This window comes from Natator depressus, chromosome 24, assembly GCF_965152275.1.
Source record: "Natator depressus isolate rNatDep1 chromosome 24, rNatDep2.hap1, whole genome shotgun sequence".
Classification (NCBI taxonomy): domain Eukaryota; kingdom Metazoa; phylum Chordata; order Testudines; family Cheloniidae; genus Natator; species Natator depressus.
In genome coordinates this window covers 4,518,598-4,659,467 of record NC_134257.1, presented here as the reverse complement: position 1 = coordinate 4,659,467, position 140,870 = coordinate 4,518,598, and the positions used below count along the sequence as shown (strand labels likewise).

Genomic DNA, 140,870 nt, shown 5'->3' with positions numbered 1-140,870 from the left:
GTCCATCGGGGGATCGAAGGAGAATAGAGGTGTCACAGAAAAGAGGCCAACATTTTGGGGTTCCCTGAGAGCCCCTCTACCACCCACTGCAATGGGAACAAAACACTGTTGATAGCAAAATCTCAGCATGAGTCTTTCTTGTGGGAGTGAGTGGAGCAGAACGGGGAACGGGATGCTGAGCGGCTGGAGGAATAATAAGGAAGGAGTGGCAGGTGCCAGGAGAACCAAGGCATTGGGGGCTTTCTTCTGACGGACACAGCAGCCCAAAGCCACAAAGGGGATTTAGGTGTCTACCTCCCATAGGAGGTTTTGGACCAGCACGCTCAGCAAACCTGATAAGGATCTCCCAAAGCTTAGCCCTTTATATGCGTCTGTGAACAGGTTGTCCAGTGCGGAGGGCACAGGAGTGGGAGGTCTGAATTCTGGTTCTGCCACTCTCCTGCTGTGCCACCACGCTGCTGGTTCTCCTCCCGCCATTTGTCTTGTCTAGTTAGATCGTGAGCTCTGGATAATGCCTAGAGACCACACCTGAGATCAGCGCCCTATTCTGCTAGCCTCTGTACAAACGCATAGTAAGAGACCGTGCCTGCCTATCTATCTAATCTATCTATCCATCCCCATATGCATCCCTCTATCCATCTATCTCCGTACATTCCCGCTCTGTACCCGGACATACCCCTCTATCTGTCTATCCCCATTTACACCCATCATCATCTCTCTCTGTTCTATCTAAACAGATTAAATTCCACAGCCTCTCACTTGCCTTTTGTTTGTTTTATTTTGGGGGCAGGAAACTCTCTCTTACTATGTGTCTGTACAATGGGGCCCCAATCTCAGCTGGGGTCCCTAGATGCTACTGAAAGACAAATAATATCCAATAGCAGACAAATAGTGAGACACAGTCCTTGCCCCAGTAATTACCAGTAGCTAGGTAGCTCTTCAGGAACTGTCTCTTATGATGTGTTTGTATGGGGTTGGGTTGTTTTTTTTTTAATTGTCTTCAGTTCAGAGCCATCCCTGTTCTCAGTTTCACCCCCAGCAGACCTCTGGATGGCAAGTCTCTGGCCAAGACAGCTGAATCTTGGCCCCCGCGGCCTGTTACAATTCCTTTCCACATTCCAACCTGCCCTGTGTTTTCGATCAGACTTATTTTTTTCCCTCTGCCCCTTGGAGAACAGAATGTTTTTGTTGACATCGGTGGGTTGGTTTATTTTTACGCTAAATGCCATGGCGGCTTTCCAGGAGGATCCTCGCTGGTTTCCCAGGCTCTGTCTCGGCCTAGCCCCTGCCCACAGCACCATCTCCTGTCTGAATTTGTCTTGAGCGTGAGGGTGGTGCATCTTGGGACTCCTTTTCTCGGCACCAGGATACCTTGTCCTGGGGCCCACTCACGCAAATGATATCCCACGTCGTCATATTTAAAAAACAACAGCAACCGGCAGTCCTGAGCGAGGAGGAGAGGAGAGCAGAGCATTTTTTGATGGTGTTTCATTAGCTTCCAGATCAGACAGGCGAAACAATGGCGCTCTGTGCTGGAGATGGCTTTTTTGTTGATTGCATCTCCTCGCTCTCATCCGTATGCAAAACAGATGCCGGCAGCCTTGGGCATGCCATGGAAACCGAGGTGTGGGCTGGGAATGGGGGGTTCTCAGAAGCCGGAGTGAGAAATCTCTCATGCTGGTTTTCCCATTTGCATAATGCAACTTTTCTTCCTGCAGACACAGAGGTGCTTTGTTTATAGCAAAGCAGCGAGAAAAGAGGGAAGGTTGAGGACAGATCACCATAGGGAACAAGAGAGAGCTGGGGGAAGGAGGGGCATCACCAGCAAAAGAAGGAGGTACAGAGAAAACAAGGGGCAACCGAAAGTGACTAGATATCAGACTGGAGAATGGGGAAAGAAACCGGGCCTGATTTGCACAAACGCCCCCTTGCACCTGCTTTAAAGCCCCTTTGCGCTGCTTGAGTGGTGTAAAGGGAGCTCAGAATCAGGCCGAGAGCGGGGAGCGTTTTAAAAAAAAAACAGTAATGCCTCCCCAAGGATGCAGAATTTGTTTCAACGCGCCTGCGGAATGTAGGCAATAATTTTAGGCGCACGCCAATCTCTGAGAGCCTGGGCTGATAGCCAATGGAGCCAGGTCAATTTACCCTCAGGATGCTGATAAGAAAACGAATGAGCCATGATGCGTGGGGGGTCAGGGGGGGTGAGAGGGAGATCGCTTTATGGGGCAAGTAACAAACAATAAGGGCCTGATTCCCTTATACACCAAGGTTGCTCTATATTGCTCTGACATTGACAAGTCAGTGGAGGAGATAAAAGGGGGCGTGACTGCCCCCCCCCCCCCCGCCCCGGGCTTCCAGCCACCTTTAGGAGTATGTGTGGTGCCATTTCAAGCCAATAACTAGAATGGAAGGTGGCAACAGCAGTGATCCATCACCTGCCCTGGTTCTGCCTCTGCTCAAAATCTGGCTCTGCTACTAAAAGGGACTTAAAATGGGTAGAAAATGCAATTCTAGGGGCTGCCAGAGCAGAGTAAGGGAGCGTCAGGCCTGGTCTATACTAGAAAATAGTCCTGCTTTAACCATACTGGAATTGAACCAGTATAAGCTTTCTAGTGTGAATGCCTTTATATCATTGCTTATACAGGTACAGCTATTCCTAGCTGGGAAGGGGAATAAGCACCTTTATACAGGTATAGCTGTGTCCATACTAGGGATTGCACTAGTATAATTATACTGGTAGATATTATATACAACACAGTTAAACCAGGACAAAACCTGTGTATAGACCGGGCCACTGGAAGGGAGACAAAATCTTGTGCTTCAAGGTTTAAGCCAATCTCTCACAGTTAGGGATTGGGATGAAGGCCAGTTATTCCACATCTGCTATTGTGCGGTTTTCTGCACCTTCCGCTGTAGCATCTAGTGCTGGCCACGGCCAGAGGCAAGATACTAAGGCTTGATGGATGACACGTCTAATCCAGATTGCCATGGGAGAGTCTTGTCCTGCGTGTATGTACAGCACCTGGCGTGATGGGCTCCCAGTCTTGGCTGAGGCCAGAAGGCACTGAAACTTGAGCCTTCCTGTGTCAGAGGTCACTTACAAGTGACCAACAAGCCTCCACCATCCCTGTCGACCGGACTGGCTGGCTTGTGTTTCTATAGTTTAACTTTATTTGTTATTATAAAGAAGCACAATCAGAAGGAATTTCTTAGTTTGAAACATGGCAGATTTAGGTTGGCTATGAGGAAAAACTTTCTAACTCTAAAGGTAGTTAAAGCCTGGAACAGTTCCCTAATGCGGTTTTGGAATTCCCTGTCGTTGGAGGTGTGATGGGTTGGATCACAGAAACCCCCTGGGAGCTGCCACCTGATGTGCCAAGACTACTCCTGCTCCTGCTTTCCTGCCTTGTCAGCTTAGGACTTCAGTGCCCTGCCTGGTTTGAGCCAGACCTGCTAGCCTGCTGCAAATCCAGACCCAGGTCTGAACCATGTCCTCTAACAGCTGTAGGCTTAACTGAAAGCAGTTTACAGAAGTGTTCCTGTCCTTGATGCTCAGATGCCCAACTCCCAATGGGGCCCAAACCCTGAATAAATCCGTTTTACCCTGTATAAGCTTTATACAGGGTAAACTCATAAATTGTTCGCCCTCTATAACACTGATAGAGAGATATGTACAGCTGTTTGCCCCCCTCCCAAGTATTAATACATACTCTGGATTAATTAATAAGTAAAAAGTGATTTTATTAAATACAGAAAGTAAGATTTAAGTGGTTCCAAGTAGTAACAGACAGAACAAAGTGAATTACTAAGCAAAATAAAATAAAACCCGCAAGTCTATGTCTAATAAAACTGAATACAGACAAAACCTCACCAGTTCTAGTAAGCTTCTTTTTACAGACTAATCTCCTTCTAGTCCAGGTCCAGCAGTCACTCACACCTCCTGTAGTTACTGTCTTTTGTTCCAGTTTCTTTCAGGTATCCTTGGGGGTGGAGAGGCTCTCTCCTTAGCCAGCTGAAGACAAAATGGAGGGGTCTGCCACGGGCTTAAATAGACTTTCTCTTGTGGGTGGAGACCCCCTCCTCTTGCCTATGCAAAGTCCAGCTCCAAGATGGAGTTCTGGAGTCACCTGGGCCAGTCACATGTCCATGCAGGACTCACAGTTTCTTACCAGGTAGCAGCCATGGGTCACATGCTACCTTGAATGTCCTCGAGTAGACTTCTGATGTGGATTGAAGCCTTCCAAGATCCATTGTCCTTTAAGTGCTTTTTGATTTGCACATTCCTTTCCCAAGAAGCTGACCAAATGCTTTCCAAAGGTTACTTAAAAAACAAGCCAGTACACAGCCAATGTTCATAACTTCAAATACAAAAATGACACATGCATACAAATAGGATTAATAGAGTCAGTAGATCATAACCGCTACAGAGAGATTTTACATGGCATGCGTAGCATAAAACATATTCTAGTTATGTCATATATGCATTCATAAGCATATCTCCATAAAGCCTTATGGGGGGCACCGTCACAGAAGGTTTTTAAGAACAGATTAGACAAACACCTGTCAGTGGTGATCTAGATATACATGGTCCTGCCTCAGCACAGGGTGGTGGACTGAGGTCTCTTCCAGCTCTACATTTCTTTGATTATGACCCTACCTCCTGAAAATTAACTTGGATTCCTACTGCATCCAATCTAGCTAGTGATTTATTTAGTTTGTGAATCAGACAAGTTTGTGTTTTGCCATAATAATAATAATAGAACCAAAATGTATTAATCAGTGACAGATGACTAAGATGGAATCTGCCATTTAAAAGTATGCGGCCAGCATGGGAAATTATGTCTGGAACGCTGAGCGGTTGCCATCGGTGATAAATCGGGGCTGCTCTAGTTGTAAGGTAATTTAGCGCAAATCAAGGCCGGGGATGTATGCTCATCAGCGGCGGTGTGACGTGCTTCTGATGGAAAGAGTTAAATCACCCCTGCATGTTGCTTTTGTGATGCGGCTCCCAAGCTAGCATCACCAAAGAGGTGGGGGATGGATAAATTGAGGCAGGAACTTAGAGGAAGTTTTCTAAGCATCAGAGGAGTGAGGTTCTGGAATAGCTGCCCAATAGGAGGAGTGGCTGGTCCATGTACAAGGTTTAGATTTACACTGGCATGTGTGACCACAGAACCAGGCCCAAGAGGCCTTTGAGACTATTCCCACGCTCCAAGTTAGGCATACATTCAATGGGCCTATGCTCGGGTGTGCGGCGGGGCACTTTAAACACCTTCCCAAATCAGGGTCAACAGCTGGTTGACAAAATAAAACCAAAATTTTTGAATTCACCTTCACGTAATTTGTTTTTTAAATGTACTGATTTTTCAAATTGTTGACCATTTTTTAACTTTATTTTTAAACTGAATAGGTTTCATTTCTGAAAATCGGTAATTTTTCCAAAAGTGAAAAATTTTAAATGCCAGAAAAATCAAAATTTCATTTTGACTCGGCGGGAGAAGAATGGGGGGGAAAGGAAAAAGAAAAAAAACTAGAATAAAGGAAAGGAAAATGGGAACTAATGAAAATTCAAAAACTTGAACATTTGAAACCCCCCAATTTGAAAATCAATACAGGTGCTGATTTATTTTTCTCTGCCTATTCCATTGGAAAAATTCAAAAGAAAGAAAAATTTCAAGAGATTCTAACCTCAAAATTTTAAAAATGTCACTATTTTAAACAAATGGGATTTTTGGATGACAAATTTTTCCTGCAGAAAATATCAGCCAGTTTTATTCTTTTCTTTTTTGTTTAATGCAGTTTTAAATAACTCAAGGGTTACGTTTCCCACCATCACCTACTAGATCATACTGCCAGGAAAATTTCTGAGTCTCAATCTAAATTTTCTTCTCATTTTCACACACTCTGCCTGTTCAAAGAACAGGCACACTGAGTTGGGCTCTTCTCTCTCTCTCTCTCTCTCTCTTTTTTTTTTTGGACAGAAAATCACGTTTTCAACAAAATGACAGTATTCATAGAAAGTGCCGTCTTGCCTTGCAGATTTGTGAGTTTCAAATATATATATATTATGGCCACATTTGTTTTAATGTTGGCAGTTTTTGGCCTAAAATTCTTGGGCTTCAGTGTTTTAATAACACGTCAACATTTTCCTGAAAGCAAAACATTTTCTGAGCATCCTTAGGCACGAGTAGAAAAAGTGAATAGTAAAATGTTGGGGGTTTTTTGTTTTTTTTTAGAAATAAACAAATTCCACTGAGTGAAATTCATACTCCTCCATTAACCGCATTCTAGCAATGCTCTCAAGCAGTGATCTGCCCATTGGCTGTATGTGATGATAATCATTCAGACATCATGAGTGAAGGTCAAAGTTGACAGTTTATGGTAAACCTAGGGGAAATTACCTTTCCAGGGATTCCCTTGTGACCTCCCGTGGATAATCTGGGAGGAGACGAAGGGCGGTTTTGTCATTTAGGCACTAGACTCAGACTGTGTCTACACTGGCAATTGAATGACAAAACACCCCTCACGAAAGACACAAGTTTTCCACAGCAAGTGCCAGTGTGAACAGCACGTTGTGTAGTGTAGATGTAGCCTCAGAAGAGAGAGGTGCAATCTTTTGCTGTGCGGCTGGCATCCTCTGTGACGCTGGATAAATCACTTAATCTTTCTGTGCTTCATTTTCCCCAGCTGTAAAATGGGGCTAGGAATAACCCCCTTGTCTGTTTACGGTCAAGGGCTGTTTCTTACCACACGTAGAACACCTAGTACAATGGGGCCCTGAGCTCACTGAGGGGGCCTGCCTTTTACTGTGATAAAGGGAAGGCTCAGAGTTGGACTCTTCACGTGCTCCAATCTCCCAAAGGAATCATAGAAACTTTGGGCTGGAAGGGACCTCAAGAGGTCATGTAGTCCACCCCCCAGCCCAGGCCAAGGCAGGATTAAACGCACCTAGGCTATCCCTGTCAGATGTTTGTCTATTCTGTTCTTAAAAACCTCCAGTGACAGGGCTTGTGCTCCAGAGACTTCGCTGCTGCTTCACATGGGGTTAAGGTGCATTCCTATTGGAAATGGGCCGAAATAAAAACCCGGGGTTTGAGCCCTGCTGGGCGGCATTAGAAATCCAGACCCGAATTTCGCATTTTGGCCTAGCTCCTCTCCCACGCAGGCTGGGAAAGCAATCCGAATACGCTTTTCCCACTAATCCCCGCATCTGGCAACACCCCTGCGCCGGGCACATTTAACTTTAATGCTGTTTTCAGAGCCTCCACCTACACGGGTTTTTAGCCCGACCTTTTGTCCCTTCAGCCATAATCCTCCCAGACAAAGCATCAGCCACTGCGTAGCCTAGTGCGGAATTGACGAGGTCTCTAGCCGGAGCACTGAGTGGACTTCACACCAAAGCGGGGCTCTCCCATTCACATCCCCGCCCCTCGGCCCCCGGATCATGTCAATTTGTCACCAAACTAGGACTTCAATTAAGCCACAATGGGAGAGGTCAGGGTTAGATACACACCAGGACAAAGTCCACTAGATTGAAGGGTTTCACTCAAGCCATTAAACCAGGCCCCTCGCTGCCCTATTGTCTTGTCTCCCAGAGTGCTCCATTCAAGAGGGCAGTTTGTCAATAAAACTGACCTCTCGGCTCCTGAGGGCCATTCCCCTCCCCCTCATTCAGGCAGAATGGAACAGAACAATTCACACAAGGTTGTTAGGACTCAAGAATTGGTTGTTAGGACAGGGCTCCGGTACCTAGGGGGAGGAGCATCCTGATGAAAGAAAGTGGGAGCAGCTAAGGAGAAGAGGAAAGGGGGAACGGACTGATGGGGTTGGGGAGTGGCTATTTCCACTGAAGAAGGATGCGTGGGAGAGAGGGGGGAATAGCAAGAGATTTGGGAGTCAGTTGCTTCGAGTCTCCAAACATCTGGAACTTCACTCATTTCATCATTGCATTGCAGTAGAAACCTCGGTCCTGGGTCCCTTTGTGCTCGGTGCAGTACAGACCTAGAGCGAAAAGGACAGCCCCTGCTCCAAGGAGTTTACAATGTAAGACAAGCAACAAGAGATGGATCCAAACCAACAGACAGGGGAGCGCAAGGGGAAACCGAGGCAAGTCTGGGAGGCCTGGGAAACTGTGGACTCAGCTCAGCAGCTGCTGAGCTGTAGGGTTTTCTTAATGCCTCAAGGTCCCTGCTGAGACTGGGGCTCTGTTGTGCAGAGCACTGAACACAGTCAGAGACAGTCCCTGGGGCGGGGAAGGGGGGCAAGAAATTAATTGACGCTGCCAAGGTTGGACAGGAAATCTGTGGCAGAGCCAGAAATTGAACTCCAGCCCAGTGCTTTAACCACAAGACTTGCCTTCTGCTCAGAGACGGTCATGAGCCAAAAACCATGGAAACCGAAGCCCCAGGGCCCAGTTCAGATTTGGCTGCAAATCTGGCAAATGAAACCCTACGGGGGGTTGACCCAAAATCCAGGAGATGGACACACCCCTATGCTTTAGGTGAAGTGGAATAACCCAGTGGTTAGGGAATGCCCTTGTGAGTTGGGCAACCTGGTTTCAATTCCTATCTCCACCCCAGACTCCCTGTGTGACCTTGGGCAGGACACTTAGCCACTCTCTGCCTCAGTTTCCCCATCTGGACAATGGGGATCAAAGCCCTGCCTTCCTCGTAGGGGTGGTGTGAAGGTGAGTGCATTGAAGATTGTAAAGTGCACAGATTCTGTGGTAATGGGGGGCCAGCTAAACACCAGAGAGTGGGGTTTCGTAATCAGAGCCTATAGATAGATCCAAGTTCTGCAAAAAATCCCAGTGCAGAGACTCATAAAATATAGGACTGGAAGGGACCTCAAGAGGTGGGGTTCAGTGTACCTTAGTGTACATATACTCAGCTGGTGTAAACCCGAGTAGTTCCATTGTCTATGCTCTGGCTTGGATTTTTTAATCGGTAAATGTCGATTTCACCAGTGACACTGAAGCCGATGGAAAAAACGATTTCTATAGACAATCATCAACATTGACAGCTAGGCAAAGGAAGACAAATGCTGCTTGGGAACTGATTAGGGATTGACTTAAGTATATTTCCTTGGTATCTTTTGACGTGCGATGGTGATCATTCGTGTTTTAACAGTTATAACGCTTCAACTTTTTGAATTGCAGTGTCTGTGTCATTAAATAATTGTCTGACTGACACACCCCCCATTTTTGACACACACACCCCGCTATTATTTCCCGCATTGGAAAAAATGCTTTAAATAAATCAAACATAGGCATCTCTCGAAGTTACAAAACAAATTCAGCCGAACCATCTATGCTGTATTTACATCAATGTCAATAAGAGGTGACTCAGGCCCACAGATTTTAAAGCAAACAGGGACCTCTATTGTCATTTAGTTTGATATCCTAGGTCAAAGAATCGCACCCCATGATTACTGCATTGGAGGGAGTTCTTTTTCCTATCTATGTAAGGCCCACCATTGAGCTTGTGTTGGGCACAAGAGGGTTAACCATTCATTTAGAATGTCTTTGCGGGATTTGAACAGACAATGGAAAACCTCGTAAGTAGAAAGGCAGCTCATAGTGTCGAGATGGGGTTACATTGTGCTTGCCATTTATTTTGGTCTGGCATTTATATCCCAAGAACTTAAGAACATTATCTGAAGCACTGAATTCATTAAACGTTATCCAAATATTGTTCTCATTTTACAACCCTTATCTATCATTTTCTCAGCGCAAGTCAAATAAACACTGTGTTTGCCAGTCGCTAATTAAAGTCACCCAAATATGAGTTACCCAATGACTCTGAGGCATGTTCCCTGTAGAAGTGGGTCCTGAATGCCAACTCTTTTGTTTGGAATCACAGCCTGGTTTTAGGGCCTGATCCTGAGATGCGCCGAGGCTGAATGGGACTTTCATGCTCACTTAATCTGACCTCCTTTATAAATACATTTAGCACAGCTAGCTTGGTAGTTTATGGGGCTGAGCTAGTTCTTGTCATGCTGGAGGAGCTGTGTTCAAGTCCCGAATAACCTTTGGAAAGGAAGGGAAAGCTCTCCGTAAGAAGATGCTAGGTAACAAGGGATTCTTTAACCTACTGGACAAAGGCATAACAAGAGATAGCAGCTAGAATTTAAAACCAGACTGATTCAAATTAGAAATAAAGTATAAACTTTTAGCAGTGAGGGCGCTCTAACCACTGGAACCATCTCCCAATGGAAGGTGGTGGATTCTCCATCACTTGATATCTTCAGATCAAGACTGGCTGCCTGTCTGGGAGAGACGATTTAGTCAAACCCAAGTAATTGGGCTCGATACAGGGGTAGCTGTGATACACAGGATGTCAGATTAGAGGAGCTAATGGTCCTTTCTGACCTTAACAACTAAAAATCTCTAAGGCAGCCCCAAAGAATCTCCCCCAAGCGATTCCAGCATCGAGCCCAGTTTCCAGGAGCTCAGCCCTTCTGAGGATCTAGCCCTTTGAGTGGGTGTGAGCCAGGATTACAGCGCTGGCCTCTAAAAGGCTCTGGAGATGGATTCCTAGCCAAAATCCAACCACCGCAGAGTTTGTGAGACGTCCAGATCTGATGTAAGAAATGGCCCAAACTCAAACCCCAGATCTAAACAGCCCCGGACACTGGCGGTGTTGGGCCTGTATCAGAACATTGTACCATGGCACCATCTCTGACAGCCACCCGCATGAAGGGAACGTAACCCACGTACAGGGGTGGGGAGTAGTTGCTGTCTCTCATTTTTAGCTCATAAAGGTGCAGCTCATGTTTGTTGATCTAGATGGCCTGTGTTTGGTCCCTGCAGAAGGCCAGGTGCTATTCCAAGTGGTGGCTCATGGACCCCATCACCCAGGCTGAGCTGCCCTGGCCAGGAAGGTGTCTTTCCACCTTTCTAGTTGCTGAATCAGTGAGAGGTTTATGAGTCTGCTCCAGCCACAGGGCCAGCTGACCTGATCCTTTACAGCAGAGGCTCGTGCTTTCACCTTGTGAACCCCTCACGTGATCCAGCCAGTAGAGGGAGACAAAACCACATTGGGATAATTACAGGAAGAATTTGCTTCGTGGGAACTGGATGCTTCAGCCAGAGCGTCAGCTGGCATAAATCCATCTGCTGGGTAGAGCAGGAGACTGGAAGCAAAGATGCCCACAGGAAGTGCGTAGCCTGCCACTCTTGGACCTTGGCCATAGTTTCCCTCTCAACCCCATTGGTGCCTCAGTTTCCCTGTGCAAAAGTGCAAGCATGATACCTTCGGGGAGCGCCAGAAGGTCTACAGATGGACAAGCAGAACATGCTAAGCGTTATTCCCCTGACACGCACTCCAGCTATCAGCTTTGCAAGGGAACGCTTCTTCACAGGAAGAAACAAGAGTAACCAGTTGACTTATTTCTCAGCAAGTAGGTAGGGGGAATACAAAATCTATCTATCTGTATATCTATACATATGTGGTAGGTTAATTGTCCCAGGGCAGCTCTGCAAACAAATAATGCTCCAGCGTCAAAGCTGAAGAGGCCATTCCAACCACGAGATAAATGGCATCCGTGTAGCTAGGGGCAATTAGTGTTAGCACAGAGGCCATTGTTGGCTGTCCCCTTACATAACCCCCTTTGTTCAGAGTCCTTCACTTCATATTCGGTTTGTAAATAAACCTGACTCCCTGCTGCATTGGGGCCTTTTCTTTCCTAACCCAGCAAAGAACGAGCCGATTGTTCATGTCAAAGGGAGACGCTTTCCTTGGAGAGCCCCGACCTTGAGGTGCCTCTTCTCCCCAAACAGGCACTAACAACAACAAACCACAAAACCTCCCGCACGGCCACAATGCCAAATATTTAATTACATCGCTCGAACTCCTGAGCGCTCGTTACGGTGCAGAAGGGCTCTAAGGAGCTGAAAACAGAAGGTGGTAATTGCAGCGGGCCAAGGTCAGAGCCCAAGTGCTGTGTGCGTCGTTTTCATAGGGCCAGGATGAGGGCTGGGTTTGCACGGAGCAGCTAAAGAAACATTGATTTAGTGTGGCGGAGCTAGTGAGAGGTTATGAGTCTGCTCCAGCCACAGGGCCAGCTGACCTGATCCTTTACAGCAGAGGCTCATGCTTTCAGCTTATGAACCCCTCACGTGATCGAACCAGTAGAGGGAGACAAAGCCAAATTGGGGTAATTACAGGAAGAATTTGCCTCCTGGGAACTGGTCGCTTAAGCCAAAGCACCAGCTGGCATAAATCCATCTGTTGGGTAGAGCAGGAACCTGGAAGCAAAGACGCCCACGGGAAGTGGGTAGCCTGCCACTCTCAGATCTTGGCCATAGTTTCCTCCCAATCCCATTCGTGCCTCAGTTTCCCTGTGCAAAAGTGCGAGCATGATACTCACCTTCGGGGCGCACTGGAAGAGCTACAGATGGACAATCAGAACGTGTTAAGCATTCTTCCCCTGACACACAGCCAGCTGTCAGCTTTGCAAGCAAATGCCTCTTCTCAGGAAGAAACAAGAGTAACCAGTTGACTTATTTCTCAGCAAGTGGGTAGGGGGAATACATATATGTGTATGGTAGGCTAACTGGGCCAGCACAGCTCTGGAAACAGATAATGCTCCAGCATCAAAGCCAAAGAAGCCATTCAGGCCGCGAGATAAATGGCATCCGTGTAGCGTTAGCACAGACGCCATCGTTGGCTGTCCCCTTACATAACCCCCTTTGTTCGGAGTCCTTCGCTTCGTATTCGGTTTGTAAATAAACCTGACTCCCTGCTGCATTGGGGCCTTTTCTTTCCTAACCCAGCAAAGAACGAGCCGATTGTTCGTGTCAAAGGGAGACGCTTTCCTTGGAGAGCCCCGACCTTGAGGTGCCTCTTCTCCCCAAACAGGCACTAACAACAGCAAGCCACAAAACCTCCCGCGCGGCCACAGTGCCAAATATTTTAATTCCGCTGTGTAAGGTCAATAGGGAGCAGAAAAAATGATGTGGAAATTGCACTGGGCCAAAGTCAAAGCCCAAGCGCTGTGTGCATCTCTTTCACGGGTATCTGGGCCTGGGATGAGGGCACTGATTTAGTGTGGCAAATGGGCCAATGACTAGGGCACCAGGACACCTGGGTTCTGTGCTCAGTGCGGAGCGGCCGGGTTGGTTTGAGCGTGGGACTCCTGGCCTGTATCATGAGTCTAGGATTGGCACGCCTGGTGAGATTTGAGGGTTTTCTTTAAAGCCGCAGCTCCTGCAGTCCCGTGATTACTTGAGCCTGGGATAGAAGGCGTCTTTTAATGATTAAATAATTTCAGCCGAGGCATTGTCCTCAAATCTCCGAAAGGCACCGGAAAGCTTGGTTTCAGGCAGCGCATCCCTGATATCAATGTGGCGCCCACAGCCTGGTAAATCTTGGGGCAATCCATTGCACTGTATCCGAGAGGGGCATGTCTCGCCTACTGGGAACAGGAATGGGCGGAGGGCATGTCGTTACTTTGTGAAAAAGGCTGGCTCTTGGAGGCCGGGGGTGGGCTGGGAGAAGGTGGGAAATTATTTTCCAAAGGGCAGAGCTAAGGACAAAGCAGGTCCAATTTTTACCTGAATCATTTGGTGGAAGGAGATGAAGGCACAGACTGGTGGGCAAGGCTCAGATCCCCATAGGGTCTTAGAGGCCTAAGTCCAACATTGAGGCACTACCGAGGTGCCTCATTGCTCGGGTGACTGCCCTAACTACTAGGCTAAAGGTCACAAGAGAACTCTTTCTTGCAGTCTCAGCTTCTAGCTAGCTTAGGCAGATCCCATCTAGCCAGCTGGGTTTTTGTGGCCCAGGCATTGTACAGGGTGCCTAGCTCAGGGCTGTGGATTCCACTGGGTGGCGAGACATCGGAAAGTGCAGTGCTGCAATGCTGAGCGTTGCAACGTCAATGTCCCTGTGCAGATTTAGCCCCCGAGACTGTCCCTCACTCTGTATGTGGATGCCACAGCAAGAGCACCAGTGCCCTGATTTCAGCCGGCCCGACTATAATACACATAACAGTAATGTCATAAGCTACAGTCCCAGCAGGGGTGAAAACAGAAGCCCCTTGGCTCCCTGGAAAGGTGAAGTGACAGCACGGGGGGTGCATTCCTACCTGCTGCCTGGCTAATTTGCATATGGCAAAATGCAAGGCTCCTTACCTGCTGGTAGGTATAAATTTGCATATACATCAGCAGTTCCAGACAGCATCTAAAGCTGTTCAATCTGGAATTTCCCCATGTGCCACACTTACAAACTGATAAATATTCTGTGTAATTGCACCTACATGATGTGGGGAGGGAGGGTATAGTGACAACATATGGGGGTTGACAAGGAGGAAAATTGGCCACCCTAATCTGGAAAGTATTCGACTCAGACTGGGTAGCCCAACCCCAGGGGAGCAAAGTCTTTTAATGTTCTACTTGGGATGTGTGTCTGCTCTGTCCAAAATGGAATTAGACTGGATGCTGGCTACTGCTGAGAGTGGGTGAGGACTGAACTGATTCATAATAACAACAGATTGTAGCAAGTATCTAGAGACTTATGGTTTCTGCTCCTCTCTAGCTGAAACAAGAGATTGACGGGACCTGGGGATCAGCTTTGATTAGTCCTGTGGTCGTCTCTCTCTTTTTGAACGAGAGTCACCTTGTGCTAGAGGTGGTGTAAACACAACAGAAAAAAGGGTTCTCTATCCCCCAAATCTACTGAGTTCCTTGCTGTGGTTTCATCAAGGAGCTAGAAGTTAAGAGAGAGGAGGGGTTAGCCCCCACCAATTAGTTTATAGTTTGTTGGGGTTTGTATATTCTAAAGAAAACCTTGGTCATGTTCCCACATAATCCAAACCCTAGATATCTGTGAATAGGCAGGTTAAATACCAGTGAAAGTGGGTGTGGTGGGAAGACACTTACTTAGATGGTGAGCTTTTGGGGACAGGGACTGTCTTTTTGTTCTGGGTTTCTATGGGGTCCTGGCTGCTGACAGGGTTTGGCGGTCCTGGTGCTGCAATACAGAGTGTTTCCGAGAGCCAGATGTGGGAGAATGGCTCTACATGGGAGCTTGACCCAATCGTTTTTATTTATTTTAAGCAGAAGCCCTAGACAGCCTTTGCACTTGGTCTTTACTTCTGTGATAGAAAGGTCACAATAGTCCTGCATTGACTGGTGGATGTAGGACATGTCCCCAAAGGGAGTTTTCCTGTCCCAACTTACCTGTGCCATATGGCCTCCAATCTCTGATGAAAACCTGTATATTTCTCACTTGGTTGTATGGCCTCAGTTTCTCCCTGCTGTCTGTTAAAGATGGGCCTGAACTCAAATGCAGTTTCCAAATGCTCTTGAGCTCTGGTATGTTCCAAATCCTCAGCCAGACTTTCTGATTTTGGGCTCATCTCGTTATTTATCATTGGAAACGCATTAGGATCGGGAACTGAACTGGTGTGTCTGAGTCACTGTTCTCTGCCCTGTGGATTCACTAAGCTACATTTACACTCATTTTGGGGCCCTTTTATACTGCCAGAGCAGTGTATAGCAGCCTAGTTTAAAGTGATCCAAACCTGCCTCCCCAGTGTGGACGCAATTATACCAATATAAAAGTGTTTATGTATAGCTATTCCTGTGTGGGAAGGGGAATAAGCTATATCGGTAAAAGGCACCTTTACAGTGGTTTAATTATATCTACTAGTATAACTGATAGCATATATCGGTAAAAAATTATACCTCTAACCCAGCGGCTCTCAACCAGAGGTACGCATATCCCTGAGGGTACGCAAAGGTCTTCCCGGGGGTACATCAACTCATCTAGATATTTGCCTAGTTTTACAACAGGCTAGATAAAAAGCCCTAGCGAAGTCAGTACCAACTAAAATTTCATACAGACAATGACTTGTTTAGACTGCTCTACATACTATATCCTGAAATATAAGTATAATATTTATATTCCAATTGATTTATCTTATAATTACATGGTAAAAGGGAGAAAGTCAGCAATTTTTCAATATCAGTAAGCTGTGACACTGTTGTGTTTTTATGTCTGATTTTGTAAGCAAGTCGCTTTTAAGTGAGGTGAAACTTGGGGGTACGCAGGACAAATCAGACTCCTGAAAGGGGTTTAGACGTCTGGAAAGGTTGAGAGCCACTGTAGCCTAACCAACATAGCTATATCAAATCTAACACAGATATATACGAAATCTGTGCGTCAAGCAGGCCTTAGTGTAAATGAGAATCAGGATCCAAATATTTAATGGAATATTCGGTATATCCTGCCCTTCCAGCTGTATTGATTTTGTACAGTGCAGTGGCATTGGTATTTAAAATGGCCACAGTCCCTGGGTTGAGTTGTAAGGGACTTTGTTAGCTCGTGACAGATTTTTCTGCCTGGAGAACGATTAGCCATACTCCCCTTTGTTCAAACCGGGGGGCGGGCGGGTAGGGGACTCTCTCTGCTCCCTGTTGTTGATTATCTCTCTCTGCTTTCCCATATGGTTCCCATTATTATAATATCGCACAAGCCTCAGCTAACGAGAAGCATTACAGGTGTCATTAGAATAACGAGTCACACTCTAATGAAGGTGGGAAAGAAGATTAGCTGGATTTCCATCCAAGGAAGCCTATGACATCAGCTGTGTTACCAAAGGGAGGGGGTGTGTAGCTTCTGTTCTGTAACCTACAAGGGCCAGCATGATGGAATAACTGTTCAGCTATCCAAGAGCAAATCTCCTCCCATATTCACATCCCCTAAGGCTGAAGCTTCCAGGGTCTCATCTTCTGAACCAGTTTGCTTGGGCTTGGGGCCATCAGTCACAGTGCGTCACCTTTTAAAATATAAATGCACTTTAAGAACAGACAGGCTGGCTCATCAGCACAACTCCTCTATGCCCCTAAAAGCTCATAGAAGATTAGGTGTGGAAGAGACCTCAGGAGGTATCTAGTCCAAACCCCTGCTCAAAGCAGGACCAACATCAACTGAATCCTCCCAGCCAGGGCTTTGTCAAGCCAGCCCTTAAAAACCTCTAAGGATGGAGATTCCACCACCTCCCTAGGCAACCCATTGCAGTGCTTCACCACCCTCCTAGTGAAATAGTGTTTCCTAATATCCAACCTAGACCTTCGCCACTGCAACTTGAGACCATTACTCCTTGTTCTGTCATCTGCCACCACTGAGAACAGCTGAGCTCCATCCTCTTTGGAACCACCCTTCAGGTAGTTGAAGGCTGCTATCAAATCCCTCCTCGCTCGTCTCTTCTGCAGACTAAATAATCCCAGTTCCCTCAGCCCCTCCTCATAAGTCATGTGCCCCAGCCCCCTAATCATTTTCATTGCCCTCCGCTGGATTCTCACCAATTTGTCCACATCCTTTCTGTAGTGGGGGGCCCAAACTGGACACAGTACTCCAGATGTGGCCTCACCAGTGCCAAATAGAGGGGAATAATCACTTCCCTCTATCTGCTGGCAATGCTCCTACTAATGCAGTCCAATATGCCCTTAGCCTTCTTGGCAACAAGGGCCCACTGCTGACTCATATCCAGCTTCTCATCCACTGTAACCCCTAGGTCTTTTCTGCAAAACTGCCGCTTAGCCAGTCGGTCCCCAGCCTGTAGCGGTGCATGGGATTCTTCTGTCCTAAGTGCAGGACTCCACACTTGTCCTTGTTGAACCTCATCAGATTTCTTTTGGCGCAATCCTCCAATTTGTCTAGGTCACTCTGGACCGTATCCCTACCCTCCAGTGTATCTACCTCTCCCCCAGCTTAGTGTCATCTGCAGACTTGCTGAGGGTGCAATCCACACCATCATCCAGATCATTAATGAAGATGTTGAACAAAACTGGCCCCAGGACCGACCCCTGGGACACTCCACTTGATACCGACTGCCAACTAGACATCGAGCCGTTGATCACTACCTGTTGAGCCTGATGATCTAGCCAGCTTTCTATCCACCTTATAGTCCATTCATCCAATCCGTACTTTTTTAACTTGCTGGCAAGAATACTGTGGGAGACCGTATCAAAGGCTTTGCTAAAGTCAAGGACATCACGTCAGCCGTCTTCTCCATATCCATAGAGCCCGTTATCTCGTCATAGAAGGCGATCAGGCTGGTCTTAACCAGAAAATGTGTAGGGGGTGGGGGTTTTCAGGTGAAACTTAAAGGTCTTGAAATTTGAGTAAATTTCAAGTAAGGGGAGGGGGAGTTGACAGGGTCAAAATCGAAACCCATTTTAAAATTATCGAAATGAAACACTTTGTTTGACCTGAACAGAATTTTTTTTTCTGGTTTGTGAAAATTTTCAGGCTTCAACTTCTTGTTCTGATTCAGGATGAGGAAATCTCTGCATAGCTCAAATTGTCCTGGAATGGGAAAACTGGTTTAAATCCTGCTGTGGGCCATATGATCTCCAGCCCTAGCTCATGCTAGTCATAACTGTAGGTGGATTTAAAAAAAAAAAAAAGCAATCTGCATGGGGGAATTTATAAACTGATTGGCTGTGAAAGTGTCTGTGCCCGTTTTAGGCTAATTTCCATGGAAGTTCTCATGCAGGTTTTCCAGGGAGCTTGCTACAGGTCATTTTAGCGCCTTGGAGATGCCTTTGCAGCCCTGTTGACTTCCAGTGGTTTGCAAAGGTGCAGATGATTGGGATTTAGCAAACAGTTCTGAGCATAATGCACAAGGTGCAATAGACTCTGCCTCCAGCTCCCAGAGTTGGGCTGGCTTTGCTGGGCTAACGGGAATCAGAAGTCAGCAGATCTGACTGATAGAAACAAGCAGCCTGTTAAGTGACAGTGAGGTCTAGTGGCTAGAGCACTCAACTAGGACCCAGGCAACCTGGGCTCTATTCCTCTCTGCACCACTGCTTTGCTGGGTGACTGTGGGCCATTGCTCGGTGCCTCAGTTTCCCCATCTGGGCAATGGGGTTAATGATACTGCGTTCTTTTGCAAAGCACTTTGAGGCTGAAAAATGCCACGTAAGAGTGAAGGATTATTTTTATTCACTACGATGGTGCCTTTTCTGCAGAGCTGGAGGAGAAGTTGCGCTTTATAATCCTACTCCATCCGTAATGCTGTGGCAGTGGGTTAAATCAACAGGTCACGGCTTTGGGGAAAATGAAAGCTTCAGGGGAGCTGTTGCTGGAGCGAAGAGGGGGAGGATGAAGAGGAGCAAAGAGGGAGCCCAATAAGGGTGGGGCGGGGGGATGAAGAAAGGCAAACACTTGAATTAAATAACCCCCCTATAAAGCTGAACTGAAATTGAAAGTATAAAGCGTGTCCTCGGGGCATTACCAGCTTGCCATTTCATGGAGGGGGTGAGGGGATCCTTTGATGGTATAAGTTTAGAGATAAAACTACAGAAAAAGGGGCACACTCGTCTCTTTCCTAAAGTAGAAGGTGTCCCAGCCGCTGTGCTCTCTAGGCTGCGGAAGCCTCCGAAGGGACCAGCACTCAGGCCAGTGTCAGGCTTCTGTGCCCCTGCCCACCGAAGCAATGCTGCTCGAAACACCAAGCATGACACAAGAGCTGCCCACGCCCAGTGCAAGGCCTAACGTGAAATCCGCTTGCATTTGGGTGTCGTCAAAACCCGGTGTTTCCAAAGCTCATGACGGTGGGGGTGTTTTGGGTGCACTATTTGAGATTTTTCCTTAAAGCCCCAGCTCCTGGAGTCAGCCAATAACATGAGAATCTCAGCTGTCATTTTAAAAAAATATATACTTTTAGCTCTCTCTGTTGCAGAGAGAAGCTTGCACACATGACCTCCAAAAGCTTAGAAACTAGAAGGCAAATAAAAAGAACTCCAAAGGTATTCTAGATATTTAAGTTTCATGATTTTTAAGCCAGTCGTGACTCTTTGGATTTTTGAACACTTAGCTTTGACAATACTGAAACCCCCAAAATCTTGAGATAGGCCTGAACCACAATCCCAGATCCTCACACGAATCCTGAAATTTAGGGAAGCTCTGACCTGCATCCAAGCGTGTAGCACGTTGTGTCTCCCTTTCCATACTTCAGGCACATTCAGGAAGTGAAGAGTTGATTGGTTCATGCTTTTAGACTGTCCAATCTTTCATGTAGATGAAAAAGGAGGAGTTTAGGAAAGTGGAGTGAAGTTTTAGGAAAGGGCTGTTTTTTTATTTTAGACAGATCTCCCAATCGCTGCGTATTATTTATTTGCATGGCAGTCGTTTCTAAATGCCCCAAAAAAACATCGGGACCCCATTGTGCTAGGTGCTGCACGGGCTAGAGCTGGTCAGGACAATGTTTTTCTGCTGGAAAATGCAGATTTGTGGGAACCAAAACTTTTCTCGGCCGTGGATCGGTTTCAACAAAAATCATGTCGGGATGGGTGCTCAGGTGTGGGATGGAATTTCTGCTCAGAATGGGAGAGGTGGAGCTCCCCTTCCCGTCCCCGCTGTAGTGGTTAGGATCTGGGTTGGATATCTCTCTTGCTTCCCCCTCCCCAGAAAAAAATCTCCATGTTTCAGTTTCATCCTGATGCGGAAGAAAAACAAAGTCTGAAAACTCAAAACTTTTCATGAAACCGTATTCATCTTTTCCAGCCAGTTCTGGTACAGACAATTCCTGCCTGGAAGAATTAACGATCTAAACGGAATGATTAGCCCCGTTCTTTTTGTATTCGGCTGGAACCGCCGAAGCACAGTGGAAACTGTAGGTGATTTGCTCGGAATCGGACAGAAAGACGAAATGAACCAGGCTCTTCTGAGTCTTGGGTCAGTGCCTTCACCAGACCGATCTTCCCAGCCTTCTGAGCGCTCCCACCCTAAACCGCCTAACCATCTGCGTTTTCTGAAGTTACGCTTTACTCATGCACTGAGGCCTGCAAAGGACTGCACAGAAATTAATGAAGCCTGTGAGGTGGATCTGGTGACATTCCCTCCATGTGGGGAAACTGAGGCACAGAGCGGCAACACAACCCTCCCCCTACCCCACCCCAAACCCAATGGAATAGGGCTGACTTAGAATCCTGGCTCCTGACACTCCACAGACACAGACTTGTCTGGAAACCAGATCCAGAGGCGAACTTTACCTCCCTGCTTGGCTGAAGTAGAACCTCCCAAAGATGGGGCTGTTTGAGATCTGATGTGAATTCTTCAGCTTGGGCCTGTCTCTAATCATCATAATCCTGATGCCCATAATGTCTGGGTGACCGCTCCGCCCCAGGACAGGCCTGTGGGTAGCAACCAAAGTGGGCTGCCCGGATTAACTGCTTAGCTGCACCATCTGTTCACCAAACTGCCATCATTACGTTCAACCTGGGAAGAAAAACGGCCCCTACAGAGAAGCAATTTGTTCGCTGACTAAACCTTTCAGGCTCTGGCTGTCCAAATCCGCCATTGAGGGAAGGCTAGGACTCGCCTAGCTACTGACTCACTTAAACAATCTATCTACAGAGTAGCCGGGCTCAAACTGTAGGGTTAGAAAAAGGGCCAGGGCCGGGGGGAAGCAGAGAGGGGAGAGTTCTCTTAATCCGATTACAAAACATAACAGCTTCTATGGAGATGGGGGAAGGGAGGTCAGTTTCACACCGGCCCTGGACGTCTAGGGCTTAGTAATGATCCCGCTGGAAGAGCCTTTCTTTCAGTCCCAGTAGGTTGCTTTTGAAACCTGCCGAGCGGAGATCAAAAATGGGGGGAGGGTGGTTTACATGGGAAAGCAAAGGAGGTGGAAAGGGTGATGATATTGGGTTGTATTAGGCTGATTCTGGGACATGGGAGACCTGGGTTCTGTTCGCAGCTCTGCCACTTGCCTGCTGAGCGACCTTGGGCAAGTCCTGTTACCTCCGTGCCTTGGTTTCCCCATCTGTAAAATGAAGATAATGATCCTGCCCTCTTTGGCAAAGCGCTCGGTGCTGTATGGATGAAAAGCACTGGGTAAGAGCTGGGTAGCGTTGTTCTCGCAGCTCAGGGGTGAGGCACATTGGCAGCGTGCTGGCTAAGGGAAATCCGCTCTGTGATGCGGGGGAAATCGAAGGCCACTCCTTCTGGAAGTTTTCACTAGCACTAAATCCATGAAATGCCATGGGATTTGGGCACTGTACCTAACTCCCTTAGGTCCTGAGAGCAAAGCATCTGGATCCAAAGTTTCCTTATCCCTTTCTGGAAAGGGTGATGGGCCATCCCCATTTTTGTAGATACTGTAAAAAGCATCACTAAACCTGTCCCCACTCCGTTCTTACTCCCGATGCTTTATCCCATCTCCTCTGGGGGTCACTCCGATCCATGGCAATGCTGACAACCCCAAACCGTCCAACATCATGAGTCAGGCTTCAAGAAAAATAACGAGATTGTCTTAAAAATCATGACATTTTCTTCAGTACTTCCACTCGGGTTCTCTTTATTTGCCTTCTGGCTTTTGAGCCTTTGGGCTTGTCAAGTTTTTCTTCATAAGCCCGAGATCTACAAATGTCTTTTTTTTTAAACACAAGCTGAGAGTCTCATGCCCTCACAGGACCCCAGAAGCTGGCACTTTAAGTAAAACATCCAATTCTCGAGAAAATTGTGAGTGCTGGCAACGCGGCCGCTGCCTTTGGGCAAAACTAGATCCCCAACGTGGTGTCTGGCAAGGTCAGCCCCAGGCCCGTTTAGAGCCATTCGGCTCCTCTGGCAACCAGGCTGCTTATTTAGGAGACTAAAACCAACATTCGTTGCCTTCAGTGGGGCTGCTGCGTGTGGAAACCACCTAAAGAGACAAGTAGCAGAAGGGGAAAGGAAGGCTAAGGGCAAACAGGGCAGGGACAGGGCTAGAACTAAAGATTCCCAATGCCCTAGGCACTAGATCATATTGCTTCTTTACTCCTCTCTGTTATCATCCAAACTGACTCGATCCATCGCTAGCATCCCGGAGCCTTTCTCCTAGCTGTTCCTTAATGGCCAATTTGGAAAGCCTTGCGCAGACAGACTCGCACTCACCTCCTTTCTCCAGCTCCAGCGGGACCTAGCCAATCAGCTGGGTGGCACCTGTGCCAGAGGGAGACGCGCACACCCCATGCGAGAGTCTGGCACTAGAGGCATGAAGCATCTGGGGCCCGTCTCCCTGGGTTCGCATGCTCCCAGGAGGTAAGCTCACACCACTCCTTCTGCCAGCAGCCCAGTGCAATCCAGGCCTGGACGTCTCTGTTTAGCATCTTGCCCTTGTCTCGCATATGCCAGATTCAACTCTGTGAGGCCATCAGTAGATCCACAGGAGCCAGTGACCCTGAGCCTTCCCTGTTTGCCTTTCGAGGCAGAGCGTGAGGGAGGAGCCTAGAATGAAATCCAAGCGGCAAACACCTATACCTGATCTTCAGAGCCCATCGAGTGCAGAAGGCTGGTCTTGTAGACAAGGCTAATACTTGGCAGGGATGTCTGGGCTCAGTTCATGACTCTGGTACACAAACTCCCAGGCTGGGTAACCTTAAGTAAATTGTTTCCCCTCTCTGTGCCTCAGTTTCCCCATCCGCCATTTGGTGACCTTCCTTCCTTTGTCTTTACATTGCAGGCGGAGATTGACTCTTGCATGTGCAGCACCTAGCGCAATGGAGCCCTGAGCTTAGTCAGCCCTCTCATACTACTGGCATAGTAACTTGGGGCTGGACCCTCAAAGGTATTTAGGCACCAAACTCCAGTGGAAATCAATGGGAGTTCGGGCCTTGTGGCTAACTCTGACCCAGACCTTCCTGTTGCAGGCAGCCTTTTCCCTTTGCTGGACTCTGACCAAGCCAGATCCCAGCTGCTGTGGTCCATCTCGGACTAGTCCTAGTTACCCATTTAAAGCTGTACTCCCCTCCCGCCCCCCCAACCCTTGACAGAATCATTGGCCTGATCCTGAGCAGCACGGAGCACCCTCTGTTTTGGTTTCAACAGGGGTTTGCAGGTGCTCACTGGACACATCTTTTGGCCCTAGAGAAGATTTTTATATCCACGGGCCCCCTCCAGGAGCAACTGGGTAAAGCGCTATGGCTCTCCCTATACGCAGGAGATCAGATCGTGTGATCCCGTCTGGCTTTAAACTCTAGGAACGCACATGTTCAGACTCTGGGCCCAGAAGAGGCTGTGTGCTTGCTTGTCTTCTCTGAAATCAGGAGATCAGCCCTAAAGGTGGGAGGCCCACTTGCCTACTTTATGCCTGTACTTGGCATGCCCTAAAGCCATTGGACCAGAGTGTGTTTGGGTTCCATCTATTCGGGGACGGGGCGATATATTTGTACGGAGCTAAGGTATCCTGGCTAATCCCTTGGGGCAGGAGCATGGGGTGGGTGAGGAGCCCAGCTGGCCTGCTTTCCCCCTGCATTAGGTGTAACATGCCAAGCCGTGTGGAAGAGCCTGTGCCGTGAGGCCCCATTTAATCAAGCAGTTGTTGATGAGCCTCCGGCTGCAGGTGTTAGCCAGGGCTGGTTAGCGAGATCCTCCTGTAATTTACAAGCAGCAGCTGCGGAATTCACAGCCCTGGCCCCTTAGCTGGGGGAGTCGATCCTGCGCTAATTAGCAATTAGTCCTTGGTTATAGGCAAGGGCTTCTGCCTTCATGTACAAGTGAATTTAAAGCTCACGGAAGCAAGAGACTAACAGCAGAGGCAGGTGCTTTTGCTTTCTCCTAGACCTGTCCCGAGCAGCAGCCTTGCAAATCGGGATCCCAGGCTCCCTTCCAAGGAGCTGCAGCCGTGTAAAGTCTGCGGGCACGACGCTTTTCTCCCTTGTGCTTCAGTGAGTCGGGGGCACGGCTGCGCAAGCCAAGGGAGCGGATGGTTTACGCGCTGAGTGGAGACTGGCCTCAGGGAACGGAGAGTCGGGCCTGGTTTGTGAGCCATGGGAGAATCAGGCCCACGGGACCATGGCTTCAAAGACAAACATGGCTAGCACTGGGGGAATGTTTGGATGGGGGGGATTTGAGCCTCTCTCCAAACTCCTGTGAATTCTTTTTCTCCTCCAGCCAGCCCTTATTCCTCTCACTTCCTAAACTGTTATTATTAAGCTGCAAAATTCAACTGTGCCTTAACTCTGGAGCCATAACTGGCACCTCTATCATTTGTATCCATTACCATTAATTATGTCTGTCACCACAGCCCGCAAGGGCCTAATTGCAGGGCCAGGACCCCGGGGTGCTAAGCACTGCACAGACTAAACAAAAAGAGAGTCCCTGCCCCAGGGAGTTTACAAGCTAGGTACAAGTGAAGACACAACAGGTGGATACAAGCAGACAGGCGGGGGAGTACAAGGAAACAGCAATGGTCAGCACGAGCAGCAGCCGTCTGGCAGGTGTTGAGGTTTTTGAAGGTGTCCAAGCCGAGGAGAGTCTCTTAAGCAGGGGTGTGAAGGAAATAGCTTTGTGGATGGTTATGGAGCGCTCCTCCCAAGCATCAGAGGCAGCACGGGAGAAAGGACAAAGTCGTTCCGGTCCTGGAGCCCCTCCACAGAGAATAGGGCCCCACCGGACTGGGTGCTATATGGAACTGACAATCTCTGACTCCTAGACTTTAAGGCCAAGAAGGGACCATCGTATTCATCCGGTCTGACCTCCTGCGTGGCAGGCCACAGAGCCCCATCCGTTCGCTCCCCTCCCAGGCCCGTAGCCTCTGGCTGAATTACTGACGTCCTCAGATCTTGATTTAAAGACTTCAAGTGACAGAGAATCTACCATTTACTTGCAAGCGATCTGTGCCCCACGCTGCAGAGGAAAGCAAAAAAACCCCAAGGTCTCTGCCAATCTGACCTGCGGGAATATTCCTTTTGAAAATGGGGCAAGTTAGGTCCAGATTACAGGAGGTGCCTTTGGGGTGTATTTAGGTGCCCAACTCACATTGGAACCCATGAGAGTTAGGTGCCTAAATACCTTTGAGGATCTAGGCCCAAGTCTTTCTGGCCTCAGTTCCCCATCTGTAATAAGGGGATCATGATGTTTTCTTTGCCTGTCTTGTCTATTTCGTCAGCTGTGCAGGACAGGGGCTATCTCCTACTAGGTGAATGTACAGCTCCAAGCGTAACGAGGCCCTGACCGCTTCATTGGCAGCCTGCGTACGTAGAGGCCAGTGGTACATGCTGAGAGGCCTGCTGCGTCCAGTTAGAGCCCTCCTGGAACCTGTCCGTCTTCCGCCGGTTCCACTTCCGTTCCACCAGACCCAACCGTACAGAAAGATTTAAATCTGTCTGGAGAAGGGCTCAGATATGCAGTGTGACAATAGCAGGGAACTACCCCTTCCCCACCCCTCAACCTTTCCCACTACGCTATTGTTTGTCTTCTAGGCTCCCATAACAGGCTCCTGCAAGGTCTGAGGTGTGTCAGTGCCAAACATCCCCACCAAACCCTCTCCACTGGCTTTCCAATCCCAGCCAGCACTCTGGGCTCCATCTCGAGCCCATCCTCATTAACCCACAGGCCTTAATTACCACTCGCATTGTTGCCTGCGAGACAGAAGCACAGCTGGCCTTCCGGAGGAGGAAGGGGAGTGAAAAAAGGTCTGCCCTGGCTGTCATCAATATATTGATCTTTCCCCTTTCTGCCCCTTCTACCTCTTGGTGTTTAATTGGCAGTAAATGAGACCAGTTGGAGGTGTGGTAATTAATGCCTGCCCACAACTCTGTCACTGCCGGGACATGGGATTGCTCTCTCTGGCTTTTCACGGCATACAGCCGCTCAGGAATCTTCTGGTGGAATGATTGTGACTGAAAAGATTCTGTCTTTGCAAAATCAGAGTTTCCCCCAGGAAAAATTTCCATTTTTGCCAAAACAAAAAAAAATCAATTTTTCCCCCCTTCCAGGCAAGCTGAGCTCTTCGGATCTCTGCCTCCACAACCCCAGCCTGGCTGCCTCTCCAGTAGGTTGCATACGGATCCGTTGACAGGATTTGGGGCCTTAAGGAGAGGAAAGATATTCTGGTTCTAACGTGGAGGTACCCTTGAAATACAAGGAAAAGCTGTGCTGGCTATTATTGTCTAGCTACATTTTCATCTGACACACACATTCGCCTGTGGAACTCATTGCCACAAGGAAGCATTAAGTTTAGTGGAATTCGCAAAATGGACTGGCTTCATGTATACACCGAACGAGAACATCCGGACTTATCTTCACAAAGAACAAACAATCAAATACAAATAATTGGAGGAAGTGCTCAAAACCTCATGCTTCAGGGTCTGAATCAAGCTCTGTTGGATGGAGGTCAGGAGGAAGCATCCCCGGAGGCAGGTTATGCCATCGCTGCAGGGGTTCTTGCACCTTCCTCCGAAACAGCTGGGGCTGGTCAGTGTGGGAGACACATTCCTGGGCTAATCTGCTCTAGTGTCCTATGTTTGTATTCCTAGTCTGCTGAGTTCTTGCCCGGCGGCATTGCTGGGGCCGGAGTTTGGACCTGATGCACGTTTTCAGGAGGACAGTAGTGGACGAGAGATGTGCAGAGGGAACAGAGGTCAAGTCGGAGGATGCACGGTCAGCAGGACCAGAGGAAGTCTCTGGCATGGTGGCCAGCAGGGACAAGGAATGGAGTCACTTAACAAGAGACGGGGGCCAGCTGGTGGCCGTTGTAGGGGGACGTGACTGGGCGTCAGAGGAGAGACTCGGAAACGGGCCGTGGCCACCAGGATGGCAGGTTCGACAGCGATGCGGAGCTGGAGCAGGGCTCCTGAAGGGACATGGCCAGGATAGGTGGGTGGGGAGAACACGTGCGGTGGGGTGCAGGGAGGCCAGAGAGAGGAGGGAAGCGACATTAGTCCAGACAGGCAGTTAGGGCACAGACAGGGGTCGGGGTGGAGGTGGTGGAAGAGCCTAGATGGGAGCTTGATGCCCTTCTGGCTGGAGATAACCGCTTCCTCCGGCTGAGTGAACAGCCAGCGATTAGCTGCAGGGATGTCCCTAGCCAGACATCAGTTCTGCATGCTGGAGGGGGGAGATGAGGCTGCTAAGAAACAAAGTCCCCATTGATGAGAGAGGGGAATGCAGTACAGCCCTGCTCCATCCACAGCACCGATTCCCTGCAGCCTTGATGGGCAAGGAGCACCCTCTGCTGGAAGAAGCCTCTGGATTCTGCAGAAAAGGACCTGGGGATTACAGTGGACGAGACGCTGGGTATGAGAAGAAGGCCAATGGCATATTGGGCTGTATTACTAGGAGCATTGCCAGCAGATTGAGGGACGTGATTATTCCCTTCTATTCGGCACTGGTGAGGACACACCTGGAGCATTGGATCCAGTTTTGGTTCCCCCCACTACAGAAGGGATGTGGACAAATTGGAGAGAGTCCAGCGGAGGGCAACGGAAATGATTAGGGGGCTGGGGCACATGACTTATGAGGAGAGGCTGAGGGAACTGGGCTTATTTAGTCTGGAGAAGAGAAGAGTGAGGGAAGATTTGATAGCAGCCTTCAACTACCTGAAGGGGGTTTTTAAAGAGGATGGAGCTCGGCTGTTCTCAGTGGTGGCAGATGACAGAACAAGAAGCGATGGTCTCACGTTGCAGTGGGGGACGTCTAGGTTGGATATTAGGAAAACTTATTTCACGAGGAGGGTGGTGAAGCACTGGAATGGGTTACCTAGGGAGGTTGTGGAATCTCCATCCTTAGAGGTTTTTTAAGGGCCGACTTGACAAAGCCTTGGCTGGGAGGATTTAGTTGGTGTTGGTCCTGCTTTGAGCAGAGATTGGACTAGATGACCTCCTGAGGTCTCTTCCAGCCCTAATCTTCTGTGATTCCAGTTGAGTGAGCAGGAGGAGCCAGGCAAAGTGGTGCCAAAGGGCATGTCTACACTGAACAGAAAAAGGTGTACTGCCGAGTTTCAGAGCCTGGGTATGTCTGCACCACTGTTTTTAGCCCTGTGAGCCCAAGACAAGTGGGCAGGGCTCCGAGGCTTGATGCCATGGGTTTTCCTTCGCAGGGTAGATGTACTGTGTAAGAAGGCAGACCTGCCCCCAAGGGGGCTGGGGGAAAAACATTTCCATCCAATTGTTTTTTTTTATGGGAAATTGGGTTTGAGGCACAATGAAAATTTTCCTGGAACCTGTCTGCTTTCTGTGGGGAATGTGGCGGCAGGTGTGTTGGAAAATCAAAAACCTGAAAAAAAAAATTAATTTGGGGCCGAAAATGTTCCAGGTTTTGGGTGGTTTTTTTTCCCATGATAAACTTTGATTTTCAGCTGTGGGGAGAGGCAGGAGGAAGAGGAAATGTGATCAGCTCCTGGCTACAATAGGGACAAGTTCGACCTCCCCAGGATGGGGTTTGATCCTTTGCGTTGCACCTGAGGTTGCTACGTCTCACAGGGCTCTCATTCGCTGGCAGGGCTGGGCAGAGTTGTTCCAGGTCACTTTTCCATTTTCTCTTACAATTCCTGGTGATCTGCAGAAATTTCTTTCTCACGTACTCAGGACACTTGCAGTAGAGAAATCTGTCTCACTGGCTGTCCCGGGACTCCTCTCTAGGTTCACATGCTGCTTTGTGCCCCCCCCCCCCCAATTTCCACCTCTAGCTTGTACCACTGAGGCCTGGACCCTCAAAGATATTTAGGTGCCCAACTCCCATGGGAGTCCAGCACTTGTAACCCCAGGTTACAAGCCTGAGCAGCAATTCCTACACTGCTATTCTGAGCCCCACGGCACAAACTGGAGGTTGACCCGGCCTCTGGGACTCTCTGCCACAAGCCTTTTGTTGCAGTGTAGACGTGCGCCATGTGTCCGAGGCTACAGCGCTCTCTGCTGCTCAGTGGCTCAGAAATAAAACATACATTCACAGTGTGTCCTAGAAGCTGTGGAATATCCCCCTTCCCCTAAGAAACCTTCCCTTCTAAACTTTAATTCTTTGACAAAGGGGAGCAAAGTTGAAAACAGAATGTAGTTTCATTTCATTGGAATCTTGTGTGTGTGGCGTCCCTACATTTTGCTGGGGTGTGTGGATTTTCTTCCCCCCCTTTTCCTCCCCCCCACTGGAAAAGGCTGAAAGAGGGGGAAAGTCAGAAAACACACAATAGTTTTGGTTCAGATTTGTTTCATTGAAAATTCTAAGGACTTTTTTTGTTCAAAACCTTTTGTGCAGATATGTGACCAAGCCGAGTACCCCAGTACACTGTATAATAACACTTAGCTCTTTTCATCCATCGATCTCAAAGCACTTTGTAAGGGTGGCATGGGATCATAATCCCCATAGTGGCTATGGGGAAACTGAGGCACCGAGCAGGGAAGTGACTTGCCCAAGGTCACCCCGTAGCACAGCAAGGAATAGAACCACGCCCCATCCGTTGGGCCATGTTTCCCCCCGAACAAAGAACGGAATCGTTCTCAATAAAAGACTAATTTATTTCCTTGTGGTTTGGTATATCTCAGTCCCCTGCATTGTTTTTAAAAATAAAGTGATTTATTAATAACCTCGTCAGACGTGGCTCTTAATGGGGTGACAGTACGTTCCGCGAGCCCAATCGTGTGCAGTTTAAGTCAGCGGTGCGTCCAGCAGGCCTAAACTGGTCTAGTTCTGCCATTAGGCCCACGTGTGGACGCAGTTACGCCAGTATGGAGGTGCTCTACAGGGCAGGGGATCGCCGCCATTTTTTCTTTCTGGGGCCCCCACAACAGGCTATAAAAACGCCACGGCCCACTTGTGCCCCAACAACTGTTTTTCTGCTTATAAAAGCCAGGGCCGGCGTTAGGGGGTAGCAAGCAGGGCAATGGCCTGGGGCCTCCACGCCACAGGGGGGGCCACGATGCGAAGTTGCTCAGGCTTCACCCCCAGGTGGCGGGGCTTGGGACCCCAGGCTTCCGCCCCATGCGGTGGGGCTTTGACTTTCTGCCCTGGACCCCAGCAAGTCTAATGCTGGCCCTGCTTGGCGGACCCCCTGAAACCTGCTCGTGGCCCCCCAGGGGAATATAAACTGTACTGGCAGGAGGTGCCTTGGTACTGGTATAGCTGTATCCATTGTAGGGGTTGTCCAGGCAGGGACAATTGTATAGTGCAGGCGTTGCGAGCCATTGAACCAAAGGGTAAATCCTGCCTACGATGGAAGCCAGACGTTCGGTTGCTATTATTCCTTCAAGCCAGCAAGAGCTGCTGCACCCCTGTTCCACTGCTCCTGGGCTCCGGGATAGCTCCGTTTAAAAACGAACCCCACCCCTAGCCACCAGTTTCTGCAGAGCTGGTAGAAAATCTGTATGTAGAGCCAGCCTAAATCCCATGGTCAAGGCAAGAAAATGGGGACAACAGTTTGTTTTAACCGCAGCCTTTTTACAGACTCCTGTTGTATCCATGGCACTTCAGATGGACACATCTTAGGCACCTCTCTCTTGGGCTGATAGAGAAGGCTTTTGACCTGTCTTTCAAGACTTCTTGAATGATTAGTTACTTTCACGGTAGCACCTCCAGGGCCTCATTGGACTGAGTACTGCACAGACGCATAGTGAGAGAGAGTCCCTGCCCGAAGATCTAAACAGCTCAGGAAGGATTCGTTTTTAATACAGAGAGGGGAAACTGAGGCCCAGAGGGAGGAAGGGCTTGCCTGCAGGCAGAGCTGCACTGGTTAAGCCAAAGGTGTGTGTTTTATACCAGTGCCCAAGGCTGGATGGAGGTGACCCTTTCAGTGGGAGCGCTTTATTTTGATTTAACTGAAATCAACGAGGAGCAGGTTTAAGATCGGCCACTGTTAAACCAAAATAAGAGAATCCACTCAGTTTGCATCAGCTCAGTGACGCCGGTGAGTACGCCAGGCCTAAAAGACTGGCCTGATCTCACACCGGGCTTCTGACCAAGCCTGGAACTGAACCCAGATCTCTCAGTCTAGCCTCCCACGCCTTCCTTTTCTCTGGAAAGGAGCCTGGACAGCGAGTGAGGCTGAATGGGGGTGAAGAGGGCTTTAGCCCCATGGGAACGTTGATCCTGGTTTCCATTCGCTTCGTATTCCAGGCATGGGGTAGATGGGCAGGGACAGTCCTGACGCGGGGATCCTTGCAAGAGGAGGTGGGATGGGGTGGAGACCATGGCCTGGCTTCCTTCCTCCCATCACAAGCTGCTACTCCTCTGTCCACAACTCAGGCTAAGTCCACACTAACACCCCTTGCAGTTGGCAGATGCTCAGGAAATCTCCCCCTATACTGGATGGCTTGAATCAGGTGGGCCCACGTGGTTAGCAGGCTGAGGTGTGCCGACGCAGAGCCTAGCCAGAGAGGGAAATCCCATTAGACGCTTGCACTCCTTTCGGGGTCCTCGGAGTTCACAGCCATCATGTACCCATCCTGATGATCCTCAGGGACCTGGATGAAACCAGAGACACAGGGTGACACTGGGTTTTTTCCTGCTCAGACCAGCTGGGGACAATCAGAAACCTTGCGCGGAAGAGATGCTGACTGTGAACCATGACTCTGGGCATTGATGGTGACCATAATACAGCAAGTGGCACCAGCTGAGGGCATGTGTTAGCATTAGACACAGTGATTGGGAAACTCTTTTCCTATTATGGAGAAGGTGAGTGTTAGGATGTCGGTGGCAGTTTCAGGGCAAATGCACCTATTTCCCAGCGCCCTACGGTCCTGGGAGGGGACCCACTTAAAGGTTTCTGGCTCCCAGCCACTGTCTCTGTCATGGCTGATTTTTTGTTTAAGTCTCTGGCCTGGGACTCAAAAGACCAGGGTTCAATTCCCAGTTCTGCTCCAGATTTGCCCCGTGACTCTGGACAAATCACCTGGGGCTACGTTTTCAAGCGCTCCCATTGGCGACTTTACAAAGCAAAGGCAGCTGCTGAGCGCTTTGGAAAAACCGGGCCTTTTCCCCTCAGCGTCTCAGTCCACATCTGTCAAATGGAGTGGATCATTTTTTTGCCTAGTTAGGTGGCAAAGCTCATCTGGGCAGGGCCTGGGTCTCACTATGTGTACGTGCAGCCCCTTGGCTCATGGGGCCCTGATCCTGGTCTTAGCTGCTAAGTGCTATGGTGAAATAAGTCATATGTGGCGCTCAGTCTGCTACGGCTCTTCAAACGAACCCCAGGGATCAGCCTCTGCTGCTTGTGGGACCTTGCGGAAAGAAGACGAAATCAAGGATTTACCTCCCAGTAGATCTGATCCTCGAAGCACTGTGTGTCTGGAGGGGACCCAAGCGCCCTGATTTTCAAAATCGTTCCTGGGGAACGTAAAAGGAGGGGTGAGGGGAAAAGTTCGTCCCATTCTGCAGTCTCTTTTCAGAAGTACTGGTCACCTGCAGCTCCTCTTGTAGCCAGTGGGAGCAGCCAGGGCCCAGTACCACTGAAAATCAGGCCCACTTATTTTGTTGCCTGTATTTTGGATGTCAAACTTCAACTACTCAACTATGAAAAACTTAGAGTTTTTAACAGCTGCTGATTTCCCAACGCCTTGGTTTATGCTGACCTCTAGTGGCCAGACAGGGGTTTGGCACTCAGTGGTTATAGTATTTAATAGGGATTTATGGAGAACTAATTTCGATGTGTAGACGCTACTTAAGAGAGAATTATAAGCTCCTTTATGTTCTGTGTCTGTACAGTGCCTAGTGCCCTGGGGGCCTGTCTGTGACTAGAACTCCAAAACGCTACCACAACACAAATAATTAATAATAGTAAAGTACTCGACTTGAGAATCGGGAGACTTGGGTTCAATTCTCTCCTCTGCCACAGACTCCTTGTGTGACCTTAGTCAAGTCACTTTAGGCCCAAATCTTGAAAGGGATTTAGGAACCTAAATATCTTTGAGGATCTGGGTCTCATTTCATTCTCTTATTGGCAAAATGGGGATAATGATTCTGTCTTGTCTATTTAGACTGCAAAGTCTTCAGGTCCAAGGCCATCGGTTGTTATACCCACGTGTGGTGCCTAGCCCAATGGGGCCCTGATCTCTGCCGAGATCTGTGCTACTGCACCATCAATAACTGCTATTGAATCAAACCAAAAATGCTGCATTTTGTGGTCCTGAAGCCCTGTAGCAACGTTACCATGGGATGTTCCTGGAGTTCTAGGTGCCGACTCCGTGGGTGCTCTGGGGCTGGAGCACCCACAATAAAAAGTGGGGCACCACCGATCAGCTGTTTGGCAGCTGGGAGCGGGGCTTGAGGGCGGGCGGAGAGCAGCGGGTGGGAGCCTCGGGGCAGGGGCAGAGCCGGGTTGGGAAGAGATGGATCAAGGGCAGGGCCTCAGGAGAGGGAGCAGAGTGGGGGCAGGGCCTCGAGCAGAGCAGGGGTGGAGGATAAAAGTCTATGTTTCTGCCCGCAGTACTGTGACCACAGTGAAATGATGCCCCATCAACAGGCACAAAGCTCACCCACGAGGCTCCCTCCGACCACCGCGAACCCCAGCGTGATGAGTAACGCGAAGAACTGGTAGGCTCCCTGGTACTTTGCCGTCCGGCTTCCGTTGGCAATTAAAGGGAACACGTCGGCCATCCTGCAAGACCGGCAAGAGCCAGGAATGTGTTGGGAACTCCTGTAACTCATGCTGACCAAGGTAAGGCCTTGTCCCCATCACACGCCTGATTCATTTAAAGGGATAAGAATCTACTGCTGCTGGAAGTCAATGGAGTTACTCCATTAGCTTGAGCTGTAGCCCGTCTGCTCCTAGTGCTGAACGTCACCTGTTCAAACCCTGCCCGTGGGCCAGCATCAAAGCCAGGTTGTGGGTGCTCAGTGCGGCTTCAGGGACTGATGTTTTGCTACTGTGGAGCTAATGAAGCCATAGAGATGTAACCGTGGAGGATTGCCTAGATACAGAAGGGTTCAGAGGCAGCAGAAAGGGTGCAGTGCTAGGGGTGTGGAGGATTTGGACAGTCCTCGACCTCTGGAGCTCACTCACTGCTTGTCCCCTGACAGGGGCTTTTTGGGGGTGGATCAGACGCATCTATTGCTGGAGGGGGAGCTTACTGTCCACAGCAGTGGGTAGTCCTGCCACTGAGCAGCAATTCCCTTCACCTCTCCATGCTCCGGTTTCCCCGTCAATATGACTGCAATAATAATGTCCTTCTCCCAGGGGTTGCGTTACGAGGCAGAACTAGTGTGAGTAAAGCACCCAGGGTTGGAAGGTGCTATAGATAGGCTTGGCTGTCAATGTTAGTAAATATCTGATGACTGAAATTTACAGCTGGGCAAAGTAAGAAAAACAAAAACGCTGCTTAAGAATTTGATTTCAGGCTGTTGATCTGTACATTTTGCCACGTGCCGCTGACTCTTTGCGCCTTCGAGTTCTAAAGCTTCAACTTCCTGCATCTCCGCGTCTACTCTCGTTAACTAATGACTGTCTGACGGCCTCTGTGGTCTGTCCACCCCCCATAACTTCCCCACAACTGTGAACAAGTAAATAGATAACTTGAAAAAAAATGCTTTAAAATAACCCTCTGTGTTATCCAGCGACCATATTAAAACATAGTCGTACGTTGCTAAGTCTCGCTGTAAAGCCTGGGTCTTCGATATGTGGGCTATTCCCCACCATGCCCTGAGCAGGGTTGCGAACAGGTGTCGGGGGAGGGGATAGGAACTGCCCTGCCCTTTCCATAATACACACTGACCTTCTGGTGCTGGTACACAGGAAGGGGGTTCTTGGTACTGAAAAGATGGCGAACGGCTGCTATAGAAATACCGTCTCTCAGGGAATAGCCGTGCAGTGATTCTCGGCCTCTCGGTGGCCGTATGGAGTTAGTGAGCAGAGGACAGGGTGGTGTGTTAGTGAACCGTGCACGCTCAATGCCTGGGGTGCATGGAGCTGCCTAGATGTCACCTCCCACCCACTCCGTCACCGGCATCGGGTGGGAAGCGATTTACAATCGAAATCAAGGAATCCACTGGGGGGGAAGGGTTGGGATGAAGGATGGTCTCTTCCCCTCCTTCCCCCTCTCCCCCCAAAATGAGTGAGACTGGCATGCCGAGCGGTGCTCACCCGTCCCCGTAGACGTCTTGTGTTGCCTGAGCTGCCACCAGAGCTCCCAGGAGAGCACCCAGGACGCCCGGCATCCCGTGGAGGTTGTGGACCCCGCATGTGTCCTGTATTTTTAGTCTGGCGTCCAGGATGGGCTGTGGAGAGCACAGAGGGGTTGTGAGGACATGAAGGGCTAGAGGCACGTTCAGGGCACGAGTTCTGCAGTGGGTATCTAAGAGGCGCAGTGCAGGGGGTGGGAGGGCTTTAAGCAACCTTTCTGGACTGCCCCGGCGGCTGGAAAGCCCCTTGCTGTCACTGAGACATCCCTGGGGGCCTGTCTAAAGGCACGTCTATGCGGGACGCTTCTCACAGCAGTGTGGAGAGTACATAGATGGCTTCCTCCCTCCCCCTTGCGCAGGTTCAAATAGCAGTGTCGATGGCAAGGCAGGGCTTAGGCAGGCAAAGGAAAGACGCGCCTGACCCCTGTGGGTATGTTTCCAGTACAAACCCTACACGGTTCTCTGCACGCACAAGGTAGCATTCCCGCTGCTGGAGGAGCCTGTCCCCGCTGTCTTCCCCCCGGCCAGAGCCGTTCACTGCCACCTGCACGCTGCAGTGTGGACGCAGCTTGCTTTTCGCTGCGGCACGTAGCCACGTGTACCCTATGCGCCACCGCCAGACATGGTTTAAGCCCCAGCAGTCCCCACCCCCGGGCTTCAGGGCTGTTCTTGAGGCCTGGCCCCCACGGCACACCCGATGCTGGGGGTAGCGAGGCAGAGGCAGCAGGGTGGCTGTCTTCCACGGTCCCGGCGCTGGAGGAAACCTCCCCTGGCCCCAGCTGGGGTTTCAGGGCCTCTTTATGCTGCTCCAGTTCCTTTTCCCTGTGCAGAGGAGGGCGAGGGCCTTGCTGGAAGGCCTGAGTCTCACTGACCCCACGGTCCAGCACAGCGGGCAGAAATGAAACTTTCACCCACTTTGAGGGCCCTGGCTGGCGTGCTGGAGAAAAGGGGCCTTACTGCCAATGAGGATCAGGCCCCACATTAAAGGTACGTACACACCACACGCTCCTGTCCGTCGTGGGTAGAGTACCTGCACAACATGCCCCCCGCATGGGTATAACGACCAGTGTAGGTTGCAAGGCACCGTTCAGGCAAGTAAAGACACACCTGGCCTCTGTGGGTGTGGACCCTACACGGCTTTCTACGTGCCCAAGCAGGGCCTTCCCTGTCTACACAGCCCGTCGCTTCCTCCTGTTCCCTGGCAGGAGAAGCTACACACCGCTGTGTGACCACCGCCTGCTTTTCAGGTAGCTCCGCGGACCCTCCTCGCCGTGGCAAGAGGCGTGCTGCGTAGACGTCGCCGACGGGACTTACCGTGAGGAATTTGAAGCCCAGAGTAGAAACGAGCCCAGCCAGAAACCCAGCAATCATGGCACCGAATGGAGTCAGCATCATCTCGCCTGACGTCCCGACCACGACCCCGCCGGCTAAGGCTGCATTCTGAATATGGACCTAGAGAGAGAGCATGGGGGGAGGAGCTCAGTGCAGACTCCCGCACCTGCCGCTGGTCAGGTGCGATGAAGACTGGAAGGAGAGGTGGTGAGAAAGTTGGGAAGAATTTCAAAGTTGCGTCTGGAAGGCACAGTTCAAAACAGCAGCCCCTCGAAAGGGGAATCTTAGATCTTAGAAGGCCCAGAGGGAGAGGAACTGTCCCCATAGTATCTACCAATGGTATTTATGTGGCCTTCATCACTACAGCACCAGAGCACCTCTCAATCTGTAGTGTATTTATCCTCACAATCTCCCTGTGAGGTAGGGCAGCGCTATTGCCCCATTGTGCAGATAGGGAAACTGAGGCACAGAGACTGAGTGACTTGCCAAAGGTCACAGAGTGAGTCTGTAGCAGAGGAGGGAATAGAACTCAGGTCTCCCAAGCTATAGGGCTAATGTCCTAAACACTAGGCCATCCTTCCTTGCTGCCTCTGGCAATATCCTTGGGAGTTTTACTGAATTAAGTTTGTCTCTTTGGGCTCCCTTGTATTAAATGAATGGTTTGTGGTGTTGTGGGCTGAGATTTATTTGTAACCTCTCAAGGGGCGGGGGGCAAATGTGACAGATGTGAGACCTGGGGCTTGAAATGACTATAATGACCAATGTGCCAGACAGGAATGGACTTTTAGAACAGAAAGTGCTAAGTGGTTTTCCTGGAGAATAGCTAGGGGGCAAGGAATGCAAATTCCCCACCGCCAGTTACACCAAAACCCAGCCTTTTGAAGCTACACCCTGAAGATCGCGTCACTGCCTGCTGACGGCCTGGTACGTGAGGACAAGATGAAAGGCCCAAGCTGTATAAAGGAGAGGCTGAACTGTTCATGGCGGCGGTGAACTGACACAGGTGTGAACTTATAACCACGGGGAAAACCTGATTGGGGGTTTTGAAGGACTGACACCTCCCAGAGCCCGAGGCTGGAGTGGGCTCTAGTGAGCCTTTCAGAGTGTGGGTAAGTTCTTGTATTGTTTTAAATAAGTTTTCTCTGTAATGCTGCTACCTTAAGAATAAATACACTTGCTTAGAAAGCGTTGGGTGGTAACATAACTGCGAGCAATTACGCTGCTCGTTGCTTTGTCTCCAGAGGCTGCTTGTGCAGCCTGACTGGCTTGCTGGGAATATCACAATGCAGCCTGGAAAACCCTCAGTCAGGAAGGAGAGAGACGGGGGTCTCTCCCCAAGCGATGTGAGGGCTGGGGAACTGGGAGCGCCTGGTGGACCACGATGGGGGAAATACAGGCATCCTCAACTGTGACACCCATAATCCCACCTGCTCACCTGTCCACCATCTTGGGAAGGATGGTCCCGGCAAGGCAGGTCTGCACAAAGGGAACCCCACTCTTGTGCATCTCTGCAGGTTGCCAGGCTCAGGGCTCCTCTCCTGCAGAGCATCGGGGGTGCGTAGCAGAGTCCACACGGCCAAAAGACTGAGGTTCTCATTGGAAGGGGGAAATGTGTCTGGCAGGAGACTTGGGGGTATGGGTGGTGGGTATCGAAGGCCAAAGGAGGCTAAGCCTCCCCTAACCCAGGCCATGGCCCCCCTGAGGCCTCCCCCTTGGTCCTCTTCTCTCCTGAAGCCAGCAAGGGCTCAGCTCCAGACGATGGCCAGCGGTGGCTCGGGGATCAGGCCGGTCATGAGGGTGGTGGACTCGGGGCTCAGGCGTGCCCTTGGGAGGAAGGGGCGGGCCTGGGGGCTAGCCTCCCCGAAGGTAGGGTTCATCCACTGCCCGTGCTTGGGGAGTCAGCAGCAAAAAGACAGAGCTGCCAGTGAGTTGACTCACCATGTCCAGTTTGCCTTCCCCATTGATGAGGGCTGACGTGGCAAAGGTGGCCAGCGTGCTAGCGGCCAGGGAGAAATAGGTGTTCATGACTGTCCGCTGCTGGTCGTCGCCATGAGCTGTAATGGCAGAGTTGAAGCTTGGCCAGAAGAGCCATAGATAGATTGTTCCTGCATGGGAAGGAATTAGGAGTTGAAAGCAGATCTGGAAGGTAGGGAATCTCCCACAGAGCTGATGGGGAATGTTCTGTGAATGCTTTTGCTTTGATCAAAAGCCGCTTGTCGTCAAAACAACTTTTTATGATGGAAAATGGGTCTTTGACCAAAATGTAAATGGGCATACACGCTTTTCTTCTGGGTTGAAATGTCCTATTTTTTCCATTGAAAAAAACAGAAAATGAAAGACTAAGTGTTGGATTTCGGTTAAATCAAAACCCAAAACACTTTTACCAAAAATTTTCAGTTTCTGATTTTTCAACAAAAAGCGCCACACACACACAAAGTTTATGGAAAATTCGGAGGGGAAAATGTTGGGTTCGAATCCACGCTCTAGAAAAGACTCAAAATTTGACTTTTCTGATGGAATTTTCAGGTTTGGTTTGACATAAACTCTCCCCCCCTCCCCCCCAAGAACTGCTGCTGAGCAGACAAATCAGCTATTCACCCAGCTGTTTACTCAGAGAGTTGTTTACTGTTTAACAAAGGACTTTTCTAAGTGCCCTAAAATACACATGCTTGCTTGGATTGTTTTGAAACTTGCTGTACTGTGTCTGTGCCAGTCTATACTGTTATGGTCACCACTTTTACAAGACTCTAATATATTTTGTACAAAGCATGCCTTGTGAGAGATCATTGGAAAACTCATATCCCGCTGAACATTATTGTTCTGGTAAAATATGTGTATCAATATTGTATGGTAAGTTATAAGTTTCTACTATATAACATTGCTGTAACAGAGGGGTTCTCAAACTGGGGGTTGGGACCCCTCAGGGGGTCACAAGGTTATTACATGGGGGGTCACGTGCCATCAGCCTCCACCCCAAACCCTGCTTTGCCTCCAGCATTTATAATGGTGTTAACTATATAAAAAAGTGTTTTTAATTTATAAGGGAGGTCACACTCAGAGGCTTGCTATGTGAAAGGGGTCACCAGGAAAAAAAGTTTGAGAGCCACTGCTGTAACGTGTTCCAGAGCTAAAAAGGCAGGTCCAAACCAGTTCTTCAAAGACGCATTAGCACCCCAGCCAGGTGTTAAAGAGCTGTCACTGGCTTAAGCAGCCATTCTTCAGCAACATGAAGGTGTAAACAAGAAATTCACATGTCATCACAGAGAGAGTTCAACCCGTATGTCCCCAAGAAGCTACTTGTCGCCTGCACCCCAGTCAGGAGTAATCCTCAGAGAGGGGAGGTTGGTATAAGAGAGAGACAGAGGCCTCCTCTGCTCATGACATCAACAACTCTCGAAGAATTGAACTAAGAGGGGAGTGGTTCCAGCAGCTGTTCAGTGGTCCAGACGGTACCCTGGGTAATGTCACACTGGGACAGGGCTAAGGGTCCAAATTTGGAGTCATCTGAGCAAGGGGGTCTCAAGATAAAGCCCCCTAAAAATACCACAGACATAGTTTTCTGATTCGTCAGATGTTATTTTGGCCCCATCCGGGGCTCGAGCTACGTGTGTTCCGAGTCCTTACCGATCATAGCAAAGAGATCTGAATGGTACACGGAGCCTTCCCTCTGTCTGCTCTTGTCCAGCTGGGGCCGATACAAGATCCGCGAAACCATCAATCCGAAATAAGCCCCGAAGGTGTGGATGGTCATGGAGCCCCCAGCATCCTTTGCCTGGTTGGTACAGGAAGCAAAGGATGGTGCTGAAAAGGGGGCAGGAGGTAATACAATCTGTACCACCATTGGGAAGCATGTTTTCAGCCCAACCGCGCTCAGCAAAGAAATGCGGATTCGACAATATTGAAATGTTTTGCGAATTCATGTCGGTTTTGTCGAAGGCTTTGGTGAGCAGGGGAAGGGAGGGAGCCCTAAAAAATCTTTAGAAATCTAAACATTTGACTTGAAAACTATTTTTCATTTGGAAGCTTCCTGGAATTTTATTTTAAAAACAGTTTTAAATGCTTGCAAGAAAACATAGCTAGATTTATTTAAAAATAAAGGTGGGGATAAAAACCACCCAAAAACTAAATGAAAATAATTACGTTTTGGGTCAAATTAAATGTTTAGTTTGACCCAAAACAATTTTTTAAATTTTATTTAGCCACTGAACCAACAAGTCAGGTATTTGCTCAGCTTGACGACCATGCTGTGACCCAGCTTAGAACAGTCCTTCCTCTGGGGAACGGAAGAGCCATGAAAAGTGTGACTTACCCCAATGACGCTGAGCAGGACGAATTCATTAATACCAAAGAGTGTGACTTCAAACAAGGCCATCAACAGCAGCTGGATGGGGCTTGTCTTGCCCAGAACTGCTCCGAAGGAGATCAGGACAGCTCCGGAGCAGAAATCGGCATTGATCATGCTAGCAGGAATAGTGAAGAAAGTAGAACAGGTTGCAGGAGACTGTTACCCCGGGCAGATTGCCAACACAAGACCAGTTTCCTCTAGATTTAAAAGGTGCAGGGACCCTTGCACCTGGGTGAATTTCAGCCTCCAGGTAGTTTAATGGATAACGGAGAAGATTGTGCATTTGACAGTCTGGGAAATTCACAAGGGTCCCCAAGAGAAAAGCTTTCCAGAGAAGGAACGGCAGAATCGGTTAGCAGGTGTGATTGGAGACTTTGGAACAGAAATGCTAGGCTCATCTAACGAGTGGGTGGAAGGGCTAAGAACTGAGCTGGAGGGTTTCGCATCTGTGAAATTACCCAGCCGGTGTTGTGGTCTGCAGGAGGCCAGATGATCTATTGGTCCTTTCTAGTCTCGATCTAATGAGTGAAAAAAGCCCTTCTGTTGTTCCGTGTATTACAGTAGCCTCAACTGAGATCAGAGTGCATTGTGCTAGGTTCTGTCCATACACAGAGGGAGAGATGCGCTCCGCCCCGGAGGCGAGAGAAATGAGCTCTTGTTATCCCTATGGTACAGATAGGGAGCCGAGGCCCAGGGAGACAAGGTCACACGGGGAGTCTGCAGCAGACATGGGATTTCAGCCTAGGCCCTCTCATGCCTACTGCCAAATCCACTTTTGACTGCTGCATAAATGAGCAAATCAGGCTGAGGCAACACAGTGGCGTTCTGATCACAAGCATGTCTGACATGAACATCTGTGCGGCTCCCTGGCTTAGAGCTGGACCCGGAAGGAAAGCTGTATGTGTGACTTCACGCCACGTTACCATCTATCCGAGCGCCTCTGAACCTTTATCCTTGCAACCCCTGGGAGCCAGAGCAGGGCTGTTCTTCCAGTTTTACCAACAGGGAGCTGAAGTACAGAGACTTACCCACTGTCACGCAAAGAGTCTGTGGCCAAGCTGGGAATGACCCACCTGGCCTCCAGCCACTCACCTCTCTATTCCGATGTGAATCTTGCCATTGTGAAAAGAGTGGAAAAAGCCTTGGATCAGTGTAGACCACTGGATAGCGAATGCCGCGATCAGGAAGTTGAAGGCTACGCTGCCAAATCCGTAACGTTTCAGGAAGGTCATCAAGAAGCCAAAGCCAATGAAGATCATGGTGTGGACATCCTGGAAACCTGGGGAAAGCATCACAAGTGGATTTGATCCCGGGGGAGAGGGAACTTGTCAACACATTTTCTGAAATATTTATTTCCCCCCACCCCGCCCCAAAAAACCCTCAAGTATCGACAGATTTTTGACATGCTCTAGGATTGGTGCAAAATAACCCAGGAGGGGAGAAATCCACAAAAATGTTGACTTTTTTTTGTTTCCGTTTTTTTTTTTTTTTTAAATCTGAATTTGAAACTGCCTTTGAACTTCAAAACATTTTTGAACTTTCTGTCAGGAAGAAGAGCTGGAGAATCCACCCCAGAGGATATAGGTAGACTGCAGTGCTAAGATCATCCTCTCAGCACAAATGCAGTGAGCGTTTCCCAGGACCGTTTCTTTCCCCTCTGCTTTCATCAGAACAGAGAGCAGCCCCCAGCCGGCTCTAGGAAGCCATCATCCAGGGCAAGAGAGCAGCCAAGCGACCTTGAGAATTCGCCGAGCACGGACGTGCCATGTGGCCCCGTTCTCTGGGGCTGGCCCATGGAACGATGACCTCGCTGAGTGGCAGCTGCGCAAACACTGTACCTCACCGCTTTGTTCTTCCGCCGTTCAGGCGGGAAGTAAAAAGCGAGGTCCTGACATTAAAGAGCCTGTGACACCTTTCGCAAGAGCTCTGGGGTGTCTCCTGGACAAATTCCAACTGGAGCCACTCCCCCCACCTCCCCGCTTTTCAGAAGTGAAGAATCAGAAGTGCAGTGCTCCACTCCAGACGTGGCTGCATTTCAGTGGGGGACAGGTGACCCCTGTTCTGTAAAGCACTTTGGAATTCCTCGGGCTGACTAGTGCTACGAAAACCTAAGTCCTGGTTAGAAGCATCATGAACAGCGTTGCACTTGTAAGGGCGACATTTCCACCCAGAACCTTACACGGCGTTACTGTGGGAACATGGACAATAATTCTTAGCCATCGCATAGCACCTTTCCTGCCTAGATCTCTCCTTACAAAAGTGGGGAGCGGTTACTGACCATTGCTAGTTCTCGCGATTTTATCACAAGCCTCGTGATATTTGCTGTTCTTGATAAAACCCTGCTCTGGGAGTCAAGTGGTGGGGGGAGAATTCAAAACCACTTCTAGCCCTCATGTCTGCAGAGAAAAGCTTGCAAGTGCAAGTGAATCAAGTGCACCCTAAAGGCTCAGAAACCAGACAGAAGATAGATAGAACCCAGAGTTTTGTTTTTGTTTTTTAATCTCACAATTTTAAGCCAATATCATGATTTCTTTGGGTGCCTGAGCCATGATTTTTTTTAACCGTTATGGGGTTCGCAACACTGTTGCTATAATCCTCATTTAGAATACAGGGAAACTGAGGCAGAGAGCGGGGGAAGAGGTTTGCCAAAGGTCACACAGCAAGTTAGTGGCAGAGCTGCAAAAGGAACCAAGTTCTCATCACTCTTAGTCCCTTACTATAACCAATAGACCAAGTGGGCAGTTCGTCCAGTTAAACAAGCTGTAAATCCAAAGTGACTCCCTGGACTCCAGTGGATTTTAGATCAGTGAAAACAATCGCAGAGATGTGGCATGCCAAGCCACTTGTGGAATCGCTCTGAAACCAGTGCACCAAATGCAGCTGGGAATAAGAAGGTCTTATTCTCCCTGGTCCAGCACCTCCTGTTTTCATTTGCACCAATGCAAAGCATGTGCACCGCACTATGAGCCTGATTCTCACTTCCGCTATTAAGGTCCCTTTGCACTGCTCTGGCAGTGTGAAAGCACCTTTTACTAGGCTAGAGCGGCATAAAGGGGCCTTTGTGTAAATGAGAATCAAGCCATCAGCACTGGGTGGGTATAAAAATGATTGTAACTTTCATGCCCGGGGGAAGGGGGGCGGCGGAAATCGGGTTTATAGCAGGAACAGCAGCAAACCAGAGAGCTATGCGAGTACAGGGTCTGCTGTGTTCTCTTAAACTCTCCCCCTTCACCACCCCCAGCACAGAGATCTGCCAGCTTCTTCACCACCCCCTCGTTCCACAGGAGTTAACACAGCCCACAGAGTGCCAAGATCCTGCGCGGGTGCAAACCGGTGTCACTCCACGGCAGCCAATGGGACTTCACCGATTAACACCAGGGTAGCACCTGCCCCTCCGTCTCGTCACCTCGCTGCTGCCAACGTACAGAGCTAACACTCGACACTGGCGACAGTCACAGGTACAGGCTTTCGCTCATGGCCTCCGGCCACGCCACCGTGTGCTCTGCACGGAAAGTGACTAAAGTAAATATAAACTCTGCAGGTGAACAAGCATTAGGCTCATGATGCAGGAACAAAGCAAGGGCCTGGTCTTGTGGTGCCCTGCACCCTGGGGGAGTCCTTTGCTCTGGTGTGAAGTGGGTGTGAAACGGCGCCTGCCCGATGCTTATTTACACCAAGACCCTTTACGCTGGTCTGGCAGGTCTTAAAGAGGAAGTAGACTCATTACACCCCTGCTAAGATCCTGCTTCCCTTGCCAGAGTGGTGTAAAAGGCCCATGGTATAAAGGACACTCTGCGTCTACCACTGTGAGGATCAATACATTAAAGATGACGAAACATTTGGGAGATCTACCAATGACAAATGCTATCTCAGAGCCTGGTATGCTTAGTTATGATTTTGTAGCATTTTACACTTATTTTATACTAGTGCCAATAACAACCCAAGGGGCCCAATGCTGATTTACACCAGGGCCCCTTTACCCCACTCTGGCAGTGTACTTACATGTGCTTGACACCCCTGTGCGCTGCCCAAGTAGAATAAAGAGGCCTTAGTGTAAATAGGACGCCCGCGGGCGCAAGGTACAGGGCAGTGGAGAATGAGGGGGCATCTACCCTGCAAAAAAAGACCCACGCAGCAAGTCTCAGATCCTGGGTCAACTGACTTGGACTCACACTCCAGGGCCAAAAATAGCAGGACATTTGGCCCTCAAGGCTCTGAAACCCAGTGAGCAGGGAGGGTCTCAGAGCCCAGGCTCCAGTCTGAGTTCGAACATCTACATGGCTATTTTTACCCGTCACGTGAGCCTGTCAGTTGACGGGGGCTCTGAACCTCACTGCTGTAGGGGTTTGGGGCGGGGGGTTGGTGTTTGGGGGTGTTTTTGCTTGTAGCGTAGACATACCCGGAGATGCCAGGTCTCCTAGCTCAGTGGCGTGGTGGAAAGTGTCCTCCCGTGTGTGCAAATGGTCCTGGGTTCTAATCCTACTTCAGATGGCACAGAAGAACCGGTGAGGAAGGCTGAGTGATCACAGAGCTAGGCTGAGAGTTGGGAGACTGATTTCAATCCCCTGCTCTGTCACAGGCTTCCTGGGTGCTCCGGGGGCAAGTCTCTCCCTGCCTCAGTTCCTCATCTGTATAATGGGCCCTGCCCTGCTTCCCAGGGATGGTGTGAGGACAAATACACTAACGATGATGAGGTGCTCAGACACTTTGCTAACAAGGCCCAGACGTGGGTGTAGACAACTGTGGGGGACTTTACCCTCCTCCAGAAAACATCGTAGATTGCATTAATAAAGAAACCTCGAGCTTGGGCCAGAAGCTCGTCTATCTCCCTTTATTAAAAGTGGACAAATTCAGGCCTGGTACAAAGCTGCTTCTGGAAGCAATATGCAACAACTCTGCCACCGCCCAATAAAAAAAAAAGTTGTCTACCCCCGGCTATCTAAGGCCTGGCCTACACCTGAGACGTAGGTCGCCCTAGCTGCGTCGCTCAGGGCTGTGAAAGATTCTGCGCCCTGCAGGTCTCCTTAACCCCTACTGTAGGAGCAATTAAGTTGATGGAAGCATTTTTCCATCGATCTCGCCATGGCCTCTCGGAGGGCTGGATTATCTGCACTGACGGAAAAATCTCTTCCCTGGACGCCGGAAGCATCCACGCAACAGCCACACAGCTTCAGCTCTGCGGTCGTGTAGACGTACCCTAGGCCACCTCTTTCCTGATAGAAAGTGCATGTCTGTATGTGTTGAATGTGTGTGTGTGTGTGGGGGGGGGGGGGGGGCGGGGGTGAGTAATTCTCTTTCAGCTCTGGGTGGAGTTAAGAGTTGGCAGATGAAACTGGGAGAACCTGTAGGACGTCCGCCCCTGCTTAAGCCTGACTGCAGCTATGCGGTTGCCCTGCCTTCACCAAGGCCGAGCAGCGCAGGTCTCAGCCCTGCATCCACGTACCCCACCTCCTGGGCAGGGGTTCCATGAGAGCAGGAAGCGGCATGGATCGCAGGCTGTGACATGCTGATCCACATGGTAAGGGGAGTCCTGGGAAGCCTAGAGGCAGGGTTCCCGGTGAGCTTTTGGTTTTGTGCCTGGAGCACTGTTGGTCGCAACTTCCTTTCCTCTGGGGAGGGGGTGGGAGAAAATAAAAATGACCCATCTGGCTGCAGGAGTCTTGATCCAACTGAAGAGGCAGAGGCGTGTCAGACTGGGGAGGAGAGTCAGGTGTGGCTCAGGGGGGAGCAGTTCACGTCTGTCCGTTGGCAGAGCTAGGAGTTGAAACCATGTATCCTGAGTCCCAGGCCAGTGATCTGTGCGCTAGGCAATACTGCCACCCTACACACTATTGCAGAACCATGAGGCCAACATTTTCAAAAGTAACCACTGACTCTCAACTCTATGTTGAAGTCACTGGAGCTGTGTTGATTTACACCAGCTAAAGATCTGGTCCAAAATTGCCCCGAATTTCTCTTAAAAATCAGGTACTTGTCTACACTTAAAATGCTACAACAGAATGAGCCACTGTGGATAATCCACCTCCCCAAGAGGCGATCGCTAGATCGACAGAAGAATTCTTCCGTTGCCCTAGCACTGTCTACACTGGGTGTTAGGTTGGCTTAACTACACCACTCAGCGGTGTGGATTTTTTTCATGCTCCTGAGCAGAGTCGTTATGCTGAGCTAATTTTCTAGTGCAGACCCGGCCGAAATAAAGACAACGGCCTGGCCTACACGAGAAAATTATGTGTTCATAAATCCACACCCTAACCGACGTAGGTAAGCAGACCTAAGTCCCCATGTCGACAGAGCTAGAAGAAATTCTTCTGTCAACCTAGCTGCCGCTTCTCAGGGAGGTGGATTACCTACGCCAATGGGAGAACCCCTCCCTTTGGCATAGGTAGGGTCTACACTGAAGATAGTGTTTACAGCCATGCTGCTGTAGCATTTCAAGTGTAGACTAGCTCTAAGCACCTTTTCCAGACCTGCAGAAGAGCTCTGTGTAGCCCGAAAGCTTGTCTCCCTCCCCAACAGACGTTGGTCCAATAAAAGGTATGATCTCACCCACCTTGTCTCACTAATATCCTGGGCCTGACACAGCTATAACACTGCAAACCTAATTTCTCTTTCACTTGCTTTGCAGTGTTAGTTTCAGTCTATTTCATACTGCCCCCTTAGCTAAGGCAAAGGGGGCGTGTTTTCATTATTCCTGTAAGTGTCTGAACTGTATCTGTTTCAGGCCTGGCGGTTTTGCTGGCTGCCCTTAGCAATTTGACCAGGACATCAGGATTAATGACCCTGGTTCAGGACAACAGTCACGGGACTTTCCATCCCCATGAGTGGTCCGAGCCTGTGTTTTGCAATCGCGCTCATTCCAAAGAGCGTTCCTCAGCAGCGCACTGACCTCTAACTTTGTCAGTACCGGAGCAGGGAAGCGTCTGCAGTGAGAAACGATGCACTAGATGGTACTTCGATTGGAAGCTCTATGTTCTGGATCCATACAGCACCTTGCACTGTGGGGTTCTGGTCCATGATTGGGGCTCCTGGGTGCCACCATAATACAGATAAGGAATAGTAATAATAGTAGGATAGTGCTAAATAGTAATTATAATTAATAGATCACATTGGAGATTTAAACCCATGTGCCTTTCTCAACCAGAACCTGATCTAAAGCCTGTTGGAGTCAACAGAAAGTCTCGCGGTGACTTTCACAAGCCAGGTCCTAAGCTGTAAAGTGGTTGTGTCTATGGTTACGTTTATGACTGATCCACACTGGGTAGAAATTCGAGCTGGTTGGAAAAATTCCAACCAAACAATGTTTCATCAGAATTGCCAATTCGGTGAACTCAAAAGGTTCCATGGACACAGTTTGGCTTCACCAATGTTCCAATGGGCTCACTGGGGCAGCGGGCCAGGCATCCAGCCCTGGGGGTCCGGCTCCTCTCCTTTTCATGGAGAATTTTGAAATTTTTTGTTTTCATTCCAAATAGGAGTGAAACCCAGTTTTGAAATATCAAAATCCCCCATGAAATGGAACTACTTTCCCCCACTGTGTATATCCCACAGTGGCCCATGATGACAGCCAGCGTGTGGGAACATTGAGCAAAGTTCTGCAGAGAGCAATGAAAATGGTTAGGGGACTGGAAAGCATACAAATACGTACAAATACGTTGTTTGTATAGCTATGCCAAGCAGTGATTACTACCAGCTAGAGCCCTCAACCAAGATCAGAGGCCAATTGTGCTAGAGACTGTGTGTGCAAATAGCAAGAGACATTTCCTTATGAGCATGTCTTTGCTGCAGGGGGAAAAAGGTGTGTTCTTAACAAGCATTAAAATCCTAGCACAGACAAGGTGGGCGAGGTCATATCTTTTATTGGGCCCACGTCCGCTGGTGAAAGAGACAAGCTTGCGAGCTACCCAGAGCTCTTCTTCAGGTATCTTCTCTCTGATATCCTGGGACCGATACGGCAACAACACTGCAAACAACAAAGGAAAGTAGCGAAGGCAAGGCAGGTGTAGTTTTGACACAAGTTTGCTGGCAGACTAAACTTCAGGCTCCCCTACAGTAGAGATGTAGGGCTAGAAAAGCATACCATCTACTTAGCAGCACGTATAAATCCAGTGTATGCATAGCTCAGCACAAAGATCTCCTTTATTAGCTTAGGCGTTAGTTATGTTGATAAAGGAGCAGTGTGCAGTGTGAGGTTATTACAAGAGATGCACTGTCAAGCAACAGGTGTTCTCCGGATATTAACACCCCTCCGGAAGGCTTCTAAATGAATGGCCCAGGATTTCTGCAGTATTTGTGCAGTCACTTTGAGTATTTCCAAAGTTCAGCATGGGCCTTGCTATTTCTAGTCGTGACCCAGTATTTCTGAGGGTTCCTGTCTAACGTTTCAACCGTAACGGGCCAATATTTCCACAGCACGGTCCGTGGGAATGGACCAGTCATCCTACAGTGCTTCGAACCGTTGCTTGTCAAGCTTTTGGTCAAGCAAAGCCCACTCCTTTCTAACTAGGCAAAGGGAGATCATCTCCATCTTAAGAAGGGAAACCAAGGGTATGTCACTGCAATAAAAAACCCACGGCACCCCGTCTCAGAGCCCAGGTCAACTGGCAAGGGCGGAGGGGCTAACAATTGCAGGGTAGATGTTTGGGCTTCGGCTGGAGCTCTGGTTCTGTAGACCCACGTCCGGGCGGGGTCTCAGAGTCTGGGATCCAGCCTCAGCCCAGACGTCTACAGTGCAATATTATATGGCCGCACCAGCCCATCTCAGCTGGTCCAGGCCAGCCGTGCTCCACGGGTCTTTTATCGCAATGTGGACATAGCCCAAGGCAGAGAGAGCCTGAGGCTATGTTCGACACTGCCGGCGGAGGGCACCGATAGCTTCAGGGAGCATTCATCTACCTGGCGTGGGTACCGACAGCCGTGCAGCCACGGCGCAATCCCCCCGAAGCTAAAGCAGGCAGCGAGCTCACGCTGCCACAGCTTCGCTGCCATTGGTACCCAAGCTGGCGGCGGTCGGAACCTGCTTACACGCCCCCCGAGGGATTTGCCCAAGGGATCTTGTGGCAGAGCAGGGGGTTTGAACCCTGTTCTCTAGCGAGCTAGGCCAACCGCCTTGACCCACAAGACTATTCTTTGACGAGGCCAAGTGGAGCAAACGTGCCCTGTGGTGCTGCAAGTTGCCCGTGTGTGATTCCCAGCATTTAAGCTGGCTCTGATTGCCACAATAAGAACAGATCTCAACCGAGGAATGAATGAATCCCTGAGCAGCCTCATGCCTCCCTTCCAGGCCCTTGACTCTTCATCCACCAGCCCTGACTACCATTTGCTGTTGAAGTGCAGGCCCCCACGGAGCAGCTGCTTAGCAATGTCACTGCACTGTCTGCTCCCCCCGAAGTCAATCGCCTCTTTCAGGCTTTAGGTTCCAAACGAGCATCCAAACGCCTCTGCTCTGCGAGGGATGTCCTGGCACACAGAGGCGCCTTTCCCAGAGGCCAGCTCTGAATTGCAAGACCCCGGGAAGGGATTACCGTTTGCCTTGCAGCTGCGCTGCCCACCAACTCCCGTGCGCGGGAGGATAATAAGCTGAGTGCTTTTCAACCCACGCGTCCAGCACCGGCCTCGCTAGCTTCTCCCATGCTCTGCACAATCTTTCTGCACCAAGGAGAAAAACCAAGAGGGTGCCAACAGCGGGCACCAGCTTGGGGCACTTCTAAGTTCTTAAATTCCCCCTGAAAGTTATCACCCACCAGTCAGCATAGCCCAGATCCTCTGGGCCTCTAATGTATACACACTTTCCTCGGTGCCTGAGCCACAAAGATTGCTGCTGTTGCTCTTGATTTTACGTGGAAGTGCTCAGATGCTATGGGGATGGGCTGCAGTTTTATACCCCTAAGATAGATAGGCTGTGAGTCTGATACAGCTGTAGAGGGTCATATTTTACGACTGGAGGTCCCTGGTTTAATCCCAGAGATCAGCCAAGAAGGTGGCTGTTATATAAATGGGGGCTCATCTGGGGTTTAAGAGACTGTGGGTGTCATGCACTTGAGATGAGCGTCCTCTGTCACAGAGAGGGGCCATGGAACATCTGGGGCACGGAAACGCGTGGGTTCCCCTCCTACAGATGGCATCTGACCATGGTGATGGGCAATGTAGGTGGGACCTCCTGAATTTGGGGGGGAAGGATAGCTCAGTGGTTTAAGCATTGGCCTGCTAAACCTAGGGTTGTGAGTTCAATCCTTGAGGGGGCCATTTAGGGATCTGGGGCAAAAATTGGGGGTTGGTCCTGCTTTGAGCAGCGGGTTGCACTAGATGACCTCCTGAGGTCCCTTCCAACCTTGATATTCTATGATTCTATGACCTAGGCTGATGAAGCAGGAGCTGAGTGCATGGATGGGTTGTACTCACTCGGGTAGCGAAAGTAAAAATCGTTGTCCCGGTTGCTTTTGTTGTGGTGGCTCAGCTCCTCGTGCCAGAGTCTGGCGCTGGTCTCTTGATCGTAGCGGACGAAAAGAGCGAAGAGGATGATGGTGAAGAGCTGGAGGAGGAAGCATATTGCTGGGAGCTTGAGCCTGAGGTTGGTTGTGTGGCCAGACATGCTGCTGAGGAGGAGAAAGAAGTGTGAGAGAGATGAAAATGAAACTAATCTTCCAACCTGGCCGCAGGTGGAAGTTAACAAGCTGAGGCCCTTGTGCCAAGACTTTTGTTAATTACTTGTAGAAAGCCTCGCCCACCAGTCAATGAGTTGCCAGCTGGGTCCCTCCCACTGAAACACAGCGCAGCTCCAGAGGATGAGAAAATATTTGCTCATGTCTTCATTGCTGCATGCCTGCAAGCAACTGTCTGTTTAGGCAGGAACAGAGGAATGTGGAGAGCCAGCTTTGCCAATGGCTCAGTGACTGAGACAACAGGTATGGATTCCTAGAGCCAAATCCCTGGTTGAGGTAAATCAATTGTAACTCCATGGCGGTCAATGGACCTAAACTGCTTTACACCAGCTGAGGATCTGGCTCACTGCGTCATATCATGACAGCAGATGAGTCAGCCTGTTATGATTCAGAGACAAAGTAAATGAGTTCAGCACAACTGTTGCATGAGGATGACAATTTAAATGCAAGTCCTAGCACTGGAATGGGGCTAGGGAGAAATGGGTTCCGTTAACCTATAGATTCAATAGATTAGGTTACAGAACAGACAGACTGGATTAGATTAATAATACCTACCTCTTGCTTCCCAACCTCACATTAAAGATTGTGAAGCAATTTAAGACCTATTGGTGAAAAGCATTATACAAGAAATGGGTGGTGTTATTGTTATCTTCTGCTTTTCCTCAGTAGATCTCAAAGCACTTTACAAAGGAGGTCTGTAGCATTATCATTTTATAGATAGGGAAACTGAGGCACGGAAGCGTGGAGTGACTTGCCCAAGGTTACTCAGCAGGCCAATGGCAGACCTAAAACTAGACTACATGTCTTCCAAATTGGGCTCCTTTGTGCTATCCATTGGTTTAGAGAGTAGATTAAATGAATTAGATTAGAAAATAGATGGATTAGATTGTATTTGGTTATATATTGAATGGATTATTTTAGATTGATTCAATTTTGGTATTGGATGTGTTCATTTGTGTTAGTATCCACAGTATGCTAATTTCTAGAGATTCAAGATTGAAGAGATTAGATGCATAAATTTATGGACCAGATGGATTAGATGAATTAGGTTAGACAGAGGTAATAAATTGGTTTCTATTATTATGGAGGTATCGATCATGACTCCACAATCAAAGCTGAGTTGTTTGTTGCCCTTAAAGAGGAGTTTCAACCTTTGTATTTTGTATGAAAAATAACCCTTACCCTCCCCAAATTTACAGTGCTTACTCTTTGAGCACAGAATTAATTTTCTGAGAATTTACAAATAAATACATTTGTTAGTTTATTAGTGTAAATTAACGCAAATCTAGATCCTGGAAGAAATTTAGTATCCATCAGTCTTTTTTTTGGCCCAAATGTTGTTAACAACAGAATAACACAGGCACTTGAGCATATTAACCAGGTGTACTGGGTAAATTAGTTTGTAATTTATCTGAATTGTTGTATCTAATTTTTATGACTAGACAGACTAAAGGCAGGCTCAGCTCAGGTAACTCTTAAGGAAGGCCATTGTCAGATAAGGTAGTTCAACCAATCACCACACTTCCTCAAAAGCTAATTTGCATGCAACAACATTGGTCTATTGGTTGTAATGACCCACCAGTAAGGGACTGGTCAGTTGTGTCAAGAGTTCTCATGGGTAGGTTGTTTGACATGCACAGTTAAGGCACTCTTGCCATGGTTTCATAATGTTATAAGGGAACAAAATATAGGAAAAAGTAAATGTGTCTTTAAAAATCAGTTGTATCTAATTTAGGACCAAAATTATTTAAAAAGTCTTAATTGTAATCATATGTTTATTGCATGATGTCACGGCAGGGCAGAGTTAAGGTTGTTTGGATAACTTTGTTGTACATTTCTTACTATAAAATCTGCATTTCTTTTAAATGTATCTTTAACTCTGAATTTCCTGGATTTACGGTGTGTGGTTTTTGGGATACTTACAACATATCTGAAATGCCTTTTAGCTTTTAAATTACTGACACATACTCTCAACCTTAACTCAATTGTAAAGTGTTTTTTGGTCTAGATTCAACGGATTTGGGTAGATATGAGATTAGATGGATTGGACTGCAGAACAGTGCTAGGTGAAAAATGAATGTTTTGATTTGCTGGCAGTTCTGAAAAATCCCCCCCCCCCCCCCAAAATGTTTTGGATTAAACTGAAAACAAAATTTTTGACATTTTCAGAGAATTGAAATTTTTTTTATTTTTTTTAAAAAGGTTTTTAAAAGTTTTGCTTTTGAGTAGTGAATTTGAATGAAATTTCTCAACAGAAAGTGATCTCAAACCAAAACAATCCATCTCATTTTCAAAAATGTCGTCAGAACAAAACGTTTTGATCTTTTCTAAAAAAAATTGTTTTTTATTCAAAACAAATGATTGGGTGAATTCGATGTGAATTCGCAAAACAATTCAGTGTCATAGAATCAGCAATTTTCACCAAAAAAAAGTTTGAACCGAAAATTTTTGCCCAGTTCCAGGTTGTCAATTAGCTGAAAAGGAGAGAAAGTTTGGTCTCCCAACTGGGGGCAGAGAAGCTGTGTCAGCCTGTATTGTGTATAAATTCTATGCTCCTAATAAAGCCTGTACTGTTTATAAATTCTTTCACACATCTCTATGGGCAGGCAGTGGGTGTGGGGAACCGAGAGCGTGATTTCATTTTTTTCTCTGCATCTGCATTTGCTGAGAGGTGTTTGTAACATACAGAGACAGTGCGAAATCCAAGACTTGAGAAAGCAGAGGCGGAGAAACGCTGAATAAACTAAAACAGCCTTTGGAAAGTGACGTGGATACATTTTTTTAATTTTAAAGGCTCTGAATCAGATTCTGATCTCCGTTAACTTCAGTGGAATGACACTGGTGTAACGGGACTTATTCCAGATTTGCGGCTGTGTAAAAGAGATCGAAATCTGGCTCACAAAAAAACAAAAGAAAGTGGAATGAACATGTTGTCTGCTGCCCGCCCATTAGTCACGCTGCTTGTCTGTTGTATACTTTTCCTTAGCCTGCATCTGTCTTAGGATGGCCCAATGGTTGGGGCAATCGCCTTGACCTTGGTAGAGCTGGGTTCAGTTCCCTGCTTTGCTGCAGACTCTTTGGGTGATCCTGGGCAAGTCACTTAGCTTCTCTGTGCCTAGCTTCACCACCGGTACACTGCGGCTAATTGCTCTGCCTTACAAGTGTGCTGTAAGGATAAGTACTGTGAAGTGCTTTGAGATATACTGCTTACAAAATCCCCATATAGGAGCTAGGTATTGTTAGCTTTTGGGAGCAGGGAGCCCTTAGATGCTATCTTAATAACCATAGAAATGTAGGACTGGACACGTTGATAATTCTGCCACTGAGATGATTTTAATGCCAATGATGTCAGCCTTGCGTTAATCCAGTGCAAGCAAAAGAAGGACCAAGGCCATAGTTGGCTCTAAATTTTAGGCCAACTCCCTAGCTGCTGTAAATCAGCGTGGCTTGACTGAAGCAACATCAATTTGTACCAGCTCAGGGTGTGGGCCAGTATTATTTCCTGCATCCTCAAAGACCAAATCAAACTGGCTATGTGTACAAGGCAAACCCCCACCCCTATGGCAGTGAGTCTCAGCGCCTAGGTCAGCTGACTCGGGCTCACACAATGGGGCTAACAAGAACAGTGTCGATGTTCCCGTCCCAGCTAAAGCCTGGGATCTCAGACCCACCCTCCCTTGCTGGGTTTCAAAGCCCAGCCACCAGCCTGAGCAGGAACATCTACACTGACCCAGGCTCTGAGACTCTCTACCACAGGTCTTCTTTTGCAGTGTAGACATACCCACCGGGGCGGAAAAAAAAGGGGGGGGCCAGTTAAAGACTCTGTTCCACAAACTACCTGGCAGCTGTTAATTACTAGAGCTGAGTTCACCCCTCACGCTACTCAGGGCAAAATTTCATTTGGACGTAGTCGGTTGAGGAAATATGTGTTCCCAGATTTACTCATATTGCTCCAGATACTCTCAAATGCTGGAGTCCCTTTTACACAGCCAGAGAGGTGTAAAGGGGCCCAAGTGTAAATGAGAATCTGGCTTCTTACCCTTGCTGGTTGACACAGATAAAACTCAAGTGACCTCAAACAAAGCAATTACCCAATTAATCATTAAACCTAAGATTTCAATCCATTTATCTTCATGCTTCATCTGTTTTTTTAAGCCAATCAAAACATTATGCAATCAACAAACGGGGTTCTTTAATGAGATCTAGCCCTAGAAATGGCTGCTTATCTAATGCAAACATTGGCCCTGGTTCACATTTACACGGAGGTCCCTTAGTAGCGTAAATGGGACTTAAAGCAGTTATAAATTACATTTACGCTCCTCGGAGGCTGTTTTCGTGCTGCCAGAGTGGTGTAAAGGGGGGAGGGGTCCCAGTGTAAATTCTCTCCTTTTTATTGTTTGCCTTCTCACATATAGGACCAGATTCTCCCCTGGGGTAAATCCGTGTCATGCTGAAGCTGAGGGAGCTGCGCTGATATACGCCAGCTGAGGATCTGGCCTGTGGAGCGAAAGTGGTTGCTTATTTTAGTCTGAGCGGGAGGAATCAGCTGAGTTTTGTCCGGTTCTGATGCCCGTGTTTGGCTAGAACTTAAAGAAACTGGAAAGGGCTGGATAGCTAAATGGACTTGTGATGGGTCTGGGAGTCCTTCAGTTCTAGGTCGCTGGTTTCAGTTAATTTCCTGCTGGTAAAAGTCACCCTGAGCTGGTGGGACGGTAGGAAATGAGCACGATGGATCTCAGCCCAGTTCCCAGCAGAGAGGTGTCCGCATTGCAAAAGTAACCACCTGGCTGGCAGACTCTTGGAGAGACCAAGGGTTGAATTGGTCGTGAAGAGTGCACAGGGCCCTCAGAGGCAAGCCTTGCATGGGAAAGATGAGGTGTATAGGGAGGAGCGGAGAACAATCTTTACCTGCTCTTGGGGAAATAGAAGGCTCCAGTTTCTGGGCTGTACCATTCACCAGAGCTCAATTCAATGCAAAGTATTCAGAGAAACTCTTCGGAGGATAGGCCCTTCTCCAATTTCTCTTGTCCCCTTAAAAAATAAAAGGGGTTGGGGGGTAGATCCTAAAATATAACATATATGTATAAATTAATGTCATAACACAGAGTCTCAGGCCTGTAAGATATTTGGCTTAGCCACACGAGGCCTGAGGCCTGAACTAGATTGACACGACTTGTTCACCAAGATCACTAGTTCACGCGGTAGCCGTAAATTGCCAAGATTACAGGACAAGCCGTGCTAATTGCTGATGTTTTAGAAAAGCTGTCGCAATGTATCTGTTAATTTGGCAAGATGACTGGTAGAAACTTCTTGGGGAATTTTAGCTCAGCCACACGTCGCTATGGCAACTGTGTGACGCCCATGTTAATCAGTGAAAAGGGAACTAACAAGGCAGCATATGAGAAAGGGGGCACTCCTAAATTAGTGGGAGGAGGAAGTCTGGACAAGGGGCAAAGGGCTGGAATACTTATGGGTAGGTCTGAGCATTAGTAGGTGAAAGCGTAACTCAGGCTAAAGATGTGGGCCAACATGTCGGGAGGCACTAGCATTATGACGAAGATGATGATGAAGAAAATAGTGACTGACAGTCCAGGTTTCCCCAGCTGGAGATGTGAATGATGCTAGTCACAGTGCTAAACACGCTGCACGTCTGCTGTTGGACTTCAGTGTCCGGGGGCCTGGTTAGCAGATTTGTTGCTCAAGGGACTTGTGATAAACTGCAGCTGTTTCTTGTGCGCGCTGAGGGCCGCTCATTGTAATGCTACTGCTCATAATATTCCTGACGCTGTAGCCCTCAGCTAACCGAACCTTTATTGACCCCCTGCAGTCTAAGAGCTCAATCAATAATCAATACATCGGCCCATCAATAAGGCCACACTCCGGTCAATCCACAGTCGGGTCACCCTGGTGCAAAGCCATTGCCACACTCCGTTCAGCACGGTCTGGTTACAGCAAGACTTACCCTCACCTCCCCTGGCTACAAAGGACGTTTGTCCTGTCCCCAGTGCAATTAATGTTGCTGTCACATTCTTCAGGTCTGGGTCAAACAGATCCAGGGGACTCGTTTACCTCCCCCTGCCCCCATCCCTTTTAGGACAGCACATGGCCAGACTCTGACTTCCCCCCGCCCCACTAACTTTGGCCCTGGTTTCAAGGGGCCAGATCCTCAGCTGGCATAAATCAGCACAGATCCCTTAGCTTCGTGGAGTGATGCCAGTTTATACCAGCTGAAGATCAGGGTCATTGCTTAGCTGCAGATTGCCACCTCTGACAGCACTGGCATGCAAAGAAGTAAGTTTGTGTGGAAGAGTAGGAGCCAGGAGATCTGGGTTCAATCTGCCACAGACTTCATCTGCACAAGTCATTTCATCTCCCCATGCCTCAGCACCCCACTCCTAACATGGGGCTAGCGGCGAGTCAAAGAAGCGCCAAGCAGATACGTTCATTGATGTTGCAGGGGGTTATGTGGCTAGGGCCTGGATAAACAGCTAGCTTTTCTGGAGCAAAATGGCTGTTTTGTTGCGACTGAGATTTCTGAGGGAATCCTCCATTTTCACAGATGTTTTTAAAAAAAAAAAGACGCTGAAAAATGATTTTTCTCCCCCACAGTTTTCGGCATCTGCTTCCTTTGTACGGCCTGGCAGCACAAAGGGGCCTTAAAGTGAGCGTGACTGTGAATTGCAGTGGCGGATCAGTGTAAAGGGGGCATTCGAGCCAGCAAGAGTGAGGCCTGGAGATTTGTTTTCATCCGGTCCGGAGGGGAAGCTTGTTTTCGGTGGAGTGCGTGTCACGGAGAGGCCGGGATCGCTTTGTCCCTTGCTGCCGGAGACAAACTGCCGCTTGTCTTGTGTTTCATGAGAGATGTACATTTCCTTCTTCCCTGGAGATGGATCTTCAGGGCAGGGGTACCGGGGCCGGGGGGGGGGGCTGAGTGAAAAGGCCCAGTTCCATCCCGCGTCCCCAGAACACAGCCTCATTGTGTTCCCGTTGTTTTTTCCTCATCTCCTTTCAGAGACAGAAGATCATCCCCAGCCTTAGCTGGGGGCAGGGGGGAGGGGGGCTTGTGACCAAGGGCCCGATCCAAAGCCAGGGGAAATGAATGGGGAGCCTTTCCATCAACTTCAGCGGCCTCAGGATCAGGCCCCAGCCAAAATGAGGCAGGTATGTTACTGAAGCAGAGCTACGCGTCCCTGTCAGGGCTGGTTTGAGACCTTGGGATTATAGGCCTGTGTGTGTGGAGGGGTATGAACGCAGCTTGGGGGGGGGGGGATCCCCAGCTACCACTCCTGTCTCTCCAGAGGGGAGAGGGGGAGCACTGCTTCCGTTTCGGAGCGGAACCGGGAGCTGCGTGCATTGGCATCTCTGAAGTACAAAAACCCAGGGCAGCCGGGACGCTCCTGAGCCTGCAAAACCGGACAGCTGGCAGTGGCAGCCTGTACCGCGCCACCCTGACACATTTCCCAGGACGGCTGCCTCGAAAAACGGGCTATCCGGGGGAAACCTGACCAGGTGGCAGCATGACTCGGGGCTGTGCCAGGGTGGGGACCGGTGTCCTAGTACGCCTAGGACCCTGGATTGCCCTCACCCAGCCCTGCCCGTTCCCGAGTGTCTCTCTTTTGGGCTAATGAGGGATTTCTGCCTTCAGAACACCCTGGCTTGTTCTTCCAAACGTCACGAGTGATTTCCAGTGCCCAGCTGAGACACACGAAAGAGGCCTGGTTTCCAGAGGATGGGTCCTTCGCGCTCTCTGAAAATCAGGCCCCTCTCACGGCGTCTTAACTGAGCCATCCCCAAAAAGGGAGCCACCCAAATCGCTCATCTGGCGTGGGGGGGTAGGTGGAATGAGAAAAGGCCCGGAGCGCTGACCAGCACTTTAGTAATGTCAATTGCGCAAACGTTGCGGAGTTATGGAAGGCTGGTTTCGTGCTGCTGGATTCAGCCCTTTGTTATTATTTTTTTAAAAATAATTTTTCGAGCCTTTTTTTTTTAATCCGGCTTTTTGCCCCCCGCCCCTGTCAGATAGAACTTTTGAACTTGTGATTTTCAAAAGACTTAATTTTTTTCTGGACATCTCCCGGTGGGACTAAGCTGCCCGATCAAAAGTTGCACACTGGCGGGGTCGGGGAGGGAAACAGCCAAACCCGAAACAGAATGCAGCTCCTGCCCCGCCCCAAACAGTGAGCCAAACAGCAGGAGCAACCGTTTGCTTGGAAAGATTGGACGCTCTCGGGGACAGGGAACGTCTCTTTGTTCTCTGTCTGTACAGCCCCTAGCGCCCTTTCCTTGAGTCTCTGGTGCTTCTGGCTTTAGATCGAGTCTCCAGCATCCTACCCAGTGCAGATGCTGCCATGTAGCATCATGCTGTGTTTCTAGCAGTGCCGTGCTTGAGGTGCCTTGAGGTCAATGGGCCAATTCGCCAGCTGGTGTAAACCAGTGTAGCTCCATTGATGTAAATGGGAGCTGTACCAGTTTATACCAACTGGGACCACTAGCACTAGATCCAGGTAGAGCACTTTGTTGCCGCTGTAATGGGTGCTATATAGGAACCTAGATAGGTTTGTGACCTCCCAAGCTTACCTGCTGTTTGGGTTCCTTCCTCAAGACTGCTCAGCCCACACCCTAGATCCTCTTATTGCCGAGACCCACGCCCACCTCTTTTATACCCAGTAGGGTTAACCAGCCCCTAGCACCAGAGAGTCATCGGAACCCATTAACCTTTTCCCATCTGGAGCAACCCTTGCTAACATATTGTGGGGACTGTTTCAAGCAAACACTGCCAGTCTGTGTTTGGAGAGGCCGGGGGCACCGGGGAGGAGAAGACCAGTTAATTTACAGACCTACAGTAGCATTTCAGGGATGATCAGCTCTCATGCTTCAGGGGATCAGCTGATCAGTACAGAGATCAGGAAGGGGATTCCAGCAACCAATGTGACAACACTGTCAACCCGGTGCAATAGGGAAGGTTCCTCCTTTAATCGGAGCCATCGGATTTTGGCTGCTGGAAGGGACTGTGGCCTAATGCATTGTGGGAAAATCTACTTTCCCTGGAGCAAAGTGAGTTTAGATCGTATTTGAAGGACCTGATCCAAAGCCACTGGAAGCGAATGGGAGTCTTTCCACCAGCTTTGGATCTGGTTCAGAGGAGATGTGGGTCTGAATGGTGTTGACAGCTACTCTGAATTCCCCCAACTCTGCGGCTGCATATAAAGATGGGCTTGTTCACTGGGGCAGCTCTGTTCTGCTGAGCAGAACAATAAAGGGAAAGATGCTCACAATGGGAAATTGTACATCCTCCTTGGTCGTGAAAGGGAAAAGACAGACACACCAACTGTTTACTGGTCCTGGGCCGGAGGGAGGGATTGAGAGGGAGAGAGAGAGGGAAAAGGAGATACAGCCACCACCCAGACAATTTTGATGCTGTCCAAAGAGCACAAAGGCTAGACCTTCCAAAGCAGAACTCGTACTCTGGTTATTTGATTTCCTCTCCCAGAGCAGGCAGGCCTCTCACCGTCCCCGATGCCCGATGATAGCAGATGTGTCCACTAGCCATGGAAGGAGCCAGGAGCCGCCTCTTCCAATGAACCCAACGGCAAGTTTGGTCTTTCCGTTCCTCTCCCGTCCAACAATGGGACGTTTGTGATGGAGACGGGACCGGGTTTTTGCGAGCGTGCGTCATGCCAGATGCGTAACGGGGTGCTGAGTCACCCCTATGCCAGCAGTCTGGCCCGGGCGGGCGTGCAGCAGCAGGTGGTGGAGGAGAGCTCTCAAAGGATTGCTTTGTCTTTTTCACGGCTCGGTTTGGAGGGGTACGGTGGGCTGGCAGAGGATTTCCCTGTGAACGTACAAGGTACGGGACCGTCTTTGGGGATCGGCTGCAGATCCAAATTTGTGTGTCCGTGCAGGGTTCTAACAATGTGAGAGGGGGCTGGGGCAGATGCATATAAAAGATGGAGGGCGGGTCAGATACAAGTTCATTAGCACGGGTGTGGTTCGGGTGCAGATCCAAATTTGTGTGTCCACACAGGGCTCTACTGGTAGGGATTCTTTTACCATTAAAGCACGGCTCGTGGTGTCCCCCGGGCTCCCCCCACTCTCCACCTACCAGACTTGGTGGGTGGGAAGCTCAGGACCTCTGCCTTGCAGCAGCATGGTGGGGTAGGGGATTCTGCCCAGTGGGGAGGAGGGTCTCAGGGCATCTGCTGGGGCTTGGGGCTTCAGCAGGAGTGTGGCTGAAGCCCTGAGTCCCAGCAGGCACCTCCCACAGGGCTGAAGCCCCAAGCCCTGGGAGGTGCGCCCTGGCTCTCGAACGTCTAAAGATTCTCATATGCAGCTCGGAGGGTCAGTAAGTTTCACGACCCCAGTCTAGTGGATCTGGCACTGGCATGGGAGTGGGGAGATGTGGGTAGTCTCATATCTGAAGCTAACCTGCTGTGTGACCTAGGGCAAGGCTGTGTGCCTCAGTTTCCCCTCCCATTCCCCATCTGTTTTGATTCTAAGGGACTGTGTCCATACAGCACCTAGTGCAATGGGACCCCAGTCTCACTTGGAGCCTCTAGTCATTGCAGGAACTAGTCAGAGGCAGCTGAGTCAAAACATCCAGACCCAGCTCTTCAGCCTCACAATGCTGGTTATTGTGGGCTAGCGGGAAGTCAGCCAGACCCCCTCCTGGTTTGCTGTAGAGGGCAGGGGTAGAGTTGAATTAGCTTCACCCTCCCAGCCACACACCGCCCGCACTCCCCATAATACTCCTTTGCCTCCCTTCATCGTCTCTTACCCACGATCCCCAAAGGGATCTGACAGTGGGGGTGGTTCCTGAGCGACGTGAGAGGAGGTTCAGAAGATTCAATAGGCAGGGCAGCATTGTCTAGTGGGTAGGACACTGGCCTGCTGGGTGATCCTTGGGCCAGTCACTTCCCTTCGCTCTTTCCCCCCATCACACCTCTTGTCTGTGTAGATTGTAAACTCTTCAGGGCAGGGCCTGTCTCTCGTGATGTGTTAGCGCATTGGGGTAGTGCCTAGGAGCCCAAACTCAGAACCAAACACAGAACCAAAAGAGACAGAGCCGCCAACCGCCAGCCCCTTGGATTCCAGAAATGTTAATCAACCCATGAGAAAGCCACAGAACGATGCAATTTGTGTTTGTCTAGAGTTGTTCCTACCAAAGGGTAACAGACTGAGTGCATCTTGTAGAGGACAATGGGCTGTAGGGATCCTCGTACAGTAAGTGTCGAGGTGGAGGTATGGCAGGGTAGGGGGACGCTTTATAAAAACAGAGTTTTTATCCTCCATTGCCTTGCACCTTCTGCTGTCATTCCCACCCATTCCCTACGGGGTGCAAATTACATGTGCACCGATCCACTGGCGGTTTGCACCCGCTTTGCACGCCTTTTGCACGGATCTCCATGACTGCGCAAGGGGCAGGGTGATGTAGAATTGGGGCCACAGGTCAGAGGAGGGGGCGAAAGAGTGGAGGGTGGGGAAGGAGGCTGGACAGCTCCTTGCAGCGTGGGACTCCGGTCCATGACCGGTTCGCCTACATACAACTGTCATCCAGATGATAATGATGATAAATAAAACATAGCGCTACGAGCCCGGGGTGAAATCCTGGCTTCACTGAAGTCAGTAGCAAAATACCCAAGGACTTCTGGGTTCTGTCCCCAGCTCTGGCCTGTGCTTGCTGTGTAAAATTAGGCCATCACTTAACCTCTCTGTGCTGTTGTTTTGCTGTCTCTAAAATAGGGGCTGTTAACACCCACAGTATGGGACCAGGGGAGGCTTTCAAATGACCCTAAGAAAATGAGGTGCCTAAATCCCATTGGCAGTCAGTGGCATTGGCCCACCCCTGGCCTCTTTGAAAATCATAGAATCATAGACTTTAAGGTCAGAAGGGACCATTATGATCGTCTAGTCTGACCTCCTGCATAGCGCAGGCCACCGAATCTCACCCACCCACTCCTGTAACAAACCTCTGACCTATGTCTGAGCTATTGAAGTCCTCAACTCGTGGTTTAAAGACTTCAAGGTACAGAGAATCCTCCAGCAAGTGACCCGTGCCGCACGCTGCAGAGGAAGGCAAAAAAACCCCAGGGCTTCTGCCAATCTGCCCTGGAGGAAAATTCCTTCCCGACCCCAAATATGGCGATCGGCTAAACCCTGCGCATGTGGGCAAGACTCACCAGCCAGACACCCAGGAAAGAATTCTCTGTAGTAACTCAGATCCCACCCTAACTAGTGTCCCATCACAGGCCATTGGGCATATCTACCGCTAATAGTTGAAGATCAATTAATTGCCAAAATTAGGCTATCCCATCATGCCATCCCTTACCAAGCTTAGTCTTGAAGTCAGATATGTCTTTTGCCCCCACTGCTCCCCTTGGGAGGCTGTTCCAGAACTTCACTCCTCCGATGGTTCGAAACCTTCGTCTAATTTCAAGTCTAAACTTCCTGATGGCCATGAGGCTTAATGTATTTATGTTTGTAAAGTGCTTTGACATCTTTGCAGGGGAAGATGCGAGAGATGTGCAAAGAACTTGTTTGTTAGTGGAAGCCTTCATAGCCGTATTACTGGGGTTAATTGGAGGCAAAGAGGGACATGGAAGCAGAGACAGAATTTGAGGCTCGGCTCAGAAATCTCATGGGATGCTGCATGAACCATGTGTTGGAACGAGAGCTGTGTGAAGAACTGATATTTTTTCAGTTCTCTGGCCGTGTCGAAACCCTGGGGCTGGTGAGAATTGATTCGGATCAAACAAAACAGTTACTCCGCGAGCCTTTTAAACCATTTTTTTACATAATTAAGTGGCCAAACAAAAGTGTTTTGAACGGAAAGAATCAAATCGGGCGGATTTGTAAAAAAAAAAAATTCTTATGACCAAAACAAATTCAGCGAATTCAACACTGATCTGTGAAAGGGCTTGGTTGACCCAAGTCTGCGTTTTCTGGCACAAAAAAAGTTTGGGGGAAATTTTTCGGCCAATCTCCTCGACAAGTCCTGCTGAGGGGTCTGGGACAGTGCAGGGAAGCATCCAACAACCTGCTGAGCTCTGCCTGGCGCTGGAACAAGCTGGGGATCCGGGAGGCAGTGGACGCAGACCATGAATGCCTGGCACGGCTGGTCTGGCCACCTGGTGTCAATCGGCAGTGGGCGAACCTCAGGCATATGGGACCATGGTGAAGCCCATTCTGGGTTTGGTTTGAGCCTTGGGTGGGTGTGTGAGTTGGTTCCTCTTTCACCCGGGCTGGGTCAGCTTGCCCTGACAGCCTCTTGCTCTCCATAGGTGAGGCCAATGGGGGAGGTGAGTGGGGAACCAATGGGCCAGCTGCATTGAATCCCATTTCTCTCCACAGCCCCGGTGTCAGAAGTGGCCGGAGACCCTCTGGGAGCTCGACCGAGTGAGTATTAGAGAGAAACCCAAATCATTAGTTAACCATTATTATAGTAGTTAACCATTATTATTACTGTGATAACCCCTTGTGGGGCCCAATTAGGAGCCAGGGCCCCACAGTGCTAGGTGCTGTACCAGCCAATAACACAAAGAATCAAACTATGGTCTGTTCTATTCGATCCTGCACGACACGTGCGATATCCCCTTGCTCTCCTGCAGCACTGAAGTTCAGTAAAGACATGTGCAAAGTACTTTGCTTAGGAAGGAAAAATCAAACGCACGACCACAAAATGGGGAATAACTGGTGAGTCCAGCTGTACTGCTGAAAGGGATCTGGGGGTTAGGGTGGATCACACATTGCATGTGAGTCAACAATGTGACACAGTTGCAAAAAAAGGCTATTATCCTTCTGGGGTGTATTAACAGGAGCATTGTACATGAGGCACAGAAGATAATTGTCCCACTCTGTGCAGACTGGTGAGGTCTCATTTGGAGTCCTGTGTCCAGTTCTCAGCCCCAGGCTTTAAGAAAGATGTAGATAAGTTGGAGAAAGCCCAGAGGAGAGCAACAAAAATGACAAAAGGTTTAGAAACCCTGACCTGTGAGGAAAGGTGAAAAAACCTGGACATGTTTAGTCTTGAGAAAAGAAGACTGAAGGGGGGACCTGAGAACAGTCTTCAAATATGTGAAGGGCTGTTCTACAGGGGACGGGGATCGATTGTTCTCCTTGTTAGGCTAGGAAGCAAGGGACTTGATCTGCAGTAAGGGAGGTTTAGATTAGATATTAGCAAAAACGTTCTCGGGGAGTTAAGTTCTGGAACAGGTTTCCAAGGGAGGTTGTGAAATCCCCATCGCTAGAGGTTTTTCAGAACAGGGTTGGACAAACCCCTGTCAGCGATGGTCTAGGTTTACTTGGTCCTGCCTCAGTGCCAGGGGCTGCACTTGATGACCTCTCGAGTTCCCTTCCAGCCCGACATTGCTGTGATTATATGAATGGGGAGAGAAGGAGGATTGTCCAGTGGTTAGGAAGCTAGCCAGAGATCTGGATACAATTCCCTGCTCTGCCACGCACTCCCTGTGAGCAAACGCTCCTGCTGCTTGCAACAGCTCCCCCTAAACGAAACTTAATCGCAAAACTCTAACCATGAAGAATTTCTTCAGAAACTCCACAGGAGCAAAATAACTTTGTGGAACGGTGCCACCTGGTGAGCCCGGCTAGAACAAAACCTCAATCCTTTTTCAGGCACGTTCCTGGCCCCACAGCTAAGTATGTACCAGCTGCTGCTGCTGGCTTCAGTCTGCCTCTCTTCTCTGCCAGCTGCTTTAAGTATTTACCAGAAGGCAACTGGGGGTCCAGGTGGGTAACCATGTTCTCTTCCTCCCAACGAATCTGCCAGCTCCTTTCCCCTGTTCCCCTTTCCAGCATGGGGCAGTTTGCTCTAACCCTAGTCCCAACCCATCTGCATCACAAAGTGTTGCAGTTTAAAGCTGAGGTCACAGCCCAGGGGGGGCCGGGAATAGCAGGAGGCCGGTTTGAGGTGCACTGGCACGGCTGTGAGCCGGGCACCTGGGGCTGGAATAGAAATGGGGGCAGCAGGCTGGGGTTGAGTGGCCTCAGCAGGGCTGCAGGGGAAGGGAACCCGGACTGTAGGAGGCAAATCAGGACCCCAGTGCTGCAGCAGTGCATGTGGAAGGGGGACCCTAGACTGGGGGGGTAAGGTGGGGCTGCGGGTCAGGACTGAGGAGCATTGGGGTGCTGGGGGGAGCTCAGGGCTGGAATAGCAGGGTGGGGCTGTAGGTCGGGACTGAGGGACATTGGGGGTGCTGGGGGGGGAGCTCGGGGCTGGAATGGCAGGGTGGGGCTGCGGGTCGGGACTGAGGGGCACTGGGGTGCTGGGGGGAGCTCGGAGCTGGAATGGCAGGGTGGGGCTGCGGGTCGGGACTGAGGGGCATTGGGGTGCTGGGGGGGGAGCTCGGGGCTGGAATAGCAGGGTGGGGCTGCGGGTCGGGACTGAGGGGCATTGGGGTGCTGGGGGGAGCTCAGGGCTGGAATAGCAGGGTGGGGCTGCGGGTCGGGACTGAGGGGCATTGGGGTGCTGGGGGGAGCTCGGGGCTGGAATAGCAGGGTGGGGCTGCGGGTCGGGACTGAGGGGCACTGGGGTGCTGGGGGGAGCTTGGGGCTGGAATGGCAGGGTGGGGCTGCGGGTCGGGACTGAGGGGCACTGGGGTGCTGGGGGGAGCTCGGGGCTGGAATGGCAGGGTGGGGCTGCGGGTCGGGACTGAGGGGCACTGGGGTGCTGGGGGGAGCTCGGGGCTGGAATGGCAGGGTGGGGCTGCGGGTCGGGACTGAGGGGCACTGGGGTGCTGGGGGGGGAGCTCGGGGCTGGAATAGCAGGGTGGGCTGCGGGTCGGGACTGAGGGGCATTGGGGTGCTGGGGGGAGCTCGGGGCTGGAATAGCAGGGTGGGGCTGCGGGTCGGGACTGAGGGGCATTGGGGTGCTGGGGGGAGCTCGGGGCTGGAATAGCAGGGTGGGGCTGCGGGTCGGGACTGAGGGGCATTGGGGTGCTGGGGGGAGCTCCGGGCTGGAATAGCAGGGTGGGGCTGCGGGTCGGGACTGAGGGGCATTGGGGTGCTGGGGGGAGCTCGGGGCTGGAATAGCAGGGTGGGGCTGCGGGTCGGGACTGAGGGGCACTGGGGTGCTGGGGGGGGGAGCTCGGGGCTGGAATAGCAGGGTGGGGCTGCGGGTCGGGACTGAGGGGCACTGGGGTGCTGGGGGGAGCTCCGGGCTGGAATAGCAGGGTGGGGCTGCGGGTCGGGACTGAGGGGCATTGGGGTGCTGGGGGGAGCTCGGGGCTGGAATAGCAGGGTGGGGCTGCGGGTCGGGACTGAGGGGCACTGGGGTGCTGGGGGGAGCTCGGGGCTGGAATAGCAGGGTGGGGCTGCGGGTCGGGACTGAGGGGCATTGGGGTGCTGGAGGGAGCTCCGGGCTGGAATAGCAGGGTGGGGCTGCGGGTCGGGACTGAGGGGCACTGGGGTGCTGGGGGGGGAGCTCGGGGCTGGAATAGCAGGGTGGGGCTGCGGGTCGGGACTGAGGGGCATTGGGGTGCTGGGGGGAGCTCAGGGCTGGAATAGCAGGGTGGGGCTGCGGGTCGGGACTGAGGGGCACTGGGGTGCTGGAGGGAGCTTGGGGCTGGAATAGCAGGGTGGGGCTGCGGGTTGGGACTGAGGGGCATTGGGGTGCTGGGGGGAGCTCGGGGCTGGAATAGCAGGGTGGGGCTGCGGGTCGGGACTGAGGGGCATTGGGGTGCTGGGGGGAGCTCGGGGCTGGAATGGCAGGGTGGGGCTGCGGGTCGGGACTGAGGGGCACTGGGGTGCTGGGGGGGGGAGCTCAGGGCTGGAATAGCAGGGTGGGGCTGCGGGTCGGGACTGAGGGGCACTGGGGTGCTGGAGGGAGCTTGGGGCTGGAATAGCAGGGTGGGGCTGCGGGTCGGGACTGAGGGGCATTGGGGTGCTGGAGGGAGCTCCGGGCTGGAATAGCAGGGTGGGGCTGCGGGTCGGGACTGAGGGGCACTGGGGTGCTGGGGGGAGCTCGGGGCTGGAATAGCAGGGTGGGGCTGCGGGTCGGGACTGAGGGGCACTGGGGTGCTGGGGGGGGGAGCTCAGGGCTGGAATAGCAGGGTGGGGCTGCGGGTCGGGACTGAGGGGCACTGGGGTGCTGGAGGGAGCTTGGGGCTGGAATAGCAGGGTGGGGCTGCGGGTCGGGACTGAGGGGCATTGGGGTGCTGGGGGGAGCTCGGGGCTGGAATAGCAGGGTGGGGCTGCGGGTCGGGACTGAGGGGCACTGGGGTGCTGGGGGGGGAGCTCGGGGCTGGAATAGCAGGGTGGGGCTGCGGGTCGGGACTGAGGGGCACTGGGGTGATGGGGGCGGAGCTCGGGGCTGGAATAGCAGGGTGGGGCTGTGGGTCGGGACTGAGGGGCATTGGGGTGCTGGGGGGAGCTTGGGGCTGGAATAGCAGGGTGGGGCTGCGGGTCGGGACTGAGGGGCACTGGGGTGCTGGGGGGAGCTCAGGGCTGGAATAGAAGGGTGGGGCTGCGGGTCGGGACTGAGGGGCATTGGGGTGCTGGGGGGAGCTTGGGGCTGGAATAGCAGGGTGGGGCTGCGGGTCGGGACTGAGGGGCATCAGGGTGCTGGGGGGAGCTTGGGGCTGGAATAGCAGGGTGGGGCTGTAGGTCGGGACTGAGGGGCACTGGGGTGCTGGAGGGAGCTCAGGGCTGGAATAGCAGGGTGGGGCTGCGGGTCGGGACTGAGGGGCATCGGGATGCGGGGGGGAGCTCAGGGCTGGAATAGCAGGGTGGGGCTGCGGGTCGGGACTGAGGGGCATCATGGTGCTGGGGGGAGCTTGGGGCTGGAATAGCAGGGTGGGGCTGTAGGTCGGGACTGAGGGGCATTGGGGTGCTGGGGGGAGCTTGGGGCTGGAATAGCAGGGTGGGGCTGCGGGTCGGGACTGAGGGGCATCGGGATGCGGGGGGGAGCTCAGGGCTGGAATAGCAGGGTGGGGCTGCGGGTCGGGACTGAGGGGCATCGGGGTGCTAGGGGGAGCTTGGGGCTGGAATAGCAGGGTGGGGCTGCGGGTCGGGACTGAGGGGCATCAGGGTGCTGGGGGGAGCTTGGGGCTGGAATAGCAGGGTGGGGCTGTAGGTCGGGACTGAGGGGCATTGGGGTGCTGGGGGGAGCTCCGGGCTGGAATAGCAGGGTGGGGCTGCGGGTCGGGACTGAGGGGCATTGGGGTGCTGGGGGGAGCTCGGGGCTGGAATAGCAGGGTGGGGCTTTGGGTCGGGACTGAGGGGCACTGGGGTGCTGGGGGGAGCTCAGGGCTGGAATAGCAGGGTGGGGCTGCGGGTCGGGACTGAGGGGCACTGGGGTGCTGGAGGGAGCTTGGGGCTGGAATAGCAGGGTGGGGCTGCGGGTCGGGACTGAGGGGCACTGGGGTGCTGGGGGGAGCTCGGGGCTGGAATAGCAGGGTGGGGCTGCGGGTCGGGACTGAGGGGCATCGGGATGCGGGGGGGAGCTCAGGGCTGGAATAGCAGGGTGGGGCTGCGGGTCGGGACTGAGGGGCACTGGGGTGCTAGGGGGAGCTTGGGGCTGGAATAGCAGGGTGGGGCTGCGGGGGGGAGCTCAGGGCTGGAATAGCAGGGTGCAGGGATGCCGTTTGGGACTGAAGGGCATCAGCAGGCAAACAGAGCAGGTCTCGGAGGAGAGCCGCGATCCTCGAGCATCTCGGGAGGCCGCAGGCCAAGCGAGGCCAGGGGTTCGACGCACCTCCCCCCGCCGGTGTCTCCTCACAGCCCCCACCCCGCGCCTGCAGTACCTGCTGGAGCCCCTCCATGAGGTGGTGCACACCCAGCGCGGCGCCACGGTCACCCTGCCCTGCGTCCTGCGGGCGCGGCCCCCCCACTACAAGGTGAAATGGAGCAAGGTGGAGCCGGCCGAGCTGCTGGAGAACGTCATCCTGGTCACCAACGGGGCCCAGCACAAGACCTACGGGCAGCTGGGCGGGCGGGCCCGGCTGCGGCGCGGCCACCGCAACGACGCCTCCCTCACCATCGCCGGGGTGGCGCTGGAGGACGAGGGGCGCTACCGCTGCCAGCTGGTCAACGGGCTGGAAGACGAGAGCCTGTCGCTGACGCTGATGCTGGACGGTAAGTCCCGGCTCCCACGGCGGCCTGGGAACGGTCCCCCTCCGTCCAGCAATGGCCCCATCCTCTTCAGGGGAGAGACCCTCTGCTGATGGGAGCCCCGGGGGTTGGGGGCAGCCACGTCCCCTGGTGGGGGGCTGGAGGAAAAGTGGGGGGAGCCATGTCCTCTGGTGGGGGGCCGGGGGAGAAGTAGGGGAGCCGTGTCCCCTGGTGGGGGGCCCCTGGGGGGGAAGCAGGGGAAGTGCATCCTTTGGTGGGGTTCCCCGAAAGGAGGCAGGGGAAGCTGCATCCCGTGGAAGTGGGTCCTGGGGGGAGGTAGGGGAACCTGCATCACCTGGTGGGAGCCCATGAGGAAAGTGGTTTTAAAAGCCTTAGCTCACTTCCCCTCTGCCTCCAGCTCCTTTTGAGCATAGGGGTGAGTTGGGTCCTTCCAGCCATCCCTACACATTGCAGGGGGTCCCTGTGGCTGCTCCTCCCCAAATCCCTGCTGGGTGACCTTGAGCAAGCCTCTGCCCCGTCGCTGTGCCTCCGTTTCCCTTCCCACCCTCTGTCTGCCTATTCAGACTGTGAGCTCTCCGGGGCAAGAACTGCCTCTTGCTCTGTGTCTCTGATCTCATGTGGGCCTTCGATGCGCTGCTGTAATGGAGTAATACCGTGGGGGTTCCCCGGGGTGCCAGCAGATCTGGTTGGGAAACGGAATTTCTGTCCCATGGGAAATCCTGACATTTCAAACTTTGTTTTCATTCCGGATCCGGAAAGAGAAGTCGAAATTTTGAAATTCACCATGGAACAGAAATTCTGAAGGATTTCGATTCAGAAACTTCAAAACATTTCGGGGACATTGACACAGGCTAATAGACTACACAGTATCCAATAGTATGTCGCAATAATATTGACTATTTTTATATTATTATAACATAAAGAAAAAAAAGTGGCCGTGAAGCGAAATGCTTCCCACTGTATCGAAACGAGATAGGTGAAGTGAATTGCGTCAACTTGTTCCCATGGCAAATGTCGTCAAAGTCGACGAGTTCCTGCAAATCATTTGGATTTCGACAAACATGCATTTTCCGACAGAAAAGGGTTCCGTCAAAATATTGTCAAGCAGGTGCAGAGGCCGGCACCCTGCCCTGAGATTCCCAATCGACCCTCTGATCCCAGAATACCAACTCACTCCCTTTCTCTTACGATCACCCAGGTGTCGTCTTCCCCTACCAGACCAGCCAGGGGCGCTACATATTCAACTACTTTGAGGCTAAGCAGGCCTGTGAGGAGCAGGACTCCAGGCTGGCCACTTATCAGCAGCTCTACAAAGGTAACCAGCCTCTGTCTGTTTCACCCACCTCCTCTGGTGGCTAATTCACAGACTTTGCTCTAGATATGCTTGGGGGGGAAATAGTTAATTTCTTTATTTATTTAGGATGCTTTAACAGGTCTGCAGATCACTGCCATGTAAATATCAGAGACAAAAGGGTAATCAGGTTTCAGAGTGGTAGCCGGGAGTCCTTGTGGCACCTTAGAGACTAACAAATGTATTTGGGCATAAGCTTTTGTGGGCTAAAACCCACTTCATCGGATGTTACAGAATCGTTACAACAGCCAGCTTTGGTTTAGAGAAGAACTGGACAGTAGGATCATCAGATCTGGGAATAGGACCCAGGAGTCCTGGCCCCCAACCCCCTCTCTTCGAACTACTATGCCACGCCCCACCATCCCAAAGCTGGGATTAGAACCCGTTCCTCAAAGCACTGGACCACTCTCTCTCCCAGAGCTGGGGATAGACCCCCCCTTTGCTCTGCACGAGATGCGGGCCAGCAGAGAATCAGGGCCATTATTAAGGTATCCTGTAGCTTGGTTCTGACGTTCATCAGTGCCCCGTGGTCCCCGTGCTCTGCCCGCAATGCACTGAGCTTGCCCGTCCCTTTTTCTCTCACTAACCCACAGCATGGACCGAAGGGCTGGACTGGTGTAACGCAGGCTGGATTCTTGACGGGACCGTCCACTACCCCATTATTAACCCCCGAGAGCCTTGCGGGGGGCGGCTTCTCCTCCCGGGAGTTCGGACCTACGGGGCCAAGGACAAGCAGAAGGACCGGTTTGACGCATTCTGCTTCACCTCCGCTGTGAGGGGTACGTCCAGAGGGAATGTGGCGGCTCCATGCAACCGCAGAGCATAGGGAGAAAAGATCAGACCAAAGGGTCAGCTCGTCTGGTACCCCCTCCTGTTCTGGGTCAGCTCACAACTCCGTCTGGTGTGGTAGCCCCTCTTCCCCGTCTGGGTCATTCCTCCCAGGGCAATGGCAAATGTCCCCTGCTCCACGCCACCTTCCTGAAGCAGGCATTGCCCATGAGCTAGGTGGGACCTGCTGTTTTCTAGCCAGGCTAGAAGGACCCTTGGCATCTCCATGGCAGGTCCCCACACCACCCAGCGTCCCATGTGACCTTCGCCCTGACACCCTCCCCTCCCTCTCTCTCTCCCCAGGCCAGGTCTATTTCCTCCGGGGCCACCTGAGCTTCAAAGAGGCGGGGCAGGCTTGCCGCAACCAAGGGGCCACCATTGCCAAGGTCGGGCAGCTCTACTCCGCCTGGAAGTTCTCCCAGCTGGACCGTTGCGACGGGGGCTGGCTGGCGGACGGCAGCGTCCGCTACCCCATCACCACCCCTCGCACCCGCTGCGGGGGCCTTCCGGACCCCGGCGTCCGGAGCTTCGGCTTTCCCAACAAGGAGCAGAGGACGTACGGGACCTACTGCTTCTCGGTGAAATAGGGATGGCGCGGGGTGATGATGGGATGCCGGGTAGGGGACGGCAGCTCTGCTCTTCACTGGTTTCCAGCTGCCTGTGCCTTTCAAGGGTCATGAGATCCATCTCCCATGCATATTTCTCTTTCCCAGTGGGTCTCAGGCTGGTTTCCAGCAGCACATAACGCTCGCTTGGCCCATCCTCTCATCGTCAGCCTTAGCAGAGAGACCAAGGACTGGGCGGGCCATGGAGACCAGAATCCTGTCTCATGTCTAGACATGGTTCCTCCAGGAGCGCTGGCAGGGAGAGGCCGATAGGCTGCTTGCCCTGTTCTGTGAACAGAGGAATCTGTTCTCTGGAGCGGTGAATCTGACACAAAATTCCCCTGGGCCGATTTGGACCCTCTACCCAGGGGTGAATTCCACCCTTTCAACACAGAGAGCAAGCGACAATGGAAATAGCAAAGCCCCCAACCTCAGAACATCTCTGGTCTTCTCAGGGCTTTTGCTCTCCTAGGTTTTGGCTCCTGATGTTTGTTAGCTGCCATCTGGAGCAGGGGGTTGTCAGGAGAAGACAGAATCCATGGGACACAGTAAAAATCCAGTGTCCTGCTCCAACGAGGTCGCTGGACCCCTCCGAGGAATAACCAGTAGCTGTAGATTTTTTTTGGTTTAGTTTAAAGCTAATGAAGAAATGGCATTTTGTATCCATTACTCACCTATTTTCAACAGGGGATGGGTGCCCCTGGAGATAAAAAAAACTTCCTGACTCTCTGTATACTTACTCATGCTTGTGGAAATTCACAGCGATAGCAGGGTCACAACTCAGATCCCTCTGCTCTGCAAAGCACAGGTCCCTTTCCACTTGAGCTAAAGAAGCATCTCCTTAATTAGCAGCAGTATAGGGGCTATGATGCACAGTTGAGCCATTCTGACTCCATTCCAACAGAGGGCAGCAGTGCACACAAGCCCCCAGCCAGCTCACTACCCTGTGCTTGTGAAGGTCTGTTTTTTAATCCCAACACCCGCCAGGCTCCCCCCATGAAGAAGCCGTTCAGTGTCAATATGTGAAAGGCTGGAAAGTAAAGAGTTTGACTAACTGAGTTTTTATTCATGTAAATTAATAAAATGATGGTAAACCCACCCAAAAATAGCACCTTGGGGTTGTTGTTTTTTGCCTGCGTATTAGCCATAGGGTGACACAATCCGACCCTCGAACCAAGGACTTTCAGAGCTAGAAGGCATGAGCTGCTAATGTGCCAACCGAAGCACTATGCCCCCTTAGCTGAAGCATAAAAACATAAGAACGGCCATACTGGGTCAGACCAAGGGTCCATCTAGCCCAGCATCCTGTCTTCCGACAGTGGCAAGTGCCAGGTGCCTCAGAGGGAATGAACAGAACAGGGACTCATCAAGTGAGCCATCCCCTTTCGCTCATTCCCAGCTTCTGGTAAACAGAGGCTAGGGACGCCATCCCTGCCCATCCTGGCTAATAGCCCTTGATGGACCTATCCTCCATGAACATATCTAGTTGTTTTTTGAACCCTGTTATGGTCTTGGCCTTCACAACATCCTCTGGCAAGGAGTTCCACAGGTTGACTCACAAACTTTGTATGTGGACTAGCCACTAGCGAGAGGCCAGACTTACCCATGTTGTGGGTGGCAGATATCCAGCTTACGTGCTCAATCTGAGGTCTCGTTACATTTTTAGGAGAAATTACCCTGCAGCGCGAGAGCTTGCCCGGACTAAGACTTGCCCAGAGTTCGGTCAGGGATGGTTTGATCCTTTGCCAGCTGCCTATAGCTGAAAGGTTCCAGCATAGCCCTTACCACCACGCCCGTTAGCCAGCCAGTCCCAGCCACCAACTCCCCCAAGGGCTTGTCTTCACGTACAGAGCTGCCCCTGTAGCACTGCAGTGAAGACTCTACTCAAGACCTGCTCCTGTTGGCGTGGTTAATCCACCTCCCCAAGAGGCAGTAGCTCCATTTACAGGAGAGCTTCATTGCACTGTCTGCGCTGTGGGTTAGATCAATATAACTACGCCGCTCGGGGGCATGGATTTTTCACACCCTGGAGTGACACGGTTACACCGATTTAAGTTTGCAGTGTAGACCCAGCCTCCGACTCTTTTCGTATGTGTCGGACCGTAGCAGCAGGTGGTGCCAAGTGGGATCAGGGCCCCGGTGCGCTGGTGCACGCTGCTGCTCTGAGCCATTTCGCATCCACAGGCAAGGCACGCAGGGGATGGACTGTTAGTCCCATTTTGCAGGTGGGGGAACTGAGGCCCGGAGTGATTGCGATTTGCCCACACAGGGTGAGGTGGAGCCGAGACCATAGCTCTGCCCTTTGTGTGCACCGCACCGAGCCTCAGGGGCGCCCTGATCTATCACTGGGGGCCTTAGCTGCCAGAAGTGCCGACTCTGTGGATACTCCAGGGCTCAAATATACCCACTTGAAAAAAAATAGAGGGTGCTCAGCACCCGCAGGGCCGGATTAATCTTTTGGGGGTCCTGGCACCCGGACCGCGGCCCCCGCTCCACCTGTGTGCCACCCTGAGGCCCCGCCCCCGCTGAATCTCTTCCGGTGAGGCTCCGCCCACTGCTGCGCCCTGAGGCCCCGCCCCCCACTTGGCCTCTTGGCCTCTCCCGCCCCCCCACAAGGCCCCACTCCCCCACTCAGCCTCTTTACCCCTGAGCCCCCCGCCTGCTGCTTGCATGGGCGGGAGAGGGCAGAGAGAAGCACCCACCGGCAAAACCCAAAACAGAGGAGCCGCTACCGCGGTGCAAAGGAGGGCTAAGACCACGAAAAGGGAACGTGTGCTAACGCGGGGCTCTGGCATTGGGCCCGCAACGGAAGGCTCTGCAGTCTCCTCCGCTGGTTTAATATCAACCGCAGCGTACGAGGCGGCATCAGAAAAATAATCGCCGTCGAGCAGGGTGTGTGGCCCCAGCGGCACTTGCCGCCTTGAGCTCCAGGAAAGGTTTTCCTTATGCTGCAGCTGGGGTGCTGGCGGGACCACCCCTTTCAGAGGCAGGGCCCTGCTCCTCCGTCCCCAGCAATGCGGAAGGGAAGGTGAAACACCTGAGAGCCAGGTCTCAGGTAAGCGAAGGCTGCGCTGGCAGCATAAAGGCGGCTTAAGATGGGTGGAAAAGGCGCCCTTCCTGCGCCTTGCACCCGTCCTGTTCCCAGTGTCGGGAGGCAGATTGGGATGTGGCTGGGCGGATTAGCCAGCGGGCCGACGGGGCCTGTGTCCAGCGGTCCCTGGCCAACTGGAGGGCCCCGGCGCCCCGACCCACTCTGCCCAGCCGGCCCCCGGCTCCCCAGCAGGAGCGCCAGGTGGGCGGAGCGGGGCAACCCCCGGTGCCCCGAGCCCATTTCCCTGGCAGGAGGGTGGGGTGGGGGGCCCCCACTTGCTCAGGCCCAGGGACATAGGGAAGCAGAATGTAAGCCCTGAGACTGGAGGCTGAAAAGAATATGGGAAGCCTGGCCCCGCCCTCCCCATGCACCCGCTCTGTACCTGCCCCAAGCCTGGGAAGCACTGCCAAGCTCCGGCAATTTTATCACGAGTCTCATGAGAATTGCTCTGATTTTTCTTAAAGCTCCAGCTCCTGGAGTCTAAGAACCATAGAAATGTCGGGCTGGAAGGGACCTCGAGAGGTCATCTAGTCCAGTCCCCTGCGCTGAGGCAGGGCTAAGTATTATCTAGACCATCCCTGACAGGGGTTTGTCCAACCTGCTCTTAAAAATCTCCAATGGTGGAGATTCCACAACCTCCCTCGGCAACTTATTCCAGTGCTTCACCACCCTGACTGTTAGGAAGTTTTTCCTAATGTCCAACCTAAAGTTCATCCCTTGCTGCAATTTAAGCCCATTAGTTCGTGTCCTGTCTTCAGTGGTTAAGGAGAACAATTCAACCTTTCTCTCTCATGTTGGCTAGAGCTGGGTAGGAACTAGATTTCCCTTTTTTGGGAGAAATTCAACAATTTAGACACTTTTGAGGGGGTGGGGGTGTTCCCAAATGGAACAAAAAAAAAAAAGAAATTCAAAAGTTTCCATGAAACCAAATTCAGAAAAATATTAATGAATTTTTTGATCGATTGAACCATTTCATTCTGATGTTGGCCTTTTTAAGATTTGGGGTGGGGGAGTGGGGGAATTACACACACGGAATTTCATTTCAAAACATCATTTTGAAGCAAAACCAAAAATGTTTTGTTCCCAAAATGTCAAACCAGCATGTTTGGACGTGATCAAAATGCTTTCTAAACGTTTCAATTTGAGAAAAGCGGTATTTTTCATCGAAAACCTGTTTTGACCAAAAAATCCCCAACCAGCTCCAATGTTAAAGATCTATTGAGAGCGATATCCCTTACTTTGGGGGAGTTGAGACCTTACATACCAACTTGACAAGGTGCCTTAGAAATAACTAAGGTAGACAGGTCGATCCAGATGTATAGTTCACAGGTGGCTTGTTTCTCTACAATGGGTTTGTCGAAGGCCAGCTGGCCCTTTAATGGGAGAAAGTGTCTGCAATGCAGCAGCTAATTCTGATCTGGTGACTCTGTTATTAGTGATCCCAGCTGTGAAAGAGCCAGGGAGGATTACCTAGAGAGGGACGAGAACCCAGTGTGGGGGAGACCCAGGACAGAGGAGCAGTGCTGAGCCAAAGGAACAATGGAGGAACTCTGCAGGGCCCGAGAGCATGGGTGGAGAGCAGCGAACCCCAGCCTAGCAGGTGAGGGGTAGAAGGATCTTTTCTTTGCATATGGGGTGGCTTCTGTACTGGGGCTTTTGTTAGCCCAGAATGGGACGGAGCTGGAAAGAGGGGACCTGACCGGAGGGCTGGGCCACGGAAGACGCAGCCAGAGACAGGCCAACGCAAAGCCAAAGGAGTGGTCAAGAGGGATGCTGCAGAAGACCCCTGAAACACCCATGTTCCAGCACCAAGAGGCACTGGAGAGGAAGATCCATGCAAGGCCCCACATGCTACGGCAGTGAGTACAATGGCATATGGGACTGAAACCCAAATTGCAAACCTCCTCAAACTCCTGGCATATCCCGGTCATATCTGATTCTGGAGCCCGATGTGAGGCCCATCCCTAGTTCAAACAAGCTCCCACAGCTGGGTGAAACCAGGGAATGTCTTTTCCAAGATGGGGAAAATACAAAGGGGTGCATTTTGGAGAGACGTCACTCCTCCCAGATACAGATTTTTTTTCCCATGAAATGGGCTGGGGTTTTTTGCAGCAGGAACCTGAGAAGATTTGGAATTTTGGAGCTCCCTTCCGTTTGGGAGCAGGTCCCTTCTTCTCTGGAAAAGGGAGCCGGGTTTCAGGTGAATGTGGCCAAGTCAGGTCATTTTTGACCTCACGAAGAAATGCCAGAAAAATAAAAACAAAAAACCGTCCTAAGCTGAAGGAGTTTTGTCTCTTTGTGCAAATATTTCACACACCCCGCTCTAAACCCCCTCACATCACTTCACCCAGAACCTGCATGCAATGGAGTTTGGTGCCAAGCAACTTATTGCAGTGACAAACTCCCAGCCTCCTGTCGTCATGTCCTTGGCGGAGGAAATGAGGTCACTTCATTTCATGATGTCACTTCATTTTCCAGGCACGTCCCCCACTTGTTTTCTTCTCACACTTAAGCATTTTGATTCTACAGAGCAAAGCAAGAGATTACAAACACAGAGAGCAGTTAAGGAACAACTTCCTTGTATAAAGGTGCGGGTGGAGGGCGCGAATCCACTGGCCAATGGTAGGAGAGAGGTTCACCACACCCATAGTGACATCATGTGGCTCTGCCCATAGGTCAAAGGTCACACGGTCTTTGGCTCCCACATTGATTTCAATTCTGTTTCAATTTCAATAACAAAATACTCCTGACACAAAGTGAAAAGTTACATTTTATGTTGCTCTCGATTTTGTTTTGTTTTTTTAAAAGGGAATATTTAGTCATTAGAATTTCTTTATACATACATAAAAAATATGACGGGGAGAAAGGCATCGTTGCTTTTCCTGCTGGTTTTCAGACTGTTTTACAAAAAAATATTCCCAGCTCCCTTTCCATTCAGAACCGGCCCCAGTGCCCTGGGAAGGGATGTCTTCCATCTTGGGTCCATCCTCAGCCATCAAGGGTTTGGTCCAACTTTTCAGAGAGAAATATACAAGGAGCAAAAGCATCAGTCAGATGCCAGCACGTTTGGATTCATAGATTATAAAGCCAAAAGGAACCATTAGATCACCCATTCTCCCCTCCTGTATAACACAGCCCAGAGAATTTCACCCAGTTACTCCCGTATTGAACCCAATAACTTGGGTTTGACTCAAGCATCTTTCAGAAAGGCAACCAGTCTGGATGTGAAGACATCACGAGCTGGAGAAGCGGTTCTCAACCTGCGGCCCGCAGGCCGCTTGCAGCCCAATCGGCACACAGCTGCAGCCCAGGTGACATCCTCAGGGCCATACAGATAGTATTGGATGCGGCCACAATGGTAAATAGGTTGAGACCCACTGGGCTAGAGAGTCCACCGCTTCCCTTGGTGGTTTATTCCAGTGGTCGGCCACCCTCACTGTTAAAAATATGTGCCTTATTTCTAATTTGAATTTTTCTGGCTTCAATTTCCAGCCATTGGTTCTTGTCCTGCCTTTCTGCACCAGATTAAAAACCCTTTCCGTATCTGCTGTTTTTACAAGGTATTTAGGCATTGGAATCTAGTCACCCCTTGCTCTTTTTGGCCAATTAAACAGATTGAGCTCTTTAAATCTCCCACCATAAGATGTCTTTTCCAGCCCTCAAATGAATGTTGTGGCACTTCTCTGCATCCTTTCCAATTTTTCAACTTTTTTTTTTTAAATCATGGATACAGAACTGGGCGCAGTATCCCAGGATTGGTCTCACCAATGCTGTATACACAGGTGAAATCACTCCCCCAACTCCTACTCACTCGTCCCCTTTACACATCCAAGGATTGCGTTGCCCTTTTAGCCAACCCATCGCACTGGGAGTTCATTAGTTGCTTGTCCAGCATTATCCCACATCAAGCTCACACGTGCATTTCCTCGAGCTGTCTGTCATGTGCTAGGATTTTCGACGACACACGGATGGGATCAATTATTTGCTATACACGTTTTACTCCGGCTCTTGCAAGTTTCCAGTTATGCTCAAACAGATCACCCAATGCAGCCCCAAGGCTTTGCAGTAGCCCTCCCACGTATACGTCACTTCCTGCTCCCCATTCAGCAAAATATACACCCGGGACTCAGGACACGGCATATTTGCTTGGTTTGGGTTAGCTCACCCATTGCCATAGGGAATCAGACAACTGATCTGTTTAGCCCAATACGCCACCGACGGCCATCCTGTAGCAGACCACGCAAGCTCAGCGTCCCACCTCCTCCCAGTGCAGATCAGAGCATTGGTCCATCCCGTTCTGTGTCCAGCCTCAGCCCAGGACAATAGCTGCTCTTTCATCAGCTGTTGGAAAGCTTCCACAGTGCATCTAATTGACTTTAAGTGACACATGGGAGGCAAATCCCTTCCTGATCCTGCAGGCAATGACGTCACGCTGTAGAACATGGCATCTAATGACCCTTCTTAGAGTCTCACCGTGCCCATCTGGAAACAGCTGGCCCGAACCTGTATTGTTTGCACACCCATTGAAATCACCTGACCTTTGGAGGGCATGAGCAATGCAAAAACCCGCCCTCCGCCAGCACTGGTGAAAGGAGCCCGTGTTCCAGCCTATGCAGAACTGTCACCTCGGCTGCTCTTTAGCCAGCTGAGATACTAGGAACCAGACCCTCAACTTGTGTAAAGTGGCACAGATCCTTTGGAGTTGAGGGGCCAGATCCCCTGCTGGTCTGAGTCAGCATCATTTCATTGAAATCAAAGGCACGAGGTGGCTAGGGACTCAGCCTTGCGTTTGCCAAGCACTCACTCGGAACGCAGCTGAGCTGTGGCCACTCCCACCGGCCGTCCTCCTGGCACCGAACCACGGGTGAGTGGCGCTGGGTGAAGCCGTCCAGGCATTGGTACAGTACAATGGAGTTGATCTCATAGCGCTGCTTTGGTTTGCCAAACCGGTGGGCGTTTGTTATCTCGGGCGGGGAGGTACAAGACACTGGGGGGACAAGGGAAAGGGAGACAAAGGGTTAAAGGTCATGCAGGATGTGACACTGTCTTGGCCGGGGTAGACATGATGTAACCCCCACAAGTACACCCTAGCAAGATGACCCCTCTCCCTTCCCCGCTAAGTAGCCCTTCTGCAAGACGATTCCCCGCTCCATTGCCTCAGAGAACCCAGAGACATTAGAGGTCGGGGGAGGAAACTTTCAAAATTTCACTGAAACTTTTCACCAACATTTCTCATTTCCACCAAAAAAAAAGTGGGGGGGGGGGCTCAGAATTTTAGTCTAAATGTTTGGCATTTTTTTCTTATCCCCTTCTATTTTTCAATCCGATTTAGGGTTTGCATCATTTCCACCCAGTTCTCTTGGTGGTATCCATGGGAAAATGTGTCTCCTGCTTTCTTCTTACGTTGCAGTAGAGCCTGGCAGCTCCAGTCATGGCCCGGGGCCCCCTGGCTGTACAAACACCGAACCAAAAAACCAAAACCAGTCCCCACCCCAAAGAGACTGGCTTGATTCTCTGCTCCCCTGCACCTTGCGCCGTTACCGACCCCAGTGCAAAATGGGTGTAAAATGCTCCCAGGCTGACGGGTAACACGTTGCACGGATGGAAATTCCTACAGCAGATGCAACGCAACAGAGAATCAGGCACCCCAATTAGAAGCTGGGTAGTGTTGCTTTTGTATAGTGCCGCAGGCGTGGCTAGCACAGGCAGTTGGGGATGCTTTGTGCAAAAGTTACATGAAAACTTTTCGTTTTGTTTTTGTCAAAATGTTTCAACACCATTTGGCGGTCACCCCCCCCCCCCCCCGAAAAACCCAAACCTGACAAATGTTCGTTTTCAGCAACCCAACGCTTTTTGAAAAATGCTGAGTGTTCGGCACCCGAAAACCAGAACGCTCCTGCCGTGTGAGCAAAAATGATCTGTAAAATCAAATCTATTGCCCGACTGGCCAAACTGTTTGGTGGTTTTGTATTTGTTTTTAAGTTACCAAAAACCAACAGAACATCAGTTTAGGGGATGAAAACCTCAAAAATGGACAATTTCAATGTCTGTTTTGGACACGGGGCCCGTTTTCCATTGAAAAAACCTGTTGAATGTCCAACTGTCCTCCCCACCCGCCCCCGTGCTAACACCTGGGTCTCAGAGCAGAAGCCGGCACCGGTGGAAGATGTGGTACAACTGAGGCTTACCTAGACCCATTTTACAGGTGTAGGACAGGTGGTAGTTGCAAGGCACGTCACTCCACTGCCCCCCGTTATGCCACACTATGACCACACAGTCTTCTCCAGACAGGAAATGGCTGTCGGGCTGCCCGTGGTGCCAGTTCTCATAGAGCTGCCAAGAAAAGGAGCGTGAGTGAACTCTGCAGCAGGAAATACACTGCTGAAAAAGCTAGGGCTCCAACACAAAAGGGTCACCCGGATGCCATCAGATGTAGGAGACAAGACCGGGCCTGGGGAGATTCATAGATTTATTTATTTTTTTAAGGCCAGAAGTGGCCATTGGAATCATCAAGTCTGACCTCCTGTGTTGGACAGGCCACAGAATTTCATCTTGTGTTGGATGCATAACTTGTGACTGAGCTAGACGGTGTCTTTTAGCAAGAGGCAGCGAGTCTATAACTCAAGACCCCAAGTGATGGAGAATCCACTGTGCCACTTGGGAAGCTGTTCCAAGGTCCATTTCACTCACTGGGTTGGGTTTAAATAGTCGTAGCATCAGTAGCAACTGTAAAGGATGATAACCTGCAGGCCTGCTCTGGAAGGGATAATAGGACCGACCCAAGGTTACCATGGAAAACCTTCAGGACGTCAGACAGTAACCCTGAAAGTCTCTACACCCTCCCCTTAGATGCAGCCACCTCTGGGGTGGAAAGTTTAACTGCCCACAGCAACAGAAAGGGAAGAATACTACTTCCCCCCGAAACTGCACAGGGAATTGAAAGAGTTGCAGCAAAAGGGAATTTAATCTGAATTAGCTCCCCTCTCCCTCTGCTTTGGAAAAAATACCATGAGGGCTTAAGGCCAAGAATTCTTGCAAGGTTTCAGCACCCATAATTGGGAGCAGGCTTTCAGCCGGTCTTAGCTCCCATTGAGAGCACACACACACACAGAGCCGTAGGTTGAATCTGATCCCAAGTGTGGGTGCTGAGCACCTGAAGGTCCAGGCCTGGATTCTGTGACAGTCAAGGGGATTAAGGCTCAGAAGTGCCTAAATCACTTTTGAAAATCAGGAGCCAGTTCCTAAATCAGTGAAGCGCTGCAATGCTGAATGCAGCAACGCCTAAGTGCCTTTTAATATCCTGGGCCCTGGCCCTGAACAACAACGGGGCGGGGGCTTTCCTGCAAAGATCCCTGCAGTAGCCTGGTGCCCTCTGCCTCTGCCCAGCACGGACTCGGAGAAGAAAAACGCCTATAACTGAATCACTGATACCAGTGCCTGGGTTTTCATCAGAGGCCTCCCAGCCAAATCATGCGTAGCTTGTCCAAGCTCAAGGTGGTCTGGCACAAGGTTACAGCCTGCCTTCCAGGGTAGTGCTACCACGTAACCAGCAGCCTATCGATGCAAAGTATGATTCAAGTGTCTGATTCATACCCACAGCTGTAGAATATTTTCCGAGTGATTGTGAAGAACAAAAGGCCATTGACAGGGGTTTTCCCCTCGCCCTTTACTGTGTATGATTTGAAATGGCCATGCTAAGCCAGTGTTTGTGTGCCTGGTAAGTCTGTGTCCGGTTAACTGAGCTCTCACAGTGACTCAAAGGGGCCTTTGCACTGAAGAGCAGAGCACTGACCCCCTGTGACTTACCACGGGGCTCCCATCGGACCACTGAAAATCTCCTTCGATGGTTCGATCATTCAAGCCGATCCACTGATATTCCTTGTACTGATCTGGAATCCAAAGGGGATTTGCGGTTAGTGCAGGGCGAATTAAACCAACAGGAACCGCCAGACTGGATCAGAAGCATGGCCCATCTGGGTCAGTATCCTGTCTCACGTCAGCAGAAGGGGCAAGAATCCCCCAGTGGGTAAGGAGGGAATTACCTGGACACAGGGTACCTGACTCTCATCTGTGCCCTGGTGCAGGAGAACTGACTTCCCTGCCAAGACGGCTGGTTATATTTTCAGCCTGGGATTTTCAAGGACACGTATGGGAGGCTGACTGACTTCCTGTGGCATTTAGACGAAAGAGGAAAACTCCCAAGCAACTGCGACTGGCTCTAAGGTCCGAGGCGGTCGTCGTGATTTGGTAGCGTTTGGTAACCCCTGTGCCCTGAGGTAAATGCACAGAGTGTGGGGCGGCCCAGAGTCAAGCTCAAGGTATTTCGTTTAAAGGGGGCTCCTTCTTGGGTCCTTCCAGGAGAGGGCAGCAGAGTCCACCCATTTCCCCATCCTCTGATCCCGCACTCCAAGCTGCAGCCGCTCCCCGCCGCCTCTGTGCAGGCCCACTGCTCACACTGCAAGTGACAGCCCTGCCAGGTTAGGGCGGCAACCTTCGGCACATAATCCCCCTTTCCCCTCCCCTGTCTCACACCTTCCCTTCCTCCTGCCCTGGACTGCTTTTTGTCCCACTACGGCATCCGCTTTCTCTCTGATCCTCTGTCCCTTTCTCCCTGTGTCCCACTGTACGGCCTTCTTTCCCTCCATGGGTTTTTCATGAGTGCTCTTTGTTTTTCTTTAAACTTTAGTATCTATCCCCATACATCCTATCTAGCTAGCTAGCTATCCTTGAGTTTTCCATGATCATTTACCTCTGTGTCTCGCATCACTTTCAGTGAGGTAAGCCTCCTTCACAGACATGCACGCACACACATGTGAACGTTCGTGCACACCTCAGACAGGTGTGCACACGTGATACGTGCGTGCACACACACACACAGCAGCTCTCTCTAATCCGCAGGTTGTTGCTGCCACCACCATGGCTTAGCTAATGCATCAGGGGAGGAAGGCAAGGGAGCGGCGCTCCACACCGGCTGCAAGGAACAGCAGGGAATGCTGCCGGGAGAGGGGAGAAAAGTTCACAGGCCACAGAGGGAGTTCCCTGCTTTGAAACAGGAGTAGATTAAAGTGCGCTAGGGAATTTTCAGTGCACAGCCGCAGGATCCAGATGCACATGTGCGCAGCAGGCGAGTGAGGTGTAGATTTATACCCCATTTTTATCCTGAATTAACTTGTTCATCTAGACAAGCCCTCAGCTTTCACTGAAAAACTAAAAGTAAGTTTCTAACCGTCGTGGTTGCAGAGAAAAGCTCAAAAATGTGTAGGGTCTGTCTACGCTGCGCGCCAAGGCTGGGCTCTGACTCAGGTTTGGACCCAGCCCCGCCCCACCCTCTTCTGTCCACACACAAATCAGTTGACTCAGGTCAGCGAGCACTTGGGGCCCGAGTCCTAGGATCCTGCTAGGGGTTGGGTCAGAGCCTGAGTCCCGCTGTGACTTGGGGCCAAGCCCTGTCAGTGTGGATGCAGCTCAAGCCACAGGTCTGAGTCAGGAGGTCAGTGTAGTGCAGCGTGGACGCATTAGCCCAGCTGTGAGACCCAGGCCCAGCAATTGTACACCCAGGTTTACAATGCAGTGAGGACGCTCAAGCACACTCTTGGAAACACCGAGTGTACAAACCCAGATCCCACAGACGTTGGTTTATTTTGTATCTGAGCCCCTGAGTGGAAGATTGGTAAGCTAGAGAACAGCAAAGGTAAGTTTTATTCCCCTTGCTCCTTCACAGCGCTCAAATGATTGACCAGTATTGGTCGAGCTGAGCCTGGCATGGTGAATAGAATTGAAAGAGGTTTGTGGTCAGATCTCAAGATAAATCTCCTACCCACAGGTAGGTTCTGAAGTGTCTTACTGCCCAGAAACATGCCAGACTTTCTTTCTCAATGACACAATCTGTTTTTTCTGGAGCACTCAGGGCTCTGGACCCGAATGCAATAATGACTTCTTGTCCATTTCTTAGCCAAGTCAAGACAGCACCACGACCGCACTCACAAGCATCCGTGGTGACAATCATTAGCTCTTTTGCGTTTGAGCTGCAAAGAGTCGGGCCGGTGGCAATTGCGGGTTTTGTGTCATTAAAGCTGTTCTTGCGCGCTTCATCCCATTCAAGCCATACATTCGTTTTTAGGCGACAACACAAAGGAACTACTTTCAGAGCAAACTGCCGCACAAACGTTGAATAGTATTCGCACAGCCCCAAGAAGGATCAAAGTTTGTCCTTATTGTCCAACTCTGGTGCTTCGCAAAGGGCTTTCACGAGGTCTGGTTTTGGTTGTAGGCCATTCCAAGAGTTAATATGACCTAGACATGACACTGAGTCAGTACAGAATTGCCTTTTTGTGTGTGTGCGCTGCTAGTAAGTCCATGTTGTTGGAGTTTTTCTAGAACCCTTGTTAGGATGACATCGTGTTCAGAATCATCTTTGCCGCACACCACACTGTGCTCTTGAAAGGACACCCGTAATGATCACATGCATCATTCTCTGGAATACAGATGCTGCAGAGGCTAACCCAAATGGCATCCGTTTGAATTGGAACAAGCCTTCTGGAGTGATGAAAGCTGTGTACATGTGGGATACTTCCACTGAGGGGATCTGGTGGTACACTGAGGATAAATCAAGGGTCATAAAGATTCTTGCTTCCTTCAAGGTGAGCAGCTTTTCACTGATGTTGGTTAGAGGATGACAATCCACCACTCTGTTGGAATTTAGAGCTCTCAAGTCCACACGTGCAGATGGCACCATTAGGTTTCCTTGCAAGAATGATAGGAGAAACCCATTCAGATGAGTCAACCGGTTCAATGATGTCTACTTAGCATAGTTTCAGACAGTCTTGGAACTGTCTGTCTTCATGATGATTTGATCCTGAGCATCTCATCTGTGAAAATGGCAAATTCACAGGTTGCACTCAACTCACATAAGGCGGCCATGCAGTAGTCAATGGGCTCATGAGGCATCTATACACGGGAACAGAACATGAAGCATCCAGCAGTAACATTGAGTAAAGGATTAAAATGATCCTCCGGGACGGAGAGAGTCACATTTTGCAGTATGTCAGGAAAAGGAGGAAGATGTTTGAAGATTCGTTGCCCTTTGGGACCAAGGCAATGAAGCACTAAGTCTTTCTGCTTTTCTGGAGTGTGTGGAGAAGATTCTACAGCAAGCACATAGTTGCTGAAGTAAGACCTCCACTGTTCCCATGGGAGTGACGGATCTCCTGGGGGGAAGGCATGAAGAACAGTGGAAGCAGGACATGCGTCATGGTAATAAGTGTGGAAGCAAGTTGGAGGAGTCAGCAAGAAAGGTGGAGAACAATCAGCTGGTAAGATTTTCTGGTCACAGAATTGCTGACTAGCCCTGTAAAAGTCTGTTCGTGGTGCAGCTGAGTACTCGGAACTGCAGGGGGACGTGCCACCTGGAGAAAAGGAGCACGTTGAAAAATAGATAGTGCTCCTTCAAATTTCTCTTCTCAGCAAGCTGCAATTGCCGGCAGCAGCAGGCTTTTCAGCCAGTGTGGAGTTTTCCTGGGAGTAGCAACAGCAGGTAACAGCAGCAAGGATTATGAGGCACTTGGATAGCCCTAAAACAGTTAGATTTCGATTTCGCTGGGGGGTTTTAGTGCTCGTCACCAATTTGTTTTGTACCTCAACCGCTGTGAGGAAGACTCGGGAAGCTAGATAACTGCAAAGGTAAGGTTTATTCCCCTCGCTTCTTCCCGCAGCTCATATTCTCATTTTTCCTTCTCTTCCTCTCTCTCTCTTTCCCCAACGCCCTCACACTCTCTGCAGTGCATCCTGGGAATTGTAGTTCCCGGACCCAAGGCTACAGAAACTACCTAGGAACAAACTTACAAACACAAATGTGTGTTGCTATCTGCACATAGCTAGTGTGACAGGGCCAGGCCAGATGGCTACAGGAAAGTGCTAGAAGGTAGATACATTAGCCCCAGATTAAGCAGGTCCCTTTTTCCTGAGTAAGATAACAGGGACTATTCCAGAACAATCAGGAACCTGGTAGAACCAAGTAAGGCAAGCAGGCTAATCAGGGCACCTGGTTTAAAAAAAAAGACCTCCCTTCACTTAGAGAGAGGCGCGCAAGGAGCTGGGAGCAAGAGGACGTGCTGCTGGAGAACTGAGGAGTTATCAGGCATCAGGAAGAAGGTCCTGCAGTGAGGATAAAGAAGGTGCTGGGGGAAGGCCATGGGGAAGTGGCCCAGGGAGTTGTAGCTGTCACGCAGCTCTTACAGGAGACATTATAGACAGCTGCTATCCACAGGGCCCTTGGCTGGAACCCGGAGTAGAGGGTGGGCCCGGGTTCCCCCATCCCCCCACCCACTATTTGACACAGGAGGAGTTGAGCTGGACTGAGAGTCACATCAGAGGGGAAGGTCTAATTTGGAGAGGGATCTGCTCAGTCTCCAACCCACTAGGTGGGATAACAGAGACTGCAGAGATTGTTCTCCCTTTCCCCCATGGTGGCCAGTGACGAGGTTAGCTGAGTGAACGGCAGGTTTGAGCCTCTAGCAAAAGCAGCCAAACTGAGGGCTGCTGTGAACCTCTGAGGTGAGCAAATCCGCCAGAAAGCACAGGATCCACCAAGGCAGAGGAGGAACTTTGTCACACTAGATACAACAGTTTGCAATGCAGTGTAGGCATGTTCCCTAGCCTCTGGAACCTGAAGGCAAATAAAAAGGAGCTCAAATGTATTTTTTTTTAACTCATGATTCTGAAGCTCCCAGCTCATGATTCTAGGGAGGCCTTGCTCCCGATATTTGAAGGCAATGCCGCTTACTGTTGATGAAGTTCTGCTCTTCGGGGGTCATGATGTTGGCCAGGTGGCCACCATAACGCCGGCACTGAGTTTCTGCATCCTCCCAGCTCCTTCGGGTGGCGAAATGTTTATAGCAGGAACCCTGGAAGCTGTCCCAGCCTGGGCTGCACTTCTCCAGATCTGGAGGGAAGGAAAGAGGACAAACAAGAGAGCCAATGAGAGGAGAAAGTGACAAGATGACTGGAGAAGCAAGAGAAACAAGCATGTCCGTACAGAGACGGATCAGCTATGCCCAGCAACTGTCGAATGCTCATTTCAAAAGAAACATCAAGAGAGAACCTCGTTCTGCAAAAATCCGCTTCCCGTAACGTGTTTTGGTTGATAAGGGCCTTGCATTATTATGAACCATGGGCCAAATGCTCAGCTGATGTAAACTGGATGAAGTCAATGGAGCCAGTTTATACAGCTGAGGATCTGGCCCTATATTTTGGTTAGAGTCAGATTCACACCTGGTGTGACTCTGGATCCTCCAGACATACACCCTGGGGGGTCTGGTGGATCACGCATCTCCATCAGTGGCTATTGTACAGCTCCCCTTGAGTACAAAGACCTGGTTCTCTCAGTTGCACTATGCGTCCTTTACCCTGCTGGGGCAGCGTAAAGAGGATTTAAAGTGAGCATGACTGTACTTCTCTGCCAGAACTGGGTAAAGGGATGTTAATATAAATGCGCATGAATTCCAGAGTTGTCTCTGAACAGAACCATTCTCCTAGCAGCCCACTTTTCTATTGCATTTTATAGGCCTGATTCTCCATTGCTTTGCACCTTGTTCAGTCATTTACACCAGATCAGAATAGCAATGTTTTGCACTCAGATTGCACTGGTTTAAATGACCGCCCAAGGTAGAAAGCAATGGAGACACAGGCATTATAGATCTTATCCGTTCATTGTCTTTCCTTCTTGCTTCCCTCCAGCCTTGGGTCTTTCATGGTTATTTATTGGATTTTCTTTAACCTTTAACTGGTCTGGTGAGCCTTAATTATTCAAATAGCTTATTCCATCGTGTTATTTCTGGATACGTTTTGCCCCAGTTCATAGACACCTTAACATTCTTTTAACAGGCTTGCTCCACTTTAGGTGTTTAAGTGTTTGTCACTAGGATTCTGGTTGTGTGTCTTTGTGTCTCTTTGAGAAATGTGGGTCCTACATAGCGTTCATTGGAGAAACTCTGATGGATCCACATTCCATTGGACTATGCCAGTGATACTCGGACTAAGGCTCGTGAGCTGCAAGTGGCTCTTCAATGTGTCTCCTGTGGCTCATTGCAGCACATGATATTAAAACATTGTGCGATTTAATTATTAACCAATCAGGATGCTTTTACTGTTTTAACCAATTGTAGTTGGTAAAATAATACTTGATCAGTCATTTTGCTGTGAGAATATTTTATATATATAAAATATGTAAAAGAAACAATGAATTCACACTACTGGGGCTCTTTTGGGTAATGCTGATCACTAACTTGGCTCCTGAACCACTGAAGTTTGACTGTCACTGAACTATGCAGTTCCGTCGAAAGGCGAACACTTTGCAACACTGGGTCTGTTTCACTGGAATTTCGTTTAGGAAGAAAACCAGAGAGAAAAAGTTCTGACAATGTCAGAACATCCCATTTCGATATTTGTGGAACAAAATGTTTCAATTTTTCCTTTAAATTTTTTTTATTTTATATTATATATTGCAATAGTATTATAATACTATATTGTGTATATGTGTGTGTGTGTGTATACATATAAAAAATACAAAATTAAATAAAAATCAAAGCAAAACATTTCGATGGACCCAAAACAAAATTATTCTGGATTTTTTCATTGTGGAGAATTTTGAAACATTTAGGTTTTGCTCCAATTCAGAACAAAGCCATATTTCAAAATCTTGGAATCCTTCACGAAATGGAACTTCCATCCTTCCCATAGCGCTAGTCATTTGTCCCAAGGCATGAGCTCTGGACACTTTTTATCCTGATTATTCTCTAGCTGTGTTATTCAGCAGTGAAGCCCTGTAGTCTGCAGGAGGGCTCGGGGGGGCCGTATGGAGCCATGCATCTTTGAGCTGAAGCCCCACAAGACGGGTGGTGGCCTACATGAATTGAATTGTTGGGTCGTGATCCAGGTGAAAAGATGTCCACATAACAAAAGCACCTTCTTGGCTGGCATTAAATTTGCCCCCTTCTTGGCTTTCTTAGCAGAGAGGCCATGGACAGATGGGGTCAGGTAGACCTGAGGTCCTCTCTCTCTGCTAGCATGAGGTCCCTGCAGCTCTGGGGCTATACAAGGGCTATGTTTTATGCACTGCAGCAGAGTTAGCGTCCACCAGTTCTGCCACTGAACTCCATTGAAATTAAAAACCAGCAAGGTCTCATCGTTGGTTTGAAAACCAGGGACTTATTATTATTAAACTGGTGTGTGCGTGCCACTGCCCTCTCCTGGACAGAATCAGAACTGCTCAACTGTGTGTCATAGGCCCCTCCACCACTTGAGCTCAGGTGGCTGTTAGAGCTGGAGGATCTGGGTTCTATCCCAGCTGCTGCCCTGAAATAGCCTGTGGCACATAGGACAATTAGCAGCCTAAGCGGGCTGTGAGTTTGTTCTGTTTCCTCAAAATACAACAGCCTTTCAGGCTGTGTCTGTGGTGCCCGCCTGGACTCACCTGTTTCACAGATGTCTCCTCCATAGCCTGGCAGACATATACAGCTGATGCGGTATTCTTCTTCGCTGCAGGTCCCTCCATTCATACAAGGGTTTGGGATGCAGTCATCTGAAAGCACATTCAAAGAGTGAAGCTGGGAGCTGAGCCCTGGGATCCCAGGTGACATTAATCGTGGGAGCAAATCTGAGCAGCACCTCGAGAGATCGGGCTTGGCTGCAACTGTTCCAGACTTCTCCAGGAGCCAGCAATGGGGTCTCAGAGCCAGCTGCCAGGGAGACAGCAGGCAGCCCTCTCTCCTGCTCATGCCGAATCTTTGGCGATGAAATGCCCAGAATGCAGTGTAAATCGAGGTGGACTCCAAGCCTCAGATCTGCCAACCCGCAGTTCCCTCTCAAGTGTTGGGAAAGGGCAGGATTCAAACCCCACTGCAAGACCTGAGCATACCCCCTAAAGTTCTGGCTCTGTGTCAGATGTTAAATCAGAGGAGGCCTGCTTTGTCTAGGCCTAAGGCTCGCAAGAGATGCAGAGCAACGAGCCAGTCTTATGGCAGCATGAAGAACCGAATGCCCCAGTCCTCTTGGAGAGCCGAGTGTGACCGGACACCCCCATGTTGGGGGCTCCACTGCGGGTAAAGAAGCAGCACCGGTGTTTAAGGTTCCATCTCATGAACCTCAGTCATGTTGGGAGACCCACGTGCAGCAGCGCCCCCAGACGCGGCGAGCCCTCTCGGACACTGTTACAAACGGGGTTCCATCCCACAGAGCCGACGGGACAGACCTGAGTGGTGGTGGCCATTTGACCTTTCAAAGGATCCCTAGAGAAGGTAAGTGCTGGGTAGGGGGTGAGGAGGGGCATTCAATAAAACCCTAATAATTGTCTTTGTGTGAGCTCAGTGCTGGCCATTGGATTTGTGGGCCCCGGGGATGGAGTGCTGTAGTGGACTCTAGGGAGAAGGGGGATTCTTTCAGAGCAAGAGGATCTACCGCACGTTCCGTTCACACTGGGAGGATTGTCTGAGAAGCCATGAGGGGGAGGAGATGGAGACATGCATCTCAGGAAGGGATTGCTGTCTCCCAAGGAATAGGAATGAGTTCTGGTGGTGGGTCCCCTCCTGCTAGATAGGACTGAGCTAAGAGTCAGACTTATCCGGGGATAGAGAATGGCATTGGCTGGGAAATACCCTCGGGGGATGGCGGCCTGGGCTAATGATCCAAGCACTCACCCCCCAGTAAATCTGAGTCCCGTTCTCAGCTCCGCTATTCCCATGCTCTGTAGCCTTGCATTAGTTGAAGTATTCTGTGCTTCAGTTTCCCCGTTTATCAAACAGGGAAGAATTACAGTGATCTCACTAACGGACTTGGAAGGATGCGATTTTTATTAGTGAATGTCGATAAGTGTCAATTGCACCGTACGCACAGGCAAACCCATGGAAAAATATTTCCATCAATTACAATTGAAATTTACAGCTAGGCAAAGGAAGCAATCGGCAGCTCGAGAACTTCTTAGAGTTTGGTTTAAGGATATGCCCTTTGTATATTTTGGCATGTGATGGTGACAATTTGTGTTATACCGGTTATAAAGCATTAACTTTTTGAATCTGAACATCTCCTGCCATAATCTTTGCCTGATCCCTCCCCCTCCCCTATATTGCCTGACCTTCCCATAATTTCCTGCAACTGTGAAAATGTAAAACAATAAAAATTGTGGGGGAAATGCACAAAATTATGGGGCTTAAGTCACCGGGAAACTTTAAATCAATTAAAAATTGAAAAAATGCTTAAAGATAAACATCAATATTATATAAAATAAATTAAAATCACATTCCTCCAAGGGGTTAGTTAGAGTGTTCATGGCATTCTGAACACGCAGGTGAAGATTTTAATTTGAGTGGCAAATGGGCATCCAGATCTTTTATTTGGCTTTGAAAATTTCATCCCTTAGACAGAAAGGGAACTGGGCTCTAGAGAGGCCAAGTGAGTTGCCCAAGCTCACAGTGGAAGCTCATGGTAGAGCAGGGACTTGTATGCAGGTCTCCCAAGTGATAGGCGAGGGCCCTTACCACTGCACCATCTTTCCTACGTGGTACTGACACACCAGGCTTTCAAACCAGATTGAGGCTCTCCTCTCCACAGGAAGTCATTGAGGCCGAGAACTGAGAAGCAGTCAAAGAGGTTTGAGAGGTTGATGTGGATAACAAGAAGAGCCAGACATAGAAGAGTAAATGCTAAAAAAACAGAGGTTTGCAATAGATATAAAGTAAAAACCTCCTCAAGGCTTAAGAGCATCTCTGCTAGGGCTTAGGCCGGCTGCCTATCCCGAATCTAGCTACTGCAGGGGTTCTTTTGCATCTTCCTCTGAAGCACCTCTAGTGACCAATACCGGGGACAGGATGCTGCGTGAAGTAATGAAGAACAGCCCTGTGGTTATAGGCTGCTAGGCTGGGACTTAGGAGTCCTGAGTTTCATCCCTTGCTGCAGACTTGATGTGTGATTTTAGGCCCAGATCCTCGAACGGATTTTGGTGCCTAACTCCCACTAAAATCAATGTCCTCATCCACAAAGACAGTGTCTCTGCCTTTGACCTTGGGTTAGGGATTAAAAAGGGGGAATGCACAGTGCATACAGTATTTATAATCATGGCAGCATTTGCTTTAATCAGACCGATAACGGATGCAGGGCTTGGGGAGACCAGACTGGTTCACGTCAGAGTCAGCCCGTGCTTTCTGCTGGGAGTATCGCAAGATTTTGGATCAGTGGGAGTTTCTCAGTGAGGAGATCAGGGCCTCTGTGAGCTTCTTAAAGAGGGAAAGGACCTAGGAGGTCATCCGGTCCCACCCTACCACAGACCATGTGTAAGGATCATTTCCCCATTCTAATCTCAAAGTGCTTTGTCTGGTCCCACCTAAAATGCCCCCATGTGATGGATACCTCCCTTAGGGAGACTGTTCTGCTCTGAGCAACAGGAAACATGTCTTGATCTGCAGCCCAAATTTCTCTTTGTGCCTGTTGAGGCTTCCTTAAAGCCACCCTAAACAATCCCTGTCTCCCATTGGTCCTGGTCTACACTGCAAATGTTGCTGTTAGCAGAGCTAACGTCGTCCGGGGAGGTGGTATTCCTATGTCGGCAGAAGATCTCCTTCTGTCGGGGTACGCGGCACCTTCACTCAGGGCCTATGCACAACTGATCGGACCCTGGAAACCCAGGTCAGCTACCCCAATACAGGGTGCGTTGCACGGCTTAAATTGCGCATCTGACTCTAAATTGCGCAGCTCCACCAGAGGCTACAATCCCAGAGTCGGCACTCCCTTCGACAGCCTAAGGGATAAGGACAAAGCCTTCTCCTCAGAAGCACAGCGCTGAAGCGGGTTCTAACCCACGAAAGCTTACGCCCAAATAAATCTGTTCGTCTCTAAGGTGCCACAAGGACTCCTCGTTATTTTTGCTGATACAGACTAACACTGCTACCACTCTGAAATCTGAGCGCTGACTAGGGTGACCAGATAGCAAGTGTAAAAAATCAGGACAGGAGGTGGGGGAGGTAATAGTTGCCTATATAAGAAAAAGCCCCCAAAATCGGGACAGTCCCTATAAAATCAGGACCTCTGGTCACCCTAGCGCTAACTCCTTATTTCCTTCTCTCCGCCTGCCATCTGAATGAACTGGGCTATATCAGCTGAGCTGAATCAGGCTAGGTCGGTGAGTAGATGGGAGATGTCTGATGTTGCTGCAGGAGGTTGTGTTTCTGTGACAGCAGAGAGCGCTCTTCCCTATGATTCAGCACTGACCCACAATGCTGTGCTGCCAGAGGCCTTCTCTTTCATCTGAAATGTGACATGGAAGCCTATCATAGAATCATAGGGTTGGAAGGGACCTCAGGAGGTCACTTAGTCCAACCCCCTGCTTGAAGCAGGACCAATCCCCAATTTTTTGCCCCAGATCCCTAAATGGTCCCCTCAAGGATTGAACTCACAACCCCGGGTTTAGCAGGCCAATGTTCAAACCACTGAGCTATCCCTCCCCCTAACCTATTAGGGGTCATAATTGCATTTAATTCTTAATTCACTTCTACAATGGTTTGGGCTATTATTTGCAATATACTAGTTTAATTAAGAGTAGCCCTCTTTATTGGATTGTAAGCTCTCTGGCAAGGGACTGGGTCTTTCCTGTGGGTTTGTACCGCTCCTAGCACCAGAGGCCCGATCAGAGTTGGGCAAATGACATTTTTCGGTTCTTGGCCATTCAGAAAAATCGAGGGAAAAATTGGTTCGAATTAAACTGAAAAAGAAATTTTTCAAAATGTTGGGCAAATTGAAAAGTTTGAAAAAACTTTGGTTTGGGTCACATGAAACGCTTTGTTCAACCTGGAGCAAAATGCACTTGAATTTTGAGCATTTTGAAAGTGTTCTTTAAAAAACTGAAATGTATTTAAAAATTTAAATAATTTAAACAAAGTCGTTCTGAACCAAAAAATCAAAAAGTTTCATTCTGAAACTCGCAGAACGGAACACCTGGGCTTTTTTTTTTTTTTTGCAATTTTGGTTTTCTTTTTTACATGAATTCGCCAGTGTTTTGGTGTGGCTGAACCTGCAGCGTTCAGTGAAAAAAAGTTTTGGATGAAAATTTTCACTCCATTCTTGCCCTGATCCCTGACTGGGGGGCCCCCCCAGACACAACTGTAGCTCACCGGTGAATGTAGGTTCCAGGCCCCCCTCTTTGCCAATTTATAGAGGAGATGAATCTGTTGCAGCCCCAGCGAGAGAAGCTGAGCCCAAGCAACAGCAGCTAGAACTAGTCAGGAATTTCTGACGAAATGGTTTTCTCACCAACGCATGCCGATTTTCTCAAAACTGAAACTGTTCACGGGAGAGGGTCAATTTCAGCGAATTTCCGGGCTCAAACCAATGTGGAAAAAGAAACATTCCGTTTCGGCATTTTCTAAAGGAAAAGTTTTGGGGTGGGTTTTTGTTTTTTTTTTCCAGTTCAAGCAACTTGAAAGGTTGAAAAAGGGGTGGTCTACGGTCAAAATCCAAATGAAATATTTCAAAAGTGCTCCAAATGTTTCCATTTACCGAAGCTGAATTTTTTTTCCAGTTTGTCAGTTTGCAAAACTCTTCAAGACACCATCACAATGCAAACAGTAACAAGCTACACCAGCAGAGCTGTGCAAAGGGGCCTCAGGGTAAATGAGAATCAGGCCCACTATACATAAGGGGTTTATAATTTGGCCCATAGTTCTTAGGCCAGGTGTAAAGAGAATTAGTTCACCGGTGGGAGAGACACGCGCGCGCGCACGCACACACACACACACACACACGAGGAAAATTGCAATAAGACACGAGGCAACGGACCAATCAGGACAAAGGGAAGCACAGATCTAGCCAAGGTGGTTTTGTTCTAGAAAGCTTTTAATTCGCTTTATTAGTACCGTTGTTAGTCATAGTACGCTGGGTTTTTTTTTTTCATCGAAACAGTCGTTAAAAATACTTCACAGAAGTAGCAAGAGATTTAAAGTGCATGCGCAGTTGAGACTAATTTGTTTGACAAATATGTGCTTCTCCGGACCATTAAACTTCCCTGATCCAGCTGAAGAGGGGAGGGGAGAGAAAGACAGACAGACGAATGGACAGACAGAGGAAAGCACAGTGTGCAAGGGAGGTTTTTAGTGCAAGAGGCCGGTGTATATGGCTGCCCAGAGGGCCAAGGCAGCAGAGCCGTACGGGTTACCTGAAATGTTCACCCCTGCTCCCAGGCTGGCGCTGTCTGTTGGCAGGACGGGGAGAGGGCTGATGGTGGTCAAAGGGGCGTCTGTGAAAGGGATCCCCTCCAACGCTGGGCCTGATGCTTCTTTGAAGACGTCTGCAGTGGGGGAAGTGAGGCCATGCTTGGCGGTGGATGAGCATCCGTCCCCTTCGGGTTCTCCAGGAGTACCTGTGGGGGAGATGGCCGCCATTGCCGGGGTCGTGGAGGGAACAGTTTGCTCTTCAATGGCCTTCTCCTCCTCAGATGATTCACCTGACAACGGGCCGCTCGCGTCGGAGTCAGGCGGCTCCACCCTCTTGCGTCCCACCGTCTGGCTGTCGTCCTCTGCTGGAGACTCCCCGCTGGGTGGCAGCACAGTGTGGACCTGGCCTACTTCGGTGTGCGAAATGGTGAGGGCAACCATCGTCCCCTCCGGTCGGGAGGCAGAGCGGATGTCCTCCGTCTGGGAGCGGGGGGTGGCGGGCTGCAGAAGCCAGGTAGAACCCGAGTGCTCCTCGTTCTCCTGGAGGCTGGATGTTCCCGTACCAGGGGATGCAGACAGCAGGGTATCCTGAATCGTTGAGGTCCCTTCTGGCCACACTGGGCCAAGAGCCGCATCTCCAGACAGCTCTGTATCTTCAGAAGCACCCGGGCGTCTGCCTGGGTCAGGGAAGCGTGTGCTTCTCATTCCGGAAACAAGCCCACTTGGAGGTGTGGTGTAGGTCTGGGCATGTTCCGTAAAGAGCCGCTGACCTGGTTCTTTGAGATCTTCTGCCTTCCACCCCGCATTTGGGGCCGCAGAAGCAGTGACAGCAGGAGAGTGCTCTTGCACCCCAGAGTCCTCCTTGATGCCCCTGGAGCTGGTGGTGCGAGCCAGCTGCTCCAGAGCATCCGCCTTCTTCGTGGCAACGACCTCTAGGTCCAGGGATGAACCAGGGATGAAATCCACTCCTAAGCCATCAGCAGAGCTGCCTTCTGCTGTGGGCTCCTCTCTGTGTTCTTGGTGGGAACTGACAGGGACGTGAGACATATTGGGTTTGATTGCATCACCGGATCCGGCTAGTTTCGGTGAGATTTCCGCTGGCGCATTTGTAGGGCTGGCGGTCATGTCTCCACCAGTCATTTCTACCTCTGCGTGGGGGACCATGGACTGGGCCTCTCCTGGAGTCATCTCAGTGGGAAGAACTAGATTCACCCCATCTGATCCCTGGTGGCTGCTGCCTGGAGTCTGCTTCTCTTCAGCAGTCCTCACGTTCTCTCCCTCCAACGAAGAACTCAAGGTTTGTTTCGGGTCAGTTCCATGTTCTTCCTCTGCAAAATTCAAATGAAAAAGACAGCGATCAAACTACCTCCTGCCTCCTTCAGGACAAACAACCAGAGCTGCTCGGAAACAGGGGTTTTCATCCCCCAGGGAAAACATCGACATTTCAAATTAAGTTCCCATTCTGCAAAAGTTGAAATATTGAAACTTCTCGTGGAATGAAAAGTTTCTAAGCGGAAATGTCGGAGCTAAATATTTCAGCATTTTCAATCAAAATGAAATGATTCAACATGACGAAACCACAGTTTTAATTTCAAACCAATATTTCAGAACACAAATGTCACCATTGATCATCATGACATCTCTCTAACATTTGTCCTTAAGTTGATCATCCATATTATATCTATCTTAGGTATTTATATTGCCCTCTTACCATTATATCTCAAGCACCTCACAGTCTTCAATGTATTTATCCTTACAACAACCCTGTGAGATAGGGCAATGCTATTATACCCAATTTACAGATGGGAAACCGAGGCACAAGAGGCTAACTGACTTGGCCACGTTTACACAGGAAGTCTGTGCAGAAAAGATAATTTAATGCAGGTCTCCTGTATCCCAGGCTAGTGCCCTAACCACTAGACTATCCAGCCTCCTTGTTTTGCTAACTTAACATCAAACTTTACTCCATTTTAACAGTGTTTTTGGTCTGAGAATTATAAACCAGATTCCTCAGCTGGTGTGAACTCTCATTTAAATGAATTGAGTGAGGCCATTTACACGAGGTGAAGAGCTGGTTCCGAGTCCTTTGTTGCCAGAACTACAGAATGAACTGGCTCTGTGCACATTTTACTTTTCATAAATATGTGAATTCCCCTCTCTTTTCACCCCTTTTATTTTATTAAAAGTGGAAGGAAGGAGCCAGCAGCCAAATTGGGTTCTGGATCCAGGTTCTGAACCTGCCATGAATCTCGTGGGATTTCAGCACCAAACCCAACACTAGTTTGAGCTAATGGGACTTTTGCAAATTTTGATTCTTCATTTAATTTCAACTGGGGGGAAAAGAAGCTGAACGTTTCTGACAAATGTTTTTCAGTTTTTTGATCCCCTGGATAGAAAAATGTTGAAACATTTTTTCAAAGTTTCAAAGAAACAGTTTAAAAATCCAAAAATGTTCATTACATTTTGTTTTACTGGTTCTTCAACCAGCTCTCTCCATAAATATTGCCTGTGAAAGTATTTGGAGAGATTCTGACAACGGGGCCAACTGACACGAGCCACCTGTAGGAGAGACTGGATTAGCCTGTGATTGTCAAAGGTGCCCAACTCTCATTGTAACGTGGGCATCTAAATCCCTTTGGCTTCTTTGAAAATACCAGCCCTACGGACTCTGGAGCTTTGGATACATGCTGCGTTCGTGACCCCATTCCAGCCATCGCCCTAAAAACGTTCCCTGATCACACTACAGAGGATTCTCTACCTACCATTCCTGGGTGTCTCTGTGCAATTTCCAATTCTCCCCTTTTCCCCTTCCGCAGCTGGAGGGGCAGGGCTCCCTGGTTTTACATCGCTGCTAATCAGACCTGCCTCGGGACTGGCTGGGCTCTCGGGGAAACGTGATGGCAGGTGAAGTCCTAGATCTGAGGATACAGAGTTATCTAGCAGGGCTTCCCGGGAGATAGGAATTGATGCCTCTTCAGGGGCACTGCTTGGCTTTTGCTGCTTAGCGTCACTCATGTCCTGAAAAAGAGGGACGGCGTATATAGCCCCTCTTGACTCATTCTCCACTTCCGCTCTGGGCAGCTGCAGCTCTTCCATCTTGTCTGTCACTGTAACAATCTCCTTGACCCCCTCGGGCTCAGTGGCTCGGTATTTTTCTGGAGACTCCGTGAAAGAGTCTGTCTCTTCTGTGAGCAAAAAGAAAGCGGGAGATTACTGCCTTGGCCTGTCCCCGGGGTGTCAGGCAGCGACACCTTCCCTCCCTTTCAAAGCAGGACCGCCCTCACTCTCCGTCTGAGGCATGGTTCAAGCAGGGCAGAGAAGATGAGCCAGATTCACCCTGGTGAACTCCAGTGACTCCCGTGGAGTTTCTTCAGGGATAAATCCAGCCCATGTCAAGCTTTGGGGCCTGATTCTCATTGACACCGAGGTTCCTTGCAGTGCAAAAGGACCTCCAAATGGGTGTCATGACATCCAGGTTAAGGGTCCCTTTACACCACCAGAGAAGGGTGTAGGGGGAACCTAGCATAACTGAGAATCAGGCCCTTCGAGTTTATATCCGAGCAAGGCCTGAGAACGCCCTGGCGATTTAGATCCAGTCCCAGCTCCAGAGCTGAACAGTGAAGCTAAATCTTGGCCCGGACGCTCAGCTGGGCCTACCTCCATTAAAGCCACCCAGATTTACACCTGCTGAGGAGCTGGGCCTCCCTGCTTTACAATAAACCAAAGCAAAACTCCCTGGCTCTGACCCGTCCCTCCACCCCCATAACTTCGAGTGAGTTCGACTCCACCTCTCAGTCCGAACCTTGCAGCTAAAGTGGGTGTCCAGTTGGCATCGATTTTTACACTTGCATCATTTTAGCTCTTCTTTTCTCTGGCCTGAGCTTATTTTATCCCCTTTCTGTTTAATTTGTGAGATCCTGAACCAAACAGCTTAAAAGCCCGGGGAGTGTGTAACCCAGCGGGGAACATGTTATAGAGTCAGCCCTGCAGAAATCCAGAGGATATGAGTCTGCTACAGCCCCGTCTACACCAGCTTAGTGCTGTAGCCAAGATGGCGGCCATCCCAAGGGGATTTATGGGTAGCTTCAGAAACTGAAGCCCTGGAATTAGCCACAGCAGAGAGTGTAGATGGTAAAAGCTTCTTCCATCTCCCCCCAAAGGAGAACTGCGGCCTCTTTAAACACTGCCAACGAGGGGGCTGAAGGGGCCAGGATTCTCAGATTTGGGAGGGGGCCAACTTGAAACCCCATAAGCCCTCTGAAAACCAGGTCCCTTTTGAAGGCCTCTCCTGTTAGGCATCCACAGGAACTAGTTGCTTTTGAAAACTGTGGCCTGTTTCATGATGTGGAGAGCTCCTTGCCCAATGGGACATGGACTCAGACGGGAGCTGGTCAACACGTTTTCTTCAAAGTGTTTTTCCAACTAAAAATGGGCTTTTTAGTCACCAAAAAAAAAGAGAGCGAGAGAGAGAGAAAAATTCTCATGGGAACTTAAGTTTTTCACTAAACATTTTGAGTTTTTCTTGAAAAAAGATTAAAATTTTTTTGTTAATGAGAACCCCCCCAAAAAGCTTTGGAAGAAAAATATTAACGGAAATGACATTATTAATTTTGGTCAAAATTTGTCACCGGAATGAAAAAAATCTTTCCAGATCCGGACTGAGACCTTCTGAGTTATCACACAGGTGGCTCTGAGGCATCAGCCTGTGTTACAAGGAGCTTTGGCCATCACTGATCAATCATTGAACCAGCAGCCAAGAGGGGAAAGTGTCCATACTATCCCATTCCCAACTCCCTGAGAAGTCCATTCCCAATCCTGCCTGTTTTGTCTCAGAATATTGTCACTCCGGCCCCATGGCTACAAGGAAAGACCCTGCGGCATTTTGCAGTGTTGTTATGTTTAATAATATTTAATAAAATGAAAACAGGCCAGATCTTTATCTGGGGATGATAGTGTAGCTCCAATGAGGCCAACAGAACTATGCCAAATGATGCCAGTTGGGGGTCTGGCCCACTGACTTCAATAGAGTGATACCCATTGACACCAGCTGTGATTCCAAAGGAGTGACCCTGATTTATACCAACCGGGGTTCTGGCTCTGATATATGTCAGGCAACTGCCAATTTGTTTCTGTCTAAACCAGAAAAAGTCTTTCTTTTTTTCTCTCTCTCTCAGCTTCTACTTCTCGCGTCTTAAACTGAGCTGTTCTGCCCTGCTCTAGCTTCACACACACACGGGCCAGGAGCGTCCTTGTGACAAGGGACAAGCTGTGAAGCAGAGACATTCAGGTCACAGCATTTTTTCCTCTGGCGGGATCCTGTCATTCAGTCTGAATCCGCATCTCCTGCAGAAAACCCATCGGCTGAGTGGCTCCGCGAACCCAGCTCACATGGTACCAGGTGGGTTCGGATGATATCAAAAGCCAGGGTTAGTATCACTGTCCCTGAGGGATTCCTGCCAGAATCCAGAAGCACGCCCGGTCCCCAAGACCTCGGCACCATGCCTAATAACCAACATAAAATAGCCAGCAAGATATATTTTGGGCAACCCCCTTGGCTAAGTCTCAGGGGTCACACAACGCCGTGTTGTGTCCCATGCTGTCATGTAAGGGAAAGTCACGCTGCCCTTCTTACGCAGCACGGTGAAGGACACACAATAGGAACAGGAGACCAACTGCAGTTCTGTGGCTCTGGACCCTAGGATGTCAGGGTCTGATTCCCAACTCTGCCACAGACTTGCTTTAAAAAACAAATCGCTCTGTGCCTCAGTTTCCTTCCTGTAAAGTGAGGGCACTAGGCGTACGGCACTTCGATACCTTCAGTGCAGGTGCCTAGCGCGGATCACCAGGCTGCCTCTGTCTCTGGTGAGGGCAGAACAGGAGACACCCAAAACAGACGGGTATTTGAGAAAACTGAGGCCTATTTGGGGAAACGCCCACCGTGCACTCCTCTTTCAAGGGTGAAATCCAGGCTCCGTTGACTGGAACCAGGATTACGCCCCAAGGGTTTGCTCTCTGGCTACAAGCCCAGGTAAGTAACTGTAAGGTCCATCAACAGCTATTAGCCAAGACGGTCAAGGATGTAACCCCATGCTCCGGTTGTCCCTAAACCTCGGCCAGAAGCTGGAACTGGATGGTGGATCACTTGCTAATTTGCCCTGTTCTGCTCATTCCCTCTGAAGCAGCTGGCGCCGGAAGACAGGGTTCTGGGCTAAACGGACCATTGGTCTGATCCAGTCTGGCCGTTCTTATGTAAGGTCGTAATCTGCAGAAGTGCTCGGCGCCCAAAACTTCAGCTGCAGGCAGAGGCAGCTGTGGGAGTTCAGCACCTCCGTAAAATCAGGCCCTCGGCAGCTAAGGACCGAAAGACTGATGGTAGCCTGCAGGCCAATCTCTCTGCGACCCCGGAGACGGGTCCCTTACCTCGAAAGCAGTACACATCGTATCTGCTCTGGGCATCGGGGAATCCAGTCTGGTTCCGGAACTGGAAGACGGTTTTGACTCCCGGCTGGCTCCCTCCGCACCGTTCCCGCGGGGTGACAATGGGGTAGCGGACGCTGCCGTCAGCCAGCCAGCCCGAGCTGCAGTGGTCCAGCCCTTCGTTCCAGGCCGCATACAGCTGGCCCGGCGTCGCTATCTCCGCTCCCAGATCCTGACAGTAAGCCTTGGCCTCCTCCAGGGTGAATTTGTCTGGGGCGGTCCCCAAAACGAGTTCTCCTGCAATCACAGATGAAGGGGGGAGGAATCAGAGCCCAGACGGTCTCGGCCAATCCAGGAAAGAGGGCTCTTTCAGCCTCCCCGACCCTTTCCTATGGCTGCATGACCCACCCCACCCTTCTAATTACAATATCGAACAAACTCCCAGTGGATCCATTAGCTGCCGTCTATCTCCAAGCACTATCTAAGACAGGGGTGGGCAAACTATGGCCCACGGGCCATATCCGGCCCATGAGCCATTTTAAGCTGGCCCACGAGCCGCACCACGCAGCTCGGCCCCGATCCTGCCGGAGTGCTGGGTGGGGGCCGCACCACGCGGCTCCCGGAAGCCGCGGCATCGCCCCACTCCGGCTCCTACGCGCTCCAATGGGAGCTGCAGGGATGGTGCCTAGGATGGGGCAGCATGCAGAGCCGCCTGGCCGTGCCTCTGCAGAGGAGCCAGAAAAGGGACATGCCACTGCTTCCAGGAGCCTCTTGAGGTAAGCGCCGCTCGGAGCCTGCACCTCTGAGCCTCTCCCCATGGCCCACCCCCCTGCCCCAACCCTGATCCCCCTCCTGCTCTCCAAACCCCTTGATCCCAGCCCAGAGTACCCTCCTGCACCCCAAACCTCTCATCCCCAGCCCCACCCAGAGCCCACAACCCCAGCTGGACCCTGCACCCCTTCCCGCACCCCTGCCCCAGCCCTGAACCCCCTTCTGGCCTCCAAACCCCTCGATCCCAGCCCAGAGCACCCTCCTGCACCCCAAACTCCTCATCCCCAGCCCCACCCCAGAACCCGCACCCCAACCCCAATTCTGTGAGCATTCATGGCCCACCATACAATTTCTATTCCCCGATGTGGCCCTCGGGCCAAAAAGTTTGCCCACCCGATCGAAGAGGTAGGTCAGTCGCCTCGTTATGCAGACGGGGAAACAGAGGCACAGCAACCAGCCGCAACCCCACAGCTCAGCGCCGGAGGCTGAACTAGACCGCCGCTCACCGGGTTCCCAGGTAAGTACACTGGCCCCTACATTATGCTATGGCTGAAGGGCTAGCACTTAGGAATAGCCAATGGGAAGAGCAAGACTGCACCCTCCCACACTTTCCCGCTCACATGGCAGCGAATGCCAATAGCCCATACCACGTAAGTCAGCCCATCAGGGTGACGCTTCGCCACGCCTGTGTCATACCTGTGAGGATCAGCTCACCACCAGGAACGTAATGACCCGTGAGAGCAGCCTGGGCGACAGCGCTCTAGGGTCTGACACATGCCAGTCCCCCAGCATAGGACATGTGACAATCCTTCAGGGCAGTGCCGTGATATGTGCAGTGGTTAGGGCATCACCAGTGATCTAACGACACACCAGGGCTAGATATGTGACAGTCCAGCAGGTCAGCACCATGCATGTAATAGACAGGCAGAGCCATACATGTAATGACACACGAGGGCAGGACACGCAATGATGTCCTAGGAAAGGACACGTGACAATCCACCAGGACAGAATATGCAACCATCCACCAGCCAAGGATATGCAATGACACAGGAGGCTATGCACTCAGACTCATATACCCAGGGTTTAAGGTTTGTTTCCAGGATATATGTATATATCTCCCAGCCTCTGGGATGTGTACCAATAATCCAAGCCATTTTCTAGTCTCTAGACATTCACCAACCAAAACTATCTTCCAGAATCCTGACACGCACACCGAATCCAAGCTATGGCGTGAGATGCTTAGCCCTATAACAGAATCTGAGATATTCCACCTGAAGACTAGAATATGCTTTCATAAGGTCAGATAATATGCTCGTAACCCAGGATCATCTATGAGTTTAGGAGGTAAGTGTGGAACACAGGGCATGGACTTTGTGTTCACAGTCCACCCAAGATCCCAGAATACAAGGCAAAATCCCCAGCATACATTGTACATTCAGGCCTTGGGGCCTGGGCCCAGATTTAGGACAGTTTCCCCATTAACTCTAGGCATCTCCCAGACCTTAATCAAGAGATGGACCAGAAAATGGGACACGTGCCCAAAACTTGGGACACTGTATGTGTCTAGACCCTGAACATGTCCCATAACTCCTGGAAACCAGGTTATACAGAGAGAACTCTAGAGTACGTTTGCTTTTGTGCTTTGGTCCCATGTGCTAGATTCTCAACTTGCATCTAGGATGTTTTCCAGTAGCCAGGACTGAAGGCTCAGTTCTGCAATGCGCTTAGCGCCTTCCACACCTGTTGAAGTCAATGGGAGCAAAGGGTGCTCAGCACCTCAGTAGATCAGATAGATACTGCAGGACTTAGAACTTATGTCTGACGTGCTTCTTCAAAGCTACTGCAAGGCTTCAGGGCCAAAGCCAAGCCATGTGTGTAGTTTGTTTCTCTATTGACCTTTACAGGGTTTATTGGACCCTGAACTGGCAGCTGTCAAAGACAGGAAACTGGACTGGATTGTTCCAGCATGGGCCATTAAGGCAGATAAGGACACAATGCAACTTGGTGTCATAATTACCGTGCAGATCTTCAACGTAACAGTATACATCGTACATGTCTTCTGGGTCCACTACTCCGTAGTTACGGACCCCTGGCAAGCCATCCATGTCTCCATAACAGGCCTCACGAGGGGTGTGGATTGGGTACCTGGAATGAGAAAACAAGAGTACTGATTTTCCACAGAGAGAAAAGGACTGCTAGAGCCAGCCAGTCAGATGCTGTGCTAAACCCTTGGGTGGCTCCCAGCAGAGGGCTTAGGTGACCCTGGCAAAGTAGCCCCACCCCAAGTGGCCACTGATTTTTGGATGCCACTGTTTTCTGGAACACCCCCTTCGTGACCACCCTGGCGGCTTGATTTCCAAAAGCACCTGCAACTCCAGCTGACTTTGAGGGGACCCAGCACTTTCTGAAAATCCAAGGTGCGGCAACCAAGACCCCGGCATTCAAAGCCAGTGGCCACATTTGGAAATGTTAGCCCATTTAGGGCCCGTTGATTAGGTGACCAGCAACTCTGCTCTGAAGTTCATTGAAATCAATGGGAGCCTTTCCTTTGACAACCATGGGGTTTCAATCAAGCTCCTAGAGCAGTGGTTTTCAACCTTTCCCTTTCCAGGAATCTCCTCCAAGCCAACCAGCTGTCCCATTTAGCTACATGGGAAGGACAAGGTGGTGATGACCTCCTGATGCTTGCTTGCAATCTCTAGGTTAAGGAGATTGAAAACTGTGCCCAAGAGCTCCCCCTAACTCCAGACAGCTTTGGAATCGTTGCAGGTGGAAAATTTCAGCCTGCTCTAATCAGTGTTTAATTTGGAGAAAAGTTCACCAAAGCCATGTACATTGTCTTAGACTGCAAGCTCTTTGGCATGTGGGCCATCTTTTCATTAGGGGTGTGTACAGTGCCTAGCACAATGGGGTCCCAGTCCAGTACTGGGGTCTCAAGGCACTGTTGTAATACATATCATCATCATCATTACTGTACAATGGCATAGGAAGAATTCCATTTTGGTACTGGGGAAGTGGATTGCCCCGTATTGGAACTTATCATTATTCATCTCCTTAATATCCAGTGGCGGTGAGTTCCACAGGTGAACAATGTGTCATGTGAGTTCCGCATCCACCTGAATCTATCCTCTGCGTGAGTTGCCCACCTGACCGTCTGGTCTGCGATCCAGCCCGCGTCGCATTGCTCGTAGCCACTGAAATAGGCGGCGTACAGCTGTTCGGGGGTGGCGATCTGTGCCCCTATCCTGGCGCAGGCCTCCCGAGCCTTGGCAAAGGTGAAGGCGTAGCGCGTGGAGCCCTCCCGATAAAGGAACACCACCCCTAGAGGACAGAGTGTGAAACAGCATCTAAATGTCCTTGCAAACACAGGTCTGGCGGGCCATTAATCCAGGGGGATTAGGGAGGTGCAGTACTGCACACTTGCCATCAGCCAGCTATGGTGTTGTCTCAATACATAATGGGGTCACCATGGCTGGCGTTAGACTTGCTGGGGCCCAGGGCCGAAGCTCGAGCTCCACCACCCAGGGCCGAAGCCAAAGCCTGAGACCTGGCACCCGGGGCTGAAGCCTGAGCCCAAGGGCGTCAGCCCTGGTTGACCGGGCTCAGACTTTTGGTTTTGGCCACCCTGCCCGGGTCAGTGGAGCTCGGGTGGGGTCAGGCTTCGGTCCCCCCTCCTGGGCTCGTGTAGTAACTTTTGTTGTCAGAAGGGGGGTCGCAGTGCAATGAAGTTTGAGAACCCCTGGCCTAGGCCTTGTACGCCCCGGGTGCATTCGCTTGCTGCGTACATCGGTAGCCTGTTATGACAGATCATAGGATCCTATGCAAAATCTTAAGGCCAGAAAGGACCATTTTGATCATCTAGTCTGGTCTTCTGCATAGCACAGGCCTGAGAACTTCACCACGCGGGGAACTTCTTGTTGAACTAGAGTGCAGCTTTTATCCAGTCTTGATTTAAAGATTTCAAGTGACGGACAGCCCACCTCCCCGGAGGTCAGTTGTTCCGAAGGCTGATTGCCCCTCGCTGTCAAATATTTGCACCTTATTTCTACCCTGACTCTCTTCATTTTCCAGCCGTTGGTCCTGACTGTTCTGAAAACATGATCATCCACTCAGTGTAGGATGGGGTGAGAGCAAAGAATCAGGAGAGGGGGGTTCTAAGTCCGGTTCTGCCCCCCAACTTCCTTTGTGGCCTCGGCCATGTAATTTCCCGTCTTTACGTGCTTCAGTTTCCCTGACTGTCAAATGGAGATGAAAATACCCATCTTTAGGAAGTCCGAGATATATACATGCAGCATGCTGCATAAGTGCTAACTATTTTTCATAGTTTTGCCCTTTTGTGCAATGATCTTGATGTAAACTAGCACTCACAGTTTCCCTCTGAGCTGGACAAGAATCATTAGTGTCCCCTCCCCCCCCTTACGGATAGGGAAACTGAGGCACAAAGAAGGGACATGATTTGCCCCGAGTGACACAGCAAGTTAGTAACAGAACACAAGAGTCCTGACTCCTGCTTCTAAGCTTTAACTGCAAGACCGTGATTTCCCTCCACTAAAGAGCCACTGCAAAATTGCAGAGGAAATCATCCATAAACCAGGCTGCCCATCACTGCAGTGTAAATTGCATGTCTGGCAATGTCAAGCGAGGAATCAGAGCAGCCGGAAACATTTCTAAAATGAATGGGTGAACTTGGGCTTCCTGCCGGTTTTGCAGAAAGGCAGAAAACAATGAGAAGGGATAGGCAGGCAGGAGAGGAGAGGGTGCGTTGCCAGCTGGACTTTGCAGGGGGCTTTTGCCATAAGCAATACAATCTGTCTCTGGGGGCGGGGGGAAGAAACGGGGAATCTTATGAGATTAACACTTGAGTATTAGAAGTGTGCAAAGTTAATTGAAACCGGGAGAAATAGCCTACAGAGTGCATTAAGGAAATTGTTTGGTTTTGCCAGGGAAACCCATCAAAGTGAAATAAATAACAGCATATCAGAAACTTCTCTGCAGTCCTGGCAATAAATAAAAGTATTCATCTAATGACACACCACGGTATGACCAGTGTGAGACGTCAGCAATTATTGAACCCTGGACACAGCACAGACAGCTGAACAAAAAGAGCAACTCCAAGAAGTGACAGCTGTGGTAGGCTGTTATCCTTTAGTAGTTCAGCCACTAGAGGACGACAGAGTACACGCTGTGATAGTGGGGGGGTGATGTTCACACACCTCGACGCAAGGGGAAGTGGGGTTAACCCCTCCATGTAGAGTCAAGAGCTGCAGAAAGCTAAGTCAAGCAGGGAATAACAAGATGGAGTAATACGACAATAATACAATATAACAGCGCTACTCTAGCATTAGCGAACAGAGACGGGCCTTTTAGCTCAGGCACTAGAGGCTCGTGCGCTTACAACCAGACGTCCCCAGTTCAATCCCCGCCACTGACCGTTCACCCAGGGGTGTGGCGCGATGCATCCAGCCCTGAGTTAAAGGACCCAAGGCTATCAGCCTCTGTACTGGCCCAGCCACCGATAGAGGGAGACAGCCCCAGGCAGTGGGTCTGACTTATACATGCAGTCAGGCAATTACAATCCCTCCGGGGCTTGTGCCAGACCTTCATCCCGTCCCACCCCCATCCCCGCGACAGATGTCAGGGTTAGGGTGCTGTTACCTTTGACCTTCACCTCCAGCAGGTCATGCCCGTCCTCGATGCCGTGCTGCAAATGACAGCGGTAGATCCCGGAGTCATTGGACCGGAGCTCGCTCATCACCAAAGTGGCATCAGTGGGCGTGGCCGGGTAGAAGGGCAAGGAGACACGGTAGCGGTAGCCTTCGCTCACCTTCACCTTCGGCCCCCGGGCCACCAGGATCTCAGCCTCCTTCCCCTCAGAGATGAAGGTCCATTTGACCCGGGGCGCCCCCAACACTGCCCGGCGCCCCGCTGTACTAGAGGTGGCCAGGGGACGCAGGTAGGTGACATGGCAGGGAATGGTGAGGGTGCCTGCCAGCACTGCCCGGACTGGCGGGTGTTTGGCAATGGAGACCCTCAGAGCCTTGAGGTCATCTGCCAGGGAGAGGGAGGAAAGAAAAGGTCAGCAGTCACCCAGGAGAACCCTGTTAGTTTTGTGCAGTACAGGGTCTATGACACGCAACTGAGCCGTAATGATTCCATCCAGCAGAGATCATTGGTAACCTACACGCACGTGGACACATACACACTTACACCACACAGTGCTTGGCATTTTCAGTCTGTTTGTCCATAAATTGCTGCTTTTCCGTCTCTTCTCAGTAATTTTAACTGCCTGTGATCCCCTCTCCGGACCTGGATTTCAGTGTGACATCTGTCTGCTTGGACCTTGCGCCGTTTAAAGTCACTCTGACAAGAGGGCTGAGCCCAGAGCCCTGATCAGAGCACTGCGAGTGTATGCAGGGTGCTGGGTTAGCTCCCAGGTAGGGTTAAACCAGCAGTGAAACCATGGACAATTGGGTGAGCAGCTCCAAGTTCAACCCCAGGTTCCCTTTTATTATTATTTGTATTACCTTAGCACCTCGTCATTGACCAGGCTGCCGAGTGCTTGGTGCTGTACAAACCCAGGCTTTAACTTGAGCTGCTACCCACGCTGGGAGCTGAGGAGTTGTGTCTCCGCTGCTGTTTTAACCCGAGTTAACTAACCCACCTTAAGACCCAGCCTGGTGTTGCCGTGCAGGGGTATCTGTAGAGATCTAACTAAAACATGCCCAGGGACAGCTCAGGAAACCTCCCTCTGGGGCAAATTCACCCGGGGTGTAACCCCACAGACTTCATGCGTGGGTTTGGCACCTCTCCCCGCAGGACCCCTGCTTTATTCAGTGACAGGGCTCACTCGGCGAACTGCTATTCCATGCATCTGCTTGTTGTTCACTGCCTGGCCCCAGGCCTTAATTTAGTGAATGAAGCCCTGCTCTGAAGCCAGAAGGGCTAACTTCCTTGTGCTGGGAGGTACAGCGCTCACGCTGTGGCAGCGGGGAAGGGGTTAACAGATGGGTGCGTTACCTCTCCAGCTGGTACTCACTGGCCCATTAACCACAGCTGCGGGTGCGGGGGGGGGGGGAGCTGCAGCTCTGGCAGGGGAGGCTGGGTGCCAGAGACTGCGAGAGTTGCTCTGAGAAAGAGAATGCAGCACTGGGAGAGAAACGCCTGCAAACAGGCCAAGGTAGGACAGGGCCCAGGTGCGGGATTGTAAGAAATGACAGACCCTCGCTGCTTACACAAGGGCTGTGGGCTGGCCCCCTGGGGCCAGGGGTTCCCTTATCACCCTCCCCCACACATACGCCCCCTTGGAGGATGGGACGTGCAAAGCTTTGGCACTAAAGGGGTGCATCCAGACTGAAGACCCGGTATAAGACATTGGTTCAGGTTTTTACCTGGACTCTCCTGTTGACCTGGATGGGGGTTTGGCCGGCTGGGGGACTGGGTGGCAAGCTGGAACAGACCCCGTCCTCTCTGAGTGACTGAGCTGTGGCTGACGGGAGGTGATGGAGACAGAGGAGCCCCGAGGAGGCTTGCCAAGCCCCGAACGAACCTGTGACATTTCTTGGGGTCTTTTCCCTGGTGCGCCTCACTGTGGTATCGGGGCACTTGGCAGCTGTTAATGACTTTATTTTCACAACACCCCCATGTGGGGGCAGGGTGCGATTATCCCCATTTGACAGAGGGGGAACTGCGGCACACAGAGACGAAGCTCAGCCGTAGCTGCTAATTTTGGGTGCCCGATTTGAGGCAGCTGGTGGTGGTTTTCATGCGACTTAGCATCGTGTAGCACTTCACAGGCTCAAAGCCTAGCTCCCACGGATGACAGCTGTAGCTGCGAGCGTCCGGCACTTCTGCCAGTCGCGCCCTAGGGCCTCAAGTCAGGCACCCAGAAAATGAGGAACGCCAATTGGCCCCCCCTCTTCTCCCCAGCTTTGCACCAACAGGGGTCCTACAGACCCCTCTGATATGTCCCTAGAGCACCCTCTATCTTGTGTGCTGATTGAGGCGGGGCCCGGGGGTGGGGGTGGAAGTATACGATCATGTAATTAAAGATTGTCTCATAATGAAGATGACCATGTGGGACATTTGCTGGCATTTCCTAACTCTTGCAGGCTTGACTTTGCAAGCTTAGCGTGGGCCCAGCAGGGAGGTCATGGATAGCACAAGGTTGCCTGCTCTCAGGTCAGGGGCCTGCCCCACTGCGGCAGCCCAGCTCTGTCATGGCAGGAAAATTCCTGCTCGGCCCCAAGCTCTCGCTCGGAGCTGGCAGAATCTTCAGGGAATTTAGCTCAAATCTAAGACCACCTACTAATGGGCGTACTGCTGGAAAGGAGCTGGGGATTCTCGCAGATCGCTGTCTGAATGAGCGGACACCGGGACGCAGTCACGGAAAAGGCTAATATCATTTTGGGGGTGTACGAACAGGTGTCGTCCGTAAGGCAGAGGTCCGTGAGACCTCAGCGGGCATACTGTGCAAAGGTTTAGTGATCAAAGGTTTAGAAAACCTGACCTAGGAGGAAAGACTAAAAAAAGCCCTGGGCTTGAGAAAAGCATGCCTGGGAATGGGGGTGGATAAGTCTTCAAATAAATGAAGGGCTGTTATAAAGAGGACAGGGATCGATTGTTCTCTGTGTCCAGGGATGGCAGGGCAAGAAGTAAGGGGCTTAATCTGTAGCAAGGGAGATTTGGGTGAGATATCAGGAAGAACTTTCTAACTCTAGGGCAGGTAAGCTCTGGAGCAGGCTTGTGGAATCTCCCTCATTGGAGGTTTTTAACAACAGGTTGGACAAACCCCTGTCAGAGCTGGTCTAGGTTTATTCGGTCCTGCCTCAGCGCAGGGGGCTGGGCTTGGTGACCTCTCGAGGTCCCTTCCAGCCCATCTTTTCTAAGTCTCTATGTGGCATGTGCAAACTTCCCCTCCTCTCCCACCGAAGACTTGGTCAAATTTGAGTGGATTTTCACAGGGACCGCAAAAGGCAGCTCCCGGATCCAGAGGCCACCCTCCTGCCAAATTTCAAGTCCCTGCTCCAAAGCTGGGGAGTGGGGGGAGGGGGGGCAGGGGCATTAAAGCTTGTCAAAGAAAGGTCACCTGACTTCTGTAACATGGGCCAAAGAACGTCTCTATTCTTGGCCTCACTTTCAGAACTGGTTGCTCTATTTCAGCAAAAATCCCCCCTCCTACCACCCCATAAAATTCAGCCTAAGTCAAACACCTGGCATGGAAAATTTTCAGCCCAGGTGGTTTACGTTTGGCAAAGTTAAAAACCATTGAAAACAGGGTCTTAGAATGGGAAGTGTTGGGCAACCTTAATAAGAGGCCTGCCTGTAATAGTGTTACAATAATGCCTAGAGCCCCAGACCAGGATCCGGACTTCATTCTGCTGGGTGCTGCACGTACCCATAGCAGGAGACAGTCCCTGCCTTGAACCCAACTCAACAAGACAGACCCAGGAGAAGTTACTGGCCCAAGGTCAGAGGCACAGCCGGGACTAGACCCCAGGTCCCTGCAGAGGCAGCCCCGTGCCCTAATGCACTCGACCCTACTGCCTCTTGAATCAGCTTTGAACGGATTTCGGCCGCAGCCACCGCAAAGCTGCCTGTTGACCGGCTCGGAGGGTGTCCGACTTACCTGCACTGTCCCCAGAGATAAATGCGTCTGTAAAAGCAAGGCGGGAAAATACCCAGAGCAGCAGCATCATGTTCATCATCGCTCCACCTGGGCGGAAGGAAATATACAAGATGAGTAAGCCCCTTCATTTTTGGTTTAAACCAGTTTGTAAAGAAAAATTCCCAGGTTTTGCAAAAAGTATTATGCAGTTTTTTACTGATTTTCACCCTACTTTTGTATCATTCAAATATGTTAAAAAAAACATGTTTTATTAGGAATATACAAAACATTGCATGAGATATCTGTATTAAGTTAATACATTAGTCTGTGTGGATATGCAAAGCTCCCTGTTTATGAAGTAAGGCTCTACGTATTAGTCTAGAAGCTACACACAATAAACACAGGCACGCACACGAGCTCTGAAGCGTGTGCGCATCTGAACAAACTGATGAATCTCACGCTCACCACGTACCCATTTCAAGCTGTTAGCAGATAAGAGTTTAAAGATCTGACATGCTAAAATGGGAAGAAAATGAAAATCTGTATCAGAATACGTTTCAGAACACAGGGAAGTATTTGAAAGTTTAAAAAAAAAAAAAGATGAGTGTATGCAAATGGTGCAGCCCAATTATTAAATGTAAATATTTATAGGCTAATAGTTCTGAGTCTACAACGGTAACCTCTTGATTCAAATGAAAAGTTTTATTTGGGGATTAGAGAGAGATTGTTTTCTTAAACTCAGCAATGGCCTTGTGTTCTGGGTTCTGTGTTAATTGATGTGGTTGGCTGCAGCATTAACAGAATTCGAGCCATTAATCGGCTGAAAACTCCGCCCCCCCCCCCCCGTCTTTCCAGCCAACAAAATAAACCCCGATATTTACCCAGAACAATGATTAATCGTTTTTTGCACTGATTTTCACCTGTTTTTGTTGTGGTGGTAATAAACACGGATAAATTCCCGGGGGGGGGGGGGATTTTCTCTCTCTCTGCTTGTGTGAGATTGTTCTGCAGAACTGAGGCTGTTCACTTAAGTTACCTTCCTTCCATGTCTAACTAAAGAGTTTCAGAGAGGCTAAGAAATTCATTGCTCAGGGCTGTAGTTACAAACAGCCTTCTTTGCTACACAGCCCCAGTTCATTCCCAGAGCACAGGCCTTCCTGTACACTGAATGAAGCAAGGGTCCTGTAGGGAAATAAATGGGATCTAATTTGCACTAGGAACCTCTTTACCCAACTCTGGCAGAGTAGAGGGGCCTTAAGAGGACATCAATTAGAGTTCAAAGGTCCGTAGGGTAAATGAGAATCTGGGTCTGTAGGCATGATCCAAATCTGAAGGGAGCAATTCTCCGCTGACTTATCCCTGCATAAATCTGGCGATGCGGCCGTAAAACTGGCATCGGCGCTTGCCAAGTTCTGAAACTGTTCCAAAGCTGGTGAGCGTGCTGGGGGGAGGGCATTTGGATCCAGGGGTTTGGTTCTGGCTCAAGCTAAAATGCCACAAGGACTCCTCGTTGTTTTTGCTGATACAGACTAACACGGCTACCACTCTGAAACCTACTCCAGGATGCCTTGCCTTGGGCGACAACCTGAAAGCTCCTGGCTTCATGGGACACTGAAGAAAACCCTTAATATAATGAGAGCAGGGTGGCTGGATTTCAGCTGGGCTTCATTCTGGGTGGCGTTGTGGTTACGAACCCAAGATGGGTGTTAATAACGTGTGTTTTGCAAGATCCTGTTTGCCCCAGACAGTCTGCTAGACCCACTGGGGTGGGGTTGGGGGCGGAGAGGTCATTGATTAGTTAGAGAAGCTGCAAAAGGATTTCACAGTGGTGTACAAAGATCACGGGGGGAGGCCCAAGATGGCCTTCCTTTGAAATTCTGCTCACGCTGGAGGTTCGCTGCTCACAGGCTGTGAATGCCGAGCGCTGACCAAAGAGCTTATTATATCCCCGGCCGTTTCTCAGTGCTGCTTGGCACAAAGATACTTCCCCATCTCCCCCACTGCTCCCAATGAATTAATCTCTAAGAAGTTTTCCAAGGGCTGACGCTGACTCTGCCATGTGATTTTCCCCTCTCTGCTGACCGCCAGTGTCAGTCTCGCTGCATCTCTCTCTGCAGCCAGCAGGGAGAGGGAGTCTGGTGCAGCGGTTAGAGCGCTAGTCTGGGAGCCTTGGATTCCATTCCCTGCTGTGCCATGGACTCTTTCCGTGACCTTGGGTCGGTTACTTAGTCTCCCCGAGGAAACTGAGGCACGCTGTACAACGGGAATAACAGCACTACCCTACCTCACAGGCTGTTTGGTGGAACAAGGGCAGATGGCTGTAGTTCAATGCGGTTTTATCATTTGAATTAGGTTGGAAAGGTTCGATTTTTATAGGCAAATGCCGGTAGATGTCGATTTCATCGTACACACACACAAACGGATGATGCTGGAGACTGTCTTTAAGGGTTGGGTTTCCCAGACGGAGACTGGGCCATACACTGTGCGGCTCTTGTTACGCAGAGTCAGTTGGATGCAGACAGAGAATAAACCAGATTTCTTGTGAGCACGGAGAGATCTCTGAACACCACGCACCCCTCCCTAGCTTTCCTGTTCCTTTCCAAACTTAACCATGCTAGAGCCAAGTTGGGGCTTTTGTTGTTCTCTCCGGATCAATTGGAATTCAAGATCACAGCTCTGGAGAGAGAGGGAATAAAAAATACAAAGCCCATCGCTCTGAAGCCAGGGCTGGGATTCAACCCCAGCAGCCGGTAAGGGCTGGTTTGCCTTTAGCCTGTGAAACGAGAAAGCCTTTGTTGGATGATTTTTTTTTTTTTTTCCGTTCCCAGGGCGCCATCGCAGCTTGAGTGATTTGCTCTCAAGACTGCTTCAACCCGAGAAAGGGAGTGACAAAAAGCACTGGTGCTGAGTTGAGGGTTTTGGTTTCTGTTTTTTTTGTCCCCCCCCCCCCAAGTCAGGACCACAAGAGATTTGGCCCCTTCCCCATTGCAACACCCTGGGCCAAGTTAATGTTGCGTCTTTTGCTTCTCGTTGGCGTCGCCCATTCTGAGTCTTGCTAGAATCAGTGTTTTCCGTAAAGCCCCAGCTCCTGGCAGAACGTGACGATGGGAGACTCTCAGCTGGGTGTTTTGTAATAAGAGTCTAGGGGTCATCTTTGCAAAGAGAACCTTGAAACGTGTGACCCCCGTGCGCCCAACGGCCCAGAAAGCAAACGAAAGACATCCCCAAATCAGCTTCAAAATCATAAGGATTTTTTTTTTTTAATGCCTAACCTCCTGGTTTCGGAGGCCTGGCTCCTGCTTCTTGGACATTTAGCATTGGCCAGGCGGCTCTCCACATGGGCGGGTTATCTACGGTTGCCAGCATTGTATTTCAAAAATAAGGGACTGTTTTCCTAGCACCCCTGCCCTACCCCTCTTCCTGATATTCTGGTTAAGAATAATACTAAGCAGCACTCCTCTACATTTACCAGGGGCATTTCTTGCTGCTTTTGGTAACACTCAGCAATTCCCGATCTTGTCTTACAGAGATGGGGGGGGAAAGGGGCATCTCTTGTAATGAGGGGCTGTCGGCAACCCTAAGCCATCCTCCCCGTGGCAAATCCCAGAGCGGTGTGGCCGCCTGGCGAACCGCGTGCCACCAGGAGCACCACTAGAGGGCTCGGGAACTATTTAAAGCAGAGGCTCTCAACCCGCGGCCCAGCGGTGTGGCTAAAAAAAAAATTCAAAATTTGCGGCTCTGGTCTGGCAGGGGGCGGGGCTGGCTGAGGGGGAGACAGCATCTTGCAGCCTGCACCAGCGCTCCTGCCAGCAGGGGCGGGGGAGTGGGTCTGTGGATAGGTTTGCAGGGGGCGCTGTGGGCAGTGAGGGGGTGCTGGGAACCAGGGGTTTGCTGCAGCACCCCCAGGTTTTAGGTGGGGCTCCGCTCCTGGCCCCCCTTCTCTGCACCTGGCCCGGCGCCGGGGGTTCCGGCCGCCCAGCCCTGCACGATGGGGTCTGGCTGCCGGCAGCGGCCCAGCCCCGCGCCCTGGGCTCCGCTCCTGGCCCCGCTCTGGGCTCTGCATCGTGGCAGGGGCTTAGACCAGATCAGGGGCTCGCAGCCTTTTTCTTTCACAGGCCCCGGCCCCCACCCAACATGCTATAAAAACTCCACGGCCCAGCAGTGCCACACCTGGTTTTCTGTGTATAAAAGCCAGGGCCGGCATCGGGTGGGCAGGGGGAGGAAGCAGGGCAATTGCCCAGGGCCCCACGCCACAGGGGAACCGCGAAGCTACATTCCTCAGGCTTCGGCTTCAGCCCCGGGTGGCGGGGCTCATGGCCCCGGGCTTCAACCCCATGCGGTGGGACTTCGGCTTTCTGCCCTGGGCCCCAATGAGTCTAACACCGGCCATGCTTGGCGGCCCCCTGAAACCTGCTCGTGGCCCCACAGGGGGCCCCTGGTTGAGAACCACTGGCCTAGATGACCCTTGCGGTCCCTTCTAATGCTGTGAGTCTGTGATTGTAACAATAAGCTTTTGAGGTGCTGGGACACTAGGGTGCACCCCCCGGCACTGGAGGACTGGATCCAGAGTTTCAGCCTTGGGGGCCCACCTCTCCCATCCCCAGGAGGTGATGGTAGGGCTCCTGGGAACCCCCAGAGCCAGGAGCAGTGCTCCGGGCTGGCTGTATTAGCAGCAGGGTGGGGAAGTTTGAGGGAGCTAGCTGGAGCAGCTGCGTCCCGTTCCCAAGACACACACACACACACACACATAACGCTTGTAGCCGAGGCCGTGATGAAATGCCAGGTCCCCTGGCCAGAAGCAGAGAAGTCTGGCGGCTGCTTGGCCTGTCCTCAGCTTTGCCATCTCCTCCGAGACCCTCATTTGCTCAGCCCGCCCCCCTGCCAGCTCCCCCGTCCCAGCAGTTTGTCTCCTTGTTGGAAGGTCACCTGCTCTGATCCCCATTCAAGGCCTTCTCAAACACCCCCCCCCCCCCACGTCATGTGATGATTCGTCATCCCCCATCACAAGGTGCACTGTCAGCCGGCAGGAGGCAAAGGAGACACACACAGGCTTTTTGGGGACTCGGCTGCAGGATGAGTCAGCCGCAGCACATCCTGGGCCCTGGCACCTTTCCCAGAAGCAAGGGAAGAGAAGAAATCCTTCCTGTAAAGTCCCGCTTTTGATGTGCATTGCCAGGCACGCCTGCGTTTGCACACATCTGCACCGGCGTGCACAGGCCCCCCACCATATGCACGTGCATGTGCAAAACTGTGCACACGCACACACTCCACACACTCGCACACTGGCAGGCTCCCTGCACGCGCTGGCACATGGCTAATCTCCCCAGTGCTTTTCCCCTCATATAAACACATGCAACTGCTTTCCTGCACACCACCAATGCTCACACGCACCCACACGCATCCACACGCATGCAATCCCACGTGCATATTTTTGCCCCAACATGCTTTCCAAGGACAGCTGCTCAGAATGCTCTTGCAAAGGAAAAGCACCTCTTTGCTTTGCAACAGCCAGCCCGTAATTTCCACGCAGCCCACTGAGAGCTCCCATGGTATTTTCCAAGCACGTCTCCCCCCTTCTCTCTACCTGCCGCCTTAAAATTCCAACTGCCCCAGGCAAAGGGGAGGGGGGGCTCTTTTTTTATACAAAGCCAGCCCTCTGGGCTGGCAAGGGACAACTCCCTGGCCTAGCGCCTCTCACCAGAATAGACAGTAAAGTCCCGTTTTTAAAACCAAGTCCTCTCGACAGGAACAATCAAAACGTTCCCTTCCGGCCTCATCAAGACGCTTTCGTATTTAAATTTTGTTTGGTGGTGGGAGGAGGGGAAATTGTCGCAATCAGCCTGTTTCCCCCAGAAAGCGTCAATTTAGAAGAAAGAGCCTTTTCCAGCAGCGCCTGGTCCAGCTGGAGGATTTTCCACCCACTCCCCTTGACGGCTGGCAGCAAGCCGCCTGGGCCGGGTAGACGGACAGTTGTTAGCAGGGCACACGCTGGAAAGAACCGTGTGCACGTCGCATCACCGGCAGAGGCTCGGGGTGCGCTCAGGCCCACGTGCTCATCCCCTGGGGTGGGAGGCTCGCGTCCAGCTGCAGCGTAGACGTACCTGCAGAGGGGCTGACGCCGGTAGGGGAAGATGCGTTCCGTTCCTACCATGAAGGAGGGACCACAAAGGCGCCCTGTCAGCTGGGGGCTGGGTCCATTCTCTGTGGCCCACCGAACAATAATAATACCTGGTTCTTAGCGAGTGCTTTTCAGGCACAGCCTCAACATACTTGCCAAAGGAGGTCAGTTTCATTCTTGCCATCTGACAAAGGGGGAAACTGAGGCACAGAATAAGAGCAGGAAGAGCTAGTGAGAGAACCCAGGTTTTCTGTGTCCCTGTCTTGTGCGCTAGCCAGTCGGCCATACTGTCTCTCCAGTGCAGCGAGGACTCCTCGGTTCTTCTCTTGAAGCAGAGCTGGCTCTGCTGTCGGTGCAGTGGGAAGGGGACGGGGGTGGGGGCGGGGGGGGCATCCCCTGCTGGAGATGCAGAAAAGGGGGCTCATTGTGATGGACGCACTCGGGAGCCATCGTGTCGGCAAGAAAAACTTGGCAGCAGCCTAAAAGAGTGGAAACGGGAGGAGGGGAGGGTTTCTTCTGGAGCCAGTGACTTAGGGCCTGGTGGGTTACACCCCAGGGAAGGAGAATGGAGCTCTCTGTTCCAGACTGGGCAAGGGGGGGGTGGTGGGAAGCGGGTGTCACACCCCCCCTCCCCGCCCCGCACATATTTCTTCCTTCCCCTCTAATTGCATTCAGCAGATGAGAATGACGCTCCCAGGGCTAACGGCTCCGATCCGGCTGGCTCAGGGCCCGCGCTTTGAAGGCCAGCAGCTGCCGCTCCGGTTGAGATAGCGGGGGATGCAGCTGAGATCCAGATCTGCAGAGACAGCAAATGGCTTGGCCATGGCAAGACGTCGTGCTCACAAAGGCACATGGCCTCCAAGAGCCCCTTCCCCCACCCCATGTTCGTCCCCCGGTCATGCCCACGGAGTCGGGCTCCTCGCTCGAGGAACGGGCTGCTCTGCCCAGGGTCTGTGAGAACAATGGAGCAGAGCAGGGCTGATAGTTCGGGCGCAATGAGCTGGAGCCCACGGGGAGTTTGTGGAAAAGGAATAAATTGAAGGAGGGTGCAGGGAGCAGCCGCTTGGCTGAGCGCACTGAGATGAGTTTTCTACTCTGAAATGGAGTCAGGCAGGTAGTGGTGGTCCAGTGGTTAGCACCCAGGCGATGTTACTACTGTAATAGCTAGGTGCTAGGCGCTGTAGATATATAGAGCCAGTTCCAGGCCCAAAGAGCTTGATGCCTACATAGACATAGGGTGGGAGGGATACTGAGGCAGGTAGAAGGGAACGAACTTGCCCAGGGTCATGTAGCAAGTCGGGGCAGAGCCGAGAACAGACCCAGGTCTCCTGACTTTCAGTCCCATGATCTTCCCACTAGACCATGCTACCTCCCAGTTGGAGAGCAGTGGCCTCATTGTCAGTCTGTTCAGAGAAGAAGGATGGGGCATAAAGGTGGCTTATGTCCCTGTATGTTGGAGCTCTGCAGGGCTCTGCCTGGACCCTGGTGTCAGCTAGAGCAGCCCAGAGGCTGCTGTAACTTGCACTTTACTTGCCTTGCCCCCCAGGAAGCAGAGAATAGTCATAGTGCAGTGTGCTCTGGCCAAGTTGCCAGTCCACTCCCTCTATAGGCCATTGGGAGCAGGGCTTGTAGGCCAGCTCCCCACTGGCCATGGAGGCCCCTTGCACAACGGGGGTTCTTAGGATGGCACTTTGCCCCCTTGCCAAAGCAACACAAAGGGGTCTTGTGTGTAACCGAGGATCAGCCCCCTGGATTCTGTCCCTGGGCTCTCTGTGATCTGGAGCACGTTGCTTAGGCTACAGTTCCACCTAATCCATATTCAGGGACCTACATCAGCCACCTGCTGGTTCAGAGGTGCTGGGCACCTGTCACAGCGCCCACCTGCATCGCGAGCAGGGACTGAACCCAAGACTTTCACCCTCACAGAGCAGATCTCAATCACGTGAGCTAAAGGATGAACTCCATTTGCTGGTGGCAGCAGTAGGCTGTTATCTTCCAGGTGGCCAAGCCACAGAGTGAGGAGGGGACGTGGCACACACTTTTTGGGTGTGCTGCACACTCACAATCCTGATGGACGTCAATGGGAGCTGTAGGTGCTCCGCACGAATGGGAATCCAGCCAGATGTAATTCTCAACTAGCGAGCATGGGGGCATTTTGGGTCTGGTTTTCATTTACACAAAGGCTCCCTTACACCTGGCAGCATAAAGGGGCTGTAGTGTAGACGTGACTGCACTCGGGCTCTATTCCCAGCTGTGCCACTGACCTGCAAGTTCCATTCCTTCTCTGCCTCAGTTTCCCCTTCCATCCTTTGTCTGTCTTTTTTAGCTTGAAAGCCCTTCAGGGCAGCAGCTGTCTTGTGCTCATGTACAGCTCCTGGTACAAGGGAGTCCCGGTCTGAGTTGGGGGCCCCTTGGTGCTATCGTATTGCAGATCCTAATAGAGTCCAGATTTCCAGGGAATTTGTGAGATCTCCAGCCTGGAAAGGGGCCATTTGCTAGAGAGGGCAGGCTGCTGTCAGCATCCTGGGCTCGCCTTCCCCCTCACCTGGCTCTCACCGTGCTGAGTCAGCGCGGCTGGGGCCTCGGGGCTGGGTGAAGGGCAGAGAGTCCGCGTGGCAGAGGGCTGTGCCGAGAGCCAACGAAGGTGGGGAGGTCAGAACGCAATCTGCAGGAAGGTGGCTTCTAACAGCAGCGTGGGAAGATCCCCCTCACACGCATGTACACACTGATACACACAGTCCTATACAAACACGAGCATGGCCCCACAAATACCCTGTTCAGCTATATGCACACACCCACACACTTAAGTACGCACACACACGTACAAATACTTACATATGCATATAAACACACGACCAAGCACATACACACACATATATATACCTACGGACATACAAGTGTACACGTAGATACATATGGACACAGAGATACACACACGACGTATACAGACATATACTCAGGTGCACTGTACACAGAGGGTAAGATCCTGCTCTCTTATATCATCTTGCCTAGTGGGTACAGCAGGAGACCTGGGTTCTAATCCTGGCTCTGCCACTGGCCTGCTGCGTGACCTCGGGCAAGTCAAGTCATCGCCCTGTGCCTCAGTTTCCCTGTCTGTACAGTGGGGATAATGATACAGACCTCCTTTGTAAAGTGCTTTGAGATCTATTAATGAGAAATGCTCTAGAAGAGCAAGGGATGATGATTATTACTGTACAGGTTCCCTGCTATTCCAGGCTTCTATGCCCCCAGCCAGTGTGTTAGACCTCGTTCCAGAAATCTTTGAGCGATTTTTCTTTTTTTTTTCTTTCTGCATTGATCCTTTAGTTCAGGGGTCTCAAACATGCGGTTATTTCCTGCGGCCTGCCATAGGCGCCGACTCCACTGGCAGCCAAGCTCCCCTCCCACCCCACTTCCCCCTCGCCAAAGCACCACGTCCCCGCTCCTCTGCCTGCCTCCCAGCGCTTCCCACCGCCAAACAACTGTTTGGCAGCGCTTAGGACTTTCCAGGAGAGAGGGGGGAGGAGTGGGGACATGGCATGCTCAGGGGAGGAGGCGGAGAAGAGGCGGGGCCGGGGCAAGGATTTGGGGAAGGGGTTGGAATGGGGCAGGGAGGTGGTGGATTTGGGGCAGGGACTTTGGGGAAGGGGTTGGAATGGGGGTGGGGAAGGGATGGGAAGAGGGGGGGCAGGGGCAGGGCCTCATGGAAGGGGTGGAGTGGGGGTGGGGCCGTGGGCAGGGGAGTGGGCTTTTGTATCTTTGTATGAAAAGGTTTCAGTAATGCAGCCCTTGGGCCAATGTACTAGTCCTTATGTGGCCCTCATGGTGATTTGAATTTGAGATCCCTGCTTTAGTTCAAGAGCTTGGTGCATTTTGAAAAACCCACTAGCCCTGGTTTCCCTATCCAACAGCCCCGGAGCACTACCCACTCACAGCAGAAATGGGTCTTCTTCCTGCCAGGGGGAAATGACTACTAAAACAATCTCCCGAATCAGTCCATTAATATGCACTCAACATCTTCCAAGGACTTGCGAGGACATCCCCACAGCACCCCAGGGAGTTGAAGGAGTATTAGCTCCATTTTGCAGATGAGGAAACTGAGGCACGGGAAGGGACTGTGACTCACCCGTGGTCACAGAGTGACCAGACCAGGAATAGAACCCAGGAGTCCAGGACCCCTGTGCTAACCTCTGGCAGAGAGCAACAGGAGTTTGTTGTATTAACTCCATAAGACGAGGGAGCACATGGTGCAGGGCAGAGCTCTTCTCATATATGTTTTCAGGAGAAGGGGGCTCGGGGCATGCTGGGATAAAAGCAGGGACTGCATCAGACCAGCAGCAACACAGAAAGCTTGAGGTCACAACGGTCATCACTGTTGGGTCTCACAAGTGTCTGGGTGCTGAGGAGAGCGATATGCAAGATTGCTGAAATGCAGCCACTTCTGGGATGGGTCACTGTGGCCTCATATAACAGCACCAACTAAACGGTTTAAGGTAGGAAGTGAAGAAGGAAACCACATCCCATTAAAGCCCCTGGCGACATTTAAGCAGGCAGAACGTAATTACCCAGACTGGAATTTGTCCAGATATCTGGGCTTATGTTTAAAAACATATTAAAATGCTTCCCCTGTCTGTCTCTTTTGGGAACGAAAAAGTGCAGCTTACCCCCTGCAGTGTGTGGTACTTGGTATCAACCAAGCAGTTCAGGAGAGCACTTAAATGATACTCCTCTCTTCTTGCTTTTACTCATCTCAAAGCACTTTACAAATTCTCATTTGACCGCGGGGGAAACTGAGGCACAGAGTGGTTTTGTGCGGGTAGGGGGGAGTGAGTTGCCCATGCTCACACAGTGGCAGAGGTAGGATAGAATCCTGACTCCCAGTCTGCTCTAACCACTAGACAACATTCTGCTCCCAGAGCTGGGAAGAGCACCTAGGAGTCCTGACTATGAGTTCCTCCTGCTCTAACCCCCTAGATCACGTTCCCTGGGAATAGAACCCAGGAGTCCTGATGGCCAGCCTGCCCCAGTCTAACCACTGGACCACGTTCAGTGGAAAGAGAATCCTGGCATCCTGCCTCCCAGTCCTGGGAGGCAACGTCTAGCCCATGCCATCTGCCTTCATGATTCCACTAAGAGGTGGACAGCAAGGTGAAGTCACTTGTAAACCTCTGGAGCGCTTCTGAAGAACGAAACAGCCATAAATAAACGTCTAGTCTGAGTAGCGCGGCAAGCGAGATGAGTGTTTCCCGCCCTTCCTGCTGCTTGGCATAAAGATTCAGGGAGCCCTCTGACAGCAATAAGGGAAAGTGACCGGTTCAGATTTTTTGCTTGGGGTTTCTTGGCAGGTTTCAAAGAGCTGGAGAATTGAGATGTCGGAGGAGGAGGAAACTGTGGCCAAAACCAGCGTCTGGGCACAGAGCTTTCAAGAGCAGCCCCGTTGTCTAGCTTCCCTTAACACCACCAGTGTATTTCGTGCCCATTGCCTGGCCCCGGCCGCCTCCTTCCCTTGCACATTGTAGGTGCAAGAGCCTTCTCCACTGCATCCCGGTGTCCCTCTATTTCTCAGCCTTGCCACCTCCGTTCAGATCTTGGCTTGAAAACTGCCTTTCCCCCTTGTCCTTACAGGGGGAGGTGTTGTGGAGGATCAAAGATCTAGGGTTGTGCTGACTCTGCAAGCTTCTAAACCGCCTAGGCAGGTGGCTGGGAGAAACTAACCCCATGAGATCGCTGTCACTTCATGCTGGAAGGTGCTCAGATACTACTGTGACAGGCCCGGTACAAGGACCCAGAACCCAGATCCCAGGACCACCCAACACTGTGGGGAAAGTTCTGCTCCAAACTGGCTCTCCCTTGTGGCCCCCCCTCTGAAGGGCTGAGTTTCCTCCGTCTTAACAACATGTCCTTGCAGCAGGCCTGGCAGTGGTGGTTTGTGGCTAGGTCATTGGGAAAGGAGTTGGGACACCTGGGTTCTAGTCCCGGCTTGGCAGCTGACCTGGGGAAAGTCACGTCTCTGCGTGCCTCAGTTTCCCCTCACCTATTTAGACTGTCAGCGCTGCAGGACCGGAGCAGTCTCTTACTGTGGGGTTGCTGTGCTTAAAGTGGTCTGAACAAAATGAGGGATTCAATCCTAAACTGGGAGCGGCAGCTTTAGAAAGAGAGCTTAAATTGCGCAACCCAGCTCAGTATTTAGATTTTGACTGGGGGGGGGAGGGATTGACCCCCTTCTTCCACTTTAAATTACTCCTCCCACTTTAAGCACTGTAGCCCAGATCTTCATGTATTTAGGCCCTTCACTCCAGTGGGAGTTAGGTGCCTAAATACCCTTGAGGGTTTGGGCCAGTGTGTCTGCACGCTTGGCCACTGATCTAGGTTGGACCCTCCAGCCCTTTCATAATAATGCTAAAGTAACAGCAAGTATTCTGCGGTGCCTCTGAACTGCCGGTTTAGGGTGGAAACTTTTGTAGCAAGATAAATAGCCATCAATTAACTGAAACAAAACAAAAAAAAAAGTGCAATTAAGGGTCTTAATTCCCTCCCCAGCCTGGAAATTGAGGGCTGGTCTCCACTGGGGACGTCCATCAGCATACACCCCTGGTGTAGACAGTGCTAGGTGGACGGAGGAATTCTTCTATCCCCCTGGCTGTCGCCTCCTGGGGAGGTGGATTGCCTACTCTGATAGGAGAACTGCTTATTGGCGTCGGTAGTGTGAGCGTCTACACTGAAGCGGGGCAGCTGTTTAAGTGGAGACGTGCCGTCAGGAACTCCATCCTAATACTGAGGCGTTGGAGCAGAGAGGCCTGATTCTGCCGTGCTCCTCAGCAAAGCTGCCATTGTTTTCAACGGGCTGAGGGTTGGGCAGGGTGGATAAAAATCAATTATTTAAAAAAAAAATTAAAAAATCGGGTTTTTTTTTAATTTAAATCGGATTTTTGAGGAAAAACCCTCTCTAAAGATAGTTTTAATTAAGATATATTGTAGCTCGAAGATATCTGCTCATGAAATAGGGATTATAAATTCTAATTCTATCGTATGAGATGATATATTCATGTAAAGTTTAAGAAAAGTTTTGTAAAGCAGTTCCAATATTCATGGATTAGGGACCCAATTTTATGAGGTTCCAGGAGCTTCTGTATAGATTATTTAGGTTAATCTGTCTATCTACCCAATGGGACTCAGTGCTCAGTCTAGAAGATACCATCAGAGATGCTTCGTTTTGCGGTTCTCAACCTGTGGATTTGTGTCTCCAGAGATAACACGCTTGTTAACAGCAAAAATGTTTTTAAATAAATAAATAATATAGAGAGATGAGAAATAACAGACCCCAACCCTATTGTCCCTCTGCAAATTTGTGTACACAGAGTCAATCCCTTACCCCGCTCTAAAAGTGCAAAGTTTCAGAAAGTTCAGTGAATAGAAGATTGTTGGGGGCGGAATAGATCTGGACAAGGAGAAGGAGTCTGGAGATAAATGTGAGAAGGGAGGGACAGGCAGTAGAAACAAAAGTGAAACTGTTTGAGCAGCATATTCCAGAATGCTCTTTTATGTAGAAATCCATGATTAAATCGAGTCTTCCTGACTAGTGATTTAAATCAAATCCACCCTGGGGTCGGGTCCGTTAGCTCCACAGGGGCTGTGCGAAGGGGCCCTCAGGGCATGGGGCGTATTTGCGGGCTGGTTCCGGCTTGTTGTATTGCAGACAGTGAACGTGCCGTTGCCCTGCATGGGGGCAGGTTAGTCCTGAGCTAGCAGGTGGAGTTTCTGGGGGGTCATTGCAACAGACAAGGTACATGGGGTTGGATACGGCTGGCCTTCCATGCTTCTCCATGGAACCCACTAGGGAATCTGCAATGCTGGGTTTTGTTTTGCAAACAAATGAACCTGAGTAAGTCCCCCCCCCCACCCCCGCAGGATTTCCCTGCAAAGCCTTCCTCCAGGAAACACGCTAGGCTCCTGCCGCAGAGGGGCTGCAAAGAGTGTCTTGTCGATTTCCAGGCCGCTAGGCTCCTTCCACCTGACCTGCTGCATAAGGCAGGCTGAAGAACCTCTGCATCAAACCCAGCACCTGAGAGCTGATCCCAAGCAAGCTCTCCAGGCACTGAGCTGCCCTCTTCACCACAGCAGGCGATCACCTCTCAGGCATGGGTGCCATTAGCCTCACCGCACCCCTGTGGAATAGGGCAGCCCCATTTTATATGGGGGGGAACTGAGGCACAAGGTGGATGGAGTGGATTGTCCAAGGTCACACCCAGCAAGAACCCAGGTCTCCTGGATCCCAGCCCCGTGCAGGAGCCGCTAGCCCATCCTTCTTACAGGAAAGCCACGTTAGCACATCCCCCCCCCTCCCCCCCCAATTATTGGCAGTCTCAGCAGAAAGCCCACAGAGCGAGTTACATTGAACCTGCTCCATTAAAGACAGTCTGGCCGGGGCAGAGCTCAACGGTGCATTCGCAGAAGTTTAGCACAGGCTTGCCCTGCCAGGGCCTAGACTGTCCCTGCCCTCTATGTACAAACGGCAAGTGCCAGGCTCCAGGGCTGTTAATGCAGGATGGAACTCGGGCCAGTGGTAAATTCTCTCTTATATGCCACTTTTTTTTTTTTTTAAAGGAAATAAAAACCATTAAAACTCCCCCACGCATTTCCAGGGCTGGAGCCATGAAGGAGTGAGAGGACGAGAGAATTTGCACACGCAACACAAGGGAGGAGGCAACCTATTAAAAGGCTTGCTCGCCCACATATACAATTGTTCAGTGCGGAGAGAGAAACCCTGGACCGTCGCAGATCCAAGGACAAATCCCCGCGGTAGCCACATGAGGGGCCCCGGCTGAAGTGACGAGCATCCCCCCCTTGAGTGTTGCAAATGGCATATTCACGGCATGTCCTCTCATGCATCAACCGCAACACACACACACACACACACACACACCAAAAACTGTTTGCACTGGAAAATGGCTATGCCTGTCACACTCTGCAATAGGCTGAGATCTCATTGCCAGTCTGAGCTTTTCCTCTGACTTTCTGTCCTCCAAAAAAAGAGAGATTGACCAACAGATCTATTCGCAAAAAGAACAGCAGGACTTGTGGCACCTTAGAGACTAACACACTTATTTGAGCATAAGCTTTCGGGAGCTGCAGCCCACTTCATCGGATGCATCCGATGCTTATGCTCAAATAAATGTGTTAGTCTCTAAGGTGCCACAAGTCCTTCTGTTCTTTTTGCGGATACAGACTAACAGGGCTGCTCCTCTGAAACCTCTCAATAAATCTATTTGCACTTGGAAAAACAAACCCCAGGGCCAAAGTGTGAGTCCTTTATTAACAAGGGGGAGCCCCGTCGCCCCAGGGGAACGCTCCTGGGAGTAGCTTGCTGCTCCGCGATGCGAGGAAAGGATTCACGACCCAGCCCCAGAAGAATCCAGAGGAAACCGAAGAGCCCAGCCGGGATCCCAGCGCAGCAAGGAGGAAGCCGCGAAATCAAAGTCATTCACTAACCTCTCCTGAGAAGGCAGCCGGCTGCAGGGGTGGAAATTCACGCGAGGCGTGTGGATGCTGGTCTTGCGAAGGGGGCTGGAGAGTGGGAACTTCTCCTCCGGAGCTGGGCTGGATCTTGCAGTGGGCCAATGCAGAGGTGAACTGCAGTTATTCCAAAAGAGAGCACAGAGATCACACACCGCCGGGAGCTCAGCCAGCGGGCGAGGCAGGACCCAGGTTGAAACGAGCTCCCTGATGCACAGACACACACACAAAACCTCCCCCCCTCCTCCTTTTATTCCCCCCCCCTTAAAAAAAGAGTGCCAAGAAATCACACAGCTTGACAAATGTATTTCTAATTCAACGCCGTGCTGGCAAAATTCCCCCCTCCCCTTTGCAACTGGCGAAACCCAGCAGACTATCCCGCGGAGAGAGGGGGAAATTGGAGCAGGGCAGATTTTTAATCCAATGCACCAAAACTTGCTGATGCCCCTGAGTTGCAATCCAAAGCGCAGCGCTTCTGCTTGGAGAAATGCAGGGTCCCCCCCCCCCCCACGTCTAGTCCCCTTATCCTGATCGTCTCCTCCTTGCACACACACGGGTTTCAATAGACACACGCGGCTACCTGCCGTCTAGCGGCGTGAATGTTAGTTGATACCTTTGTGCATCATTTCAGATTGCAAGCAGAAATGCACAAACCAGCCCTGCCCTGTCCCTATTTGCGGGGGGGAGGGTGGGGGGCAGTTTGAACCCTGGGCTGACTTATTTTCAGCCTTTGGCGGAAGGCACAAAGGGGCAGGACAGAGGGCGGCTGCTTTGTAATGTAAAGTACCCGGAGTCTTTGTGAGCGTTGGGGGAGCCCGGATGGAGCCGAGTGGCTGGGAAGCTGGTCTCTCTCCCCAACAGAAGTTGGTCCAATAAAAGAAATGACCTCACCCGTCTCATCTCTCCAATATCCTGGGACCCACACGGCTCCAGCGACACGGCCTAGCATTTGGCAGCAGTTTGCGCCAGCAAAGTTAGCGACAATCAAGAACCTGGGATGGTTTTTTTCCCTGAACGCCGCTTCTTTAATAGCGGGTGGCAGTTCCGAGGGGCACCTGGCGTCAGCGGCACAGGGTGGGGAATGAAATCCTGTTCACTTTGTTATCCTTGAAACCGTCTCGCCTGGGAGTCCCAGTCATGGCCCAGGACCCCAGCGCACTCGGTGCTGTACAGACACAGAACAGAAAGACGGTCCCTGCCCCAAAGAGCTTCCAGTCTAAGAGCCCATCTGCATTTGAGCTGGGAGGTGTAATTCCCGGCGCCGATAAACGTATCTGTCCATATGTCTCTATGGTGGCTCAGGCAGGTTTGTCTTTGGGGCAGCTAGCCTGAGCAGCCGCCCATCCTGCTGCAGATTTGCAAGCAGAGCTAGCGCGGGTACGGCCACACAAGCTGGGAATTACAGCTGCCGTCTCAAATGTAGATGTGCCCGAAGCATATGAGACAACCGATGGGCACAGAGAGCCCGATAGGGAAGTACAATGGAACAACATCTGTCAGCCTGACTGTTCCCAAGTGCAGTACGTTCCATGAGGCCACCTGGATGTCTTCAGCTGCAGAAAAGACTAAGTAGCTTTTCCCCCATGAGAACCCGCTTCCTTCCAGGCCTTGAGTGGAACCCTCCGTGCCTCAGTTTACCCATCTGGAAAAAGAGGAAGAGGATAAGGACCGAATCAAATCACAACGGGGTCATGTTTAAGTGCTTGGAAATCCTGGGTGAGGCAACTCAGGGGCTAAGTATTGGCACTACATTGTCAGTTTAGCTGCTCGATTGAGTGGGGCCTGATTCTGAACTGACTCCAGTGGGTAAATCAGGCATTGCTCCATTAGAATCTGTGTGGTTTGGTTGTGCTGGTGAGCAAAGACTCTGTCCTTCCAGTAGACACAAGTTCAAATCCTGGCAAGGCAGAGGAATAAATCTATTTAAGGCAAATTGTTTGCAGTTTGCTGGACACTCACTGAATGAGCATTTTAAAAATCAAGCTCCTGTCTGTCTGCCCTACTTGGGCATTAAGCATTTCAGGGCGTTTCTCCTAAGAGTGGAGTTTTGCCTTCATTATCCTTGGCAGAAATCTCTCCTAACCCGCAATGTTGGTGCTCCGTGCCAACTGGCTGCAGCCTTCCACCCCAGAGCTGGCTGCATGTCAGCAACGGTTGAGCCAAATTCTGCCATTGGTTATACAAAGGCTTTTTCTTTTATGATTACGGTAGCACCTACAGGCCCCAGCTGGGATCAAGACCCTGCATGCAAACGGGCTGTACGTACACCTGCAGGTCAGTGGCAGAGCCAGGAACAGAACCAAGCTGTCGTGATTTAGTGTCCTAGTCACTGGACCACACTGTCCTTGGAAATGAATTGGATTTCCTGGAAGTAACTAAAGGCATACATTTGCGCTTAGTTTGTGAAGGCCTTGGGCTCTCTTTGGAGGATAGAAGTTACTCTGAAAGGTCTTATAGCCTGCAAGTAGGATTCAGTGTAGAACTTCGTATTTTACAACTAGATCTCTCTCAAACGTGCCTTACCAGAGGGCAGCAGGAGAGGGGCCTGTTGAATAATGGCTTCATTGAATTTACAGAGAGCAACAGCACCGAATGGAATGAATCATTTATCACTCTAAGAATTAAGATCTAGTTAACGGTGTTGTCTGAACACTGTGAAACAGCTGCCAGGTTCCACCCCAGAGGTGGTGGCATTTTGGTGCTGGGTGAATGATCTCTGTGCGCTGTCAAATAGCTGTTGCGTCCTACCCCAGAGTGGCAGCATTTCAGTGCTGGGTGAGTGACCCCTGTGCAGGCCATATCAGTACCTTGGATTGATGTCTGTCCCTGAAAGGTAGCACAGTGCTATCATCACCATTTTACAGGTGGGGAAACTGAAGCAAAAAGACTAAGTGACTTGCCCGATGTCACCAAGGAAGTCTGTTAGGGAGCAGGGAATGGAACCGAGGTCTGAGCCCACAAGCTAACCACCCAACCATGCTTCGGCTAGCTAGACGCATACAGAGCCTGGAGAGAGGTGACCTTGTTGTAAGAAGGGTAGCAGACAGGATGGGACATTGAGCAGCCATCGCTTGACTTGATGGAGCACCTGTGATTTGCCGGAGTCCAGTCCGAACACATAGGGCATGAATCAACATTACCCTCCAGAGTGAGCAGAGCTGTCTGTTGACGCTCCTGCAACTGTGAAAAAGCCATCTGTGCTGAGCCTGCATGCAAACGGCCAGGAGAAGAGAGACTCCAGTCCAATAGGGAAGCCTGGGCTTTCCTGCTAAAAGAGAGGGGAGATGGAGATTTCCCTGCAGAGTAAAAAATAAACAAGAAAGAAAAATCTGCTTCACCAATAAAACCACTGGGTTCCACTAGCAGGGTCAAGAGAATGCCCTAACGCCCATCCCCGGGGAGGCAATGATATCAGGAGGCAGTGTGGCCTAGTGGGTAGAACACTGCACTGGGACTCGGGAGATCTGGATTCTATTATCAGCACTGACAGGTTTGGTGACCTCGGGCAAGTCCTTCACCCCTTTGGGCCTCAGTTTGCCTGTCTGTAAAATGGAAATAATAATACCAATCTTCTTTGTAAAGAACTGTGTTGGGTTTTTTTGTCCCCTGTAGATCTCAGTGTATTGGAGCTAGCTATTATATTTCCAAAGAAGTAACGGGGCTGTCATTGACCAATGCTGGAATTTCATTCGTTTGTTTTCCCATTTACAGGCTGGGGCACCTTATTTAATGAAACGCCTGGTGCTGTTGCTTCCTCAAGTGTTGGGTGAGGGAGAGGCAAAGGGACATGTCTTCACCACGAGAAAGATTTGTGGGTACCAAGAAAGAGTCTGCTAGCAAGGCTTGTGTGAGAGTGTAAACCCACAGAGAGGCCAGCTCTGGACTCAAAGCCGCGTTCTGGCAGCAGCTGCCGCGATCAGAGGCCTGGGTTCAAACCCCGTAGAGTAAAATAAGCTGAGGTGGTTGAAAATGTTCTGTTGGGAAAAGACGAATTGACAAAATTAGAACTTTGCATGGGACCATGTCGATTTCACTGACATGACTGCAGGAAATGATCAAACCCTCTTCCTTCCAGAACTCGTTGGGGTTTGACTTTGTTATTTGGACTTTTTGGGTATAGTCTCGATTATATTATGTTCTGTTTTCTTCTTCCCCTTTTCCCATTAACTGGGGTCAGGGCATTGTGCAAGCATCCGGCACCCAGGCAGTGCTACGGGGACTTACCTGCTGACCACCTTTGATGTAGTCCAGCCACCACTTCCTTGGTCTTCCTCGGGGGTCTCTCCTCCCACCCTCTTCTGCCAGGCTGTCTTCACTAGCTCCCCTGCATTCATCTTCCCCAGGCCTCCACACCAGCCCGGTCCTGCTTGCTGCATTTTGTCAGCCACATCACGGACTTTGCTTTGTATCCTCATACTCCCATTTCGAAATCCGTCCCTTTGTGTGTCTTGTCGTATGCTGTAAAGACGTCTCCTCTCAAACCGGCAAGCGTTGAACCCGCTTTCTCCATCGCCCGTGCCCCTGTGCCGTACAGCGTGGTGGGGGCCTGTTGTCCTACACAGTGGGGCTTTTTAGTCTCAGTGGCGTATACTCATCATATGCTACCCTTGAGATATTGTTCTGCCCTCTTCCAGCGCTCCCCAATGTGGCCTGTATCTCGCATTCAAGTTCACCATCTTCAGCCGTATTTACGTTCTATTATATGTTAGAATATATTATGAACTTACATCGATGTTATATCAAGTATCAGGGGGTAGCTGTGTTAGTCTGTAACCACCAAAACAACCTGGAGTCCGGTGGCACCTTAAAGACTAACTGATTTATTTGGGCATAAGCTTTCGTGGGTAAAAAAACCACTTCTTCCACCGGACTCCTTATTGATGTTATATGTAGCATATACACACATTTTTGGCATATTTCACTTTGCGAACAGTTCTGAGATTTCAACCCAATTTGGGGCTCAAACAGATTTTGAAATCTTGGAATTTCCCATGGGATGGAAATTTCATTTTTTATCAAGCCCTAAAAATAAGCCCAGGAGTGTGATTTGCATCCAGAGCTGCACCGAAGCCCAATTTCCAGCAAACGTGTCTTGGACCAAAGTAAATAGCAGCATAAGGATTCGACCTATTGGATCAGAGCAATAGTCTATCTTGTCTGGGGTCCTGTCCCCAGTGGTAGCCAGTACCATCTTCTTTGAGGGAAAGCTGAAAACCCCCCAGACTGGACAATAGTTAGCCCACAGGGGATGTATCTTCCTGACCCCTGCCAGGGTTTTGCCCTGAAGCATGAGGGTTTGCATCTAGATCTGTGCAAATAATGGATTTTTTGGTTCTCTGGCAATTCCAGACAAAAATTGTTTCAGGTCAAACAGAAAACAAATGTTTTCAAAATTTTTGATTAATCAAAAAGTTTTTAAAAAAAACCCAACCCTGTTTTAGTTCAAATGAAATGTTTTGTTTTGATTTCAACCATTTTATTTGGGTTTTAAAAATAAGATGAAAGGAAAGGTTGAAACAAAAAAGTTGCTTTGAGCCAAAAAATCAAAACATTTCATTTTGGCTCAAAATGTTTCTAAAAAACATTTAGAAAATGTTCAAACAAAACCTTTAGATTTTTTCCAAGGGGGGGGTGGGGGCTCTTTTTAACCGGAACAATTCAGCGAAACTGACAAGAACTCGCACCATCTTTCTGGTGCTGTCAAATCTGCATTTTATGCCGAAAACAATTTCGGCCCCAAAATTTCACGGAGCCCGATTTGTATCCCTTAGAAATGTTCGGTCACTCGAATGTGGCTGTGTCTTTTTCCCTGTACAGAACAGGGAAGGCACTGGAAAATCCTGTATCCCAGAGTGGGATATAGTGCTGCCATCTTTCCTTGCCATCTCACCCTTCCCCTTGCCCGACACGAATGAGCCCCTTCCTCTCCTGCAGCCTCTCTCTTTTAGGGCCAGGGGTGCTCGGCGTGGGAGCCTAGCTAAACCAGCTCATTTTAAATCTAATTCCGTCCCCACCCTGAGTCAGAGCAAAAGCGACTTAATTGTTTCCTAAACCATCTGAAATAGACGGACGTCTATTCCGGCCTGGAATATTTGCCAGGCCAGCAATTCTACAGGCTCCTTTGGCAGCTCTATCCCATCCCTGCTTTTTTCCCCAGAGTTGGAAGGGTTTTCCTATCATATAACTTAATTGTTGGCCTTCATTTTCATCTGATGATCACTGTACCCTGGGCTCCTGCAGGATCTGCTGATCTCAAAGCGGGGGGAGGGAGAGCTCAGTGGTTTGAGCGTTGGCCTGCTAAACCCAGGGTTGTGAGCTCAATCCTTGAGGGGGCCATTTAGGAAGGATCAGGGGCAGAAATTGGGGATTGCTCCTGCTTTGAGCAGGGGGTTGGACTAGATGACCTCCTGAGGTCCCTTCCAACCCTGATATTCTATGACAAGCATTAAACACCCCAGACAGGTAGGCAAGGGATATGTCTGTATAGGGGGTCACTTCTCTCCTCCCTATGTAGGGACGTGGCAGCTGTTTCACAGCACTGCACAGGGATCACTCCAAAAGCACTGAAATGCAGCCACCTCTGGAGTGGAGGGTGGCAGCTGTTTAACATCCTGCAGCAACACCGCACAAGACTTTAGGACAGGAAGTGAGGGAGGAAAATACTGTGTCCAACTGAACCAGACAGGGCGTTTGCAGAATGTGATTCCCCTAATGCAACAGAGCCAGGACGCCACATCTCACAGTCCCATCGTCCCAACAGTGCCATGACCACAAGTGGGCAGAGACTTGGGCTTGCATCTTACCTGACATCCAGGCCCCCACCCACCCCCAAACTCCACAGTGGCCCATTCATTCTGCACCGATTCTCTGCCATCTCCTGAATCAGCAATGACCGGCAGGTCTCCCGTCCAAGCCCTGACCCAACCAGTCTCTGCTCAGCTCATGAGATCACATCCTGAGTCGGTACATTTGTGGCAAAATGCTCAAAGAGGGGAAACCTGAACTGCACGTTCAGCAAGAGACGTGAAACCATAATTGGTAGCAAATGTTCCCCGCTTGGCCTGCGCGCGGCTCTCGGCCTCCGGGCTTTTTTGCTCCTCCGGGGTGAAATTCACCCCTGTGCCGAGAGCAGCTCAAAGGTCAAGCAAAGTGGGTGGCAACGCCCTCCTGAGAATCCCCGTTTCTCGGGGCAGAGCCTCCCTGGCCAGTGTGAAGCTGGAGTAAGGTCTCGGCTCCCAGAGCCTGGTGCAGGGGAGTGGATCAGGGACGTGGCTGCAGCATGCTGTGCTGTGGCTATTCCCTGTTCCCCAGGGCCCATAAGGAGCAGAATATAAAGTTAGAGCATCCCTGAGGCTGCTCTAACTGACACCAGTGGCCAGCCAGGCTTCTGCATGGCCCAGGAACCCAGGGAGTGCAAAGGGGGCTTATCTCCATGCAGAAGAATGGAGTAACTGGGAACCAGGCCCTGTGTCCTGACTGCTGAGCCCCATTGTCCCCCTTCCTTTCCACAGAGCAAACCCTGATGCCCTTGCTCAGCCACAGCCTGGGTAGGGAGCTCAGGATTTGGCCCTGTGTCATGACCATTTGTCTCTATCTTCCTCTGCCCTTTAACGGCTTTCCCATCCAATTCTCCACTCTTTCTACCCCGGCTGCCTGGCTGCGCCGCTCGTTCCTCTCTCTCATCACGGGATCATCTCATCCAGCTGCGTCTGATTAGCTTGTCCCATTAGACGTCTCTCCCCCTCCATGCCCGGTCTGCCTGCCTCGTTCCTTTGTTTCTCCTTTACAAGGTCCTCCAGCTCCCCCTTCCCTGGCATGATTGATAGGGCTCCCCCCTCAGGAACAAATCCAGCCCCTCCACCAGGGCCAGACCTTCCGCCGGAGGGAGCCCCAGCCAGCTGCCCAACAGGACCGATTCTCTTCTGGCAGCGCACGGCTCCGAAGCATCGCTGCTGAAATCAACGCATCGAACTGGAGAGAGGTGGCAGTGGGGCGGGAGCAGACTGAGGGACCCAAGTCTGATCTCCCAGGCCTCTGAAATCCAGGCCCATCTTATGCCATTCAGGGGGTCCGTAGCAGCTTGGAAGCGTGTGACCCTGGTATTACTGATCTTTGCCCTGCAGCAGGGGGAGAAATCCCAGCATCCTGCATTCAGGATGGTCAGCTGGCTCTCGGGTGAGAAGGCCCATGAGGTTCTGGTTCGACAGGAGAATTCACCAGGCTTTTAAAATAGGGTCGGTAGGGAAGGGGGTGGGTTTAAGCCTCCTTTGTGTCCCCTTTGCAGGGCTGCCATGAATCTGGACAGCATTGGACCCGGAGGGAATGATGGAAGGTTCCACCTCGGAGACCATTGGTTACGTCTGTCTCTTTCCCTCTGCGTCCTTTGTTTCTGTCGTGCCTTTGGACTTCACGCTGCTCCAGCTCCCTATCTGTTACCAGGCAGTGTCGGCCTGGCTCTGTGATTGACAGACTCAGAGATTTCCAGCCCAGAAGGAACCATTGTGATCATCTAGTCCGACCGCCTGGATGGCACAGGGCAGAGAACTGCCCTGGAATAATCCCTAAGGCAGATCTATTAGAACATCTCTCCAGTCTTGATTTAAACATTGCAATGGATGGAGACTCCATCCCCCCCCAGGTAAATGCAGGCCCCCATCAGGGAATCCAGCCCCAGGCTCCTGTTTGAAAGGCGGAAATGCCTCGGGGCTGGGGGCAATACACGGCGGGGCGGGGGGGTGGGTACCAGGGCCGGGTGTATGATCCACTGAGGGCAGCTGATCACTGTAACTAAGGCCAGGTCTGCACTGCAGGCCTATGTCATTATAACCGCGTCGCTCAGGGGTGTGAAAAATCCACTCCCCGAAGCGACGGAGTTACGCCGACCTCAACCCGCTGTGCACGCAGCCCTGTCAGCGGGAGGAAAAAATGGAGTTTGTTTAGTCTGGAGAGGAGAAGACGGAGAGGGACCACGGTAACAGTTTTCAAGTACATAAAAGGTTGTAGGAGGAGGGAGGTAAATTGTTCTCCTTAACCTCTGAGGACAGCGCAAGAAGCAACGGGCTTAAATTGCAGCAAGGGCAGTTTCGGTGGGACATTAGGAAAAACTTCCTAATTGTCAGGGTGAAGCACTGGAATAAATTGCCAAGGGAGGTTGTGGAATCGCCATCATTGGAGATTTTTAAGAGCAGGTTGGACAAACCCCTGTCAGGGATGGTCTAGATAATACTTAGTCCTGCCCTGAGTGCAGGGGATGGGACTAGAAAACAGGGAGCTGGATTAACTACGCCAAGGGGAGAGCTCTCTCCAGTCGGGGTAGGAGCGCTTTCGCTTACGCCCTGCAGTGGCGCAGCTGTGCTGGAGCACGTTTAAGGTGTAGATCTGCCCCAGGATTCCTCCTTCAGTTCCACTGCAATCAGGGCTGTGGCTTTACACTGAGATCAGGAGGTTCAAGTCCCAGTGGAGTTATAACGCTGGCACTGAGATCAGTGCCTGTCCCAGTCCCTCTGTTTCCTCCCGCCCGTACTCTCCCCAGTGGACTCTCTTTCCTCAGTTGTAGCTTTCTCTCCCCTGCGGGAGAATTGCGGGAGCAATGCAGTAGCTTGGGTTTGGACTTTTTAAAAGTTAGTCTAGGCACGCTGTGCCTCAGTTTCCCTCTCTCGGGTGCTGTGTGTCTGTCTGCAGAGGGCTTGGAGACCTGGGTTGGGAAGTGCCAGAGATGGACAAAGACATTTTGATATTGACAAGGCCTCACATCGGGGAGCCCTGAAGCAGATGTTTCAGGGAAGCTGCCCCCGTTCCCACCCTTTCCACCAACTCCCTGCCAAGCTGCCCTCTGGGGTTCCCACCACGTCTGTGCCCCCGGTGCCCTGCCCAGCCGACCCTGTGCAGCGAGGCTTCCTCTGAGAAGCAAACATCTCCACAGCATGGGGCTGTATTGGCCTATGTGACTCCGGACCCCGCTGTGATCCTGGCTGGGACTCAGGGCTCTACAGAGCCCCTGGCACAGGGAAAGGCACTGAAGAAATTCGCTGCCACCAGAAGCCTTCTCCGGTAGCCACATCCCCCTGCTCAGGGCTGCCCCGGAGCTGTTCTGTCCCCAGCCAAGGCTGCAGATGGGCAGGGTCTGTCCCATGCCCCCTCGGCTCAC

General features: G+C 50.8%; 3 protein-coding genes and 1 long non-coding RNA gene across 9 annotated transcripts; 2 read left to right on the top strand and 2 right to left on the bottom strand.

Annotated features, from left to right (window-relative positions):
- Nucleotides 1-27,722: 27,722 nt before the first annotated feature.
- On the top strand, nt 27,723-38,249 carry LOC141976952 (uncharacterized). The gene is made up of 3 exons (XR_012636163.1): nt 27,723-28,104; nt 34,126-34,356; nt 37,064-38,249. It is a non-coding gene; the product is annotated as an uncharacterized LOC141976952 (long non-coding RNA).
- On the bottom strand, nt 29,957-52,168 carry RHBG (Rh family B glycoprotein). 2 transcript variants are annotated; one of them, XM_074938115.1, is made up of 10 exons: nt 51,892-52,168; nt 42,586-42,772; nt 41,458-41,608; nt 40,773-40,920; nt 39,087-39,253; nt 37,131-37,268; nt 35,779-35,912; nt 34,175-34,296; nt 32,953-33,026; nt 29,959-32,164 (listed from the first exon to the last, which is right to left on the bottom strand). In XM_074938115.1, exons 1-10 carry the CDS (start codon nt 52,079-52,081, stop codon nt 32,090-32,092), a joined length of 1,386 nt encoding a protein of 461 aa, XP_074794216.1. In that variant the 5' UTR covers nt 52,082-52,168; the 3' UTR covers nt 29,959-32,089. The 2 variants fall into 2 exon arrangements, with proteins under 2 accessions (XP_074794217.1, XP_074794216.1); XM_074938116.1 differs by lacking the exon at nt 32,953-33,026 and having other exon boundaries at nt 29,957-32,164.
- Nucleotides 52,169-52,284: 116 nt separating this feature from the next.
- HAPLN2 (hyaluronan and proteoglycan link protein 2) lies at nt 52,285-79,364 on the top strand. 4 transcript variants are annotated; one of them, XM_074938118.1, is made up of 7 exons: nt 52,285-52,394; nt 65,499-65,543; nt 66,780-66,893; nt 70,884-71,237; nt 72,433-72,549; nt 73,179-73,364; nt 73,717-75,114. In XM_074938118.1, the coding sequence occupies exons 1-7, from the start codon at nt 52,349-52,351 to the stop codon at nt 73,998-74,000; spliced, it is 1,146 nt and encodes a 381-aa protein (XP_074794219.1). In that variant the 5' UTR covers nt 52,285-52,348; the 3' UTR covers nt 74,001-75,114. The 4 variants fall into 4 exon arrangements, with proteins under 4 accessions (XP_074794219.1, XP_074794218.1, XP_074794220.1 ...); XM_074938117.1 differs by lacking the exon at nt 52,285-52,394 and adding an exon at nt 61,290-61,998; XM_074938119.1 differs by lacking the exons at nt 52,285-52,394; nt 73,717-75,114 and adding exons at nt 61,293-61,998; nt 78,546-79,364.
- A 525-nt stretch (nt 79,365-79,889) lies between these two features.
- On the bottom strand, nt 79,890-130,910 carry BCAN (brevican). Of its 2 annotated transcripts, XM_074938174.1 has the most exons (15): nt 130,700-130,910; nt 115,565-115,608; nt 115,114-115,200; nt 111,144-111,536; nt 108,635-108,809; nt 107,506-107,633; nt 104,721-105,014; nt 101,063-101,485; nt 98,303-99,628; nt 92,579-92,686; nt 89,891-90,049; nt 84,916-84,998; nt 83,298-83,442; nt 81,914-82,096; nt 79,890-80,121 (listed from the first exon to the last, which is right to left on the bottom strand). In XM_074938174.1, exons 2-15 carry the CDS (start codon nt 115,566-115,568, stop codon nt 80,105-80,107), a joined length of 3,525 nt encoding a protein of 1,174 aa, XP_074794275.1. In that variant the 5' UTR covers nt 115,569-115,608; nt 130,700-130,910; the 3' UTR covers nt 79,890-80,104. The 2 variants fall into 2 exon arrangements, with proteins under 2 accessions (XP_074794275.1, XP_074794276.1); XM_074938175.1 differs by lacking the exon at nt 115,565-115,608.
- Nucleotides 130,911-140,870: the final 9,960 nt, after the last annotated feature.

Bases quoted from the DNA above. Each gene is read 5' to 3' on its own strand.
- RHBG (XM_074938115.1), bottom strand. From the start codon at position 52,081: ATGTCTGGCCACACAACCAACCTCAGGCTCAAGCTCCCAGCAATATGC. The intron at 41,609-42,585 runs GTGAGTGGCTGG...TATTCCTGCTAG, and splicing joins ATTCACATCGGAATAGAGAG to CATGATCAATGCCGATTTCT. The intron at 39,254-40,772 runs GTAAGGACTCGG...CTTCCCATGCAG, and splicing joins AGATCTCTTTGCTATGATCG to GAACAATCTATCTATGGCTC.
- HAPLN2 (XM_074938117.1), top strand. From the start codon at position 61,791: ATGGAGACGGGACCGGGTTTTTGCGAGCGTGCGTCATGCCAGATGCGT. The intron at 61,999-65,498 runs GTACGGGACCGT...TTCTCTCCACAG, and splicing joins TTTCCCTGTGAACGTACAAG to CCCCGGTGTCAGAAGTGGCC. The intron at 72,550-73,178 runs GTAACCAGCCTC...ACTAACCCACAG, and splicing joins TTATCAGCAGCTCTACAAAG to CATGGACCGAAGGGCTGGAC.
- BCAN (XM_074938174.1), bottom strand. The intron at 111,537-115,113 runs GTAAGTCGGACA...TCTCCCTGGCAG, and splicing joins TATCTCTGGGGACAGTGCAG to ATGACCTCAAGGCTCTGAGG. The intron at 107,634-108,634 runs GTGGGCAACTCA...TTCTCATTCCAG, and splicing joins ATCGCAGACCAGACGGTCAG to GTACCCAATCCACACCCCTC.